We start from the raw sequence: 144,179 nt of genomic DNA, 5'->3' as shown, positions 1-144,179 counted from the left end.
CAGGCCCATATTCTCCTTTAACCCTTTCTTCTACTCCTTCTCCCACAACCTCATTCCACTCCCCCATGACTATTACGTTTCCATATTCCTTTACTTACTGAAATAGCAGTTCAATATGCTCATATACTCTCTCTGTCCATTCATCTTCAGCTTGCGACGTCGATATGCATATCTCAAGTATCGCTGTCGGTGTTGGTTTTCTGTCGGTTCTGATGAGAACAACTCTGTCACTGAACTGTTCACAATAACATACTCTCTCCCCTACCTTCCTATTCTTAACGAATCCTACACCCTACCTACTCCATAAAAATTACACCATTTTCTCCTGCTGTTTATATTACCCTATACTCGTCTGACGAAAAATGCTTTTCTTCTTTCCATTTCACTTCACGGAGCCTAGCTGTATCTAGAGTAAGTCTCAGCATTTCCCTTATCATATTTTCTGCCTTCCCTACCACGTTCAAATTTCTGGCATTCCACGCCACTACTCGTAGAAGGTTATTCATATTTGGTTATTCACTTTTTTCTCCTGATCACCTCACCATTTCCAGAACCCTCCCAGTGATCAGAATGGGGGACAAGTCAGGAATCTTTTACCAATGGAGAAATCATCATGAAACTTTTTCAGTTACTGTCCACAAGTCCTATGGATACACATTAAGTGTCTCGTTCCCTTCTTCATCCTCATGCCGTTAACACTTGATGATTCTTCTGCCTTTTAGGGGCAGTTTCCCACCCTAACAACATGGGGGTATCCTGACCATATCTTCCCTCCTCCTCCCCCTTTAGCAAAACAGTTGGTAGGACGTGTGTGACTTCAGCTGCCACTGTTGGTGGTTTTTATTCAAAGTTAATCAGTTACGAGGTTAGAATCCGGAATACCGGACGTTTTGATTACCACTCATGGACGCTAGCTGTTGGCCACAGGTGCGAACAATAGACCGCTACAAATGCAAACTACCGTTACGATTAGGGAGTGAATAAATTTTTTGCTTGAAAAATTTCTCTCAGTCTTTTATAAAGGCTTCATCTGTTACAGGCGGTGTATTTATCACTTTGTTAGAGTCTTCGATATATTTCCTCACCATCGTTAAATAATGACATGACTCAGATATGGACCCTCTGGTGAACACTTACTCATATGAGATGGCATCAAAGCTGAAATCAGCAAGCGACATTAAATTTTGATAGAAACGTTTTTAATTCGCCGGAATGACATCCAAATCAGTTTGTAAACGAGGGCAACACGTAGCCACAGCCATTATACCAGGCCTATGGGCACTGTAGGGGAAGTTGAGGAACATGCTGGAAAAACTCCACGCAACAACTGCGTTCTTCAGCAAAATAAAACACAGGCGTGACCTCGGTTTGCGGAAGGCCAGAGTATATGAGATTCCGTGCCAGTGTGGAGAGATATACGTTGAGCAAACAGCGCGCACTATCGAAGATCGATGTCGAGGACACCATTGGACAGAAGCTCCATCAAGCATCCCACGAGGCACTCCGCTGGATCGAGTCCATCAACATCAGAGTGTAGTCTGAGCCGTTTTAAAACTTGTGTACTGTATATAATTTCATTTATTCATTTTTATATATATTTCTTTGTTTTGCTACATGTGTATTACTGTAATTGATGCATACGACAATTATTATTATTATAACGATTGTTCCCCTTGAATTCATAATTTCATCTTCGGATGTTTTTCTTCTTTGATTCCCAAAACCTCCCCATCCTCTCAGAATGCTCCTTCTTCCGTTCCTCTGTCCATTTTTTACCAGGCTGACGCGATGTTCTTTCCCCAAACTTCACACTTGTGATTTTATGCCGGCACTCGGTGCGATCTTCGAGATTTTTTATGTTGATCTGCTGCAGATCCCTCTGGACTTCTTTCAGCCATTATGTGCCACATTTATTCCTTGTTGTAATATTGAATAATTTCTTTGCTGTTCTGGAGTCTTCCATCCTGTAGATGTGTGTATAAAATTTGGCTCGGCGCTGTCTGATTTCATCTGTTACTATGTTGATCTTTCTATAGAGTTCGTTTTGTGGTCTCTTCATCCAAATGCCATTTTTGTTGATTGGACCGTAAATCTTCCTGAGAATTTTTCTTTCCTGCTTTTCTATTTCCTTAATTTTTGAATGACCATCAATCACTATTGTTTCAGCTGCATAGATTGCTTCTGGAAGAATTACTGTTGTATAGTGCCTTAATTTTGTGTCTGTCGATACGATAGTAATAATAATAATAATAATAATAATAATAATAATCGGCAGACTCGACTGACGTACCCCAACAAGTCGGTGATCACACAACACTTTTTGTGAAATGTAATAGGATGGAATGCGATCTTTGCAGGGTTTCTCCGTGACTTCCAAAAACTGGGACAGTGTCGTTTAAGAATCCATCGAAATTCCCACCAGCTACAGGGTGACGCATAAGGGATGAACGGTTTTCAAATGAACAATACATCGTTAGGAGTGCTTCAAAAAAGTTTTTAATCACAGAATAACACTCAAATAATGTTACCATTTAACAAAGTTAATGTTTGAAAACAACATCTCCAAGGTGACGGCCGTTTTCAGCGATGCACTACTCAAGGCGCTCTCGAAAGTTGACTTTAACTCTCTGCAAAATACCTCTGTCTATTTGACCGATTTCCACACGAACAGCTTCCATCAATTCTTCAAGTGTACTTGGTTTATGCACGCACACACGTGATTTGAGGTAACCCCACAAAACGTAGTCACACATGGATAGGTCAGGGGAACGAAGAGGCCAATGAATGTCGCCGACGCAGGAAATAACTCTACCACGAAAAACAGTCTAAATTGCTTCCATAGTCAATCTTTCCGTGTGAGCTATGGCTCCAGCCTGCTGAAACCACACTCGCGGGATAGGAACACGTTTTCTTCTTAATTCAGGTAGGAAGAATTCGGTGATCATCTCTCTGTATCGTTCAGAGGTTACAGTTACAGTGTTCCCGTTCTCGTCTTGGAAAAAGCATGGACCAATAACATCTGTACATGTCACAGCGCACAAAACAGTCACCTTCGGACTATGTAATGGTTTCTCATGCAGTAGATCTGGATTTTCACTGGCCATATAACGACATTTCAGCAAATATACCCTTCCATTCAAATGGAAATGAGCTTCATCACTCATAAGCAAAATAATGTTCTCATTTTGCTCAAATATGGCCTCCATTTCTCAGGCAAAATTTAGCCGCTGTTCATAATCTCTTGGGTTTAATTTTTGCACAATGGCCATTTTGTAGGAATGAAATTTTAGGTTAGTATGCAAAATACGCCTTACCGAGCGACTACTGAGGCGCGGCTCAGCCGAGTTTCTTCTAGGCGATTGACCAGGACAACGGAGCATGTCTTGCCGAACTCTTTCCACATTTTCTTGTGTCCGAACTGAGCGAGGAGCTCCTGGCGGTTTTTTGGTCATAACTGTTCCTGGTGTTCAAAATGATACTACCCAATGCAAAATGGTGTTACGAGTGGGAACACTATCATGCCTAGCGAGAGACTCACTATTGCACACAAAACTATCGTAGCTAAACACATGATGTTGCGCAGTCCACGGCTCCATGAACTTGACTAAACAAAATGGCAGGAGCTACCTATCACGTTACCACATCACTTCCCCCATTCTAGCCGCCTGAACCTCAATACTAGCTTTCCTAAAAAGGTCCGTCCTTTCTGCCTCACCCTATATAATCTTATCATTTGGACTACGGCTATAATCTCAGCAAGGCTCGGGAACCAGCACTGGGTCTAATAAAGAAGACACTCGGCAAACACGACGATCTGGTTTCCAGGGCGGTCAGGGCAAGTACATCGAAGCTACCACAGACACCGTCCTGGCGTCTACGGTCGCAGACAGCGGAAGGAACGGCTTGCTGTGGGAGGGATGTACGGGATGAAGAAGAAGTGACGCAACTGGCTGTTGGAATGCGATTCCGCATCGTAGTTCAAGGCAGCAGTGTGTCTAGCAAAATCCATGAATAGACTTAATAGATATGCGGTTTAAAGAACGAGTATCCGGCAATGCTGTAACTGCTTGCAGCTTGGTGAACAACATGGCTGTGTCAGAGCTGTTCCATTGGCTCACTGAGACGAGCGAAGGCCGTGAGGAATGGATACGCAAACTGGCCGATGTTCGACTCGCATTGTCTTTTTTTTCGGTTAAAGCATGAATTATATCCAATTTACACCTCAACTATGCCGTATTTTCTGTATTTCCACTCTTTACTGTTGCCTTTATTTAAATACTAAGAAACAATAAGAACTTCTTAAAGATTTAAACTACCAATTAGTCTTGTCCATGACACAAATAAAGCCAACAGAAAATAGTAGTGTATAGAGCAACATTGTATCCAATGACGTGAAGAAAACGTAATAGTTAAGCTACACTAGATGGCACATTATAATACGCTCAATACACTGAAGAACCAAAGAAACTGGTACACTTGCCTAATATCGTGTAGGCAGCTCCGGGCACGTAAAAGTGCCGCTCCACGACGTGGCATGGCCTCGACTAATGTCTGAAGTAGTGCTGGAGGGCACTGACACCATGAATCCTGCAGGGCTATCGATAAATCAGTAAGACTTTATAAAAGACGCATTTACGCCAGTGACTGTAACACTTTCTTTATTTCACGATTCCAATTTTGGCCTTAGGCCATTATCAAGTGCAAATTTTTGTTGCTTTATGCCATGTCAACTTAGTTCTACATGACTGTGAATCCCAGGTATAAAAAATTAATCCGTAAGACTACAAGGGGGTGGAGATCACTACTGAACAGCACGTTGCAAGGCATCCCAGATATGCTCAATAATGTTCATGTCTGGGGAGTTTGGCGGCCAGCGAAAGTGCTTCAGCTCGGAAGAGTGTTCCTGGAGCCACTCTGTAGCAATTGTGGACGTTAGGGGTGTCGCATTGTCCTGCTGGAATTGCCCAAGTCCATCGGAATGCACAGTGGACATGAATGGATGCAGGTGATCAGAGAGGATGCTTACGTACGAATCACCTATCAGAATCGTATCTAGACATATCAAGGGTCCCATATCATTCCAACTGCACGCGCCCCACACCATTACAGAGCCATTGGTAGCTTGAACAGTCCCCTGCTGACAAGCAGGGTTAATTGATTCATGAGGTTGTCTCCATCCCTGGTCACGTCCATGCATTCTATACAATCTGAAACGAGACTCGTCCAACCAGGCATGTTTGCAGTCATCAACAGTTCTATGTCGGTGCTGACGGGCCCATGAAAGGCGCAAATGCGTCGTGCTGACGTCAGGGGCACACGAGTGGGCCTTCGGCTCCGAAAGCACATTTCGATAGTGTATCGTTGAATGGTTCGTATGCTGATGGCCCAGAAATGAAATCTGCAGCAATTTTCCGAAGGGTTGCACTGCTGTCATACTGAGCGATTCTCTTAGGTCGCTTTTGGTGCCGTTTTTGCAGGATCTTTTTCCGGCCGTAGCGATGTCGGAGATTTGATATTTTTCTGGATTCCTGATATTCACGGTACACTCGAGAAATGGTCGTACCACTTCATCGCTGCCTCGGAGATGCTTGGTCCCATCCTCATGCGCCAATTGTAATACTGCGTGTAAACTCATTTTTAATCTTGATAACCCGCCATTGTACTAGCAGTAACCGATCTAACAACTTCGCCAGACGCTTGTTGTCTTACACAGGCGTTGCGCACTGCTGCGCCGTATTATGGGCGTTTACAATCCCTGTATATGAATAACCATTCCTACAGCATTTTCTTTGGCGCTTCAGTGTATACAGAATTTGTATTTCGTTTATTTATTTATCTTGTTTTTTAAGGATGTCAATATACTCAAATTGTCTGATTTTAGACGTACTGTTTCGGCTACACGTAATTGGATCTATTTTTGTCCCAGAGAATGGTTACAAATTTACAAGTGAATCTGTGGGAGCTGGGAGGTATTGGAGTGACATAAATACTGTAATTCGTTGGTTATTTTCACAAATTTCGAAACATCTGTGTGTAGGGTAAATTTTAAAGTGGCATAACTTATCAGACTCATACACCATTCTTCCGAGTTTGTGAAATAAGTCCAAAAATTGTGGATGACAGGGAATACTTCTATTGATCGACGTTAAAAAAAAAGAAAAAAAAGTTAGTGAATCTTCCTGCGGTCGCTGTCACGGTAATTAAAATTCTTCAAGGTATTTGACCACACTAACAATTTGAAAAATTCTTCGTGTTTCGACCACTGCTGCAAATGGCCTTCCTGACTGTTGAATTATGAAAATCTAGTGGAAAACATATTTTCGTAATCTGGTAGGGCACTGCAGATGAAGAGAGAGGTTTTTAGATGTCCGTTTCTGGTGTTTGCTCTATTTTTTATCGCTAGTGGAAACATAATGACAAGAATGACAAGAACTAAAGGACGTGTAACTCCCATCCTCCTCCTTCCCAATAACACATCAGATTATGAAAACACTTCCTTCCACTAGTATATAAAATTAAAAGTTTTTGTCATTCAGCAGTCAGCCCAACAAGCTGATGGACACCATTTGCAACAGTGGCCGTAACGTTTGAGAATTTACGTATTGTCAATCGATGTCACCTACGCTGAAAAACTTTATTTGAAATGTAAAAGAATGTTCAATAAAGTAAAGCAACACGGCATGTAACACAGAAATGAAATGAATAGGAACAGCAAGGAACCTAAAGAAACTGACTGTAGAAAATATGTGAAAAATCGTAAAAGAAATTATTACGGAAGGACGGACTTTGCATACAGAAAAATCCAAGTATCTTCTACAGAATTTCAAAGCATAGATTGCAATTTCTGAAATCACTAGAGGAAAGAGTCAACAAAACGACTATTGAAGTTTGTGTACAATATATTAGACACGAGACATACCGTCAGACCTCCGGAGGAAAACCATCTACACAATTCCGAAAATACCCGAGGAAGATTACTTTGAGAACCAGGTACAATCAGCTTGATAACTCGTTCATTCAAGATGCTCACCAAAATGGAGCATAAAAGAGCTGAATACAAAATTGTGGATCCATTACAAGACGATCACTTAGGTTTACGAAAGCTGAAGCTGTGATCTCTGATGTGACCGTTGATACTACAGACAATACGCAATAAAAATATATTTAATTCCACAATATTTGCATACCTAGAAAAAGCGTTACACAACGTAACGTAGTTTAGACTCTGAATGCCTCTGAAACGTGGGAGTAAGCTGTAGGGAAAGACGGGTAATACAGAAAATGTATAAGAATCAAGATAGAATAATAAGAGTGGAAGACCGTTACCAGAGTACTGTATTTAAAAGGGCTAATGGCTGGTATTTTGGCGACGGAGTTAGGAAGGAAATAAAGGAAACTTTCAGGAGCATGATTGAAATTCAGGATGGGGTCATTCAAATGATAACGTTCGATGACATCATTGTTATCATCAGGGAAAAAGAACTTCAGGACGTGATGAATAAAATGACCAATTTAATGAGAACAGAATATGGACTCAGAGTCAATCAAACACACGAAAGAATTGAGCAGTAACAGAAATATGATTGATGACTGACTTAGCATCTGCATTCGGAACCACGTTGAAAACGAAGTGAAAGAATTCATCTTGTAAGCAAAATGATAGGTGTTAGGCGAAGCAAGGTAAACATAACTAGCGGACTAGCAGAAGCGAAGAGGACACTGCAGGCTAAACGAAGTGAAAGAAGTATTGACCGTCGACCTCAGTTTCAGGAAGGCATTTCTGAATATGTACGTTTATTACGCAGCATTTTATGATAGTGAATCATGGACAGTGCGAAAATCGGAAAAGAAGATAATCAAACGTTAGAGATATTGTGTTCAGATGGAAGCCGACCATTAAGTGCACAGGTAAGAAATGACGAGGTCCTCCACAGAATTGAATAATGAAAGCAATATGTGTAAACCAACGACTAGAAGAAAGGATAGAGTGGTGGGTAATGTATCAAGACATCAGACGGTATCCTGCATTGGTGTAGAGGGCCAAATCTGTAGGCGAAGACAGATATTGGATTTTTTTTATTTTTCTTTCAACTTTGTCGCACACTGGTGCAAAGTCAGCATGGTCCATTGAAGATTTGACATAGTTCGTTTAAGGTGTGGCCGAATGCTCTTCCTATTGCTGCCCCGTTACCCCCACCCCCCCACCCCCCTCTCCCCCTCCTCAACCGGACGGAGTACGTAGACACCAGCTGTCCACGTGAAGCGTTATTCATGTGAAAGTGGGCGAAACGTAACGCACCAGCCTTATATTGACATAGTCGGATGTGGGAAACCGCCACAAATCCACACTGCGGCTGAGTGACACACCGTAAATCCGACGGACAGACTAGAATTGGGACCGGTGCACCTCACGAAATCCTGGAACCGTCGCTTCAACACGGACCGCTATTTGGGTGGATGAACATTGGAATATATGAATTAACTAGTCGAGGATACCCGTTGTAAGCCTTACTCTGAGACGAAGGCTTTGGCACAGTAGAACAAGTCGTGGCGGGATGCCTCAAACCAGTTAGTAGGCAGATTGCCGAGAAAATAAATTCAAAATCGGGAATTGTAAGAAAGAAAAACGGAGGGAGTAGTGTTAGGATTAACACCCGTGAAATACATGGAATCAGTCTTTATCTTCTACTGTTCAACGTCTACATCAACGAAGGAACGATGAATATAAAAACAATATTGTGATTAAAAATTCAGGATGAAATGATATCAATTCACATTACCTCAGAATGGAAGTAAGAGACCTCTAGCGGCGAAAAATGCACAGAGGTTTCCCTAGAATCTAAATCGCTCACCTCAAAAACAGTGTTATGAGCCATTTGCATACAAAACTGCGTATCTTATCACGAGAGACATCGGAATGACCACCTATTGGATGTTTGAGAAAGGAGCTTTGGAAATGTGAAGTAACAAAATATCAATGTAATAGGATTAAAGACATCTCCAACCTCTGGATGTGTACTATCTAATACACTGCAACGCCAAAGAAATTTGTATAGGCATGCCCGTTCGAATAAGTGTTACGTGAAAAGGCAGAATACCGCGCTGCGGTCGGCAACGCCTATGTAAGACAACAAGTGTATGGGGCAGTTGTTAGATCGGTTACTGCTGCTACAATGAGAGGTTTCCAAGATTTAAGTGTGTTTGAATGTGGTGTTATGATCGGCGCACGAGCGATGGGACACAGCATCTCCGAGGTAGCGATGAAGTGGGCATTCTCCCGTACGACCATTTCACGAATGTCCCGTGAGTATCAGGATTCTGGTCAAACATCAAATCTCCCACGTCGCTGCGGCCGGAATAATATCCTGCAAGAACGGGACCAGCGACGTCTGAAGAGAATCGTTCAACGTGACACAAGTGCAACCCATCTCCAAATTGCTGCAGATTACAATGCTGGTCCATCAACAAGTGTCAGCGTGCGAACCATTTAACGGAACATCATCGATCTGGGATTTCGAACCGAAGGCCCACTCATTTGCCCTGGATGACTGCACGACACAAAGCTTTAAGCCTCGCTGGGGGCTGCCAGCAACAACATTGGAATGTTAATGACTGTAAACACTTTGCCTGGTAGCACGAGTCTCGTTTCAAATTGAATGGAGCGGATGGACGTACTGGTGTGGGGAGAACCACATTAATCCATGGATTCTGCATGCCAGCAGAGGCTACTCATGCTGGTGGAGTCCCTGTAATGGTCTGGGCCGTTTGCTGTTGGAGTGGTATCGTACACCTGACATTTCTAGATATGACTCTTACATGTGACACGAAAGCAAACATCCTGTCTGATCACATGCATCCATTGACGACCATTGTGCATTCCGACTGACTGGGCCAATTTCAAAAGGACAATACGACACACAACACGTCCACAATTGCTACATAGTGGCTCCAGGAATACTCTTCTGAGTTTAAACGCTTCCGCTGGCCACCAAACTCCCCAGACATGAACATTATTGGGCATATCTGGGATGCCTTGCGAAGTCCTGTTCAGAAGAGATCTCTGTGGTGTCACCGCCAGACACCACACTTGCTAGGTGGTAGCTTTTAAATCGGCCGCGGTCCGGTAGTATACGTCGGACCCGCGTGTCGCCACTGTCAGTGATCGCAGACCGAGTGCCACCACACGGCAGGTCTAGAGAGACTTCCTAGCACTCGCCCCAGTTGTACAGCCGACTTTGCAAGGAACGGTTCACTGACAACTACGCTCTCATTTGCCGAGACGATAGTTAGCATAGCCTTCAGCTATTGCCTACGACCTAGCAAGGCGCCATAGCTTTAATAATTAATAGTGTGAAGCATGCATCATCAAGAGCGATGTTCTACAAATGTGGATTAAAGTTAAGTATTCCAGAAGCTACGTACTTTTCTTTATAGCATTCATTACGTATCCTGTTTCAGACCTCACGCCAGCCTGCGTGAGTTTCAGCGCGTGCCTTTCGGCTTCCTCTCATTGTGTCTAGGCTGTCTTGTCTAGACACAACAATCTCCACAGTTCGAACTCTTACGGATTTATGGACAGCCCTACAGGATTCACGGTGTCAGTTCCTTCCAGCACTAATTGAGACATTATACGAGTGCATGCCACGTCGTGTTGCGGCACTTCTGCGTGCTCGGGCGCCCTACACTATATTAGAACTGTATACCAGTTTCTTTGGGTCTTCAGTGCATAACCTCTCTATAAGAAGACTCGTTGTAAGACTATGAGAAACCATAAGTAAAATTATCTGGTCGTCGCTTTATCAGACTTTACTGTGTGCTATATAGTAAAATTTCTGCACTGAAATACATATATTAATATGTCATCCGTAATAGGCACATTATGACGTGGACATAACAGTATAAAATTTTGGAAAAGTAACAGTGGACTGCTTGAATGCTAAGTGACGGTGAATGTGGAAAAGTGACGTTAGTCACATGTGCATATCGTGGTATCCCCACTTACATTGACTACTTTACTGGTATCCCACATCCTTCATTTTGAAGAAAGAATAGCTGTGTAACACTATCAAGTAGGTACAAAAAGTTTGTTGTTCGCATAGCGTATTTATTTTAAGCACTAATTCACGAGATTGAGGCACGTATGTTTTCTGTGCGATTACATCGATATTTTGTTTGTTCACGCTATGAATGTACTCAATTAAATCTTGAGTAGGTGATCCTTCCAATGCCTCTAGTGGTAAGGCGCTCAGTTGCACATACGAATGGCTGATACAGCTGTTTTTGGAATTAGCTATTTATATTCGTGCAACGCTGAGCGCTCAACATCACGCATCTCCCTTGTCAGTGGAAGAGAGGAAGAGCTGTAGGGTGTGTTGAATGTAATGAATAGTGCAGTGAGAACAAATACGTATTGAGATTAAACCGTAGGAAGACGAAGTTAATGAGTTTTAACGTAAATGAGGTTGGCGACGAAATTAACATTACAATTAGGCATTTCGAAGTACGAGTTCTGCTACCTTGGAAAATAACACGAGAAGGAGAAAGCAAGGAGGACATGAGATGCAGACTAACCACAAGAACTCTACTACTGCGAGTCATAGGTCTTAATGTGGTCACGAAATGTAGATAAGAAATGAGAAAATACTCAGCGGAATGCAAGTGTAAGGGACAGCATGACAGCAGGTGTGTTGAGAACAGGGGAATAAAGGCAAAGTACTAGAGGGAATTGCAGGAGGCAAAAATAGCGTGGATGTGATGAAGCGATTAGCAAAGGCGAGGTAATTACAGATAGCAGCATAAAACTAGTCGGTAGACTGATAAAAATAATCCGATTTTTCCGATTAGAATTTGTTTTTGAAAGCCTGTCACTGTGAAAACAATGAATTTGTTTACAAGTAGCTTACATGCTACCAGTCACGATTTCCTTTTATTTATATTTTACATGAGGGGTTTCGAAAAATGATCCCACTTTCAAGTGCGTTTGTCTCTGTGTAGTAAGCCGTTTTATCGTAAGGTTTTCGATGTGTGAGGTACTGATCTGTTCTGTTGACATTGCAACATTTACGTTTGCGTAACTTGTCCTGTACTGAACTTTTTTGATTGCGAGAATGTAAATTTGTCAGTAATTTTAAATCAAACCAAAACTGCATGAACTACGTAACACAACACTGTTGTTTTGGAACTGGCCCTGGTACTAAAACGAAACTTGATCTCCTTGAGTATAATTGTCCCTGTGCTTAATAAATGCTATCCCTGAAATAATAAAATATCTTACCTTTGTCTCCGCAAAGCTAACGCTTTTCGCACTGCTCTTTGTCAGTACTTTAAATTGTACAGTTAACATACAGCTGTTGTGCAAGGCTGCTGCTTAGCATACGTTTTAATTAAATCGAATATGACTGTGACAATAATTTCTTGAGCAAAATAGCTGGGACTGATACTGACTTGTGGAAAGTAACAATGTGTTTCGATTCTGAAAATTAATAATGTTCACAATTAACACACAATAAGCTGATTATGCATTAACATTTAGCTTTACAAAGTCATTGGATGTGAGTGCTATATACTGTTTCAATCATCACTTATGAATACGCGCATTGCAAGAAAAAAAAAACAAAAAAAAAAAAAAGAAAATTCATTATTGTCCGTAGCGAGTAAGTATATATCCAGCAGACATCAGGTATAACGCATCTTTTCACTTTTCACTTGAGAGTCCTCCACACACCTCCCTATCTAAAGTTACTGTATCTAAGAGATCTTCACACTTGAGAATAATCCATACATCTCTGTATCTTAAGTTACTCTAACACATTACCCATAACACCTTGAACCACCGATCGCTGTTGAACAGCGACTCTACTCCGCAATAGATACTACATTTGACCGTCTCTGGTTCAATAAAAATTTTTCTTACAAAATTATACCCTGTGTATATACATTTCAACTTTGTATCGAGATGTGATTGGAAGTGGAAGAACTGATGTGGAGATGTGATACAGTGAACTTCGTGAAGAGTCGTGATAGATTAGAGACTTGATGTTACGAAATAATTAATGGCGTACAGTGATAGAATAAGAGCGGCTACCGGTCGCTAATACTTTACAAGTGGCTCATGCTTACAAGGGAAACTCCCCATTTGAGTGTTAAGAGGGCCCATTGGACAGCCTGTCAAAAACTTAACACACATCAAGCATTAAAACAGGGAGAAGGTGTGCTGGACTGTGAAAAGAAGCAAAATAGAAATAGTGAATGGACCAAGAAATAAAAAACAACCACGCCGTCGTGGATGAATGATCATGGTGTTGGTCTGCCAAGTCGTCCAGTTTATTTTCCGCTGTTCGCTTTATTTGAATTTGTGTCTGTGTCGTTATCTAACGTCCGTTTGCAACAGCGATGTGTGAAGTAGGGACCTACAATGACAGCTGACTCTGCACAGCTACTCTACGAGCAGCCGAAAGGAAGTGGCTTTCCTATAACGACCGCAAACGCTTGATGACAAGGCGACAAGTTGCTTCAGGAAAATGGGGTCTGATACTATTAGTTACTCGTCGTTCGCCATACTGTGCACTACCAAAAGTTCCATCTACATCAGTACGGCCTCCGTTTACTGTCCCTTTACTTTGCAGGCGTAGATACTTACGAGACGACGTAAAATCAGCGTTGAAGGAAGACGTCGCCTAACATGTGTCCTGCGAAGTACGCGTAAACTCTCGTAGCAGTTCCTGAACTGTGATTTAATATAATTTCGGCTGGTAATGTAGTGAGTTTCGACTGAAATAAGTGTCCTACTATTTTCAGACTAGTAATGTTTATTTCTGAATAACACCAAGTTACCGGCTGCCAGGTCAATAATTAGTAAAAAATTGTTTTATCACTCTTAGTTCTCAGTCAAACCACAAACTTCACACGCAAAGCAGCCAATATTTTGCACAAGTCCTACCCGATCGACTACGCGGTCACACAGCCACTGATCCACTTCTTTGAAGATGCTCGCCAAATTTTCTCTAATTAATACAGAATACGCCACGCGGAATTTCCACACAGGAAGAAAGTTCATACGCGGCGAACTTTCCAACGAAACAATTCTAAAAGTTCCAAACTTCACAGAACTGTCCGTAAATGCGACTGCTACTACGTCCACAATATCTGGAGGCGAGAAGCCAATTATTTCTTCATTTTACCCATAACAAAGACGGAAGCGTTCAACATGACCTGCACGTCCGATAGCCGACTAGCGACTCCTGTTGAGTCCCCTTCTAAAAATGGTTCAAATGGCTGTGAGCACTATGGGACTTAACTTCTTAGGTAATCAGTCCCCTAGAACTTAGAACTACTTAAACCGTAGCGGTGGCGCGGTTCCAGACTGTAGTGCCTAGAACCGCTCGGCCACCTCAGCCGGCAGTCCCCTTCTCTCCCAGTATAACTATCTAGCAGTGCGCGGGAACTGCTTAACTCTGACTGGTTGATTTGTTTGACTGGCCAATCAGAATCATCGTTCGCAATCATTCTCGCGCCAAAACTGGCCTGTGCCAATCACTATTCACAGATGCATTTTCGTCATTCCAACATGCAAATACTAATATAATGTTTAGCAAAACGAAACGAAATGAAAACTAAACCTGAAATAAATTTAGAAACTTATTACTCTGCAAACGGGTATTCTGGCTGCCTCCTTACAAAAACAAGTACACTTACACATACGTCATCAGCAAAGTGGGTACAATTGTCTTTCCCACGCTATGATTACGTAATGTATTATATAAAATTAATCTTGAAATTTAAGGCATGTCCCACACACACACTCTCACTCTCATTTACTCCCACATCAATATTAGACACATTAGAAACCGTAGCTCGACCCAGTGATAACGTCGAACCACTTTAACAGTAACCATCAACCAACCCCTCAATTTTGGTCTCGTCAGGGTATCTGATCAGGATAATTTTGTCTGATTTTTATATTACGAAAACGAAAAATAATTAAAGTTTTAATATGAAAATATCAAGTAATTAATTCTGCACACTGAGGGTTCTGTTTATGTTTTCAATTTGTCGCGACAGATAAACTGTTATAGTCAGTTTTTGACTTTTTAAGTACTTTTTCTATCTCCGAAACTATGATAGTTACAATGTTGAAATTTTTATACAATCTTCTCCTGAATAACATAAACTATGTACCGATTTTGAAAATGATTGAATATTATTTAAGATAGTTTTTTTAGGTTCTTAGGTGGTATGAATATACAATCGTTCGCTCCAATACTGCGGGCTGTACTCCAATGTATGTTACCGTGCATTAACTCGCGACCTTACAAAGCCAACCAGTTCCTTCAGCGGAAAACACTTCTGGTGTGTCATACACAGCTTTAGTGACAGTACGTGTGTCATATGATAGGAATCTCTTATCGGCGCACCTAATATGTACTACTGGTAAGTGATTGAGATATGCCTCCCTGTCCGATGTAAGTGTTCGTATGAATGTGAAAGTGATCACTCGCAAGGAAATAATTAAAACATAATAGTTTGTTACATAAACTGCAACAAATGCACGCAACACTGTCACAATGACACAGTTTCTCTGTGCTGTGTCAAAATATGTCTTTTTAACGTTTCTGAAGTAGCGTTCCGATTTGGAAGTCTTCACTCATGAATTCCTTTGTTGTAACATAGTTCACACGGGTTTCTTGTTGTTTTCATTTCTGTAGTGTCTCGCCTGATTTCACTACCCGTCACATTCACATTGGCGAAATATTCTTACCACATGACTCATATTCTATAAGGATTGTGTAGTAAGACAAGTGTCAAGACTACCGAAAGAGAAGAAATGTTTCAATGACAGGACAAACAGTTCACAACTTTGTGGGAATAAAATTAAATAAATAGCACGAGGTAGTTTCGAATATAGGTCGCAGACTTGGCAATCCAACACTATCACCACTTACCCGTGACACCATTGCTATTTAAAGATCGTCTTTATTGCATTTGCTTTTCTTGGTCCGTTCACTGTTTCTATTTCGCTTTTTTCCACAGGCCAAAACACCTTCTTCAAGTTTTCATGCTTCATCGGTGTTCAGTTTTTGACGGGCTGTATCATCTTACCACTAAACCCGAAGGGGTCCGATGGGAAGTTTCCGTTGTTAGTGAAATGTCGAGGCAAGTGACTTAGTGAGTTAGTACGAACTTTGTGAGTGATAATCAAAAGATGTGCTTCGAGGAACTTTTTCGTGATTAACTTGCTGTTCTGGGATTATGTACGCCTAGTTCAAAGCAAGGGACTTTGTTATTATGGGCAAGTAGTCATGATTTATTGACTTCTGGGGAGTTTACTACCATTCTAATCACATCACGGACATTTACGTAATATTAGTTATAATTTAATATTATCAATTTGTATATATAAATTGAATTACTATAATACTGCCAGTTCTAGATATTTATTCATGTAATTAATTGAATAAATTATTACTTTATTCAACATAGGTTTGTGGTGTCGTCTAAATAAATTTATTATCAGCAGATAATAAACTTTTATAGCCATTTATTGTTATTCATTGATTTACAATTTGTATTTATTTAAATTTTTCACTTTACCTGTCAGCGTCTTGACTGTGTGGCTTGAGGACCGTAATCTGTAACTGTTCCTTTAGATATCTTTTTCTAATGGCCATGAAACCGTAGCTCGACCCAATGATAACGTCGAGCAACTTTAACGGTAACCATCAACCAACCCCTCAATTTTGGTGTCGTCAGGGTATCTGATCAGGATATCTACCCATATTGCTTATCAGTTGCCATGTACATATCGCTGCCAACGGAACACAGCCGAAAGTCATACATAAAAAACGATAAAATGGAATAGTACACGAAGGAAAACTCACTTTGGAATGGGAATCATTTGCTGATGCGCATTGTGTAAAATGTGAATAAAAGGAAATCGTGACTTGCAGAAAAAAGCTATTTGTAAACAAACCCTTAAAGAATAAAAATGTTTCCAATCCTAATACCGCGATTAAATAGTATGAACAGTAAATATAAACAGAAATAAAATCGAATACACGTTGCTGATGTTCTACAATTATTGCGGGTCATCAGTATTATGTGTTCAAGTTTTTAATATGTTTACGATCTTTCATGAACCATCGGAGCATTGCATAAGTGAATTCTATTTTGGATATATGGAGACTGAAGCGAGCAATGAAAATTTTTACGACGGTTCGGATTCTAACCCGAGTTTCCTGCTCAGTATACAGATGCGCCAACCACTACGACACACTGGCAAAGCGGCTTTGCCGAATTGCAAGGCATACCTTAGATCGCCTTTCTCCGCAGTACAAATTCCCATTTGCGCGTCAACTCACTTCCCTCTAAACTTGAACAGCACTGTAGAAGCTCTGTGTGAGCAGGAGATCTGAATTCGAAACCCAACTTCAGTGCAAATTTACATTCGCCACTTCAATCTGAATGTGTGCATAACAGATGTTCCAGATTTTACAAGACCACCAGACCCATGTTATGTTATGTTAACCGGGGACCTAGAAACGATGGAAAGACTCCGTCCCCGCCGCAGCCGCAGAGGTCCGCAACCCCACGACGACTACTGCAGTCCACTTCACCCCTCCGCCGCCCCACACCGAACCCAGGGTTATTGTGCGGTTCGGCCCCCGGTGGACTCCCCAGGAAACGTCTCACACCAGACGATGTAATGGTGGTGTAGGCGTACGTGGAGAACATGTATGCGCAGCAATCGCCGACATAGTGTAGCTGAGGCGGAATAAGGGGAACCAGCTCGCATTCGACGAGGCAGATGGAAAAACGCCTAAAAACCATCCACAGACTGGTCGGCTCACCGGACCTCGACACGAATCCGCCGGGCAGATTCGTGCCGGGGACCAGGCGCTCCTTCCCGCCCGGAGAGCCATGCGTTAGACCTCACGGCCAATCGAGCGGGCTCACCGGACCCATGTAACTTCGTTAGATTAAACAGTACTTTATTCAGGCAACGCGTCCCACCCCCATTTTATTTTATTTGTTTCATCATTACAATTACCTCCTTTCCAGATTTTAGAATTAAAAGGCAGAAATATGGTTTGTTCGTGGAACACTCTCATATTGAGACGAGAGTTCATAAACTAGTAGGTGGACCATATTTAATAATCCCATTGTCAGGTCGACTGAATCCCAAGCATTTTTGGAAAGTTTACCCACATCTGGCTCCTGGTAAAAGCGGCGCTTTCCAGAAATCACACAATATGCCTACAACAGTATCGGACGTCTGGCTGCTGTTGGCTTCAGAGCTTATGGGGCTCCACTGTGCCTACCGCCGACCTACGCTTTAATATGAGGTGGGACTTCACGCACTGCCGGTGGCGCCCACCAGCTCCCAGAGGCCGCTAACGGTTAACTGGGCCACTCCCCTCTCCCTATAGCTGTTAAATTTAATAACGCACATCAATTTCCGTCCAATATAATATTGCCGCTGCCTCGGGATATTAGGCCGTAATGGACCGGGGACGGAGAAGTGAGGTCGGTCCGATAGGGAATCCGGCTCGCCGCTTCCACCAGCCAGGGACTCACGTCTGAGTTGGACGACAATACGGAGAGCCTATAGGGAGAAATTCGACCGCAGCTGAAATTCCCACCTTGGGGTAGAGTCGTGAACCGTAGAGGACATAGAAAAACCTCAGCTACTGGCGCACAATGTGGTTCTGCAGCTTTTCTTATTATCAGCTGTCTTCATCACTCAGGGTTTCTCGGTTGCGTTTCGGTATCTGTATGTTCATGCGCAGACCAAAGGGTCCAGCCACTGCAAGTTCGCCATTTTCCTAGCTGCAAATAAGACTGAAACACATTTATGGCAATTTACCCTTAATCATGCAGGTATAGCGCCATTTATGTAACTACTCAGGTGCGATTGTAAGACCTCGAAAAGTACTTGTCACATAGATATTAAATAATTACCATCGAACATTTAAAGGCACATTTTTAGCCATAGCATGTAAATCTTTTTTAATCAGAGAACCCTGTTTAATAAAGCATGAAAGCCAATGCAAGTTATCTTGTGCGTGGTCGCTTGTGATCGCTGGTGACACACAGAAAGGATGTCTAGTATTTTGTTAATTACTTCTTCTGTTATCTGTTCTGGAATGGAGTCGAGGGAGAGCCTCGCGCGCTAGACTGGCGGCTCTAACTTAAACTCTTTAATTTTATAAAAAGACACTGTGTACTGCAGGGCGCATACTCGAGCATACTAGTAATTATATAAGGAAATTTCCACTGCGCACGGACGAGATACCGACGTGTAGATAATCAACATACACTCCTGGAAATTGAAATAAGAACACCGTGAATTCATTGTCCCAGGGAGGAGAAACTTTATTGACACATTCCTGGGGTCAGATACATCACATAATCACACTGACAGAACCACAGGCACATAGACACAGGCAACAGAGCATGCACAATGTCGGCACTAGTACAGTGTATATCCACCTTTCGCAGCAATGCAGGCTGCTATTCTCCCATGGAGACGATCGTAGAGATGCTGGATGTAGTCCTGTGGAACGGCTTGCCATGCCATTTCCACCTGGCGCCTCAGTTGGACCAGCGTTCGTGCTGGACGTGCAGACCGCGTGAGACGACGCTTCATCCAGTCCCAAACATGCTCAATGGGGGACAGATCCGGAGATCTTGCTGGCCAGGGTAGTTGACTTACACCTTCTAGAGCACGTTGGGTGGCACGGGATACATGCGGACGTGCATTGTCCTGTTGGAACAGCAAGTTCCCTTGCCGGTCTAGGAATGGTAGAACGATGGGTTCGATGACGGTTTGGATGTACCGTGCACTATTCAGTGTCCCCTCGACGATCACCAGTGGTGTACGGCCAGTGTAGGAGATCGCTCCCCACACCATGATGCCGGGTGTTGGTCCTGTGTGCCTCGGTCGTATGCAGTCCTGATTGTGGCGCTCACCTGCACGGCGCCAAACACGCATACGACCATCATTGGCACCAAGGCAGAAGCGACTCTCATCGCTGAAGACGACACGTCTCCATTCGTCCCTCCATTCACGCCTGTCGCGACACCACTGGAGGCGGGCTGCACGATGTTGGGGCGTGAGCGGAAGACGGCCTAACGGTGTGCGGGACCGTAGCCCAGCTTCATGGAGACGGTTGCGAATGGTCCTCGCCGATACCCCAGGAGCAACAGTGACCCTAATTTGCTGGGAAGTGGCGGTGCGGTCCCCTACGGCACTGCGTAGGATCCTACGGTCTTGGCGTGCATCCGTGCGTCGCTGCGGTCCGGTCCCAGGTCGACGGGCACGTGCACCTTCCGCCGACCACTGGCGACAACATCGATGTACTGTGGAGACCTCACGCCCCACGTGTTGAGCAATTCGGCGGTACGTCCACCCGGCCTCCCACATGCCCACTATACGCCCTCGCTCAAAGTCCGTAAACTGCACATACGGTTCACGTCCACGCTGTCGCGGCATGCTACCAGTGTTAAAGACTGCGATGGAGCTCCGTATGCCACGGCAAACTGGCTGACACTGACGGCGGCGGTGCACAAATGCTGCGCAGCTAGCGCCATTCGACGGCCAACACCGCGGTTCCTGGTGTGTCCGCTGTGCCGTGCGTGTGATCATTGCTTGTACAGCCCTCTCGCAGTGTCCGGAGCAAGTATGGTGGGTCTGACACACCGGTGTCAATGTGTTCTTTTTTCCATTTCCAGGAGTGTATCACTAGTGATTAATATTGTATTCCCAATGTGCATTTCAGTAATTATAGTTATGATTAACGCTATTGTGATTTCATTATTTGTTTAATCCATGATCCTAAAATTTCAACATTATATGTAAACTGTATTTTCAGTATTTATCTCATTTTAGCTCAGAAATAACGTGGCCCACGAACCTCCTTCTTACGGCGACGAAATTCTCAAAGTATATGTCCGATGCCACCTTATCGTGGTTTAAATATATTCACTGATTTTTAAATATTTCCATCCATCTCAATTCAGTTCAACAAAAATTATAAAAAACCAAATAATATAAATAATCATAAAACTGGAATTCGAGTGTAGGAAAAGGGAGAGAAGGAAACATAGTAGGTGAATATGGATTGGGGGACAGTAATGAAAGAGGAAGCCGCCTGGTAGAATTTTGCACAGAGCACAACATAATCATAACTAACACTTGGTTTAAGAATCATGAAAGAAGGTTGTATACATGGAAGAACCCTGGAGACACTAAAAGGTAGCAGATAGATTATATAATGGTAAGACAGAGATTTAGGAACCAGGTTTTAAATTGTAAGACATTTCCAGGGGCAGATGTGGACTCTGACCACAATCTATTGGTTATGACCTGTAGATTAAAACTGAAGAAACTGCAAAAAGGTGGGAATTTAAGGAGATGGGACCTGGATAAACTAAAAGAACCAGAGATTGTACAGAGATTCAGGGAGAGCATAAGGGAGCAATTGACAGGAATGGGGGAAATAAATACAGTACAAGAAGAATGGGTAGCTTTGAGGGATGAAGTAGTGAAGGCAGCAGAGGATCAAGTAGGTAAAAAGACGAGGGCTAGTAGAAATCCTTGGGTAACAGAAGAAATATTGAATTTAATTGATGAAAGGAGAAAATATAAAAATGCAGTAAGTGAAACAGGCAAAAAGGAATACAAACGTCTCAAAAATGAGATCGACAGGAAGTGCAAAATGGCTAAGCAGGGATGGCTAGAGGACAAATGTAAGGATGTAGAGGCCTATCTCACTAGGGGTAAGATAGATACCGCCTACAGGAAAATTAAAGAGACCTTTGGAGATAAGAGAACGACTTGTATGAATATCAAGAGCTCAGATGGAAACCCAGTTCTAAGCAAAGAAGGGAAAGCAGAAAGGTGGAGGGAGTATGTAGAGGGTCAATACAAGGGCGATGTACTTGAGGACAATATTATGGAAATGGAAGAGGATGTAGATGAAGATGAAATGGGAGATACGATACTGCGTGAAGAGTTTGAAAGAGCACTGAAAGACCTGAGTCGAAACAAGGCCCCCGGAGTAGACAATATTCCATTGGAACTACTGACGGCCGTGGGAGAGCCAGTCCTGACAAAACTCTACCATCTGGTGAGCAAGATGTATGAAACAGGCGAAATACCCTCAGACTTCAAGAAGAATATAATAATTCCAATCCCAAAGAAAGCAGGTGTTGACAGATGTGAAAATTACCGAACTATCAGCTTAATAAGTCACAGCTGCAAAATACTTACACGAATTCTTTACAGACGAATGGAAAAACTAGTAGAAGCCAACCTCGGGGAAGATCAGTTTGGATTCCGTAGAAACACTGGAACACGTGAGGCAATACTGACCTTACGACTTATCTTAGAAGAAAGATTAAGGAAAGGCAAACCTACGTTTCTAGCATTTGTAGACTTAGAGAAAGCTTTTGACAATGTTGACTGGAATACTCTCTTTCAAATTCTAAAGGTGGCAGGGGTAAAATACAGGGAGCGAAAGGCTATTTACAATTTGTACAGAAACCAGATGGCAGTTATAAGAGTCGAGGGACATGAAAGGGAAGCAGTGGTTGGGAAGGGAGTAAGACAGGGTTGTAGCCTCTCCCCGATGTTGTTCAATCTGTATATTGAGCAAGCAGTAAAGGAAACAAAAGAAAAATTCGGGGTAGGTATTAAAATTTATGGAGAAGAAATAAAAACTTTGAGGTTCGCCGATGACATTGTAATTCTGTCAGAGACAGCAAAGGACTTGGAAGAGCAGTTGAATGGAATGGACAGTGTCTTGAAAGGAGGATATAAGATGAACATCAACAAAAGCAAAACAAGGATAATGGAATGTAGTCTCATTAAGTCGGGTGATGCTGAGGGAATTAGATTAGGAAATGAGGCACTTAAAGTAGTAAAGGAGTTTTGCTATTTGGGGAGCAAAATAACTGATGATTGTCGAAGTAGAGAGGATATAAAATGTAGGCTAGCAATGGCAAGGAAAGCGTTTCTGAAGAAGAGAAATTTGTTAAGATCGAGTATTGATTTAAGTGTCAGGAAGTCATTTCTGAAAGTATTCGTATGGAGTGTAGCCATGTATGGAAGTGAAACATGGACGATAAATAGTTTGGACAAGAAGAGAATAGAAGCTTTTGAAATGTGGTGCTACAGAAGAATGCTGAAGATTAGATTGGCAGATCACATAACTAATGAGGAGGTATTGAATAGGATTGGGGAGGAGAGAAGTTTGTGGCACAACTTGACCAGAAGAAGGGATCGGTTGGTAGGACATGTTCTGAGGCATCAAGGGATCACCAATTTAGTATTGGAGGGCAGCGTGGAGGGTAAAAATCGTAGAGGGAGACCAAGAGATGAATACACTAAGCAGATTCAGAAGGATGTAGGTTGCAGTAGGTACTGGGAGATGAAAAAGCTTGCACAGGATAGAGTAGCATGGAGAGCTGCATCAAACCAGTCTCAGGACTGAAGACAACAACAACATATATATATATATATATATATATATATATATATATATATATATATATAATTATTTACAAACATTTAAACACTTTTTTATTGACACCTTCAAATACACACCAAAAAAGGAAAGTAAAACGATGCACAACAAAGGAGACATGCAAATTGGTCACATATTGGAATTGATACAGGCATCGGCGGAAATTGTAGAACTGTAAACTTTGGCAGTCGATGGATGTATCTTCACCGTGCAAATGGCGAGGACAGTGTATAGGGAATATGTTGATGCCAGGGCTTAAAGTCTTTGTAAACTTCATTCTGTGTACTCAGTTGGCCAGTAAATATGCCTCGCCGACAGTCGCTTGAACAACAATCACTGTTAAGCCACAACATCATGACCACCTATCTATTTCCCGGTATGTCCACCTTTAGCACGGATATCAGCAGCGACACGTCGTGGCTTGGATGCAGTTCGTACCAGGTCTGCAGACACGTCACCTAATTCCCGCAAAGGTCTGGAAGGGGGCGATGAGCTCTGACACATTCAATCGCATTCCAGATATGTTCCTTTGGGTTCAGACCTGGTGAGCTGGGGGCCCAGCATATGATTTAAAACTCCCCTCTCGACTCCTCGTACCACTCCCCCAAACTAGTGGCTTTGTAACATGACGCATTATCTTCTTGAAGAATGCAGCTACCGTCAAGAAACATGATCCCCATGAAGAGGAGTACGTGGTCAGCAACCACTGCATGATACTCCTTGGCCGTCTTCGTCCCTTGCACGAGCTCTATTGGACCCATGGGTGCCCACGTGACTTCTGCCAAGAGTATAATGGAGCCGCCGCCAATTTGTCTCCATCCCGCAGTACAGGTGTCGTGGAGCTGTTTTCCTGATAGGCGACGGATTCGCGCCCTCCTACCGGCATGAAAAAGAAGATATTGGGATTTATTCTACCCTGCAATTCTCTGCTACTGCGCCAAAGTCCAGTGTCCGTTGTCACGTGCACATTTCAGTTGTAGTTTCGGATGTCATGGTATTAATATTGACTCATGAATGGATCGTCAGTTGCGGAGGCCCATCGTTAGGAGTGTTTGGTGCACTGTATTTTGAGACACACTTGTGCTCTGGCCAGCATTAAAGACTGATTTTAGTTCCAGCAACGTTCACCGCCTGTCCTTATTTACTGGTGTGCCATGTCTTGGCGTCCGCCATCTGTAAGGAGGGTGGCAGCCCAAACCCACGACTTCTGGACTTCGTTTCACTTTGGTTTCGCCACGTGGTGAAGACATTCGAGCACCCGACAAATCGTGCAATTCCCGAAATGTTCGTGCCGAACCTCCGGGCCATCGAAATTTGCTCTCTGTCAAAGACAGATCGCGCTCCTTACCCATTCTACCCATAGACAGCGCACTCACTGATACTACAGGCATTGTTCGTGTGCCTGAGTAGTAGTCATGCCTCGTTAGGTGACGACCTGGACGGTTTTTTTATCGATATTAGGCCAGTGGTCATAATATTGTGGCTGACCAGTGGAAGGAGATGTCAGCATTGGAGAGAGGACGTGTAGCTAGACTGAAAGGAGCTGTCTGGAGTAATCGGCGAATTGCTCGACATTTGAATAGGAGCGATGTCACTATCCGATAATGTTGCCAGGAGTGGGTGAACAATGACCGACGACAGCTTCAAGAGGGAAGCAGCCGACACGAAGAACATGAGGACTGAGCAGCTGTTAGAGGGGCACAGAGCTCCGCATTCATCATTACGTCAGATCCGACGTCCAACTGGTGCTTCAAGTGACAACAAGGACTAAATATAGGCGGTTTACAGAATGGGTCTCAGCTCACAGCGCCCCTTGTACCGACTGTACACCAACAAGCCCGCTTGCAGAGGCGTCGGGCATACTCGGCCCGGAATCTCACTGACTTGAGACCCACTTCGAAATGATTTGCGATGACCAGCGAAGATGTGTCTGGAGACGCCCTTGACAGCGCTCGGATACCAACCTCGCTGTCACCCGCCATACAGCAGGATGAACGGCAGTGATGAAGTGAGATGGTATTTCATTTCATAGCAGGAGCCCTTTGGTTGCCGTCCTTCGCACTTCTACAGCACGTCGGTACGTCAACGATATTCCACGTCCCGCTTTGTTGTCCTTTATGAGTAAGCCATTGTTGTTGCTGTTGTTGTTGTGGTCTTCAGTCCTGAGACTGGTTTGATGCAGCTCTCCATGCTACTCTATCCTGTGCAAGCTTTTTCATCTCCCAGTACCTACTGCAACCTACATCCTTCTGAATCTGCTTAGTGTATTCATCTCTTGGTCTCCCTCTACGATTTTTACCCTCCACGCTGCCCTCCAATACTAAATTGGTGATCCCTTGATGCCTCAGAACATGTCCTACCAACCGATCCCTTCTTCTGGTCAAGTTGTGCCACAAACTTCTCTTCTCCCCAATCCTATTCAATACTTCCTCATTAGTTATGTGATCTACCCATCTAATCTTCAGCATTCTTCTGTAGCACCATATTTCGAAAGCTTCTATTCTCTTCTTGTCCAAACTATTTATCGTCCATGTTTCACTTCCATACATGGCTACACTCCATACGAATACTTTCAGAAATGACTTCCTGACACTTAAATCAATACTCGATCTTAACAAATTTCTCTTCTTCAGAAACGCTTTCCTTGCCATTGCCAGCCTACATTTTATATCCTCTCTACTTCGACCATCATCAGTTATTTTGCTCCCCAAATAGCAAAACTCCTTTACTGCTTTAAGTGCCTCATTTCCTAATCTAATTCCCTCAGCATCACCCAACTTAATTAGACTACATTCCATTATCCTTGTTTTGCTTTTGTTGATGTCCTTTCAAGACACTGTCCATTCCATTCAACTGCTCTTCCAAGTCCTTTGCTGTCGCTGACAGAATTACAATGTCATCGGCAAACCTCAAAGTTTTTATTTCTTCTCCATGAATTTTAATACCTACTCCGAATTTTTCTTTTGTTTCCTTTACTGCTTGCTCAATATACAGATTGAACAACATCGGGGAGAGGCTACAACCCTGTCTTACTCCCTTCCCAACCACTGCTTCCCTTTCATGTCCCTCGACTCTTATAACTGCCATCTGGTTTCTGTACAAATTGTAAATAGCCTTTCGCTCCCTGTATTTTACCCCTGCCTCGTTTAGAATTTGAAAGAGAGTATTCCAGTCAACATTGTCAAAAGCTTTCTCTAAGTCTACAAATGCTAGAAACGTAGGTTTGCCTTTCCTTAATCTTTCTTCTAAGATAAGTCGTAAGGTCAGTATTGCCTCACGTGTTCCAGTGTTTCTACGGAATCCAAACTGATCTTCCCCGAGGTTGGCTTCTACTAGTTTTTCCATTCGTCTGTAAAGAATTCGTGTTAGTATTTTGCAGCCGTGACTTATTAAGCTGATAGTTCGGTAATTTTCACATCTGTCAACACCTGCTTTCTTTGGGATTGGAATTATTATATTCTTCTTGAAGTCTGAGGGTATTTCACCTCTTTCATACATCTTGCTCACCAGATGGTAGAGTTTTGTCAGGACTGGCTCTCCCACGGCCGTCAGTAGTTCCAATGGAATATTGTCTACTCCGGGGGCCTTGTTTCGACCCAGGTCTTTCAATGCTCTGTCAAACTCTTCACGCAGTATCATATCGCCCATTTCATCTTCATCTACATCCTCTTCCATTTCCATAATATTGTCCTCAAGTACATCGCCCTTGTATAGACCCTCTATATACTCCTTCCACCTTTCTGCTTTCCCTTCTTTGCTTAGAACTGGGTTTCCATCTGAGCTCTTGATATTCATACAAGTCGTTTTCTTACCTCCAAAGGTCTCTTTAATTTTCCTGTAGGCGGTATCTATCTTACCCCTAGTGAGATAGGCCTCTACATCCTTACATTTGTCCACTAGCCATCCCTGCTTAGCCATTTTGCACTTCCTGTCGATCTCATTTTTGAGACGTTTGTATTCCTTTTTGCCTGTTTCACTTACTGCATTTTTATATTTTCTCCTTTCATCAATTAAATTCAATATTTCTTCTGTTACCCAAGGATTTCTACTAGCCCTCGTCTTTTTACCTACTTGATCCTCTGCTGCCTTCACTACTTCATCCCTCAAAGCTACCCATTCTTCTTGTACTGTATTTATTTCCCCCATTCCTGTCAATTGCTCCCTTATGCTCTCCCTGAATCTCTGTACAATCTCTGGTTCTTTCAGTTTATCCAGGTCCCATCTCCTTAAATTCCCACCTTTTTGCAGTTTCTTCAGTTTTAATCTACAGGTCATAACCAATAGATTGCGGTCAGAGACCACATCTGCCCCTGGAAATGTGTTACAATTTAAAACCTGGTTCCTAAATCTCTGTCTTACCATTATATAATCTATCTGCTACCTTTTAGTATCTCCAGGGTTCTTCCATGTATACAACCTTCTTTCATGATTCTTAAACCAAGTGTTAGTTATGATTGTGTTGTGATCTGTGCAAAATTCTACCAGGCGGCTTCCTCTTTCATTTCTGTCCCCCAGTCCATATTCACCTACTATGTTTCCGTCTCTCCCTTTTCCTACACTCGAATTCCAGTCACCCATGACTATTAAATTTTCGTCTCCCTTCACAATCTGAATAATTTCTTTTATTTCATCATACATTTCTTCAATTTCTTCGTCATCTGCAGAGCTAGTTGGCATATAAACTTGTACTACTGTAGTAGGTGTGGGCTTCGTATCTATCTTGGCCACAATAATGCGTTCACTATGCTGTTTGTAGTAGCTTACCCGCATTCCTATTGTTTTATTCATTATTAAACCCACTCCTGCGTTACCCCTATTTGATTTTGTGTTTATAACCCTGTAGTCACCTGACCAGAAGTCTTGTTCCTCCTGCCACCGAACTTCACTAATTCCCACTATATCTAACTTCAACCTATCCATTTCCCTTTTTAAATTTTCTAACCTACCTGCCCGATTAAGGGATCTGACATTCCACGCTCCGATCCGTAGAACGCCAGTTTTCTTTCTCCTGATAACGACATCCTCTTGAGTAGTCCCCGCCCGGAGATCCGAATGGGGGACTATTTTACCTCCGGAATATTTTACCCAAGAGGACGCCATCATCATGTAATCATACAGTAAAGCTGCATGCCCTCGGGAAAAATTACGGCTGTAGTTTCCCCTTGCTTTCAGCCGTTCGCAGTACCAGCACAGCAAGGCCGTTTTGGTTATTGTTACAAGGCCAGATCAGTCAATCATCCAGACTGTTGCCCTTGCAACTACTGAAAAGGCTGCCGCCCCTCTTCAGGAATCACACGTTTGTCTGGCCTCTCAACAGATACCCCTCCGTTGTGGTTGCACCTACGGTACGGCTATCTGTATCGCTGAGGCACGCAAGCCTCCCCACCAACAGCAAGGTCCATGGTTCATGGGGGGGGGGGGGGGGGGGAGTAAGCCATCGTGGGCATATATTTTAACGACATAATGCCCACCCACACATGGCGAGAGTTTCTACTGCTTGCATTCGTGCTTCCCAAACGCTGCCGTGTCCTGCACGTTCACTGGATCTGACCCGAATTAACAACGTTAGGAGCATTATGGTCCAGGCCCTACAACCAGCTTGAGTTTTTGACTATCGACCACGTCAATTGGACAGAATCCGGCACATTATACCTCAGTAGCACGTCCAACAACTCTGTCAATCGATGCCAAGCCCAATAACAGTTTACATAAGAGCCAGAGATGGATTAACCCATTATTGACTTCCTCAGTTTGTCAAGCTTTTTGTCCTGAATAAATCTTCCAATTTCTCTGAAAATGAAATCCTTCTTTTGTTTGTACATGTACATGTACTGATTTCTGTCTCATCTTGATAATTCCTTCTTGGTGCGTCGATTTTGTGTCTTAGGATTTACATACTACATGAATTACAACGTTGAAACTTCTAAAACAAATTAACTTAGTAACTGAAAATATTAATAATAATAATTCAGAAAAATTAAGAACGATTTATTCCATTACACATAATTACAAGTCGTCTTTGCATTGCTTGTCTGACAGACACACACAAACAGAGATATGTCTTAACGTTTGTGAAAATTTCGATAAGATTTTAGAAAATATTCCAGATATAGAGGCTCTCTGCAGGAGCGGCACAAGTATGTAGTCGTTCTGCTTTTGGTGGGAGGACACGTATAGCACACTTTCCGCTTCTGAAGTGTCTCATCGAAGCATAATGGTTACTCTAGCCCTGCGCCTGCTATACGGACGTTTGAGTCACAGCTCTCTACAAGATAAGTAATTTAACTAGTAATCAACTGTTTCTAACACTTTAAACTAATTTATTACGTTAATTATAGTGCTCTTCAAGCGTACCATTAAAAGTTTTTGTCTTACTCGCGTATTTTCACAGTCATCACATAAAGTTCGTTTTGTTTACATATCGCGGCCAGGCCGAACTTTTGAGCTTTCAGATTAAACTTCATACCGTAATTTTAAGTGCATTTACTGATAGTTTAGTGTGCTAAATACGTTTGCTGCCCCTTTATATCTGTAGATTATCGTCATCTCTTAAGTAATTTCCAGTAATAAACTTCTGAACCATTGTTTACATTGTCGCGAGTAGGCCTAATTTTGCGTACACGTATTTTCATTGTTTTCCGGTGACTTAATTGTCCTTCTGTCACTAAAACCGATTTGTACCATGAGTGTAAAGTGCCTGACGTGCCGTAGAATCGTTAGCTCCGGGGTCTGGTGTGATGGATGTAGTAACTTTTTTCATTGGGGCGATTGTAGTGGCGTGGGAACTGGGAAAATGGGCGAGACTCATCAGGGGTTCTGTAGGCTATGCAGTAGAGATAGAAAGATTGTGGAACAGGAGGGGAAAATTGGTGCCCTTCAGGCTTAGATGAGGCTGGGTGAGAACTGGGCAGGTTAAGGGGGGAGAAAGGTAAACAGGGGTGGGAAGTGGCAACAAGCATAAGGAACAAGCCAAGAAATTCTTCTGACAGCTTTGTTATTGAGTAAAAATTTCTCGGTGTACATGCCGCGTCAAATCAGGATAAATCTCCAAGCTTTCGACCACTACCTCCATGGTCGTCGTCAGGACTAAAACTGACTGTCGTGAACTTTTTTTTTTTTTTCATTTATTGAATTTCAATTCCCCCCGAAGGGGGCGGGCTGGCAGCAGCTTAGTATGCCGCTCTTCAGCCGACAGATTTTGTGACAAAGATCAAGAGAACAAATAATAAAAAACAGGCGATAAAATCGGAGACTTAGAGAGTAAGAAGGCGAAAAGAAATCGTGGAACTTAAAACAACAACACAGGGATGATGACGCTAATAAAAATACATACGAAGCAGACAGGGTAAACAATAGACAATTAAAAAAAACACGGCGACAGTCTGGATTCTGTTCGCAAAGGACATAAAATTCACACCTAGCGACAGCATGGTTTCTGTTCGCAACACGAGAAAGACAAACAACACTCAAATGTCACTGGAACACTGCACTAAAAAGTTGGCAAATGTGACACCACACTCGAGAGCAGGTGGGGGGAAACTGGACAGAAGATGGGAAAACAAAAAAGGGGGGAAAGGAGAGTAAAAGCGAAGGGGGGAGCCGGGAAAGGAGCTGAAGGAGGATGAGGACCCAGAAGAGGGGTGGGGGGCAGACGCGACAGGGAGTGGGGTAGGCAGAGGAGGGGAATACAAAAGGACTGGGGGGGGAGAAGGGAGGTAGGGAGAGGTTTAGTGGGGAGAAAACAGGACGGAAGGGGGGGGGGGAAGAGGGAGCCCAGGGAAAGGATACAGGAAAGGACGGGGATTGAGGATCAGAGTTGATAGGAAGGATAAATGGAGGGAGAGAGGGCATCATCCGGGAGGGGGAGTTGACAGAAGCCACCTTGGGAAAGGAGATGGAGGGTGTAGAGATGGAGGGTAGGGGGGACACAACGGTGAAGACGTGGCAGGGGGCGGGGATGGGAGAGGAGAGGAGCAACCAGGGGGTGAGGGGGTTCAAGACGGCGGGAGGTGTAGAGGATGCGGATATGTTCGAGGAATAGGAGCAGATGGGGGAAAGGAATGAGATCATAGAGGATTCGCGTGGGGGACGGGAGGCGGATACAGAAGGTGAGGCGGAGTGCATGACGCTCAAGGATCTGGAGGGACTGATAGAATTTGGGGGGGGGGCAGATATCCAGGCAGGACTGACATAACAGAGGATGGGACGGATGAAGGATTTGTAGGTGGAGGATGGTAGAGGGGTGCAACCCCCATGTCCGGCCAGAGAGGAGTTTGAGGAGTCGGAGGCGGTTGTGGGCTTTGGATTGGATGGAGCGGAGATGAGGTATCCAGGTGAGGTGACGGTCAATGGTGAGGCCAAGGTAGGTGAGGGTGGGGGTGAGGCGGACAGGACGTGCGCAGACAGTAAGGGAGAAATCCAGGAGCCGGAAGGAGCGAGTGGTACGACCTACGATGATTGCCTGGGTCTTGGAAGGATTGAGTTTCAGGAGCCATTGGTTACACCATGCAGCAAAAAGGTCAAGGTGATTCTGGAGAAGGCGTTGGGACCGTTGGAGGGTAGGAGCGAGGGCGAGGAATGCGGTGTCATCAGCATATTGCAAGAGGTGTACTGGAGGGGGGGGGGGGGGTTGGGGCATATCTGCCGTGTACAGGAGGTAGAGGAGAGGGGAGAGGACAGAGCCCTGGGGCACACCGGCAGAGGGGTAGAAGGTGTGGGAATTGGCATGATGGACGGTAACATAGGGCGGTGGGAGAGGAAGGAGGCCACCAGACGGATGTAGTTGATAGGAAGGGCGTAGGTTTGGAGTTTAAACAGGAGACCAGGATGCCAGACACAGTCGTAGGGCTTTTCGAGGTCAAGTGAGACAAAAATGGCGGAGCGACGGGAGTTAAGCTGGAGGGAGAGGAGATGAGTGAGGCGGAGGAGTTGGTCATCAGCAGAGAAGGAAGGTCGAAAGCCACATTGGGTGTTTGGGAGGAGGTGGTTTTGGTGGAGGTGGAGATGGATGCGCCGGGAAAGGATGGATTCCAAGAGCTTGCTGAACACCGATGTGAGACAGATAGGACGATAGGAAGAGGCATCAGATGGAGGCTTATTGGGTTTGGAGAACATCAGGATACGGGAGGTTTTCCACAGGTCGGGATAGAAGCCAGTGGCAAGGATGACATTGTAGAGGGTGGCAAGGAGGGAAAGGAAGGAGGGAGGGCAGTGTTTGAGGTGGCGGTAGGTAACGCAGTCGTGGCCGGGAGCAGTGTTGCGTTTAGTGCGGAGTGTGAGGCTGATGTCCTGTGTAGTGATGGGAGTGTTAAGTGCAGAAGGTGGGGTGTGGCCCAAGTACTGGAAACTAGGAGCAAGGGGAGGAACAGAGGTATTCGTACGGTCCATGACATCAGGGAAGAGGGAATAATCGAAGTGGGGATCATCTGGGATGGAGAAAACATCAGAGAGGTGGAAGGCAAAGTGGTTGGCCTTACTGAGGTTGTCAGGAAAGGGACGGTCATTAAGGAGGAGAGGGTACTGGGGGGTGGAGCGGTTCCCAGTAAGGCGGTGGAAGGCAGACCAATACTTGGAAGAGTTGATGGGGAGCGTGGTGTTGAGTTGTGTACATGTCTGGCACCAGGCTCGGCGTTTCTTCGCAACAAGCAGGTTGCGGATGTGTCGCTGTAATTGCCGGTGGCGTGTAGGTGTATCCCGGTCACGAGTGCGGAGAAAAGAGAGGTAGAGGCGGCGGGACTCTCGAAGGAGAAGGACGGCCTGTGGAGGCAGGGCAGGGCGGTGAGGGTGGATGGCTTTGGTGGGGATATGGGTGGCGACGGCGGCAGACAATGTCTGGTGCAGGAAGGCAGCAGCGCGAGCGATGTCATCAGGAGACTGGAGGGTAAGGTCGTGGCTGTCAACCTGGGTGTGAATGGAATCCCGGTAGGCATCCCAGTTGGCACGGGAGTAATCATGGACAAGTTTAGGAGGGACGTCAGGGCGAGGAGCGTGGCGGGGATGGCGACCGGTAGAGATAGTGAGGAGGACAGGAGCATGGTCACTGCCAATGAGGTCAAGGACATCCGTGGTGATGCGCCCAAGGAGGTTAGGAGAGGCAAGGACCACATCAGGAGTGGTGTTGGATTCGGGCCGGGTGTGCTGAGGCAGGGGAACCAGGTCTCCCTGGAGAGTGGTGAGAAACTGATGCCACCGCCGGAGGTCGGCAGGATCACGGCTGTGGATATTGAGGTCGGCGGCAATCACGTAGGTGGAGAAGGTGCGGTCAATGTGGGCCAGGAAATCGTACGGGATGGGGGTGCGAGGGCGGACATAAATGGTGGCACAGGTGATGGTAAGGGTGGGGAAGAAGAGGCTGAGGGTGAGATGCTCGGCAGGATTGTTAAGGAGAGGTTGGGGCCGGACAGGGAGGTGCTTGAGGTGGCCTATAGCAACTCTGCCACGCGCGAGAGGGTATGGGTTATCAGTGCGGTGTAGAGTGTAAGGAGCCGTGGAGACTCGAGAGACGGGGTTGAAGGAAGGTTTCATTTAGGATGAAGGCATCCACGCGGTGCTGATGTAGGGTGTGGAGGAAGAGGAGTTTGTGGGTGGGCAGGGAGCGAATGTTCTGGTACAGGATACGGTACGGTTGTTGTACCATGGGAGTGGAGAGTTAGACAAGGGTGGTGAGGGGGGTGAAGGTGAAGTGGGCCTGGTTGTGGGAGTATGTGGCATAGGTGGTAAGATGGAAGATGGAACGGGCAGCGAGGGCGATTTGGGAAAGAGTGTGTGAGCGCTGGAAGGGGTGGATGTTTTGGAGCACAATGGTGGTGAAACGGATGATGTCCTCAGCAGTAGGGGGGGCGGAGCGAGTTGTTGGGGTGGATGGGGTCATCAACAGGACGGACAGGAACGGTGAGCTCAGGGGTTACTGGTGGAGGTTTCGCTTTACACTTCGAGGAGTAGGTAGGATGTGGTTCGTTGCAAGTGTTGCAGGAGGGGGGAGAGGTGAGGTTGGGGCAATGCTTGAGGAAGTGGGAAGCTTTGCAGTGGGGACAAGTAGGTGGGTTCCTGCAGGCAGAGGTAATGTGGTCGTTGTAGGTGAGACAGCGTTGGCAGCGGTAGGATTGGACGGGGGAACGGGAGGGGTCCACCTTATGGCGCTGATTGTAGATGAGGGCTCCCTCGGTCAGGAGGCGGTCAATGGAGGAGGAGGATTCGGTGAATATCCGCATGAGAAAAGTTGGCCCGGCATCATTGAAGATGCGACGGGCCGAGCGGATTTCAATGTCGGGCCGAGCGGATTTCAATGTCGGGCCGGGAGTTGAGTTCCGCCAACACGTCAGCCTCCATGATCACGGGGCTAAGCTTCGTGATCACAGCGGTGAAGGTTGGCGGACGCCGGGGAGGTTGAGGCTGACGGGGAGAGGACGGGGTGTGGTAGGGGGTGAGGGTTGCACGTTGGCCAAATTGGATACGGGGGATGCGGGAGAGGAGATCGGTGTGGAGGGAAGCACTAAGGGATTTGATGAGGACCGAGTCCTTGCGAGAAATCAGTTGGGAGATGGGAGCATTGGGGTAATATTTCCGGATGGCGAGGGTGAGGGAGCGGGCATCAAGGAATTGAGGGTCAGGATTGGAGAGGACAAAGGTGTGGGTGGCAGGCGGGGCGGGGGCGGGGGTCGGAGCCGCGTCCATGGGGGTGGGTGGGTCACGGGGGTTGGGGGTTTTTTTGGAGGAGACTGCGGGGGAAGGGTCAACATTTGGGCGCTTTGAAGGTTTCGTGGGCACGACCGGGTGGAGAGGGGGCAGGGGTACGGGTTGCAGGGGGAGATGGCGGGGGGCAGGACCACCCTGAGCAACGGATGACGCAGACGGAGGGGGCGTGGGTGTCACTGAGACTGTGGAACGTCGAGCAGAGATCCGTGCTGGCTTGGAGCCTGTCGGAGGCGGTGCGGGGAGCGGCGGAAAGTCAGTAGCTGTCGATGGGGCGACAGTGATAGGGGAGGAGGAGTTGGGGGTGGTTACAGCCGAAAGTGGTGCAGGGGTGGGGTGGACAGGGAGAGAAGGAAGGACGGGAAGTGGGGTGGAGGAGGAGCTCCATGTGATGGTGGTTGGAGCAGCGGAGGGAGAGGTGAAAATGATAGTGGTGGTGGTGGTGGGTTGGGACATGGCGGCGGCGCGCGAGAAGGGCGGCGGCGGCGACCAGACGGCGGCGGCGGCGACCGGCAGGCGGCGGCGGCGACGGCGAGCCCCGGCAGGCGGCGACGGCGGCGGCGGCGGCGGCGGCGAGGACCAGAAGGCGGTGACCAAACGGCGGCGCAGACGGCGGCGGCGGCGGCGGCGGCGGCGAGCACCGGCAGGCGGCGACCAGGCGGCGGCGAGCCCCGGCAGGCGGCGGTGGCGGTGGCAAGCACCGGCAGGCGGCGGCGAGGAGGGCCGGACGGCGAGCAGTATGGACGGCAAGCAGACGACACGGCAAGGAAACGGCGGGAAGCTTCCACGTCGAAGGTGCACCCTGAGAGTAGCCCAGGCAGTGAAACTCTTCGATGAAGAGGAGAGGGAATCCAACCCTCGAATTGGTCGTGAACTAGCGAGGTTCCCACTTTTATATGCAAAAGACGGCTTCTGATTGGCTGGAATACGTCAGCGATATGGCGCGTTCCATAGATGTAGTTGCTATCCCGCGTTGCTTGCAGCGCCATCCCTTGAATCAGGAGGTAAAGTGCGGGAAGTTTTTCTCTGCGATTTTTCTTTATCCAGTGCACTCTTCCAAGTGTTGCTAAGTGCATAGCCGTTGTCTCTGTTAAAGTTATTATCGCTAAGTCTAATTTCGACTGTTTTCCGGATCACAGAGTCCCAGTAATTCGATGTGTGGGCTATTACTCTGATTTCTTCAAATAAAATCTTATGCTTGTTAAGCAGGCTATGTTCAGCCACCGCTGATTTTTCCAAATACCTGTATTTCAGGTGGCGCTGGTGCTCGATGCAGCGGTCGCCAACGGTTCTTACAGACTGGCCCACGTAATTCTTGCCGCATTCGCAAGGAATAGTATAAATTCCCGGCACTCTGTGCCGAGACTATCTTTGACTGGTCTCAACATTTCCTTAATTTTCCTAGGTGGTCGGAAAACTGGTTTTATTCCTTTCCTCTTCAGGACTCTGGCTATCTTGCTCGTTGTAGCACCGCAAAAAGGAAGCCGCGCTATGTGTTGGTCCTCTTCTCGTATGTGGCCGGCATCGTGTCTTACTTTCTTGGTCAATACTGATTTAATTTCACCGGCAGAATAACCATTCCTCTCGAAAACAGTCGTCAAATGGTTAATCTCGGGACCGAGGTGGTCCTTGTCGGAAATAGTCCTGGGTCTGTCTACTAAAATATTCAGCAACGAGCAAGATAGCCAGAGTCCTGAAGAGGCAAGGGAATAAAACCAGTTTTCCGACCACCTATGAAAATTAAGGAAATGTTGAGATCAGTCAAAGATAGTCTCGGCAAAGAGTGCCGGGAATTTATACTATTCCTTGGGAATGCGGCAAGAATTACGTGGGCCAGTCTGTAAGAACCGTTGCCGACCGCTGCATCGAGCACCAACGCCACCTGAAATACAGGTATTTGGAAAAATCAGCGGTGGCTGAACATAGCCAGCTTAACAAGCATAAGATTTTATTTGAAGAAACCAGAGTAATAGCCCACACATCGAATTACTGGGACTCTGTGATCCGGAAAACAGTCGAAATTAGACTTAGCGATAATAACTTTAACAGAGACAACGGCTATGCACTTAGCAACACTTGGAAGAGTGCACTGGATAAAGAAAAATCGCAGAGAAAAACTTCCCGCACTTTACCTCCTGATTCAAGGGATGGCGCTGCAAGCAACGCGGGATAGCAACTACATCTATGGAAGTAGAGGGCACCACTTCGCTACGCGCCATATCGCGGACGTATTCCAGCCAATCAGAAGCCGTCTTTTGCATATAAAAGTGGGAACCTCGCTAGTTCACGACAGTCAGATTTAGCCCTGACGACGACCATGGAGGTAGTGGTCGAAAGCTTGGAGATTTATCCTGATTTGACGCGGCATGTACACCGAGATTTTTACTCAAGAAATACGTCGCGAAAGACTTCGTAACCAGCTTTGTTATTAATGTACAAAATAGGTTTGACCTGTTGCCTCAGTCAGAAACTGATGAGCCTCTCACAGAAGTAGATGCAGACAGGGCTCAGCAAGCTTGCAGCAGCAAATTGAATAAGAATGTAGGTAAGTCTGCAAAGAGAAAGAAAGTCTTGTTGCTAGGTAGTTCGCATGCTAGGGGTGAGGGCCAACTTCTGGAGGATGAATTAGGGTCAGAATACCAGGTCACAAGTTTTTTCCAACCCAGTGCTGGACTGGGGCAGGTTACAGAGGATTTAGGTCCACTATGTAGAGGCTTTACTAAGGAAGATACCGTGGTTGTTGTGGGTGGGCCAGGCAACAGTATTGACAGAGATCCGAGGTACAGCATAGAGTGTGACTTGGTAAAGATTGCATCAGCATCGAGTCATACCAGTGTTGGGTTTGTGTCGGTTCTGGAGCGCCACGACCAGCCTCATTTGAGCCCTTCTGTCAGGAGAGTTAATTTGGAGTTGGAACAGCTACTTTGATCTGGTGCGGGGTCACACATTGGTGTGGTTCCTGTTGATTCACTCTGTAGGTGGGACTATACTAGACATGGCCTACACCTCAACAAGATAGGTAAGGGTAAACTGGCTGGGCGGAACTACATCTCATGGTGGAAACTCTTTTTTAGTGTAAGATCAGTGTCCAGTGGGAAACTCAGCCAGACAAGTACTAAAGATGTTAAAAAAGTTCAAGATACTCACAAAAGTAAAGTGAAAAATAATGTTAGTATATTTCATCAAAATATTGTGGGATTGAAGAATAAAATTGATGAGCTTCTGCTTTGTTTGGAAGATACAGAAACTAAGAATCTAATAGATGTACTATGCCTGTCTGAGCATCACATTGTCACTGATATGCAAAAGGTTAGCATCAATGGGTACAAATTAGCTGCACATGTAGGTAGAGATAATATGAGATGAGAGGAGGACTTGCCATATATGTCAAAAACTTCCACAGTGTAAAAAATTTAGAAACTAAAACATTTAGTGTAGAGCAACATATGGAAGCATGTGCCACTGAACTAAAACTAAATGATGGCACTTTCATAATTGTAACAGTGTATAGGTCCCCCTCAGGGAATATCTAGCTATTTCTAGAAAACTTGGATGCTTTGTTGTGCTATCTGTCAGACAGGGGGAAGCAAATTATCGTTTGTGGGGATTTCAATGTTGATTCCCTGAAAGAGTATAATAGGAAGAATGACCTTGTATTATTACTCAGTTCTTTCAATTTGTGCTCCATCATTGATTTTCCTACTCGGACAACAGAGAACAGCAGGACATTGATAGATAACTTTTTATAGAACAAGATTAATTTAAGGACATAAATGCTTATCCTGTTGATAATGGTCTTTCAGATCAAGGTGCACAACTAGTTACAGTACATGACATAGCTCCATGCAGTGTATCAAATCAGACTTTCAAAGCAGTGCGTTCAATTAACAATATAAATATTGCAAACTTTAGGGAAAGCAAACCAAGAACTAAGTGATGTAATTGTAAATGATGTTTTTCACAAAATTATTAAGTGGTTCTCAGCAAACGGACTCTCTTTAAATTTTGATAAAACACAGTATATACAGTTCTGTACAGTAAATGGCACAACTCCAGTAATAAATATAGACTTTGAACAGAAGTCTGTAGCTAAGGTAGAATTTTCAAAATTTTTAGGTGTGTCCATTGATGAGAGGTTAAACTGGAAGCAACACATTCATGGTCTGCTGAAACGTCTGAGCTCAGCTACGTATGCTATTAGGGTTATTGCAAATTTTGGTGATAAGAATCTCAGAGAATTAGCTTACTATGCCTACTCTCATTCACTGCTTTCGTATGGCATCATATTCTGGGGTAATTCACCGTTGAGTAGAAAAGTGTTCATTGCTCAAAAACGTGTAATCAGAATAATTGCTGGAGCCCACCCACAGTCATCCTGCAGACATCTTTTTAAGCATCTAGGGATCCTCACAGTAACCTCACAGTATATATATTCACTTATGAAATTTGTTGTTAATAATCCAACCCAGTTCAAAAGTAATAGCAGTGTCTGTAGCTACAACACCAGGAGAAAGGATGATCTTCACTATGCAGGGTTAAATCTGTCTTTGGCACAGAAAGGGGTAAATTATGCTGCCACAAAAGTCTTTGGTCACCTACCAAACAGCATCAAAAGCCTGACAGATAGTCAACCAACATCTAAAAATAAGTTAAAAGAATTTCTAGATGACAACTCCATCTACTCATTGGCTGAATTTTTAGATATACATTAAGGGAGGGGAAAAAAACCTAACTTAAACATTAGTGTAATGCAATATTTTGTGTAATGTAAGATCTTGTACAGACATCTTTTATTAACCTGACACGTTCCACATCATTACGAAGTGTCGTATTCATGATCTATGGAACAAGTATTAATCTAATCTAATCTAATATAGATTGCCCAAAATCCTACTAAACGCAGCCTCGAGTTTCTATAATGAGGTGTTTGCAACTCGAATTCCTATAAGAGGTCTAACTAGCGCCTTTCCAAGCATTTTCATGAAATCTAATCTGGAAAGTCGCAGACTGTTTTCATGAGAGTCATATATCACATATGCATTCACTGCACTTAAAGACGAAGACTGGATTTCGTCAAGTGGGTTGATTTTTTAAAGGCGACCTAAAAAATTCTCATGTTTTCCATTTATCCTGAAAATACATTTATTTAGTTTTTAATTATATGCACATAACTTGCTTTTTGGAAGCCATTACACAAGTAGTATTTGGTTTTTAAAAATTAGGCAAAAATGCATTTGTTAAGAAAAGCATAACCAGTATTCTCAACAATGTGTGAGAATATCCAAATGCATAATTAAAATATTCCTTTATTTGGGTGTGCAATATGCGATAATTTCACTTGACTGTGAAACGGTAAGAAATATTTTTTTTTGGTAAGATGGAGTAGTTGGCCACCCTGGTCACATCATCTTGCTGTTAGGCAGAAAACATCACTTTGTTGTTTTCATGCTATAGTGCTATGAGTTTATACTTCTACGGTTAATTGTGGTTTTGCAGTTTCTTACAAACAATTTCCTACAATTTTTTAATAATGAAAACTTATTCTGTTTTTGTGACAGATACACAATTGCTAAGCAAAGATGGGGCAGCAATAGTTTCGTGGAAAATATCTGGAATACATACTTTGGTATAAAGCTTGGTGATCAAGACAAAACCTGGGCACCGCAAAAGGTGTGGTGTCAGTGTGTTGAGGAACAGAGACAATGACAAAATGCGAAAAGCAAGTCAGGGCCTTTTGCATTTCTCATGGCTTTGAGGAATCCGCGAGCTATGAATGTTTTCTTTCTATGGTTAACGTTGAAGATCATAACGCAAAAAGGGAGAAGGATATAAAACATCCAAACATTCTTTCAGCATTACGGCCACTTACACATAATGAAGCTTTCCCTATTGCAGTTGCATCTACCATTCATGAAGGTTTATAAGAGGAGTGTAGCTCAGGATGTAAACCCAGTGATGATCATCGCTGTCGAGTAATCATGTACAGTGGCCACATTCCTTCAGTATCGTAGCAGGAACATCCAGCCTTTCGTAACCCTATAACACGACCTCATTCCAACTGAGTGAGGCGTTAATGATGGCATCTTCGTCACCTTAAAGGCATTCTTGACCAACATCAAGTCTCCACGTCCACTGTCCGCTCCGATAGCTTAGTAGTCAGAGTGACGGATTGCCGTCCTACGGGTCCGTGTTCGATTCCCAGCTGGGTCGGGGATTTTCTCCGCCCAGGGACTGGGTGTTGTACTGCCTTCATTATCATATCATATCCCCATCCGGCGCGCAGGTCGCCCAATGTGGCGTCGAATGTAATAAGACCAAGGCGACCGGACCTACCCCGCAAGGGGCCTCTCGGTCAATGACGCCAAACGCTCATTTGCATTTTTACCACGTGCAGTCTCAAAGATGGGTAAAGCTCATGATGGTTTTTTTTGGTCATCAGTCTACTGACTGGTTTGATGCAGCCCGCCACGAATTCCTTTCCTGTGCTAACCTCTTCATCTCAGAGTAGCACTTGCAACCTACGTCCTCAATTATTTGCTTGACGTATTCCAATCTCTGTCTTCCTCTACAGTTTTTGCCCTCTACAGCTCCCTCTAGTACCATGGAACTCATTCCCTCATGTCTTAGCAGGTCCTATCACCCTGTCCCTTCTCCTTATCAGTGTTTTCCACATATACCTTTCCTCTCCGATTCTGCGTAGAACCTCCTCATTCCTTACCTTAGCAGTCCACCTAATTTTCAACATTCGTCTATAGCACCACATCTCAAATGCTTCGATTCTCTTCTGTTCCGGTTTTCCCACAGTCCATGTTTCACTACCATACAATGCTGTACTCCAGACGTACATTCTCAGAAATTTCTTCCTCAAATTAAGGCCGGTATTTGATATTAGTAGACGTCTCTTGGCCAGAAATGCCTTTTTTGCCATAGCGAGTCTGCTTTTGATGTCCTCCTTGCTCCGTCCGTCATTGGTTATTTTACTGCCTAGGTAGCAGAATTCCTTAACTTCATTGACTCCGTGACCATCAATCCTGATGTTAAGTTTCTCGCTGTTCTCATTTCTACTACTTCTCATTACCTTCGTCTTTCTCCGATTTACTCTCAAACCATACTGTGTACTCATTAGACTGTTCATTCCGTTCAGCAAATCATTTAATTCTTCTTCACTTTCACTCAGGATAGCAATGTCATCAGCGAATCGTATCATTGATATCCTTTCACCTTGTATTTTAATTCCACTCCTGAACCTTTCTTTTATTTCCATCATCGCTCCCTCGATGTACAGATTGAAGAATAGGGGCGAAAGGCTACAGCCTTGTCTTACACCCTTCTTAATACGAGAACTTCGGTCTTGGTCGTCCACTCTTATTATTCCCTCTTGGTTGTTGTACATATTGTATATGACCCGTCTCTCCCTATAGCTTACCCCTACTTTTTTCAGAATCTCGAACAGCTTGCACCATTTTATATTGTCGAACGCTTTTTCCAGGTCGACAAATCCTGTGAAAGCGTCTTGATTTTTCTTTAGCCTTGCTTCCATTATTAGCCGTAACGTCAGAATTGCCTCTCTCGTCCCTTTACTTTTCCTAAAGCCAAACTAATCGTCACCTAGCGCATTCTCAATTTTCTTTTCCATTCTTCTGTATATTATTCTTGTAAGCAGCTTCGATGCATGAGCTGTTAAGCTGATTGTGCGATAATTCTCGCACTTGTCAGCTCTTGCCGTCTTCGGAATTGTGTGGATGATGCTTTTCCGAAAGTCAGATGGTATATCGCCAGACTCATATATTCTACACACCAACGTGAATAGTCGTTTTGTTGCCACTTCCCCCAATGATTTTAGAAATTCTGATGGAATGTTATCTATCCGTTCTGCCTTATTTGACCGTAAGTCCTCCAAAGCTCTTTTAACTTCCGATTCTAATACTGGATCCCCTATCTCTTCTAAATCGACTCCTGTTTCTTCTTCTATCACATCAGACAAATCTTCACCCTCATAGAGGCTTTCAATGTATTCTTTCCACCTATCTGCTCTCTCCAGCGTGATGGTTACAGCGTGTAATTGAAGTAAACCTGACTTTAGTCATTCTCACGTCGGGAAACAAGGCTGCTGACGCGGCTGCGAAGGCTGCAGTCCTCCTACCTCGGCCCACTAGCCCATCCATTCCTTCCGATGAGTCCCTTGTTGCCGTCTGTCGTTAGGCGGTGCGACCTTGGGCATCACCACTGGCCTTCTGTACATACGAACAAGCTTCGGGAAATGAAACCCCTCCCAATGGCTTGACCGACCTCCTCTCGTCGCGTGGACATCAGGTTACCTAGGCTGCGTAATAGGCACTGTTATTTTAGTCATCGTCATTTCTTAAATGGTGACCCATAACCACTCTGCGCTCATTGTCATCGACTTTTGATCGTTCACCATTTCCTGACCGAATGCCTTTTTTTGACTGCATACGCTCTAGTGTACGAGTGTGCTTGCGTCAGAGATATCAGCCGTTTCAGCGAACGACGCGCTGGCTGTCCACCTCGTTTTACTTTTTATCTTAGTAATATGATAGGCAACGGCCTTGTCGCAGTGGATACACCGGTTCCTGTGAGATCACCGAAGTTAAGTGCTGTCGGGCATGGCCGGCACTTGGATGGGTGACCATCCAGTCGCCATGCGCTGTTGCCATTTTTCGGGGTGCACTCAGCCTCTTGATGCCACTTGAGGAGCTACTCGACCGAATAGTAGAGTAGCGGCTTCGGTGAAGAATACCATCATAACGACCGCGAGAGCGGTGTGCTGACCCATGCCCCTCCTATCTGCATCCTCCTCTGAGAATGACACGGCGTTCGGATGGTCTCGATAGGCCACTCGTGGCCTGAAGGCGGAGTGCTTTAGTAATGTGGTGAAGAACATGTAATCTTTGGTTCGGGACGTTCGCTGTCTGTACGTAGTATTTTGTGGACCTTTCTCCAAGGGGAAGTCCATGTTTTTAGCTCTCTTTCCATCCGTCGATTGGGCGTAATGTGTAGTTGCGCTTAACATTTTTTTTATTAGTATTCTAAGGCTATGACGTGGACGTAAATGACCTCAATTGCTTTTGTGTACTAAAACAAAAACAATAAAAAAAGATAGCGCCGCGAAATTTGAATAGGCTTTGTATTTAAGATGTCTACCAACATTCATTTGCGTAGTACAACTCCTTGTTGGTGTTGAGATTTGCTCTTTCCGTCAGTGTGAATCTGAGTTTGTGAAATATATGTCGACCTGTCAGTTACAGTGGTTGTTTGTCTGCATGGAAAGCCGAAGTAAACCAGGCAAATGAGAACGATGTTACGAACGTGGTAGAGGGAAATCGATCATGGTCCTAACACACCGTCGATGCGATTTGAGCAAACAGTGACGCAGTGACTGGCTACCGTCAAGTACGATGGTAGATCGACTTGACCACTGGACCCATGTCTGCTGATGGAGTCCGCTGCTGCAGTCGAGAGCGCAGCGTGCAGGGTGCCGATGATTTCAGCTCAAAGTTAGGAGACGCAGTCCTTTATTTGTAGTTTGTAAAGAACAATGATGGCACCCTTATTCCACACAAGAATCTCGGCCACCAGTCCTCTGTAAAGCTGTATCGGCCCACCACTGGCGTGATTGTTTCCTTAACAAGATATTCTACCAAGAGGAGGCGAAAATTTAATAGCCAATAATCTCCATTTTCTCCCACTTTTCCAAAAAAAGGAACCTTGGTAAGTCCTGACGTTCCATCAATTTCACCATGTCGGTGCCCTTCCAAACAACAGCTGGGCTCTCTCCAAAGCCCCTAGAAAAAACTATGCTCCAAGCTAGCCACCTTTCTGAATATGAATCCCGATTCATCTGTACCAAATATGACGAAGTGGTCATCTGTGAATGATGATTGTGAAATATTGAAGATGCAAAAATAGTGCAAATGTTTCAGTAATTTTTGAGAACGGCTGTTTCTTAGTACTTTAAAATGAACATGAACAGTCTTGACCACAAGAAAGCTTTACATTTGTGGTTACTCCACGTTCTTTACGCAGTTGACATTCTTGGAGTTCGTAACTCCTGCTCTGTTCACTGCCATCGCCTACCAACGTGGAATGAGGCCTGAAGATGGTCAGTAACTGACCGAAACCGGTAAGCACAAAAGTAAACGTTTCTTGTGGTCGAGACTGTTTATGTACGCTTTAAAGAAAAAAGTTTATTTTCTGAAAAATGACAGCATTACTGCAGTTCTAGACTGCCATCTACGTAGGTGCAACCAGTGGGAAACTAACAGAAATATTCATAATTACCGACATTAATTTTTTAATTGTGCAGAACCACTGCGGCCCTCTACGACTTCCACAAAACGCAATAATGTTGAGAAAGGTCAGATATTAGCAAAATATACCAAAAATACGATTCAAACCTGAGACCTATCAGGTGTGCAAGCCCATCTGGGTTCAGATGAAGAAGAAGTGGTCCAGTTACATCATCTAGCACTTCTATACAGGGTGTTACAAAAAGTTACGGCCAAACTTTCAGGAAACATTCCTCACACACAAATAAAGAAAAGATGTTATGTGGACATGTGTCCGGAAATGCTTAATTTCCATGTTAGGACTCATTTTAATTTCGTCAGTATGCACTCCAACGTGATCAAATTGTAAATTTTCACAATCAACATTCGTGGGCTGACGAGAATCCGTACGCAATTGTGCAATCACGTCATCAACACAGATTTTCTGTGAACGTTTGGGCAGGCATTGTTGGTGATGTCTCGATTGGGCCCCATGTTCTTCCACCTACGCTCAATGGAGCACGTTATCATGATTTCATACGGGATACTCTACCTGTGCTGCTAGAACATGTGCCCTTACAAGTACGACACTACATGTGGTTCATGCACAATGGAGCTCCTGCACATTTCAGTCGAAGTGTTCGTACGCTTCTCAACAACAGATTCGGTGACCGATGGATTGGTAGAGGCGGACCATTTCCATGACCTCCACGCTCTCCTGACCTCAACTCTCTTTGATGGCTGGGTGTTGTGTGCTGTCCTTAGGTTAGTTAGGTTTAAGTAGTTCTAAGTTCTAGGGGACTGATGACCATAGATGTTAAGTCCCATAGTGCTCAGAGCCATTTGAACCATTTCAACTCTCTTGACTTTCATTTATGGGGCCATTTGAAAGTTCTTGTCTACGCAACCCCGGTACCAAATGTAGAGACTCTTCGTGCTCGGCCGGCCGAAGTGGCCGTGCGGTTAAAGGCGCTGCAGTCTGGAACCGCAAGACCGCTACGGTCGCAGGTTCGAGTCCTGCCTCGGGCATGGATGTTTGTGATGTCCTTAGGTTAGTTAGGCTTAACTAGTTCTAAGTTCTAGGGGACTGATGACCTCAGCAGTTGAGTCCCATAGTGTTCAGAGCCATTTTTGAACCCATCTTCGTGCTCGTATTGTGGACGGCTGTGATACAATACGCCATTCTCCAGGGCTGCATCAGCGCACCAGGGATTCCATGCGACGGAGGGTGGATGCATGTATCCTCGCTAACGGAGGACATTTTGAACATTTCCTGTAACAAATTGTTTGGAGTCACGCTGGTACGTTCTGTTGCTGTGTGTTTCCATTCCATGATTAACGTAATTTGAAGAGAAGTAATAAAATGAGCTCTAACATGGAAAGTAAGCGTTTCCGGACACATGTCCACATAACATCTTTTCTTTATTTGTGTGTGAGGAATGTTTCCTGAAAGTTTGGCCGTACCTTTTTGTAAAACCCTGTATAAGTGGGATGTTTGAACAACTTTTAATTTTTCCCGCCGAAAAGGCGACCATGTTAAATGTTACGACAGAACCAGCACTTTCATTACACAAATAGTGTTCTGGCAAAACATTTAATGCTTTTTATTGCAGCATTCAGTTCTCGACGATCGAGAAGATTTATAGTTTTATAATTAATATTCTGTGTGTCAAACTACACTTTATTTGTCATATTATGTTCACGATATTCACATTTATTATTGCAGCTGACAATACATGATAGTGTTCCTCTTTATTTGATAAGACAACATAATTATAGTTGTTAATACCTTATCACATTATTACTACAAATGGCTCTAAAAACTATGGGACTTAACATCCGAGGTCATCATTCCCCTAGACTGAGAACTACTTAAACCTAACTGACCTAAGGACATCACAGACATCCATGCCCGAGGCAGGATTCGAACCTGAGACCTTAGCAGCAGCGCGGTTCCGGACTGAAGCGCCTAGAACAGCTCGGCCACAGCGGCCGGCATTATTACTACCCTGCTGGAATTGTAACCTAAGCTTTCTGATTCGGGCGGATATCGTCTGACACTATCGTTAACTGTTTGCCAGAGCTTGGGAAATCTCAGTTTCGTCATGCTGTCCAACGGAGTAATTTAAAGTTTCGAAACCAATTTACAAACTAGTGTCACATGATGTTCATGAGAAAAATACCCTAACTTGTGGAATGTTCATGTCGTTACGTAGTTCATGTTGTGAACGAAAGTTAAATTAACTACTTACTTTTCAGTCTCTTATTCTTCAGTTTTGGCCATTGCTCTTACTAAGGAATACAGATAGTATCTCCGCTTGGTTGAGTTTAAAACTGCTTTTCTAGTGGTTTTCTTTGAAATAGGTTACAGATATACATGGACTCATAGAAAATATTGTAAACCACATTTAAATCACTGTTTATTGATTCCAACAAGGTCGCCATTACTCTGTATTTTTCCATCCAATTTTCCATGTATCTTAACACCAGGATCAATCGTTTAGCGTTTCCAGCGCCTAGGATTGCATCTTGTCCAGTGCTTCATCCAGAGCAATAAATATTGTCTGAAAAATAACAAAATTTGTATTATACATTATCATAGCACTTCTTGAAACTTATATCCCCAATGTGTTTCTGAGATTCACAAAGCCATATGTCATGGCTACCTGCTTACATACATTGTGCGTCTAAAATGTTGGCTCAGTGGTATCATAAAATAGATGAAATACGGTGTACAGATAGATTATATACATTAAGATTAACACATTTCAGTCAGAGTTTGTAATGCTGTGGTAAGCAGCAGGAAGGAATTACTTCGGAGTCGATCGAACTTTTGGGAGCCTCACTCTTTTTCTCGGCAGTGGGAATTTCATTCAGGCAACCAGAGACTGTAACCGCTATGTCTGCCCACCGCACTCAGAACAAGAACAAGTTAAAGTTCACCAAAGCACGTCAACAGCATTTACTGACTTTTTTTAGCACAAACAGGGGAGCAGATCTTCTGTTGGCCCAGCTCCTTATTGATGATGATTTTAGTTGTCCCTTCTAATTTGCAACAGAATTTATAAGACTTATCGTTATTCTCTAAAGATATGAAACATAAATTCAATGTACGTTTACTGTTTTTTATTTGAGTGTTCTGATATTGGTGTGCGCACGTTGTCGTTATTGAGTGAATGACGGTCATTTTTTTCCAGCAACTAACAACTAAAGCAAAAGTGGGTCGAGAGTGTGAGAGAGACGGAAGAAGAACAAAGAGTTTAAACAGCAAATGTTGGCATTATGAATATCTGTTGTAGCCTTTGTAAACTGATGACTACTCTCAGGAACAAAAGACTGATGTAAACTATCACTTGAAATGCACTCACAATTTTCAGCGACCATGATCAACTTTTTTCACAGTTTTTTAATGCAGGTTAGTTTGTTAATTGGGAACAAAAAGCAGGAAACCGTCACAGAGAAAACAAAGAATAATAAACTTCTGTATGTCCATCCTTTTAGCAGGACGTCTCTGGGACGACGGCCGTTTACTATCATGACAAATAAAAATACCTACAGCCGCCCTTCTGACTTTATCTCATTTTGTCGCTTCCAGTTTCAACGCTTCAGCGCGTCATCTTCAGGCCTGTATGCATAAAACATTAAAGATATCATTATCAACTTGTCAATCAAGGTACATAGGGATGGATTAAAACGGAATGAGCAACAATAGCAAGACTCTAGAAATGAATTTACACCGAACATATGACAGAAAGAACAGATACATCCATTGGCACACATCTAAAATATACCATCACGAATTTCCAATCAACACATTGTACAATCATACTATCTATTAAAACTTCTTTAAATGGTATTCATGATTTTTATTGGACAGTCGGACACACATTATCTGCACAACCCTGAAATAACTTACTATAGGACAAAATAACTGTCAAAGGTGATGAAAGCAAGGAAAAAATACCTCACAAACAAATAAAAAGAAAGAACATGACCTTACTTGTTTGTGAGGTATTGTTTCCTTCCATTACAGTTATTTTGTCCAACAGTAAGTTATTTCAGGGTTGTGCAGATAATGTGTGTCCGACTGTCCAATAAAAATCATGAATAGTATTTAAAAAAGTTTTAATAAATAGTATGACTGTACAATGTATTGAGTGGAAATTCGTGATGGTATATTTTAGATGTGTGACAATGGACGCATCTGTTCTTTCTGTCAAATGTTCGATATAAATTCATTTGTAGAGTATTGCCATTGTTTCTCATTCTGTTTTAATCTGTTTCTTAGTAACCTGATTGATAAGTTGATAGTGCTATATTTAATGTTTTATGCATACAGGCCTGAAGATGACGCACTGAAACGTTGAAGCTGGTAGCGACAAAATGAAATAAAATCATAAGGACGGCTGCAGGTGTTTTTATTTGTCAGAAATAATAAAGGTCATATGGGCGTTTGGTCGGACATGAGTTGCAACGGAGAACAACCATTTTAAAGTGGAGATAAAATACAGTCAAGTTCAGAAAAAAACAGATCTTGAATGACTAGAGATAGGACGTTCACATTCACAGGACATGTTCAGTAATATGTTACGCAGAAGTGATTAGCAGCAAGGGTCCTGTTGCCTAGTAAGCACAGTGTTCAGTGTTCAGCATGGGCCCTGTTCCAGGCGTGATGGCGTACAAGGCTTACAAGGTGTGAATGGCGTCCTGTGGTATAGCCATCCAAGCTGCCTTCTCCTGGTTCCTAAGTTCATCTGTGGGGGTTGGCATTGGGTCACAGTGCTGCACCAGTCGTTTCACCATACCCCACACATTTTCGATGGGCCACGGGTCTGATGATTTGGCGGCAGAGAGCAAAAGGCTGACATCCTTTGACAACAACATATGGTTGTGCATTGTCTTGCTGAAAATTGGCGTCTGGGGTGTAGTGTAGAAACAGTATGGCTACGGATCGTAGGATGTCATTTACATAGATCACAGTGCCCTGGACATGCTCCACCTAGGAATTGTGGTGGTAACCAGTTGTACCCCTCATCAAAAGGCCTTGATTTGGCATTGTATGACACGTGCAAATGCAGTCTGTGATGGCGCTCACCCCATCTGCAGGGAACGAAAGTGGAGCCATCATTTTCAAATAAAAAGAACCTGGGTTCGTCCGTAATTAATATCTGATGCTATTCTTGACCCCAGTGACGTCGTTCCGTATACCTTTGCCGTGTAGCATGTTTCTGCACATTCGTCAAAGGTAAACGGAGAAGTGGACGACGGGCACATAACCCGGGCTGTCACCTTAGACAGTGTGCGATATGTTACACTCTTCTACTGTTCCGCCAGAGCCGAGGAGAACGAAGATCTTTTGCGCCAGATCCAAGGAGGACACAGATCTGCCTGCAGTGCTATTCGGATATGTCGATCTTCTCCGGGGTTGTTCCGAGTGGTGTAACTGGACCCATTTCGTCGTGTTCTACGGCCTACCGTGAACCAGTCTGCGCACACTCATTTCCCTGCCGAAACACTTTGTCCCACACGAACTGCAATTTCTCGGATGGATGCATCACTCTCTCGTACCAATAATGCACACTTTTTCAAACTCACTGATTTGACAGTACGGTTCGCGCGAACATCTGCAAGGCATCCTGCACGTCTGCTCAACTTAAACTGATCCATTATGTCCGGTTTATAGTGAAAACGAGCAGGTGGTGTTGCTCTGAAGTATCGATGTTAACCTTGAACCCGCAGGCCGAGGCTGTTCAAATACTAATCATTTCTGCAGAACATGTACATGTCCTGTAAATATGATCGCGCTTCAAGGTTTTCTCCTTTTTCTGAGCATGAGTGTACCTTTGGCAATGATCTCGGTCTCAGCACCAGGCAGAGGGTCTGCCAGCATGGGATAAGCAAAACGAGCGTGAGATACATTCTCCATGACAGCTGCCAGTGTGATTTACAACGCTTGTAGGCCTACCTCTGCGATGACGATTTTGTCTCTGGTTCGTCGCGCAAGCCACTTCGGTGCTAGGATTTCTGTCAGTCGATGATGTTGCGTTTACGTGGGGCAGTATCGACAACCTTCAAAACACCCACCTGCGGGCTACAGAGAATCTCTCTGGATTTGTAGCAGGGAACCATCAGCGTCGCATCATCATCAGTGTGTGGTCGGGAATTGTTGGAGTATTTGTATTTCCTGCAGGTGATCCAGCCTCCACGCGCCTATGTAGGCTCGAAAGGTAATGCGGCAACTACACGATTGTGCTCTATCTCTGACCTTTTGAGAGAAAGTTTTCAGTGGCCTAGTGTATTGATGTGTGTTTTCAGTAACTGAAACCTACGTTGTCAAAAGTAGGTGGATGAACGTCCCTTGGAACGCTGTTCCTGCCATGTGTCCGTACGATCTCTTGTGCTCCTTACACTTTCAGGAACCATTTCCTGCGTTTTGTCTCCGTTTATCAGAATCCCTCTGAAAAAACTGTGACTGGCTTTTAAGTATTCCTTGTACACATTGCATGAATCACAAGAGAACATGAGGTCAACTGAGATGATAAGCCACGGTGATAAGCCACTGCAAGGACCATTTCAGAAATTATGTGAAGAATGTAATTAAGGATAACAGCATACTAAATGACTTTCTGATACTGACTGCTTAAATTTACATGTGAAACAAAGTTACCTACAGAAAGAAGTCAACCCAGGTACAAAAAGCTTAAACAACTGTACGGGTCTGAAACACTCGTCTTAAACAGACAGATAATTGAAGAGATACAATAGTGGGAACAAAAATAATTTAATATTTTTTAGGTCGGAACTACTTTGAAGAAGTAACATGTAGACAAAGAGCAAAACAGGAAATTTAAAAGCCTGTCAAAGTTTATTCACATATTAGAAAAAGAGCTTAAAATTCTCTGTAATCATTAAAGCTACATTGACTAGGTTTTACAGTTTCACAAAACTTTCGCTACAGCTAACACTGAAACAAGGAAATATATCGCAGTCGGCACAGGAGATCTGAAATAAGACAGGATAATACAACTAGAAATAACAAAGAAGAAACAAAATTTAGGCAAAAATTTCGTGAATCGAGAAGCGAGCGAGCTGTAAAACTCAAGAATACATGAACAGCTTGGTCCGACGTGATAGGAACAGTACTCATTCTCAGAGAGTAAAAGTAATATGCTTACTAAGTAAAGCTAAGACAAATGGTCTGAAGTCCCCCTTGCAGTGTGTCGCAAGCAACAGTATGGCATAAAGCTGGGTAATAATACTAGAGGACTCCTTTGCTAATCTTTTGTATGTCCATCCTTTTAGCAGGACGTCTAGGGGACGATGGTCGTTTACTATCGTGATAAAAAATAAAAACACCTGCAGCCGTCCTTATGACTTTATTTTATACTGTCGCTACCTGTATCGACGCTTCATTGTGTCATCTTCAGGCTGTTTTTATGCCGTACACGTTGATACAATCCCCATGCATAACCCAGCAGTTGCCAGCATTACTGGATTCGCAGATAATGTGTCAGCTAATAGTTTCTCAGTGATTACTATGTACGAGCTGTGTGAGAAAAGTAATAAGCCGACTTTTATCTACCAATGTTTTTATTCTTTTCAAACAACAGCATTGTCCCCTTCAAGGTTGTTCCCTTCGACAGCCACACAGCGGTGCAGTCGTTGTTCTCAGTGTTGGTAGCAAAGCTGAAAACCGTCAGCAGGTAGGGCCTTTAACACGTTTGTCACATTCTCTTGAATGTTCTCCCGACTTCCCAAATGAAATCCTTTGAAGACATTATTCAGTTTTTGAAAAGAATAAAATCACAAGGACTCAAATCCGGTGAATAGGGGCCTGTGGGACAACAAGAATGCCTTTTGAGGTGAAAAAATTTCGTGATGGAAGTGGTCGTCTGACATGGGGCATTGGCATAATGCAGCTTCCACTTGTCTGCAATGTCTTATCTCATTCGATTCATCATTTTCCTGAGTCTTTCAATGATAGCGTTGTATAACATTTAGCTGACAGTTTGTTCTCGAGGATCAAACTCACAAAACCACGTACGGGTTCGACGTCGTCGTCGGTTTTTTATATTGAACGTCTCCCTGATCAAATTCAACGTGTTCTCGGTCTTCCAAAAATGATTTTTGCAGCGAAAAACTTGTACTTTCATGTGGAATATTCGCCATAGGCCTGTTTGAACTTTCCAGATGTCATTCTCCTGGATTCCCGAAGTTTAACACAAAACTTAAAGGCGTAACGTTGCCCTACCTTCCGCTGTTCCCTTTTTGTAACACACGACAGAAACACAACTTTTCTGATGGCGCTTTCAGAAATCACTTGATAGCTCTACAGATCTGAAATTAATAGATGAGTCTACACAAATAGAATAACACAGCATTGCCAGATCGTCCGCGGCGTTGTCAGTCTCGTTACATTTCTCACAAACTTCAAGACAAAATTTATGCCTCAGGAGAAACGACCTAACGTAGCTCCAAAGACAGGCCTCCAGATGTTTCATGAGTGAATCCATAACACGTGAAAAACTGCATCAAAACAGTGGGAACGTAACATAAAAAATGGAAGAGAAACGATTTTACAGATGCCCTCTTTAAATACTTTGAGAGATCATACAATCATCTAGGTTGGATATTAGTGTACACTTGTAACGACCCAGGACACTTCAAAAAGCAGAAAGCCACTACAGCAAAAAATTAATATCGCACAATGCGAAATTGCTGCATTACAAGACAATTCTTTTATCTGAATCAAAATATACAACGGAGACCGTAACTGTCTTAGGGCAGCGTAAGAAATTTTAGGAAAATGTGTGCTCCCAAATGAGGATATTAATTTTGAAGAGAAGACTGTTTGACTCCAACACGTAAAGAATTTGGTTCCCGGACCACGTGCACAACAGTTGCTTGAAATTAAATTACCGTACTTAAAAAACATACCCCAAAGCGTCAGCAGAGGGCTATTCAAAATTACTCACGCAAGGACAGTCAAAATCGGCTGGTTCAAAGAAACTAGGGAATATTAACAGGAAGAAAATTTAGTATTTTATCGATCTTCAGCTGCTGTTGTATGTAATGAAATAATAAGCAACCAGTTGCATAAAAGAAATTTCAAATTTCTTTACCGGTTTCGGGCATTTAGTCCCCTTCTTCAGAAAGATGCAGTTCACAGTGTATGAAAAAAAAAAAGAATCTAAATAAAAAGTTGAGAATCACGCCAGAACATGAGCCAATCAGCCAATGATATTATTGGCTTGTTTTCGCATGTTCTGGCGTGATGTCTGCGCATTTTGTTTCGTTTCTTTGTATTAGTTATATGCAGACACTGTGAACTCCATTGTTCTGAAGAAGAGCACTTAGTGCCCGAAAATGGTATGGAAATTAAATTTCTTTTATGCAACTGGTTAGTTATTATTTCATTATATAGGAAGAAAAATCAATACATTTTCTACCGTTTGGAACACTAATAATAAAGCAAAGAGTCAAGGAGAAACGTAAACATTTGATAGAAAATAAAAGGTCACAAGAGTAGAAGAGAAAAAAAATTCTTGAAGAGATTTTGGGGGAATAAGAATGCAGAAGAATCCAAAACACATCAAGCTAACTAAAAAGTCTAATCAAGGTCCTTAAGAGTGAGAAACGGAGAAAGTGAGAAATAGTAGAGCGATACAAAAAGATTCTCTTTGAAATATACGTGATAGACATAATTTTTGGCACCAAAATGGTATTGGATCCAGTGTTCTGGTAAGCTACGTACCTGGAAGGATTTGTTTTTCATTCCCTCATGGAGACACTTGGCGGCCAGTGGTGCACACGAGCAGTAGTCGCTGCAGCCGGTAACTATAGCAACACAAAACACAGGACGTGACTTAATGAACTGTCAGGCTGCAAGCTGGAAATCCCTTATACCAGACATAGACCGTTACTCGTTAAGGATTAACACTGAAACATCATTTTCAGAATGCAAAACAATAAACACAGGTGTTACACAGACACCGATATTGTATCCATTCAAGTTATACACACTGAATTTGTTGGAAGGCCGTTATTGACGAAAGCTAGTTTATCTACGACGATTGGCCGAGTTCTGCCACAAGCGAAGCGGAGGACATTCTCTGGGCGCCGGGTGGAATTGATAGGAGAGTTGGTTGCGGGCCGCAATAGCAGTCGGTCGCATAGTTTCTCCATCCTTCCTGCAGAGTAGTTTCATTCGTAGTTTTCACTTGTCCGGCCACCTGGGAACTTACATTTTTTTCCCGATCGCTCTTTGATCGGTCGCCAAAGTGGAGCCCATCTCCATGCAGCCGAGCTGACCACGAATAGCAGCCCTCAAGAGCACGGCGCCTTGCACCATACTGCCGATAATACACGCAACTCCGCCTGTAGGGTTTCAGCTGATTTTTAGTCTCCCAAAAGTCGAGTTGAGGTTTTTCAGCAGTGGTATCTGTAGAACCACTTTGCCTCCTTCGGTGATATCTTGGTAATCATTACGTTACACGCTTGTTTATCAGTTTTATACATTTCACCTGTTCTTTTTGCTCTTTGCTCTCCTAGTAGAAAGCACACTATATTCCTTGCAGTGTCGTTTGCAATAGGTTCTTTCCAAAACCTCTATCATGGGAGGACTATTTACATGTTCGGTGTACGTTAACATACATAACTGTTCCCTGTACAGACTCTTGATCAGTTTTGTGTTCGATTTAAGGAAAATAAATGTAACTGTATATTTGTAGGCCAGCATGTATCAGTTAAACCGTCACTCTCACCAGAATTCTTTCCTATTTTCAGTTTTGGAGGGGAGCTTTGATCATTTAATTTCGTGAATAAATTATATGAGAGGATAGTGACCCCACGAAGGAATACCATTGTAAGATTTCGTTACACATCTTGTGCAGGTTCAGGAATAACCCAGTTGGGGGTGATTTGAATAACTTTGTGCTTCTGCCCTTCCAAACTTGCATATCAGTTAAGGTTCTCACAATAGCAAACTCATGGTTAGTTTCCAAGTTGTAAGATTTCTTCATTTTACAAATTTATTATGCTAGTGCTTTCACTGCTTGATATACTTATTTTACGTATTGGTTTAAAAATGGAGTAGTCCTTTGTTCAGTTTCTATGTGTACCTGATGCTCTTATATTTGGGGCCTCACTATATAACCACCAAACAGATTTTGTAAGATAACAAGCCAGCTGAGTATGTTAAACCCACTTTACTTGCCATCTGCCGAAATCTGAACTAGCCTCCGTCTGTTAATTTTTTTCTTTTGCCTTATCATGCTACCTTCTAAGATGTCTACTATGTATCTGAGGCGCTCCTGGTGTTGTCTGCTGCCTCTGAGGTTCGGCACTGGTCTCGCTAGGAGTTTTTCAGTCGTACGTTTCCTTAGCGGTGAAGGTATGAAACCTGCTGAAAACCTTCAGCGAATCAAGACCTAGTATGGTATTGCACGCCTATCGCTGCAGCAAACGTGAGTGAAGAAGAAAGTTCTTCTGGTCTCGTTAACAGCCACTGGCGCTCCACCTGCTGTGTATCTCTTCATCGGATCAACATTTCTTCCCTCCCATCGCCACAATGAGTGGTCCAAACATTTGGTAATCACTGGGTGCGAGGTCTGGTGAGTATGGAAGATGTGTGCAGAGAATGAAAACGCAAGTCACTGATAGCTGCGACGCTGACAGTATGACGCTGAGCATGGTCATCTTGGAAAATGACACCCGTCCGTCAGAAATCCATTATTACAGCACGTCGAAGCTGATTTTTTAACATACTGGAATATCAGCTGCAATTTGCATGAAAATTCTGTGAGATGAAGCAGCCATTCGGATGCACTTTAGTAGCTTTTCTCATGTCTTGACCAAGCACCTTACGCGTTTCTACTTTGAATAGAATACAATGTATCTAATGAACAATAGTGAACTCTAGAATGAAATTTTCACTCTACAGCGGAGTGTGCGCTGATATGAAACTTCCTGGCAGATTAAAATTGTGTGTCGGACCGAGACTCGAACTCGGGAGTTCGAGTCTCGGTCTGGCACACAGTTTTAATCTGCCAGGAAGTTTCAATACTGAACTGATTGAGATAACATTGCCTTTCAAAATGACGGAAAATTGAAATGCGAAATGTGCTTTTGGAAACAAAAAATATGTGTCCAAGACATATGAAATGTTATTAAACTGCATCCTAACGGACGCTCCGTCTCACTACATTTTCATGAAATTGCTGTTGATATTGCTGTTGTATTCCAATACGTTAAAAAATCGTCTTGATCGTGCAGTAGTTATGGACTCCTGACTACAAGTCTCATTTTCCATTATGACAATGCTCGGAGTCACACTGCCCATTAGATATATGGTATCACGTCAACAGAATGTTGGAAATAAAAAGAAGTATGGTCAAGACATAAGAAAAGTTACTAAAGTGCATACTGGAATGTGACGCAATGATGATGGTGATGTTTCCCATAGGCGTGTTGTGTTCCAAGGCAACCCCTCGTTCGTCCCAAAGAGGGTCAGCAAAACCTTTCCTGCAGATTGCTGCATCCGGAACTAATTGGGGTATGGTGACAGGGAGTAGTACCATTCCTTACTTAAAATCTGTGCGTCGTATTGGTGATAGTGTACCCGCGTTTCGTCTCCTGTGACCGTTCTCGTGAAGAATCGAACACCTTCTGCTTCAAAAAGTCGCAAAAGTTCTTCGAAGACGTCAATACGTCGCTCTTTCAGTTCTGGAGTGAGACGCCATGACCACCAACTTGCAAATTGTTTGGTAAAATTTGGGCACTTCGTGAATGGTGTGGTGTGCTGAATCGTGATTTATGCTCAGATCTGGGGCTACTTCATCCACCGTCACACTGCGATTTTGCATCACAATGGCTTCAGCTGCTGCAATAGACTCTGATATGCCTGATCCGAACGCTGAGCGTCTATCACAGAAGTCACACTATTTCCGCACTTTCCACTCCACTGATACGCTTGCAGCTTCATTCACTGATGGATTACGACAGGTTTAGTATCTTCACCGCTCAGAAAACGTATGACAAAACGCTTTTCTTCCTTGGTGCTTGGGGCAGCCATTTTGAACTGCTATTGTGCCCACATTTCGTTTGTCTGTAGTATGCAGCCACCTGTAGGGCATTCCTTGTATCAATCGAAACAGTAATGCCAACGTAGAGAGCAATGGCGCGAATTGTCGGTTTTTAACTGCACTTTTCATTTGACCCTTAAACCTTTAAGTAAAGCTAAAGAAACTTCGCGTAAAGGCGTCCTTTAGCCTTCGGGCTACTGTTTTGGCGTAGTCGCTGTGTGTCAGGAAACTGTACTTACGGACATCTCATATTTTTACCAAATCCTAAGGCATTTTTGCAAATTGTAAAAGTTGTTTACATAGCCACTGGCCACTAATTCAGAACGTGTATTCCTTTCAAGACACTATTCAAGTTCCTGGTAAGAAAAATTTAAGATCTGGTTCTGGCTATAATTTTAGTATTAGTGTTTACGTCCATAATCTGTAACTGTTCTTGATATCCTCAGTGCTACCACTTACTTCACTGTGGTAAGCCGTTGGTGCAGTCACTAGGAGCAGTTTGGGTTTGCCTTGCACTGTTACCTTGCTGAAAATCCTGCATGCTACCGATGAAATTTGTCTTTAATTGGGACAGTCGGTAAGTTTCGGAAGGTATTGCGCTTCCTTGTAATCTTAGGATATTAGACTTGCTGATGAAACATACTCTGGGCCTTAAATGAATGTAGCATTTGCTTAGTTTGTCAAAGTATTGAACCGCCACTGATCAGTAGTCTAATACTGTGGTTCAAATGTCTTTGATTTATAACTCATTGTACTGCAACTGTGGCAGGCACTTGTCGTTTTACTTTGGGCAGTTTATTTATTTATTTATTTATTTGTTTACTTATTGTGCCTTGATCAACAGCTCACTGCAATTTTTTTTTATTTTAATTTTGAACTTCAAAATACTTAGTTTCCTGTTATTCCAGTATTTATGTAATTTGCTTATTGTAATAATTTGTATTATTTTTAATAAAAGTATACTGTACTTTGTATATACTGTACTTTGTGCTCGCAGAATTTTTCCACTCGCCAATCAACTCCCTGTTGCTTCAAATGGCATGTATGCACGACATTTTGCATGTAAAAAAAAACTTCAAATAGCATGTATTTACGTCGTCTTGCATGTACAAAAAGAGCTTCAAATGGCGTGTATGTACGACGTCTTGCATGTAAAAAAAAGTCTCTATCAACAAAGACTAAGTGAGTAGGCTGTACAACTGATCAAAAATTACGAAACAAAGCAGCCCTTATCGGTCGCTGACCCCATGCGTGCCTTTACTCAATGTAAATGCCAGAATTTCCTGTGCTGCTGTATCAGGAAATATTTTTTTAAATGTGACATACCTTTGCCGTTACACTCATCGGCCACTTGTAACGCAGCTTTCTGTATGTCAGGATGGGACTTCATCCTGGGACAGTGCTGGATGGTTGTCTTCAGACCTTCGGCGCTGTACTGGCCGTCAGCGTCAAGCTATAAGCGGAAACATACAGATGTTAGCGTGCAGCTCTGGCTTACGAAGCAGTAATTACCGCTGGATTTTTACTCGACGGCAGGAAGGCAACTCATCGCTGTTTCATTAGCTCACCACTTCGCTTCCCTCACTGTCGCAAAAAGACCTTACTTTCACGTATTTTTGTAAGTCATAGTTAACTTTATATCATTCTTATAAAGCAAAATTACTGTGGTATTTTATTACAAGTAAATTATTTTTATAATTGTGTCCCATCGATACAGTGATAATTCTGCCCAATACACAGTTAATGATAAGTGAATGTTCAAATCAATTGCCGGTGTAACAGTTGTGAATGATAAATCAGATGATGTCAGAACAATGGTATCACAACTAATACTCCTATACGTAAAAAGTAGATTTATACCGTCAGGAACGTTAGAATGTACATCTCATTAAATTATTCAGCTTCGCATAGAGCCTCCGATGCCTTAAAATCATCAGATAGGAAAAGACTCACACTAATGCATAAATTGTGTGAGCACTTACCGCTTTGAATTTCTTCAGCATGCAACCAAGGAAGCACTGAAACAAGAATGATGTAAACTGTAGTTATTATGTCGCAGCGAGGTATCCGTATGTAAACACAAATACACACACACACACAAATAGACACACACACACACACACACACACACACACACACACACACACACACACACACACATAGTGAGAGAGAGTGTGCGTGTATGAGAGAGAGAGAGGGTGCGGGAGAGGGAGGAGAGAAATAGTGAAATTAGATTTTATAAAACATGATGGTATATGCAAAAAAACATTAATGTTTCCCATTAGTTATTAAAATTACTTTTATTCTATTCCATGAAGTTTTGGTATTCCAGTTGTATGAATTCCACTTCTTGACTCGATATTTTGGCTGAAAGTAATTCAGCCATGTTTAGGTGAGTATTCCGCAGTACAAAACATACACCTGAAGATGACTGAATGTTTTTTAGCCAAAATATCATGGCAAGAATTCGACGTCATACGGCTGCAATCCCAAAACTTCATGGAATAATCTTTATGCTCGAAAAAAATCGAGAGTTACTTTTACTCCCTTACTGTATCTTCTTCAACTCATTGAGAACCAAGTCTAATATTTATTTCTGCGTAGAACGCGTTTAGTTCACGAACAGTAGGGTATATTCTAATTTTTACTGTTAAACTCATTTTTCTGAAACAGAAATGGAGTGAATCGTTATCAGAATTGGTTAGAATAAATACAAGAGTTATAAATTCTGTAAGTGAATATTTCTACAGAAATAAAACTATATTCTTCCACGAGTTTTTAAATATTTAAAGGGTCTTGGAGAGAATGAAAGTAAGACATCAACGGGCATTCATCATATTAACCATTTCATTCAGTGCGATTTCAGGCTTTCTCGGCGTCTTTCAGCTACGAAATCTTCACGGGTTATCAGCCGAGTGGCGTCATAGTCTAGTCGCAACGTGTCAATGGATTGCGTATCCATCATCTTCAGGCATTGCCTGAAGATGATGGATACGCAATCCATTGACACGTTACGACTAGAAGACGATGCCACTCGACCTATAACCAGTGAAGATTTCATAGCACATTTCATTCTGTTTAGGGAGACCATGGTAAACAGAAAATCTGGATATTTGAACGCTGCTATTTCTGAACCTGTTTGCAGTTTGCTAACCACTGTACCAGATCTTTTAATATATTGTTGTTAATATTCCGAAGTGCTTATACCCTATCTGAGCAAAACTATCCAGAGACCTGTTAGGGACATTACCATGCAGTGCGTCCACCCTTCCGCTTTATAACTGCTTCATCTCCTTAGGGGACAACCAAAACCTGCGAAAGTGGTGATTTTAGACTCTGGGATCTAGAACAGAATATCCCAAACTGTGTTCTGCGGCACACTGTTGTTCCGGTTGAAGTGAATTAATGCTCTGCGATAAACTGTTAATAGCATTGCGTTGAACACTTGAATTAATTATTTATTTCTCTCTTCTTTTAAAAACGTTTAATACGATACTGTGTTATTTGTTACGTTTTAAAATTTAATTTATCACAATATAACAAGTTTTCCCCATTTTCAATTTTTTAAAAATTGTTTCAACCTTCGAAATACACAAGGTGTTCCACCAAAGTACCAGTATTCTCCAATCGTTCCGGCAGAGAAAAAGTTTCAGAACCACTGGTCTACAGCATTGTTGATGTCCTAACTCATAACAAAGATATTCCAAAGAGTTTACCTCGGGACTCTGGTTATGCCATCCTGTTTCAAGAGTATTATTGTCTACAAATCATTGGCTCACAGATCTTGCTTTATGAAAGGCTGTATTGTCATGCCGATAGAATCATTGTTTCCGAACACAAAACTGTAAAATGTATTTATCTGCTTCAGGATTTGCCATTTCATCAAGTGCAATAAGGGGACCATAAGCCAACCACGAAGAAAAGTCCCCCGGACCATAACACTTCCTCCTCCTTACTTTACAATGGCCGGTGATGTTCCCCAGACATTCGTCAAGCCAGACCTTTCCACTGGATTACCGCAGTGATTCATCATTCCGGATCACTCGTTTCCAGACACCCATTGTATAGTGACGGTGTTCCTTACACTATCTCAAGGGTCACTTAGTACTGACTACATAAATACGTGGCTTATAAGGAGCTGCTGGTAACTGTACCACATTCATTTTAACTCCCTACACACAGTCATTCAGTTATCTGGACTGCAGTAGCATTCTCATATTCACGAAAGCTTCCTTCCGTTGATTACTCGCAATTTTTGGAAACCATTCCACCTCCGCTATGGTTACTATTCAGGACCAAAAAACAGTATGAGTGGTTACTGACTGACAATCTCTATAATCAGATTGAATATCCTCACTAACGCTCCTCTCCCACATAGTCTCAAATATGATCACGCGGAGTAGAAGCTGGTTCAGAGAAAAATCTATTACGTCCTTAATACAGTAATCCTGGTTTGTAATACATACGTACCAGGTTTGGAACAATGTGTTTCATTATACTATAATCGACTCTCGACAGTTCAAGTTCAATGGAACTAACAAAAATTTCGAATAACTGAGAGATGGATTTAACGAAGGTTTGAGTGATCAAGGTGGAACCAGGGAAAAGTGGAAATGTTAATATGAATTAAAACATTAGCAATGCAGTCTCCTTTAGCGTACGTATTGTAATACAAAGGGAACAAAAAATTACTACTAGAAAAGATAATAAAGTTAGTACGATATCAGTTCAGTTAATTTTTAACTTATTTTAATGTTTAAAAAGGAAGGGACAAACAAATTTTTGAAAAGGCGTAACTTTAATCCCATTCATTTTTCCACACTAAATAAACTACGTTATCGACACTAGCATGTCCTCCACAGAACGTCTCAAAAACGAAGATGTCAGTTTTTAGTGAGCCACATCTCACTTCGCCGAACTTTAAATTCCCAGATTAACAACCTGTTTTATGCAAATAGCCTCCGACAGGTATCTTTCGTCCTCTACACTGACTAAGACATTTCAAAAAGAATTCGTCAAGAAGAGGTAGCTCACATCCTCATTTCCTCTGCCTCCCTTTTTCTGAAACGCTTCTGACAACATTATTTTTTAATTCGGGACTGTCCAAAGAATGAGTGAGCGAATCCCGAAATCTGTCGTTATATCCTCTGTTTTTTGCACTCCACGTATCACGGTGACAATAGCTCGCTTCTTTCCTAGAGAAGACAAACACTTCTTCTTCTTTGAAGTCATTATTACACTTGATTCAGGTACTGTGGCAAGTTACGCACTGTTAAGAAAGCAAAAGAGTGTCAAGAATAGCTAAATAACGCAACAGTTATGTGAACAAAAGACGAAACAGTTTTAATTGCCAAGTGTTTGATAGCATTTGATTTATAGAGAGTTTATCAAGATTCGATTAGCAACAGTTGGCTATGTTTCTTTCGCGAACTATTGATGTAGAAGAAACTACATGTTGTGTTATGTGGAGCAGTATACAGTTAGCTTCTCTTTCGTTAAAGACTGTTATTCCTCACCTTTTGTTCGGCGCTATTTGGATCGTTGTACGACCGCAAACCTCCGATACTGCCTGTAACACAAACAGATTTCAGTCAGTCATCGCCTGTAGTGTGTTAAAAGAGCAGACTGATCTGTCACAATGCATACTAATTTAAAACATCGAAATATCATAGACCAGTTAACTAAACGACTATACAAGATTCTCTACTCTACTAATACTCTGTTCCACTTGGGTCTCCGTAACTCCACTGTCTATTACCATTGGATATCTCATTGTCAATTTGCGGTAACCTCTGAAAAGTTATTCCATTGTGTAACGTATCTAAAAGTTAAAAGTGAACGTAACCTTGAGGCGTATATTCCATTTAACTCTGAAATTCCCGGAGCAGTGTGAAGCATGGTACAATTATTATGTGTTCGAACAGTGGCCTTCAGGCATACTAGTGGTTCGATACAGTTTTCAGTGTTTGTCTGTCCCTTGCGAGACCTTTCGTCGATGCGCAGCTCCTGCACTCTACATTCACCAGAATATGCTTGAGATAGCCACACTTCCCTCGATTGACAAACAGATGGTACCTTTATGATTCTAAATATGCCCTATTAACCGATCCTCTCCTTTTCATTTCTTTTAATCAAGTTGTGCCACAAATTCATTTTTCACCAATATGCTTTAATACCACTACAGTAGTTTTCCAATCTACTAACCTTACCTTCAGCATTCACCTGTGGCACCACATTTCAAGAGATGCTATCTTTTTTCTCTTTTCTTAGTTTCATGTTACCTCAAATCTTCGTCAGACCTGGTGCTTACGTTTTCGGACGTTTGCCATTCTCTGCAGTGGTAGTTGCCGTATAAACACGTCCTGCTGTGGTGGGTGATGGCTTCATGTCTGTCTTGGCTAAGATACTGCGTTCACTATCCTTCTTATAGTGGCTTATCCGCTTTGCTATTTAATTATTCATTATTAGGCTTAATCCTGCCAGATGTCCTGTTCATAATGCCATCGCACTTCACTGGCTCCTACTATAACATTATCAGTTTCCCTTTTTTAATTCCCTAACCGACCTACCCGTCCCATAAAACGTTAGTTTTGTTTTCCCTGATGACGAGATTCTCCTAAGTCGTCCACTGCCGGAGATCCCAACTGGAGCCTATGTTACATCCGTAATATTTTGCCCAAGCATCAACATTAAGCTAATCACTTTAGCTACATGCCTTGGGAAGGAGACAACGACTGTAGTTTATCTTTTAGCCGTCGTAGTACCAGCACAGTAAGGTCATGTTCGCTGACGTTACAGGGCCATATATTGATTTATTTAGTAATACTACTTATTCTTTCCAACTTTCAGCCAACCCGTCTTTGCTTTAGTACTGGCCTGCCAGCTGAATCTTGATGTTAATACAGTGGCTACTCTTTTCTTTAAATGTTTTTTTTCTTTTTCCTATATGCGGCGCAAATATTATCTACTAATGCAATTGGGAAATAAAAATACTGCATATGGTAAGACGCAAGTAGTATCCTCATGATTGCGTTGGGTGATAAAAAAAGGGATACGTGTAAAACTAAGAAAACACAACTGATATTAGCATCGAGTCTGTAGCTTAAGCTTTTAGTAGGATTTTTGATGCAGTCCAAGTTCAGGTAAACACACCAAAAAGGGCTGTATGGCCCTTACAAAACTCTTTAATAAGAAGTTGAATTCAGCAAAAACGTTCAAAACTAAATGTGTGTAAAATCGTCTTTACCATGCTTTTATGCATTGAGAAAATGAGTTATCGTCCACGGCTTCTTTTTTGTTATGAGGAGACACGATTACCATACCGTAATTAAGAGCTTAAAATGTTTTTCTACAGCCATGAGGAACATACGGAGGCTTCGAGACGACGTTTATGAACACATTTCACAGTGCTATGAAATGTGTTGTGGTACGTTCAGGAGAACAACACACGTTCTCCACTTGTCAGTGAGTATTCCCATGCTTACCTAGATGTTCTGAGTCCATACATCCTTTGACCTCCCTGGTAACTATCTCAATCAGAGAATCTTCGGCCTGAAAGCAAATACAAAGAAAGTGTAAGTTACATTCCTGGAGAAGAAATATTTTGATGATTACGATGATTACTTTATCGCCAAGCAGTCTACTTTGAACACACCATGGTCCCAATTTTAAATATATCTGAAAGACTAAAGAACAAGACAAAACTTCAAATAAAATTCTTTATGGTTTTAAACTACGTCATATTGTAATAGGACGTCCACACTCCAACAGGTGACATGCTGTCCAGAGGAAAATAAATATTAACCAACTTAAAAATATCCTTCACCTGTAATTATTAGTCTACAAATGAAGTATAATGTCGTTCAGCACCCCGTCCTCATCACCAATAGAACTATCTGCTCTTATATCCACTTCACCCTGTATATCAAGGTCCCCAATCCTCTATGTTGTGCTAAGCTGTAGAGGAAAATGTGAAATCAGTGACGTGGTCAAGTAAAGGTTAACTATTACAGCAGGCGAACTGTGACGCGGATTATTTTTATGGAACCATATACTTTCATCTCTGGCATGGGAATAAGCCTTCGAGAGACATAACATGTATTGAACTTGATCCTATAGTAGCTAGGTAGAAGTGCCGCAGACCGTCAGAAAAGGTTCCCCAAACTCAACCAACTGTACCAGAAGTAAACAACCGCACCATGTCAGCACAGTTCGTGTGTTCATTATTATAATGTTAACGTAGCCTTGATTAATGATGTATAGAGATTCCTGCTAGGTACTACCGCACATAGTATTATATGTGAGCCAACTGCCTTGCCGCAGTGGTAACACTGGTTACCGTCAGATCACGGAAGTTAAGCGCTGTCGGGCTGGGCTAGCACTTGGATGGGTGACCATCCGATCTGCCGAGCGCTGTTGGCAAGCGGGGTGCAGTCAGTCAGGCCTTGTGAGGCAAACTGAGGAGCTACTTGACTGAGAAGAAGGGCTCCAGTCCTGTAAACAGACATACGGCCTGGAGAGCGGTGTGCTAACCACGTGCCCTTCCATATCCACGCCCAGTGATGCCTGTGGGGTGAGGATGACACGGCGGCCGGTCGGTACCGTTGGGGGGGTTCATGGCCTCTTCGGGCGAAGGTTTTAGAATTACATCTGCATTCGTCAAAGTTGAGCGTTATATGGCATTTCTTGTTATTGGTGGTCATCGGATTTGCCTTGTTTCAACGTTCCACACAGGTAAAATACCAGAGGTGATAATTCTGGCGAGCGTGAGAGCCGTGCTGCCTATCCATCTCCTTAAATGAGGCAGCAAGTCTATAAACATTATTAAAACTCCGTGCCGGACCGAGACTCTAACTCGGGACCTATGCCTCGCGCGGACAAGTGCTCTACCCTCTGAGCTACCCAAGCACGACTCACGCCCCGTCCTCACAGCTTTACTTCCAACATTACTTCGTCTCCTACCTTCCAAACTTCACAGAAGCTCTCCTGCGAACCTTGCAGAACTAGCACTCCTGGAAGAAAGGATATTGCGGAGACATGGCTTAGCCACAGCCTGGGTGATGTTTCCAGAATGAGATTTTCACTCTGCTCTGTTATGAAAGCTTATGTAAAGCAAACTACACATAAATCACATCGGATATACTTTTTCTACCGGACAACACATTTTTCACCAAACAAAAGAAGTATGCGATCAGTTGGGTCACTGGACATTCGACGAAATATTTGTTTTCGTACGATATTAAGTCCGTGATGGATTATTGGATATATTTACAAGAACAATACGAGCTCATACGGAGTCATACGAAATACCGGACATACTCTTCCAATTTTTAGGAAGTGTTTTTCATAACCCGCCCGACAGCTGGGGTGTTCCAGAAATGAGAAGACTCCAGCAGCGGAACGATTAGAGACAGTACTGCACGATTCAAATATATTAGCGCCAGTTATGACTGGATTATGGTAATATGTTAAAAAAGACGATGATAAACACCAAAAATGCCTCAGATAATGGTCCTTCAAATAGTCGACGCAGAAGAAATACATGCCCCCCACAGTGGCAGATATTGTGAAAATCATATGGCTGGATGGCAGATTCATGATGCGACATCACGTACTGCAGGGATTGTGATGCAGATGATAACTTCGTTTTCAATCCTTCCCATGACTAGGATTGTCATTTATTTTATTCATGTAAAAAAAAAAAAAGAAAAGGGCGGCCTTTATCTTGATTTATGGTTTCCATATTATTTTTTCCGTTTCGATACTTTTCTTATATGTGGGACAGCACAATTGTACGAATAAAAATTGTTTGTCACCCTGCCTTCCTGTTCCAAGAAATAAATAAATAAATAAAAAGGTGGTAGAGCACATTCCTACGCAAGGCAATGGTCCCGCGTTCGAGTCTCGGTCCGGCACACAGCTTTAATCTGCCAGGAAAGTTTCATAACAGCACACACTCAACTGCAGAGTGAAAATCTCGTTCTGGACTACAGACATTTATGACTATTTATAGTCGTGTCAGTGTAATACCGACCAACAAAGCCAGTCTTCAGAAACGTACACCACAGGTCAACAGACGAACGTTAGCGGTTTCTGTTTATCTCAGACATCGTCGACCTTCAACTGTATATTGTTTTTGACGTGGTTCTTCTGTCAGTAGATTGCCTAGAAACATACAGTATCACTTAGCAGTTTTCGTAGATATCATTCGGAGAGATGTATCCGAATTTTGAAACTCGTTGCCATGAAGCTTTTGACGAAGAGAAATGTAGAAAGGGTAGGACAAACAAGCAGTCTTACAGCTATAAACCAGAGCAGAAAAATAGAAGAGCAGAAAATAAATAGAACCGCATATGAGTTACGTGTTTGTTTACACTTGGTGCAAAATGGCTGTGAGCACTATGGGACTCAACTGCTGAGGTCATTAGTCCCCTAGAACTTAGAACTAGTTAAACCTAACTAACCTAAGGACATCACAAATATCCATGCCCGAGGCAGGATTCGAACCTGCGACCGTAGCGGTCTTGCGGTTCCAGACTGCAGCGCCTTCAACCGTGCGGCCACTTCGGCCGGCACACTTGGTGCAGGAGCGCAGTAGTTTGTGGGACGTCTTCTGACGTCTCTGTTCTCTTATTACTTCTGATCAAGTTTCACACATGCCTTGTCCATGAAGTCCACTTGGAAGACTATCTCTCTTAAAAATATCGGTGTCGTGGTTTAGCAGATACAACTTGAATATGTCGTTAAACTTACCAAATTGATCTCAGTCAAGACCACACCTCCATATATCTACCTGTCACGGATACACACTATCTGATCACAATATTTGGATAGCACTTTGTAATGAGGAATTGATCGCTAGATGTCACGAGAGGCGGACCAGTACGTCAGTAGAGAAGCTGTAACAGCAAAATAGCTCCTTCAGTAGAACCCACTGACTGCGAACGTGCATTGGTCTGGTCACTGGACGTAGCGTGGGTGATAGACACTTCAGGGATATTTAAACCCTTCTAAAGCTGCACAGGTCGAGTCTTGGCGTCGTGTTTGCGAAGCGAAAACGTGAAGGAACAAATATAGCTAATCCAAGATGATACAGAGCCGATGTACTGACGGACAGGTCCAGTGGAACGTTGCGTAGGCTCATTGTCAGAGGGTTGTCGAGAAAGTAACGCACTCAATTTTTTTTCTTCGACAGTTCTTTATTGAACATAAAGAGAATTACACACACGAAGGAATGGTGTTTTTTTACACAGCCTACTTTTCCACCTAATCTCCATCCCGTTATTTGGCCCTTCTCCAGCGCAAAACAAAAACGTGTATGCCCTGTCGGTACCAGTCCTTGTCCTGCTGGTGGAGCCAGTGCTCCACTGTGTGGATCAGCTCCTCATCGTCCTCAAACTGTCTTCCACGAATGGCATCCTTTAAGGGTCCAAACAAGTCGAAGGACGAGGGGACGAGGTAAGAGCTGTATGGTGGATGGGTAACATTGCCCAACCCTCTTTTGGGATGCGTTCAACATTCCTCAGACTTGCGTGGGCCCGAGCGTTATCGTGTTGCAGAGGAATATCTCCTGAGTTGCTGTGGCGCCGAAGTCGCCGGAGGCGCATCTTGACTTTTGTTAATGTGTTCATATACAGTATGATTCTGAGTTAATGGTACCACCTCTTGGCATCACATCAATGAGCATCGCACCTTTACAGTCCCAGAGCGCGGTCATTTATGTTGCGCCTAAACGCAAGCCGCGAATATAGCTGTCACTACGTCACACTCCGCAAGCCACCTAAGGGTGTGTAGCGGAGGGTACTTTCGATGCACTATTGATCCCTCCCTGTTCCAGTCGCGAATAGTGCTTGGGAAGAATGTCGGTAGGCCTCTGTATTGGCTCTCATTTCTCTAATTTTCTCCTCGTGCTCAATACGCGAGATATATGTTGGGGGAAGTAACATGTTGTCCGACTCCTCCTGAAAAGTGCTGTCCCGAATTTTCAATAGCAAATCTCTCCGTGATGCACAACACCTCTCTTATAACGTCTGCCAGTGGAGTTTGTTTAGTATCTCCGTTACGCTCTCTCACCGGCTAAACGATCCCGAGACGAAACGCGATGCCCTTCGTTGGATCTTCTCTATCTCCTCCAGCAGTCATACCACATAGGGATCCCAGATAGATGAAAAACACTCAAGAATCGGGCGAACAAACGCCTTATCAGCCATTCTTTCGTGGTTGAGTTAAAGATTCTTCCGATGAATCTGGTATCTGCTTTTCCTACTATCTGTTTTATTTGGTCATTCCACTTAAGGTCGCTCTGGATAGTTACGGCCGGCCAGACTGGCCGAGCGGTTCTAGGCGCTACAGTCTGGAACCGGGCGACCGCTACGATCGCAGGTTCAAATCCTGCCTCGGGAATGGATGTGTGTGATGTCCTTAGGTTAGTTTGGTTTAAGTAGTTCTAAGACTAGGGGACTGATGACCTCAGAAGTTAAGTCCCATAGTGCTCAGAGCCATTTGAACCATTTTGATAGTTACGCCTAGATATTTTACGACATCCGCTGTCTCCAGCTGTTTGTCATCGATAGTGTAGCAGTACACTACTGGATTTATTTTCCTGTTTATGCACAGTATGCTCATTATGTTACATTTTTTTACATTCATCGTCAACTTCCAGAGCCTCCGTCATTCATTAGTTCTCTGCAGATCGTTCTGCAAATTCTTACTATCTTCTCGCAATGCTTCTTTGGTACAGACTACTTTATCATTTAGCTACAATATAGCAGATGAGCAAATGGAAGCAGTTAATTCCATAAATTATCTGGGAGTAGGCATTAGGAGTGATTTAAAATGGAATAATCATATAAAATTAATCGTCGGTAAAGCAGATGCCAGACTGAGATCCGTTGGAAGAGTCCTAAGGAAGTGCAGTCTGAAAACAAAGGAAGTACGTTACAATACATTTGTTCACCCACTGCTTGAATACTGCTCACCGGTGTGGGACCCGTACCAGATAGGGTTGACAGAAGAGGTAGAGAAGATCCAACGGAGAGCAGCGCGCTTCGTTACAGGATCATTTAGTAATCGCGACAGCGTTACGAAGATGATAGATAAACTCCAGTGGAAGACTCTTCAAGAGAGACGCTCAGTAGCTCGGTACGGACTTTTTTTGAAGTTTCGAGAACATACCTTCACCGAGGAGCCAAGCAGTATATTCCTTCCTCCTATGTATATCGCGCGAAGAGACCACGAGAATAAAGTCAGAGAGATTAGACTCCACACAGAGGCATACCGACAATCTTTCTTTCCACGAACAATACGAGACTAGAATGGAAGGGAGAACCGACAGAGGTAGTTAAGGTACCCTCCACCACACACCGTCAGGTGGCTTGCGGAGTATGGATGTAGATGTAGATGTAGGATCATCTAGACCATCTGCGAATAGCCTTACAGAGTATCGGACGCTTTTAACGGTCCTATCACATCCCTGAGGTACGCCGGATATTACCTTTACATCTGTCGATTTTATGCCGTTAAGATCGACGTGTTGAGTTCTATCTGCAAGAAACTCTTTAATCCAGTCGCAAGTCTGCTCCGATACTCCATAAGCTCGCATTTCTTTCATTAAGCGGCAATGCGGGACGACGTCAAATGCGTTACTGAAAACCAGGAACACGGCATCGACCTGATCGCCGCTGTCCACTGTGCTGTGGATTTCATGTAGAAACAGAGTGAGCTGAGTTTCACAGGATCTTTTTTTTTTTAGAGGAGATGTTCATTTTCCAAAAACGACACAATTCTTCAGCGTAAAAGATTGACGTCAACGATATAGATTTATAATTGTGTGGATCTGTCTTAGGCCTTTGTTAAAAACGGTAATGACCTGCGCTTTTTTCCAGTCGCTAGGTACCTTTCGTTCCTCAGGCGATCTACGATAAATTACTGCTGGAAGGGGAGCAAGTTCTTTCGCATTATCTTTATAGAATCTTACAAGTAGCTCATCTGGTCCTGAAGCCTTTCCACTACTAAGCAATTGTAGCTACTTTTCAGTTTCTCGATCGGTTATCTCAATATCTGCCATTTCGACGTTCGTACGATGATTGAAAGGAGGGACAGTGCTACGCTCTTCCGTGGTGAAACAACTTCGGAAGACGTAATTCAGTATGTCTGCCTTTTCTCTGTTATCTTCCCTTTCGGCACCGGTGTGGTCGCTGAGAGAATAGATGATTTTGACCCACTTACCGATTTTACATACAATCAAAATCTCTTAGGGTTTTTACTCAGGTCAGTTGACAACGCCTTCCTTTCAAAATCACTGAATGCTTCTTTCATTGCTATCCTTACACTCATTTTCGCTTCGTCCAACTTTCGTTTGTCAGCTAGGTTTTTACTTCTCTTGAATCTGAGATGAAGTGCTCTTTGTTTACGTAGCTCTTTTCTAACACGGCTGTTAAACCATGGTGGATCTTTCTCATCTCTTAAAACCTTACTCGGAACATACTTGTCTAGGTTCTACTGAACGATCATTTGAATTTATTCCATTTGTTGTCCACATCTACGTCCTCATCGCCGAATATTTGATGCAGACTGCTGAGATATTCTGAAATTTGTATCCTGTCACCCTTGTGGAGCAAATATATCTTCCTACCTTTCTTAACATTCCTTTTAGGACCCGCCGTCATAGATGCTGTTACAAAGTTATGAGCACTGATACCTTGCTCTACGTTAACTGATTCGATATGTACAGGTCTGTCTGTTGCCAGAAGGTCTAGGACGCTACCCTCGCTGGAAGGTTCTCTATCTGCTGAAGGTAATTTTCAGAAATGACATGCACAACAATGCCACATGAATCGCTGTCTCTGACATAACACTCCAAATCTATACCTGGCAAGTTGATGTCACCCCTATTACAACGGCATGGTGAGGAAAACTGCAAATTCTGTTTGAAGCGCTCTAGAACTGTAGGTCCTGACCCAGCCGCACGGCCTGCTCCCTCATTCGCCTTATGCCCAGTGACACGCGAACTCTCCACTGTCTGCCACCAGCTCTGGAGTGAGGACGGAGCGGTCAGATGTTACGTATCGGAAGCCGCAGTGACGTCCGCGCCACCAGGGTATTCCAGTGACACCAAGGCTGTCGCAGGTCTCGTCACTGGCGACCCGACGTCACCGCAACTCCGAGCATTAGCTAGAAGCTTGTCGACGGTAGCCAACGCAGCTTCCAGCTGTTTACGGACAGCAGCCAACGCTCCTTGTGTCCGCACAAGCACAGTCCCTAGCCATATCGTACTGTGTATTAAATAGATATAAGGACTCAATTGGCGCTACTCAAAATTTACCAAACGAGAATAAAGTAACACTAAAAGACCGCATCACACAGAAATTTCTCTACTGAAGTTGATGTAATACAGGTACTTGTTATTAGAGATCTTATTTAACAAAAAGTTACTGCACGAAATAAATATTCAAACTAGAATGTACTGATGTAAACTCTATGATGTCTACTAGCGCAAAATTAAAACTTACCAGGAAAGTACTTGGGCTCGAACAAACAGATCTGTATGAACGTTTGATTACAGGACCATCATGTACCTCTGAATATGCTGGTGGGTGTCTTTTTTCTGCAAAACTCTGCAGTCATGCTCTAGATATCACTGTAGATGTAATTGTAGACGCCATACGCAATGCAGCAATCTTAACTATAAATGTAAATGCGGAATGTCAATAAAATGCTCCGAGCAAGGCGAATGACTGCAAAACGCACTGTGAAGAAATGCAAGTTGATCGCATGGCGTATTTGCACATTCTATAATATCAGTGTTGAACGCCACGTCAGTGACACTTTTGAAGTTGTTCACTGGTTCACCAATATCGCAGCCAGCGTTCTGCCACGCGTAACGTAGCATTGGTCTGTATACTCCCGCAGATAACTGATTGTAAATGACAGAATGCATATTCATGATAAAGAATCTGTCGTGCAATTTCGGCTGCATATTACTGGAACGTAGTTTAATGAAGTCTTATTCTCTTGGCATATACTTTATATTGCCTGAAGAAATACACATTCAGAGGTTGTGCGTATTTTTTAGTTTTAGGCGGAATGATTTTTAAATCTACATGTTTTCCCCCAGATGCTTCCAGTAGTACTCGTTCATCCTTATGTCCAAACCAAGAATCACAAAGTACTAATGACGTTCTCGACAAATGTGGATTCAAAAATGACAGAAAAAACGTCTTCAGGTGTTGTTTCGTCATCTTCCCACTCACACTTGCATCGACGACGACATTTGGAGGGCACCGCGTTACTATTTCCCTTGACACGTGGGGCCCAAGCTTTCCACTGGATTCTTGGAAGCAAATATAGAGTTTCTCTGCCAATCGTCCGTCCATTGATATAGCAACATCGATCATGTAACTAAGTGTTGCACAGTTAACTGATTGCAACATCGCGACATTGTTTCTCTCCCCTTTCATGGATAGTGTTCTGTCACAAGAAAGTTCATAGTTGAACTGACTCTGATCACAGTTCCATATAGAACTAATATCGATGTTATCTTTCGTGATATGCTCATTGACGTCAGCAACAAACGTTTGAGCTCTTTCAATCAGCTCTTTTTCGTCATCCTTATCTTTTCGTGCTTGGAGCATAGTGATACGGCGTGATGTTATCCTAAAATCCTTTTTCAAATTAATAATAAGTCCGAGTGAAGCTGTAAAGTTTGTAAACCCGAGATTTCTGGGTACGTCCAACGCCAAATGTCGTAAATGCCAATAATGAACGGCGGAACCGCATTCTCGCGCTTCATCGAATTTCTCCATGACACGCTCCTTGATGGTCTTGAACAGCAGTGTATGATTTCCTTTGAAAACTGTATTTCCCTCTCTCTTCTTTGCCACGTAATCCAATACGTTTTTAATATTGCTTTTGGACTTCAGTTTATGGTATCTTTTCAGAAGCTTGTCGTATTTGCCGAAACCTCTTACGTAATAATCATCGTACATGTTCTCCAGTGTGTTGGCATCAGACGCCGTGATGATACTTGCAGCTTTATAACCTTCTTGGGAGACGGTTGGTATTCACTGTCACTGCTTCCATCGCCTCTTCCCGCACTTGCCGTAGCACTACTGTTTGCAGTGAGTTGATCGTCATTATCATCCCTATCATCATCATCATTATCTGTTAGTGTTACAACAGTATCTGTTTCTAACTTATGCTCATATTTCTGCACTATAATAGATACCGGGAAACATGCGAATGATTCGTCTTTTGCACCAATACCATCTTCACGAAGAAGGGTTCTTCGTAACTTCATCTCAACCAATCGCAATACATTAGCAGGATTACCAATCGCCGAGCCATCTGACGCTTCAATATACAAATAATGTCACAAAACGCAACTTCAGAGACACACTGCACCGTCCCTACAGGTCCCGACTGGCGTACCGGCAGGTCAGTGTGCAATGCGTCATGGCATACGCAGAGGCCTCTAACGGACGACTGCAGAGTTTTGCAGATGCCGGAGTATCACTAGTGCAATATGAGACCTTTACATTATTTCTCACACGATTTTAGTGTATTTGTTCGAGCCCAAGTACTTTCCCGGTTAGTGATATGACTGAGTTTCTGACAACAGGAAAATTTATGCTAGGAAACAGCCCCACTCAAGGATATTCACAAGACTTACGTAAAAGCAAAAATTACAACTAATTTTCTAAGTACTAGTCTACACAGTAAAATACACACGTACAGTTCACTTTTTTGCAGAAGCATGTGAACAAGAAACAAAGACTAAGTTAATTTACCGTTTATCACACAACTGCCGCTGCTGCTGCTGGGCGTCCTCTGGGCTCGGCGGCTGCCGCTACATTGTGATCATGACCTTACCGGTGGAAGCAAATGCTTTCAATTTTTTCTTCTCTGGTGAGTGGGAATGTGCCAATTCCATCGACTGTCGTTTAGTTTCGGGCTCAAAATGGTGAACCCAGGTTTCATCACCTGTCACAATCCGGGACAAGAAAGCCTCCCCTTCAGCTTCAAAACGTTGCAACAAATCAAGACAAGTGTTTCTTTCTGCGCCATTTGTGATCCACCGTTAAACAACGCGAGGCGCATCTTGCACACACTTTTGAATATCCAAGAGTGCAGGTAATTGCATCCACCTTCTTTTGCGGACTGACAGACGCAGCGATAACTTCCAAGTCGTGATGCGTCTGTCCTCGGGACTGACATCAGCTCGGTGCAACATGTCAGGTGTGCTGCCCGACAGCTGCAAATCGTGGAGCTCCGCCGAACCGCCTTCTGATGCCCTCGCCCTCCGTGCCCAGCGACTAACTGTACTTCTGTCGACAGCAGATGCTCCACAGACTTTGCACAAGAGTTTTTGAACATTCCACACAGTTCCTTTCTCTGCAGTGAGAAATCCAATGACGGCACGTTGCTTGTAACGAACATCACCTACAGACGCCATTTTGGAACTGTCCTGCAGCTACGGTATCTGTCGCAAACTGACGGAAAGTCGTCGTGTTCACTCAGGAGACTTCATATAATACACACGTAACGTTTCGAATTCGTAGCATTGTTTACGGCTGGGAAAAAATTACTTTCTGCATAATCCTCGTAAAAGGCCCGAGAGATCAATGGAAGGAATCACACGTAAGTTTTCAAAGCGGTACCAGATTTCGAGCTGTCAGAATGCAGTGGTGGAGGAGGTTCCTCGTAAGCTACCCCCCAGACAGGGTAAGATGAAATTTTGTGATGGCAGTATACAAAAGGGTTAGATTGTGCTTCAGTCACGAAACGAAAGAACTTATTTTTAATTTTCGTTACTGTCATCACTATTTCATGGAATTACTTAAATTGCCAGAATTAACGTTTTTCCAAATACGAACAGTAACGCATGGGACACTGTGGTCAAGGTTGTATCTTGTATAACGAGTGTATGAGTAGCATCTTCCTCACACAGTCCACAAATACAGACATGCTTCTTAATCTTCCCCAAGTGAAATTGAGATATATAAATGACATATGCTAAAATATCTCATGAAAATAGTTTCTCAAAGTTCCGACAATGGACCAGAAATTGACTACCGGTACTGATTCACTTAGCAACAGATACACGAAATATCTAACTTCACGAGACAACAGTAACTATGTAATGACTACTACTTCGCTGCACGACTTACATGTTTTAGTATTATAATTATTACTAGAAGTGGTCAGACACAAAGAACTGGCAGGCTGAAGTCTTCAAAATATCTGTGAATTCAGAAGTAAGGAGTCACACAATCAAGTTATTTACAAACATCAAGTACAGCGCATACACGTTAACTTGGTAAAGTTCTAATGACGGTGAACGAGATGAATGAGTTGTTTCATCATTATTTACACTGAAAGGTAGTTAGAAAATGCATTTCCAATGTCTCATTTCTCATAGTTCGTGGTTTAATAAAATACCTACAAACAGTAAATATTACATTATTATTATTCATTTTCAAAAGAAAATATTCAAAGAAAACTATTTTTAATCCCAAAGTTTAAGGCCACCCGGGATGGCCGAGCGGTTCTAGGCGCTGCAGTCTGGAACTGCGCGACCGCTACGTTCGCAGGTTAGAATCCTGCCTCGGGCATGGATGTGTGTCATGTCCTTAGGTTAGTTAGGTTTAAGTAGTTCTAAGTTCTAGGGGACTGATGACCTCAGATGTTAAGTCCCATAGTGCTCAGAGCCATTTGAACCATTTTTGACCCACGTTTTGGTGTAAATATTGACGCCAATGGACAGTGTATTACTGGAATGGTTTGGCGTGATAAATCACGCTATTCTCTATGCCAATCGGATTGGAAGCGTTAGGATTGGCGAAAGTTACCTGCGATCATCCGTAGTGCCAATCCACTATGTTGGAGGTTCCGTTACGGTAACCTTTTTTTTCTTTTTGTGCCTAAGAAAACGCTATATGACGAAAGATTTTATACTATGGTGTACTGCGTACAGTAGAGTAACAATATAGAGATCATGATTGTTTCTATCACCATGACAATCCAACTTGCAATAAAGGAGCATCTGTGAGGCAACGATTTGGATAAAATAACATTACTGCAGTGGACTGGCCCGCCCAAAGCACCGACATTATCCCAGTGTTGCTCCTTCGGGACGAGCTAAAATGTCACCATGTGTTCATAACTCAGCATCCAACATCACTACCCTCTTTTTTCGGATCCTGAGAAGGAATAGGCTACAATTCCTCCAAAGGCATTACCACACCTCACTGAAACTGTACCCAGCAGTGTTAGAGCCGTCGAAAAAGTGTAGGGCGGATATATCCCATATTAACGTCTAGTAAAAGATGTCCGAACACTTTTGATCACATCGTACAGGTAGGAATGCAGTCAGAGTAGCATAAAGTGAAGGGACAAGATAGAACTATCTGTAGGAAGAGTGTATATGCCAGACTGTTACTCTTCTGAATAGTAAGAAAGAGTTTTTGTCCTCTTAGGAAAGACGCAGTCAACTAAACTCTCGTTCTACCGATTAATCACTGTTGCTGTTCATTCTGGGATCCTTACGAGGTAGGATTAATAGAGAAAACAGATGAGAGACAAGTGAAGAATCTCATTACGGGATCATTTAGCGATCATAGAAGACACTCGCCAAACTTTAGTGGCAGACGGTATAAAAGAGTGGTTACGCATGCATGTTTGTTGTTAAAATTCGAGCATTTGTTCTACGACTGAAGGATACCGTAACATTTCTTCCTCGCACACGCCTCTTGCATGGCTAATACGCGAAAATCACAGAGATGCGTCATGGTACGGAGCCTTACCAACAGTCACTGTATCTGTGCAGCATGAAAGATTAAACACGAAAGGAAGGGATTGATACTTATATCCCCCTCACCCTCGCCACATACTGAACTGTGGCCAGCGCAGTATAACGGATGTAATTGCAATCATTTCTATTGGTGACCCAGGACGATGTGCTGAACAACATTAAATTAGTGTTTACTTCACTTGTAGACTAATACACGGGGGTGCCAAAAGCCGTGGGATACCTCTTAATTTCTGGAGCAGTGTACCTCTTAATTGTCCGGTGTAGTGCAGCTACTCGACCTGTCATGGACACAACAAGCCGGTGGAAGTCCCTTGTAAAAATACTGAGCGAAAGTGTTGCCGGTGCAGTATTTTGTGCACCAACTGACCTCTCGACTACGTCTCCTATATCTTCGATGGGATTCATGTCGAGCTATCTGGCTGGCCACATCTTTCGTGATTTCATCGCACAATGGGAATTAACAGACTTTGAACACTACTTGGAGCTAGTCGCATGGGACCGCGACCGTTCTACAAACCAATCACTAGCAACTGTGGCCCGGTGACATGAAAATTCCATCATTGATTGGGAACATAACGTCCACAAATGGCTGCAATTGGTGTCCAAGCAGCGCAATGTCTACGGACCCAGTCCATTCCAGCCCATAACATTATGGAGCCACCACCAGGGGGGCACTGCCTTGTTGACAGCTTGGGTCCATGGTTTCGTGGGGTCTGCGCCACACTCGAACACTACCATCAGCTCATACCAACTGAAATCACGCCTCCTCTAACCAAGCGATGGATTTCCAATCGTCCAGGGTCCAGCTGACATGCACACGAGACCAGGAGAGGCTACCAAAGCCACTGGCGTCTGTCGTCTGCTGCCATAGCTCCAACGTCAGAGTTAACCGCCTTGTCCTAACGGATACGTTAGTCGTACTTGACATTCTGTGTCTCGGAATACTGAATTCTCTAAGGATTTCCGAAACTGAATGTCCCATGCGACTAGCCCCAACTAGTGTTCAAAGTCTGTTAATTCCCATAGTGCGATGAAATCACGTCAGAAATCTTTTCAGTGAATCACCTGATTACGAATCACAAAAAATGGCTCTAAGCACTATGGGACTTAACATCTGAGGTCATCAGTGCCCTAGACTACTTAAACCTAACTAACCTAAGGACATCACATACATCCATAGCCGAGGCAGGATTCGAACTCGCGACCGTAGCAGCAGCGCGGTTCCGGACTAAAGCGCCTACAAATCACAGCTCCGTCGTGTACGCAAAACTACCACGGTCTGTATTTGTATCTGTCCCATGACCTCTTTGTCACCTCATTGTACCTATGGCTATTACACTGAAGAGCCAAAGAAACAGATACACCTGCCTAATATCGTGCAGGGCACCCGCAACACCCAGAAGTCCCGGAACACGATGTGGCATGGACTCGAGTAACGTCTGAAGTAGTGCTGGAGGGAACTGATACCAGGGCTGTCCATAAATCCTATTTTAGGATTTAGGGAGCGGAGTTCTATTTCGAACAGGACGCTGAAAGACATCATAGATATACTCAATAATGTTCATGTCTGGGGAGTTTGGCGGCCAGCCGAAGTGTTTAAATTCAGAAGGGTGTTCCCGGCGCCACTCTGTAGTAATTCTGTACGTATGGAGTATCGCATTGTCCTGCTAGAATTGCCCGAGTCTGTCGGACTGCACAATGGACGTGAATGGATGCAGGTGATAAGACTGGATGCCTACGTGTCACCTGGCAGAGTTGTATCCAGACTTATCAGTGGTCCCATATCACTCCAACTGCACACGCCCCACACCATTACAGAGCCTCCGCCAGCTTGAACAGACCCCTGCTGACGTGCGGGGTGCACGGATTCATGAGATAGTGTCCATAACCGTAAACGTCCATCCACTCGATATACTTGTTCGACGAGGCAACATGTTTCCAGTCATCAACAATCCAATTTCGATGTTGACAGGCCCAGGAGAGGCGTAAAGCTTAGTGTAGTGCAGTTATCCAGGGCACATGAGTGGGCCTTCGGCTTCAAAAGCCCATATCGATGATGTTTCGTTGAATGGTTCGCACGTTGACACTTATTGATAGCCCAGCATTAAAATCTGCAGCATTTTGCAGAAGAGTTGCACTTGTGTCACACTGAACGATGCTCTTCAGGCGTCATTGGTCCCGCTCTTGCAGGATCTTTCTCCGGCCGCAGCGATGTCGGAGATTTGATGCTTTACCGCATTCTTAATATTCACGGTACACTTGTGAAAGCGTCGTACGAGAAAATCTCCACTTCATCGCTACCTCGGAGGTGTTGTGTCCCATCGCTCGAGCACCGACTATAACACCACGTTCAAACTCACTTCAGTCTTGATAACCTGTTGCGGTAGCAGCAGTAACCGATCTAACAACTGCGCCAGACGTTTTCTTATATAGGCCCTGCCGACCACAACGTCGTATTCTGCCTGTTTACATATCTCTATATTTGAATACGCATACCTGTACCAGTTTCGTTGGCATTTCAGTATAAATTCGATGTTCAAAGTTCACTCAGTATGAAAAAACCCGAAGTCAAAAGCTAACTACGGTCCATAACGTAAAAGAAATAGCAGTACTCGAGGCGAAAATACCAGGTCCACAACTAAAATGGAAACTGATTACACAATAACTTTGAAGTTGGCCCAACGCTAAAATATTTTCATGTTAAACTGGCTGAATTTCCGCTGTTTCTTTAAAAAAAATTTACAATTTCTTCATCCAACACTTTGAATATTTCACACTGGTTTACTCGCGTTTGAGTAGGCGCAGGTGATACTTGACCAACAGCTCCAATAAACCTCTCGGCCTGACTTCCTCGGCCAAAAAAACTGCCAGGAAAAGATAACCGTCGCCATTTCTGATTTCTGTTTCAACTGCTAAATACATGTACTCATGTTTCTGTAGTATACTAGACTTACTTATTTCTACCTTAAATGTATGTATGACAAATCAGAATAGTCCAAAATTTCGCCAGCTCTTCAGCGCTGTATTCAGATTTACAATCGTATAAAAAGTTTTCACACTAATAGTGATTTAGTCCTTGCATGGCTGTTTCGTCATTTTCATCTACCAAAAATTTATAATGAAGAAAAAGGACATTATGCTTACATCTATGGTATATGCATTCCTACTCGAATTGCTGCCGCTGCTTTTACCACTCACACAATATTTTTCGGCGGGAGTCTTGTTTTAACAGTGCGGAAATAATATTCCGGCTCATAGTTAAGAATTGTATGTTTCACAAAAACTCGCGTGACTGGGACTTGATGACACATACCGGCCTCTGTCCACTGATACTTTGTTTATTAAAGTCGTGTTATCCGTTCTCGAGATATGAACTTCTGTTTACACATTTTATATTCAGCATCTTCAAACTGCAATATCTTGCAAACTACTGCACCGATTAAGGGTGTGTGAGCATTAATAAAACCGTAGTTTTCTCTTAAATATGACACTGCTGGTTTTGTATCACTTGTCTCGTGTTTTTATGGACTGTTTTAGTCTATATTTCCCCTGTATCGCTCGGCTATGGATGTTTCGCGAGACCATCACGTGATACGAGCAACTAGGAGCTGAGACATGAGTATTGCCAATATTCCTGTGTCAGCCAATGATCACGCACCAGAAGTGCCGCCCGTAGAGTATAAATATCTACTGAGTGAGCCTGTGGATGCGCGGAGCGAGAATCCCGTCCGCAGCATCTGCTGCAGTTCAGGTCACGTGGTTTTGGGACGGTGAATTTTAACCCGTAGGCGCGTAGGGGGTTTTGAGTGATATCACTTCGCTGCTACAGACAAATTATCTTCAGAAGTACAATGAAACTTTGTACACGCGATTTACAAACATCTTAGCCGTCTGTTACCATGAACTGAGGTTGGCTTAATAGTATTGTGCTTTTCCGCCACATTATCATAGCTCCGGTTCAACTTAATTAACGTTTATTTCCGTAACGGGGTGAAAAGAATCAGCCAACAACATTTCGTACACATTCATTCCACTTATTCATATTGTCGAATTTCTAATTAGCTGGGTTAAAAGGAGTCTGTGGACGGGGCTGAACTGTCTCCAACAAACAAAGCACTTGGAACTCTGAAATTGTTACAGTAAATTCGGCAAGCGACTTGCACCAGATCAAAGCTCGAATCTGGAGTAATAAAAGTGACAGCCAATACTTCCTTTAGGTTTTCTATTGCGCTGATTCATATTGCCGAACCTGTTATAAAAATTAAGGTACAGTGTCAGTGCATAGGAAACTATCTCATGCAGAAATACTTAGATACATAAACTGGAGGAAATTAATCAGACTGACATGCAGAAATTTTATCTGCATATGAACGTACCACCCTGTATTGAATGATGGAACCGTACGGAGGATGAAGGTATTAGAGAGAATAGGCTTTAAGATAGGATGTTTCACTCAAGACAATTTCAGAAAAATATTTTTACAGTACCCCTCTGCAGCTCAAATGTCAGTTGAAGACCTGGTAAAGGAAAATAAGCAGAAAACAAGAAACCAGAAGAGAATCCTTGAAGGGAAAGAGGACCCCGAACCTGGGGCTTTCTGAAGAGGTGAAAATAGGAAACGTTGGGTAGTAATTTAAACTGCATTTACTGTAAATTATGTTTTTTAAAGTTTATGCACCTTTTTCTCAGAATCTATAAGACTGCATATATGATATTTTGTACACTTATTTCTATAAACGCGATAAAAGTTGCCTCAAGAGTGAGTTTTGAAACTGTGAGTGGAAGCAAAGATATATGGCAAAGTGATTGCAATATTACTTGAATTTTATGTTATGCTTATAGAATTATAAAAACATTAAAATTCTCCTATTCGATATAGTTGAAAAAAATTCATGAGAGAAGTTTACTAAATGCAAAGGGATTCAGGAGAGAAAATTTTATAGAAATCTCTTGCACAGCTTCGGAGTAAAAGGCATATACTTTTTTTTTTAATAAAATTTGTAGATTTCATAAACAACGTGAAATATGTATTAAAAAGTGATATATGTGTAATACAAGGAAAAACGTGTTAACTTCGTGTTAAGCGTGGCACAAAATTTCATTGATGTATCTCCAAGTTGTGGATATGGTGCATCTTTTAAGTAGTATATGTTTTTTGTGAAAGTCCTCCCTTAAGAATTCACTGATTGGGACAGACTTTTAAGGCGATGTCAACGGAATCCACGGGAGAAGAGTCTTTACCAACAGGAAAACATTCTCAAACACACGGCTGGCGTAAGGTCACAGAATATGGTATAGAGTACGCAGAAAGACAGTATATGTAAAACAAATTTTTACTGACACAATCATAAAATTCTAACTCTTAACAACGTATAAGTTCTCAAAAAAAAAAAAAAAAAAAAAAAAAAAAAAAAAAAAAAAAAAAAATACTGTGGAGCGTTATTTTTCGAATGAGCCTCGAGTATTCCTGGCGTAGGTAAAACTAGTACACACTGTTTTCAGTGTATTAGTCCGTTTCGAAGCATTGAGTGTTCAAATGCCGAGAATGCATCTACCCGGAGGAGTCAGGCAATAATACTTGGTCCTACACACGCTTCACGAAGTTGCCACAACCTGCGTGGAAAATCTATCTCATACGCAAGCTCACCGTCATTATTAATCTATTCACTGGCAGTCGTTCTTCCCGTACAAAAAGAGCCGATACTACAATGAGAAGAGTAAACCATAGTATATGCAGACTTGGATTCTATATACGGCGAATGAAATGCAATTTGAAGAGCTCCTCACTTAAACGGATATGAAGCGTTTCGACCCACATCCCCATCTTCAGTGCGGAGAACTTACTTTGGCGACGGTGGCCAGCAGAAGTATTGCAGCGGCTGTCGTCGCACGCATCATGATGCTATCCTATGTTTTCCGTCGCAACTTGTACTGCGCGCAGCTCCTGCCGCCTGTATTTATGTCTCTTCCGTATCCCTTGCTTCCGCCCACAGCGCCCTGGCTCATTGCGGCGCACACGTAACAGAGACTCTGTTCGCTGTATTTATTCCGCTCCACGGCTTCCCCAACCTTCTTTTTTTTTCTCTACTTCCCCACCCACCACTTGTTCCCGACCTTGCTAAAACCTGTCGTTACGCCGACTGTGCGGACACGCACCATGCTCCAAAGTAATTACATGGCGATTGGACAGCGGTGATATTTGATGTCACTCGACCTTCCGCGCTATTGTGGGTCATTTATCGTAATTGCGGGCTGACAGAGATGAGCGCAAGGCCTCACAAACGACCCATCACAGTCACCGGTGGGCTGTGACTTAGTCATGCAGCTTTTCGCATGCCATACTGTCGAACGGCTTCAGTTAGGAGGCAGCTCATCTATTAATCTTCCTTTCTTTTTTCCAATCCCGCCACCATTTTCTCTCCTTTGCCATCCTCTTCTTCTATACTGTTAACCAAAGTTCTAAATTAGTCATAGAGATAAAAATTACTTACGTCTTCCTAAGAGACAGTCTCCACCCCTTCTAAACCATGAAAGAGTAGACCAGATGTGGCTTGAGTTCATGAAATAGTAGCGGTGACAGTTGAGAAATTTATACTAAATAATTAGAGATGGTGCTGACCCTCATACCACAGAAAACAGGTCATAAAACCGTTGCAGAAGTAACGAAAGAAATTTACCAATTTAAAAGAAAGTCAAATCTCTAAGACCACTGATGCTTTACTCAATCTCGAAAATTAGTGCGGACTTCAATGAGAGATGCTTTTAACATATCCAGAACGAAACTCTGTCTCTAAATTTGGCAGAAAATCCAAAGAGACTCTTGTAGTAAAGTACACCTGCAGTAAGACAATCAGTATCTTTACTCTTCGTCAACAATTGCAATTTTACCACGGCGGGGCGAAGCTACTAAACGAGGTGTTCCGAAATTCCTTCATCTAAGAAAAATAACTAAATATTCCAGAATTTCAGAATATGCTGATACATAGCTCCATACTTAGCAATCTAATAAAGGCCTGTACCTAAAGACTGGAAACCTGCCCAGGTCACACCAATAGTCAAGAAAGGAAATGCAAGCAATCCGACAAATTACAGATCCGTATAATGTACGCCGATTTGCAATAGGATTTTGGGACATATGATGTGCTTGAACATTATGAATTACTTCCAACAAAACTATCTACAGACAAACAATCAGCATGATTTCAGAAAATATCGTTCTTGTTAATCGCAACTATCTCTTTATTCACACCTAGAAACGAGTGCCATCGACAGGAGTATGGAACTGATTCCGCATTTGTAGATTTCCGGATGGCTTCTCGCAATGTTCATCAAAGTGTACTACTAAATATATTACGTACCTGAGGAATACCGTCTCAGTTCTTAGTAACTGACGGAAAGTCACAGAGTGCAACAGAAGGCAAATCTGTGCTTCACAAAAGAAGTGTAAGAGCTCCTCTGCTGTTTCTATCCTACATAAACGATTTAGAAAACAATCTGTGCAATCATCTTAGATTGTCTGCAGATGATTCTGTCATTTACCATGTAGTGAAGTCACCGGACGATCAAAAACAATAGTAAATTGATTTAGACACGACACCTGTGTGACGTGAAAAGTGTGAGTTCATGCACAAGGGTGAAAGAGCGAATTCATTAAATTTCGGTAAATGATAAATCACACAGATCTAGATGTTGTCAGTTCAACTAAATACCTAGGAAATATAATTCTGAAAAACTTTAAGCTTGAACTACTACATAGAAAATCTTGTGGGGAGGGAACCAAAGGCTGAATTTTGATGGCAGAACATTTAGAAGATGCAGCAGGCCTTCCAAAGAGTCTGATACAATATACTTTGTAAGTAGCCTGTTTGTATGTTGGCAGCGCTATAGATTGTGTTAATATCGATGACAGTGCTCTGCGCCTTTGGCAAGCGATTCTGTGGTTGGATGGACTAGCAGTTTCTGAGTGGAAAGAGAAGTGTTCAAATGGTTCAAATGGCTCTGAGCACTGTGGGACTTAACATCTGAGGTCAACAGTCCCCTATAACTTAGAACTACATAAACCTAACTAACCTAAGGACATCACACACATCTATGCCCGAGGCAAGATTCGAACCTGCGACCGTAGCGTTCACGCGGTTCCAGACTGAAGCGCGAAGAACCACACGGCCACACCGGCCGGCAAAGACAAGTGTATGGACATTTTTTTCTTAGTGGAGACTCGGTGCTGGTAGGACACGCATGTAAAGTGAGATGAAATTTCTTATAAGAAAATATGCAAGGAAAGATATGATAATGGATGTATGGTTGATAATGTTTGAGTAGTGGAATTATTGACAACTATATAATTTTTGGAACTGGGTGTCATATGAACAACGTAAGGTTTTGTAAATACATTGTTTGCTCTTCCTCAGGATCTTACTTCTGCTAATCATATGCCTCCTAGTAGTTAGAGTCTATAATAGTTAGAATACTTTTATTAAGCTGGCTGTTGCTGCTACTTGCTGTAGTTCCTGTAGATCGTCTTATGAAGATTTTCTGTGAGGTAAGTGACTTATGAAAAAGAATGGGGCTTTAACTGTCGGGATTCAGGATTGAAATGATTTTAGGCAATTAACAAAGTTGGAGGTAGTTTAATATTTCTTTAATTTCATATTTTTGGATTTGTGTTATTCAGGGCTATTGTTAGAAGTCATGTTATCAATGTACAGCAGTCAGATTGCGTGGGCTTGTACATTGTGGGTAATAAAGGAATAGGTTAGGTTTGAGTTGCCTTTTTCAGGGAAAATTCCGTTGGTCAGTGCTTACTAAATAAAAAGATTAACGACTTTGTTTCAACTTATCATCTGCTACAGTACTGGTTTGATGTGTGCGATCCGCATCAGATATGACTGAAGGAGGATGACGACACTGGTCAAAAAGAAGAGCACTCGCTTTTTACCATCGCGAAACAGAGAAGAGAGTGTCTGGGATATGACAGATGGTCTGGTGCAGCGATTTTTAGAACAAAGGCGCTTTTCGTGGCGCAAAGATCTTTCACGAAATTTGAATCACGACCTTTCTCATTGGAAGGCAAAAAATATTTTTTGCCGCCCACCTCACAGGTAGAATTGATCACCGTAATGAATGTAGAGAAGTCAGAGTCACACCGAAAGATTGAGTGTTCTTTTTTGGCAGCCAGGGGTTCCACTGTGCAACCCTACATAAATAGTCTGAGGATGGTTCGAGGAACCCTGTGTTAGGCCCTAATTGTGAATTGCAGAGTAGCCGTGTAGACATAGCTGTATTCCAATCTCTGGCTTTCCTGTGCCCCCCTGTAGCGGTTAAGGCGTAATTATGGGTCTTCAGTTGGGTTGGTCCTCAGCTCGTGGTCTTGTGGTAGCATTCTCGCTTCTCATGGGGTCCCGGGTTCGATTCCCGGCGGGGTCAGGGGTTTTTCCCTGCCTCGAGATGACTGGGTATTGTTGTGTCATCTTCGTCATCATCATTCATCCCCATTACGGTCGGAGGAAGGCAATGGCAAACCACCTCCGCTAGGACCTTGCCTAATACGGCGTGTGAGTTTCCCGCATCGTCCCCTGCGCTCCTCGGAGTATGGGACCTCATCATCATCATCATCAGTCGGGTTGTTGATTCCATGTTTATGCACGATATTGCGAGGACCGACTGAGTTGTCTTCGTCAGGTGCTACAGCTATGTTGTTATGGAACTCGCTGCCTCGACTCTACCCACGCTGAAACAGCACTGTGAAATACTGTTGGGCTCATGCCGCCCTTTACAACTGAGTTCGACTCGCGGTATACACTACGTCATTTTACTGTATGATCACTTCTTTTTTATTGTGTAAAACGGGTTTTCGAATTTTACTGGAGATGGCCGGCAAAATGTTAATACACTGATGGTAAAAAACAGTCTCAACAGCAAAAAATAATCAGTGCAGGGTAATGAAATTTGTTAGGTAACATATGTAAGTGATTAACATTCCAAGATCACAAGCGCGAGATATGCCATTGCAAATGAGAAATGCTGTTACATTAGTAACTGGTGTAATCGCCAGGGTATTGAAAGCAAGCATGCAAACGGTCAGGCGTTGTGCTGTACAGTTGCCGGATGTCAGTTTTTGGGGTGGAGTTTTATGGCTGTTGCACTTGCTCTGTCAATACAGGGACCGTTAGTACTGTTTGTGGATGACGCTGAAGCTGTCGTCCGATATTGTGACACATGTGCTCGACTGGAGACAGATCTGGTGATCGAGCAGGCCAAGGCAACTTGTCGACATTCTCTGGAGAATGCTGGGTTACAACAGTGGTATGCGGGCGACCGTTATCCTGTTGGAGGAAACCTCACATGAATGGCAGCAGAACAGGTCGCATCACCAAACTGACGTACAGTGAGTCAGGGTACGTGGGATAATCACATAAGCCATGTCACGTCAAAAAGCACCCCAGACCTGACGGTCTCCATGTGTAGGTTCAGGTCTCTCACACGGAGACAGTTCGGGTCTAGGTCCTCAACTAGCCTCCTTCTAACCAACACACTGCCATCACAGGAACCGAGGCAGAATCAGCTTTCATCAGAAAACAGAAGAGACCTCTACCTACCAGGAGGGTGGGGCTAGTGTGAACGTGGGTAAGATTGGACACATAATTATTTCAGTGAAATAATCTTTGGAAGTTTTGTATGTTCATGTTGGTAGTTCTGTAGGATGTAGTAAACAACTAAACAAAATTTGGTGCCAGTCTGGTTACTGTTGCAAGCAAGAGAAGCGGAAATTCGATGTCTGTCCTTTCTATTCGAATTTTCTTATAAACAGTTCCCAAGATTACTCCAAAAGGTTAGTACTGAACATATTACCAGTTGTGGTTTATAAATTTATAAAGATTTCCCTAACTTTTGCTTTTGTAATGTTTCATCTAAATGCAACACATTTGCTAAAATTTTATTTCATATCCAAAATGTCCCCTTGGGGGTCAAGTGTGGACACTTGAAGAGGGGCAACAGTGGGTGGTGTCCACAGTTACGCCAGTCCTGATTTATAGCAGAAGCCAACTTCATAATTTTACGTTTATGAATGATTTTAGTAAATTATCTATATTGTAGATGGTGAGGACATATATCGAGAAAAGCGACAGGGCTAATATTGACGAAGAAAAAGTTCAGAAAGCAGTAAAAGAAGTCTTGTTCAAAAAGTGGAGTATTCAACGAACCGCAGAGATATTTGGATTAAAGAAGTCTATGCTGCAGAAACGCATCACCACAGCTAAGAAATATGCTGCTGAAATCATTCAGATACGTCCAGGTGAGTTTCCAAACAACTATTCCACCATATAATGATACTATTGTTTTTTAGTAAACCAACTGTCTTAGACAAATAACAGATACAGTTGTGTAGCTGAAAAATCCTTTTCTATTCTGTTCATTGTGCCTGACTACATTATATACTTTCATCAGATACATATGATGGAAGTGATTCTGGAAATTCAGATGAAGAAATCCAAACACTTAATGCGACAGAGTAAAAATACAGAGTTCTCAAGGTTTTTGTAGATCCTCGAAAGAAATTACTAGCTCAATACTTCATGAAAGTATTCAATTTACACTCTGGACTGACATACAAGCACGGTGTAATGGGACACCCTTTTCTAACATAACCTTTTTCTGTTTTTATAGACGTAGCCGATGCCACGATTAATCCCAAATCTGTTATAAGAGAACATTCTTGGCTGTTTCGCTGGAAGTATCTCACCTGATTTTGTATACTATGTATTATATTTCAGGCTATAATGTATAAACAGAAATTAACTTTTTAAAATCGATGCAGCTTAAATTACTCTTCCTTTGGAAATATTGGAAATTACGAAATATCCGGCATACTTAAAAATTCCTATTACTAAAATGCGCAAACTGACGATATTTATTAAACTCATTTCTGGACTCATTTATAAAATAATGATATAATGTGGTGCAGATTCTTCTTTTGTCAAATATTTGTGAACTCTTTTGTTTTGTAAACTCTTTGGAATATTGTGAGTACCACAGAAAGTAGACAGTAATAGTGGACATGCCTCTGGTGGAATCAGATGTGTTTTTGATTGTGCCAATAATAATGTAAGTTTTGGTGTGATAGAAGTGGAAAAATGTGGCACAGAATAAAATTCAAGGATATACAGGCTAATCTTCATCAGTTATTTAATTATCAGGAACCCAGAACGTTATAAATCAAAATTTCAGCCGCAAGAATGTACCCCTGTATCCAAGAACTGGAACCAAAAACAAGAGAAAATGAAGATAAGTGGAAGTTTTTCTTTTGTATATCTGACGCCTTTAGAAGCTTTTGAAACTAATCAAGAGACTAAGAAAAATTTTATAGTCATATGTGGGAGGGTAAGAATACAACGTGAACTGGCGTGTATGTATGCTAAAAAACTGCTAAAAAACTGCTAAAAAGAAATTAGTCTAGAACCCGGGCTGTAAGACATATGGCATGAAAGGACTGGTTGTATGGATTTTTACTTAGGCAACAGAAATTATCTGTTTGTAGACCTGAAAATACGACCTTCACAAGGGATGCAGCATTTAACACAGTAAATACTAATCTTTTATTTGACACTTTTTTGAGTGTACTGCACAAATTTAAGTTCACTTCAGACAGGAAAATGAACTCTGATCAGTGTGGCATTTGTACCATAGTGCAGCCTCCTAAGTTATTGTAGAGCGTTGTAAAAAGCAAGTGGGCACGGTAGCATCGCAAGAGAGGAAAACATCACCATGTGTGCTTTCTGTTCAGCCTCAGGGATGGCCATACAACCAGTGTTCATTTTGCCACGAGTCCATATGAAAGACAAATGTATGGATTTATGGATGGTGGGACAAATGGTAGTATTGGATTCGTCAACAAATATGGATACATGACAATCGAATAGTTCCTCGAAGTTTTGAAGCATGTAGCTAAGCAGATGATCTGTTCGAAAGACAACCGCCTACTCATACTTCTGGTCAATCATGCAAGTGAGATTAGCATTTATGTTATCAATATGGCTAGAGATGCTGGAATCACTCTGCTGACATTCCATCACATTGTTCCCACAGGATGCAGCCCCTAGATATCACTGTGTTTGGGTCATTTAAGGGATATCTATGAATAGGAATGGCTGACTGGATGAGAAAGGATCCTGGTCACCGAGTCACTATTTCAGAGATCGCTATGTTTTGTGGGATAGCACTTCCACTTTCAATTACCCAAAAAAATATCGCATTTGGCTTCAAGGTGCATAGATTGTGGCCACTTAACAGGTTGGCATTCACTGAAGACGAATTTAGGCCATTGAAAGTAACTGAACAGCCAGCAGCCTCCATGTCAAGTTGTGAAACACCTCCCCCCTGTGGAACTTGCAAGTTTCTGTGATGCTTCACCTTCAACGTCAGGTGCAGTCCTAACCGAAATTCCAACTCCTGAAGACTGTAAACCTAACTCAAAAGCCGCAAGGCTAGAAGGAAAATGGAGACAAAAGAAATCTGCAGTTTACACCAATCAAAAACGAATTGGAAGCAGCAGTGGTGGGTAAAATGAGATCAGCTTTAAAGAAGACTTTGTTTCAGAGCAAGAAGGACCTGAAGATCTCTCCAAAAAATAAAATCAGTGATGATACAGATAGCGAACTGGAAACCCATTCATTCACTGTGCTATAAACTGAGAAGAAGGGATGTTGTGAAAGAGACAATGATGAAGCCCAAACATTACATATGTTGGCAGATGATGAAGAAGTGAGGTCTGGTGATTTTGTTTTGGTTCGTTTTGCCACCAAGAAGACTTTTAAATATTATATTGGGTAAGTTGTGAATACCGCTGGGAAATATGAAGTGTATGTTTCCTCTCTGCGGAAAAAAGTAACTGGACTTGTATTCACTTTTGTCCCAGATGAGTCAATAGAGGAGAGGTCTGATATTATTTGTCTCCTGCCTTCTTCAAAAACAACCGGGACACAAAGATATGGGAGGATGCTGCAGTTTAATGTTAATTTTGAAAAGTAAAAGCAAAAAAAATTTTTTTCGGTTAATATTGATGATTCACACTTATGAAGGAAAAAATAAAACTTCTTTTTTTTAGTTAACTTGGCTTTATTTACATGAAAAACATATTGTCCATTTTTATCCCATCCAATTTCAGTGAAGACCACATTTGCCCAACCACAGGGCAGATGTGGACAAATTGAATAAATCTTGTTTTTTTTCTTTTTAACTGGTGGTCAAAATGATGAAGATACAAAGAATTGCTTTAATGATGCTGGTAGTGTGAATACTGGTGATTCCAAAGATAATGAATTTAAAAAAAATTGCCGCAAATGGTTTTAGGATAAAAAATAAAAAATGTACACACTAGTCCGACCCTCGCCTATGTAACATTGAACCATGGCGATGGCTCCTTATCGATTCATCCCTGCCTTCCGTAGTCGTCTGAGTTTATGTATTGATTCTCCTGGTGAATCAACATCCCTGGCGGTGCATCGAGGAGGCGGCGGAACGCGGGAACGGCCAATAGGACGAGGGCAAGCGAACAGCTGGGGTACGACGGACCAGGACAACGAGTGGCCCCAGCCACCAGAAGAGCTATGTTTCTCTGGTGCTTGTTATCTTCGCGACGCTAACTTCTTTCACCTGCTGCAATTTCTGAGAAGACGGCGTCGGGTTGTATGAATTCCATTCGTCTTCACGTCCGTTGATTTGTGATTCGGACGATTCAGTGCTGTGTGCGAGTGATACGAGGGTTGTCCAGAAAGTAAGCTGCGATCGGTCGCGAAATGGAAACCACTGGGAAAGTCCGGCAAAGCTTTGCACACATGTGTTGGGCAGTGTGACTAGTATGCCCGTCGATCGTGTGGCGTCGCTCTTTCTAGTTTTGAGTGAACAGTGAGCACGTAAAGGTGTGTAGGGAACAGCGTCTCCCGCCAAGTTTGAGGGCCTGGTTAGAGATTTCGCCTGTGTCATGCAGCCCACATAACACTACTGTCGAGCACTTCCTTTTTCATGTCAATTCTTCTGCAGCGTTTCCGATGAGAACTGTTCGATCACCCACAATACAGTCCGCAGTTGGCTCCCCCTGAGTCTCATCTCTGCTCACAAGAACAACTGGTTATAAAGACAAAATTTTTCCACAGACAACGAGCTGCAGACCAGTGCAGATAACTGGCCGAAAGCACAAGCGGCTGCTTTCTATGACGAGGATATTTGAAAGCTGATACAACACTATGACAAAACTCTAAGTTGGTGCGGTGACTATGTAGAGAAGTGGGTGGAAGTTTTACCTAACTGTTGCAAATAAAATGTTTCCGGTTTTCACTGTGGTTTCCATTTCGCGACCAACCGGAACTTACTTTCTGGACAACCCTCGTATTTGATGCTGCCATAATAATATTCAACTTGCCGTCGCCTTTTGCAGCTTTCATGCAAAGTGGTCGTAGCATGAGAGCTTCTGGCTTTTCCTGGTCGTGGCGGAAACCTGAAGGGCTGATTTAATGTGATTACTGATTGAGACCCTTTTTATTTATTGGTATTTTTTAGTAATTGCGTACTTTGCATTTAATTTTCTCTCTCTAGGGATGGTATTCTGCGTTATTTATCGCACGTGTTATTTTGCTTGTAACTAAGGTAATATGTCCTTTTAATGTATTGGTGACTACTTCGAGGGATGCCCTGTTTTGTTTAAACGTAGGTGGCCACCTTTTCTTTTTAATAAGAGAGTTATTAATGGAAGTTTAGGCCCTTAGTACCTTTATACAATTTTGTGGTGTAAGTGGGACTGAGATTTCTTATGGATGGCTACGTGAAACTGTGGTTGAACTGAAATCTTTAATTAGCCATATGAACACCTGAGTCTAAAGTCAATCAAATTTACTAGTTGTATTTCCTTCGGCAGGTTATTTTAGCAGTTTCCTTTTTTATTTATTTTTTTTCTTTGTGGCTGAGTGGATTTAAACCTTGTCTGTCTAATATGTATGCAAATTGTGTTATAGAATTCCTTGCTTTAAGTGTTGCGTAAGCAGCTAATGGGCGTGAGAACCTGTTTCGTTCCAGTTCTGTAGACGTAAGCTCGTTCCTTCTTGCCTTATTATAAGTATGCCAATAAACAGCTTGGTGACCTGACAGTTATCGGCTGTATTTATCGCTAAGCCTCTGGCTGTAATTGTGACTAAACAGTTGATTAACGTTTGAGGCTGCCTTTAATTCTCATGCTCTCTTTCCTTGAATACAGATCTTTGTTACGAGAGTTACAGATAAGTTGCCAGTCTTTTTTATTTTCTTATGAGGGCTTCATTTATAATTGTTAAACCGTTTCTTTGGCCCTCCCTTATTTAGTGCCGTTTGTTAACAGCACTAACTTGCCTCAGCCTGCAGCCAAATCAGTCTGTCTGAATACGTGGTTCTTTGGACATGTCCGAATGGGCAGACACCATGCATCCACACTATTTATTTGCCTACATGGGCAATAGATCTACCTTCTACAGTGCGAATGCACAATTACGTCCGACCTCCTGCGAGAATCTCAGAGCAGGGAGCATGGAGGAAACGGACAGACTATGGATAGGTGGTTGGTGGGAATGTCTGCCGGCCGTTGTGGCCGAGCGGTTCAGGCGCTTCAGTCCGGAACCGCGCTGCTGCTACGGTCGCAGTTTCGAATCCTGCCTCGGGCATGGATGTATGTGATGTCCTTAGGTTAGTTAGGTTTAAGTAGTTCTAAGTCTAGAGGACTGATGACCTCAGATGTTAAGTCCCATAGTGCTTAGAGCCATTTGAACCATTTTTTTGGGAATGTCTATCGGCCCTGAGACATGCCGAGATAGTCCGCATGGGGGCGATAACGCTGTGTCCTGAATGGTGCAGTGGTTAACGCACCTCCCTGATAAGCAGTAAATCCCGGATTCGAATCCTGTCCTACTGCACATTTTGCCACGTCGCCGCTGATTCCACTTACTGTCCCGATGCAGCTTCCTTTCCTTTCTCATCTCCCCCCCCCCCCCTTCCACCTTCAATTTACATTTCTAATACAATCGTGACACAATATACGATGAGACGGTTATCGTCCTGCTAATGTCAAGAGCAGCACAGTTAAGGAGTCTACCGAAATAAAGATGTCATAACGCCCAGTAAACCGTGACGGAGAACTCATTATGAAAATGGCATATTAAGTTTGGCAAACGCTGAGAGATCTTGCACTTCAAGCATTAAGATTGCGGGCTCTAGAAACGAACGATCATAAAAGAACATATCTCGTGCCGAGAGTCGAGCTCGGCTGTAAACAGCCATGCGACACCTGGTTGAACTCCATTCAGTTAAAAAGAGTAGGAACACAGTTCGAAGCACCTAAAGACCACAGTTTGGTCAATCGTCGAATTATCGTACATAAAATGGAATCAACAAAACGGCTGAGCACACTAAAACAGCCCACTACTCAACAAGGGCGAGAAAACCGGAGAGACCCCACTTCCTGATCTGTCAACTCTCCTGCTTCTTCTACTCAACACTTTTCAAGTACTCCCTACTTTGCCGAGTCTGCGTGGCCACACCTTAGTTCTTACCAGTCCTTTAATATTCATCAGTCTTCTACAGCACCACATCTCAAAGTTTTCGATTCTCTTCTCTTCCGATTTTAGCACAACCCAAGATTCACTTCGATACTAAGCTGTGCTCCAGATGGTAATTCTCACTTTTTTTTCTCAAATATGTTCTGTATCTGATACCACTACAATTCTTTTGACAAAGAATCCTCTTTGCATATGCTAGTCCGTTTGTTGTGTCTTGCTTATTTCATGCTACAGACGTTATTTGCTTCTTCGGTGCAACAATTTCTTCACTTCGTCAACTCCGAGTTCGTAACTTTTAATGTTAAACTTGCTAATAATCTCATTTCTGCTGCTGCTCCATGCTATGGCCTTTCTTTAATTTACTCACTATTCACAACTTATTGTACTATTTCACTGCTGACATCATTTCCGAAAATTTTTGAGAAGGTTGCATGGGGGCTTAATTATATATAATGCAAATAAATTTATATTTTTAGTCGCTGTATGTCCGGCTACGAAGTCTCGTAACCGGTTGGCCCTGACTGGTATTAGTACGCAATCTGACTGCATAGAATAACAACAAAGAATGAAACAAAACTTCCGTTAACACAATTAATTAATTAAGTCCCCAGCAACTATAAAAGCTACGAAACAACAAAGCACAAATGTAACTGTTCTGTGTGTGGAAGTGTGATTCAACGTACACATCTGGCACGGTTCTTCCTCAAGAAGACAAGGTATTTTAAATACCATTTACACTGAATTAATTAAATAAAACTCAAATACTACAATTGCACATAGAAACCCGAATTACAGTCTAATGCATGAACACAAGCCAGATGCTTTGTTGACTGAATCTGTGACCAAGAGGCATTGTTGTTTAGCACATTTTAAATAAAAAATAAAAGATTTTCTTTACCTTCATATATATTGACGAAAAATACACGCTGATCATTACAACATCCGCAATCGAACAGCATCGGCTGTCTAGCCCATCAGAACAACTGCATACAACGTGCTCACAACTAGTCACGGCTACATCAGAACTCCTACTGCCCACTTCTCAATAAGCTCTCTCCACGACGACTTCTCGACAAGCACACTCCACGACCACATCTCAACAAGCACTGCCAGTGGAGGCGGCTGAATAATACTCTTTGGCGCAATCTCTGGCGCTGTGACTCAGTGTAGCCACCTTTCAAGGTGACGCATTCTAGAATAGTATCCAACCTGAGCAACAATAATATCCTCAGTAAATCACAGTTCCATTTTCAGAAAATGGTTCAAATGGCTCTGAGCACTTTGGGACTTAACACCGGAGGTCATTAGTCCCCTAGAACTTAGAAGTACTTAAACCTAACTAACCTAAGGACATCACACACATCCATTCCCAAGGCAGGATTCGAACCTGCGACCGTAGCGGTAGCGCGGTTCCAGACTGAAGCGCCTAGAACCGCTCGGCCACTCCGGCCAGCGCGATTTTCAGGAGACATGCTCTACTGAGAAGGTGGTGGATGAGAATTACTGAGACATATCTGAATGTCAATTTTTCTTTTTAGTAAACTTACAAATCTTCAGCAGGTAGCCCTATTTATATAAAATTATTCCTTCCATATCATTACGATTTAGCGTGCAAAATGATCGATTGAACATAGTCTATTATTCGCTCAGTAGCCTGTTCATTCTACTCAGTAGGTCCTGTAATCTTTCCTCACTGTCATAGACGGTAATAATTTCACCCTGAACGTTAATCTGCTTCTGAACGATTTACTTTATTGATTTGTCGATACCCAAGTTCTCTTCTCCGAGATCTTCTCTCTTTGCTTTTCAAGTTGTATTTTACCCTTTTTCCTGTGTAGCCCATAGATATGTTATACAAATTTCAAACATCTTACACCACAAAACGTTGTCTAAGGCATTTCTTTACTCCGGCTACACCTAAGAAGGGCCCATAATTTTTCTGTCTTGTTTCCATTGCCCAGCATAATGCGAGAACTGCCTTAACTTTTCCTAAATACAAACTATCTAGCTCATAGTCGATTATCATTTCCATTCTTTTGCACACGTTTTTGGGCAGCAACATGTGCAACCTTTCTAGTATTTTTTCTGTGTTCGGGATTGTATCGATGATAGACTTTCGAACTGTGAATATCTTCGTAGCTTAATATCACAGAATATTGAATAGCGACTTTTTCTTTCGATAAAACACAAAATTTCTGCAAACTTTGTTTAAAAATGTGAAGGTAGAATCGAAATATGATATTTGTAACCGATGCTAATTACTAAAACTGTTCTTCGTGAAGACGTGCCTTACTTGGTATTTAATGCCTTTCCATTCCTCCGATGTTTGAACTGCCTTACTCAGACACAAAATTACACTGGTTTTTTGCTAAAAGGGGATAGACTGCAGGAAACAGTTCCTGAAAAAAGTGAGGAGCAAAAGGGGTCAAATGGACATATGGCCCGAGTTTCGTTCCAAGGGACATAACAGACTTGTACCCAGACATGCGAGTGAAGTTCAATAAGGAATGCATCAACCATTTCCCTGAAAGCAGGTTGGTTTCATTGAGGATTACAATTCACATTATTCCCAACTCTTTTGGCTAGAAAGCCCAGTTTTTCAGCATAATATCCTGCAAATGTGACTGCCTTAAGCCTCTTACTGGGAGGGACTGTATTCCCGCGAGGTACCATCCTATTGGTCGACGGCGGAGCCAACGTCTTGCTGCATCAGTAAGTTCCCCATCTCCCACGTACTGCTGCTGTGGAGTGCATCTTTCATTGGACCAAACAGGTGGAAATCGGAAGATGCGGAATCCCGGCAGTAGGATGGATGTGGATGAACGATCCAATGAAGTTTCGTGAGCCCTTGTACTTTTGTGGTGACGAACAAGCCGAAGTCGTTTCTTCAATTTCCTGCTCATAGTAGAGTATGCTTCAGAGTTGATCGTTGGAACATGAGGAGGACATCAACAGAATAATCCCTTCAGATTCCCTTTACTGGTTGAACGTGCGGCTTTGTATTTCTTCTGGGAGGAAATGTGGCACTGTGTCACTCCATGGACTGTCGATTTCTTTGGGCTTCGAAATGATGAACATATTTTCAATCGCCTATAACGATGTTCGCAAAAAATTGTCGCGATCAGCCTCGTAAAGCATCAGCAGTTTAGCTCACATCGTTGCTGTTTATGGTCGTCTGTTAGGCAGCTTGGAACCCAGAAGGCACACTTCTTTGAGTAGCCCAAATAGTGGACAGATGTGTCAGCGCCACTAAACGAGACGTCCAGTTGTTCAACGAGGTGTTTGACTGCTATCCGTCGATCACCGCGGATGAGTGTGTCCGCACGCTCCAACACTGCGGAAGTCACAGGTGTATGCGACCGGGCGATATGTATGAGATCGGACAGATTTAAGCGACGGTGTTGTGCTGATGACAGACGCTTCACCCAACGAGTCACCTTGCTTTTGTTCACTGCCAGATCCCCGAAGCCATTCTCCAAGCGCCTTTGAATTTATGGCGCCATAAGGAACTCAGTGTCAGCTCTCTGCTTGGAAAGTGCCACCCTTACTGAAGTCGTTCCGAAAGACACATATAGCGCCGTCACCCATCGAAACCTCATGAAACTGTAGGGGCCGAAACGGGTATATTCAACGATGTCCCACAACAAATTCAGCAGTGTCCGAGAAAAAAAAAGAGCGTTGCACTACTAACTGAACGCTCCTCGTTACAGTTTCTCGACACTGCAGGTTTCAAAGAATGAAATCATACATGAGAAAGCACGCTAGAATGTTATGTCTAAACTAGTGTTTCAAATGCATACTCAAGACGGCTGGAGCACCATCTTATAGTAGCAACAATACCCTGCGTGCCACCAAAGGCATGTCTTCCAGTACGGGAGTCAAGTTCACCCGCAGGGAGTGCAGACATTTATGCACTGTAGAAGGTTCACCGCTCACACGAGGCGGTCGAAGGTAATCCCAGCCAACACATTGAGAATGATTCGGCGCTGACGGTCTGCCCTTCTTCGGTGCGATGTCACCAGCTTCTGACCCTCGTTTTGACTGTCGTTTTCAGTCTGGCGTGTAATGGAGCACTCAGGTTTCACCAACAGTCACAAAACTGTGCCAAAAGCCTTGCAGGCTACGATTAAATATCGTCAGACATTGTGTTTAAAAGCTGTGCCAGATGGGCTTTTGGTCAACGGTGAGCAATCGTGGCACCCACTTCGCGCAGCCGGCCGGAGTGGCCGTGTGGTTCTAGGCGCTACAGTCTGGAACCGAGCGACCGCTACGGTCGCAGGTTCGAATCCTGCCTCGGGCATGGATGTGTGTGATGTCCTTACTTTAGTTAGGTTTAATTAGTTCTAAGTTCTAGACGACTGATGACCTCAGAAGTTAAGTCGCATAGTGCTCAGAGCCATTTGAACCACTTCGCACACAGCTTCTTCATAGCTAATTCTCCAAGCAGGATATTATACACTTGCTTAGATGCCTACAGTCTCATGAATCTCACTAATTTTTAATTAGCGGGCTTACATTACTATATCATGTATTTTGTCAATGGTATCATTTGTAGTGACCTCAATTGGACGGCCGAGAGTACTTCGTCTTCGGTCCTTGCAGACCATGATTAAATTCATTAATCCAAATGTAAATGGTCTTCCGTAATGGTGCAGATTCTGTTTTGATTCGTGTGGCAGTCCAACCCCTCCAAGAAAAATGTTTAACAACAGCATCAAACGCGGTTTTATCCATTTTCAATAGCATTCGACACGTTGGCCAGGTCAGACGGCTGCCAACAGTGAAATGTTCCACGATTATTGAAATAATCAAGCTTTCAAACTATAAAGGCACAACACAAATACTCCATTATTTCACGTAAATTTACGAGAGTTATCAATCATACTTGAAAGCACATAAACATGCGAGTTATTTACAGATGCAAAATCATTTGCGAGTTTCAGTGAAGGAAAGTCGGGGAAGACAGGCACGTGTTAAGAAGTGAGAAAGGCGAGGTACGCAGTTTAACATCACTATTGTTGAAATTGTGCGACGAAAAGACAATGACGGAAGTAACATAAAATTTTCAAAAGGAAGTAATAATGCAGTCGAACACATATCAACGTCATATTGCCATCATGGGACTAGAAAATACAGAAGACTTAGGAAATCTCTGGAAAGACTCCGTCCGAACAGGCCTTGAAAGGCCCAATGGAACCGACCGGCCGCCGTCTCGTCCTCACTCACAGGCATCACTGGATGCGGATATGGAGGGGTATGTGGTCAGCACACCGCTCTCCTGGCCATATGTCAGTTTACGACACCGGAGCCGCTACTTCTCAATCAAGTAGCTCCTCAGTTTACCTCACAGGGGCTGAGTGAACCCCGCTTGCTAACAGCGCTCGCCACACCGGATGGTCACCCATCCACGTGCTCGCCCAGCCCGACAGCGCTTAACTTCGACTATCTGACGGGAACCGGTGTTACCATTGCAGCAACACCGTTGGCTAATTCTCTGGAAAGATATGAGGAACAAATGTAGCATCAGGTCGATAAATTTTAGATTTCCCGAGGTACGCGACACCAGGTATCTACACACAGTTAAACAATACCTTTGTGTTACGGCCCATGGGTTTGTGGGAGTGGGTATCCTGTTCTACGTGTTCAGTCGGATTCAGACCTGTTTAACTTTATGGCCACGAAGTTAACGTCATTTAGTCATCATGCTGCTGAAACCACTGTTGTACGATTCAGGCCTCGTGAGATGGACAGTTATCCTGCTGGAAAATGCCATTACCGTCATTGATGGCACTAATCTTGAATTGATACAGGCGATCTACAATACTGTTGACGTTGTCCGCGGCCATCATGTCGTCTCTGGTTACCAGCAAAGGACACATGGAACCCCAAGTGAATGTCACACAGGCCGGCCGGTGTGGCCGTGCGGTTCTAGGCGCTTCAGTCTGGAACCGCATGACTGCTACGGTCGCTGGTTCGAATCCTGCCTCGGGCATGTATGTGTGTGATGTCCTTAGGTTAGGTTTAAGTAGTTCTAAGTTCTAGGGGACTGATGACCTCAGATGTTAAGTCCCACAGTGCTCAGAGCCATTTGAACCAGAGTCACCCATACCATGATACTCACCCCACTGGCCTACATCACTGCCTCGGTTCATTTCTTCAGCAGCGATTCGGTTACATTCTGGTGTAACAAGAAATATGTATCATCCGACGTTCCATTGCTCACGGTCCGATCTCGATTATCCCGAGCTTACTGAATCTGTAGCTAACGATTTCCGCGTCCACATGTGAACATGCCGGGGCTGTCTTCTGCGGACGTGTGCTGGACGGTCTTCTCTGAAGCGGTTGGGTCTTCACCGGCACTGAAGTTTTGTCGCTAGATCTGAAAGACATCGATGCAAATACTGCTTTACGTAGTGAACAAAGCCTTCTCCGTCCAGATTCTGTGATGAGACGGGAACGTTCAAAATCCAACCGCCGACTCGTATTTCCACCATCTATCACCCACTTTTCATAGATGATCGTGACACTAATACATGGAGATCAGGCCAGTTTCTCCGTTCAAGTGGCTATGTCAGTGCTTTTCCTTATTTTCGGCCCTAGAAATGATTTCCCAGTCGTCCCTGCTCTATTAAATATGGAGTGTAATTAAATTGAAACTTCCTGGCAGATTAAAACTGTGTGCCGGACCGGGACTCGAACTCGGGACCTTTTTCTTTCGGGGGCAAGTGCTCTACCATCTGAGCTGCCAGGAAGTTTCATATCAGCGCACACTCCGATGCAAAGTGAAAAACTCATTTTAATTAAATTCCTTTTACAGACGTAGTGGGGACTAAAAGGTTAAGTTCTCTACCACGCGATATTCAATCTCGCAGTGGCCAGTAGTCTGTTATACATACGAGACGGTCGTTTTCTTTTTATGCCCTTCCTTGACATCAAACATTTCTGTTCTTGTTCGTTGTTGAGGTCCTTAATCGGAAGACTTGTTTTATGCAGCTCCCCACACTAGTCTAGCTTGTTCAAGCCTCTTCATCTCCGAATAACACCCACAAAGCCTGCATCCATTTCAACCTACCTAATTTATGCATTCTTTGTCCGTCCTCCATAATTTTTACCCCTCACACTGTTCCCAAGTTAGCAATCCCTTCAAGCCTCTGAATGGACCGTGTAAACTGATACCTTGATCAGATCAATATCCTATAAATTACTTTTTCTCGCGATTCGGTTCAGTCATACGATTTCTGTAGCATTTCATTTGAAAAGCTTCAGTCCGCTTATTATCTTAACTGCTTATCGACAACGTTTCTCTCCCAAACCAAAATACACTTCTTACAAATGTCTTTAGATCATAATTCCAACGGCTTAAATGTTTATTAAATGTCAACAGATACCTCTCTTTCGGAAATGCCATTCGTTCATGTTATAAACTTTTCCAAGACGCTATCCATTGTATCTAGCAGCTCTTCCAAGTCCTATTGTATTTACCAGTACCTCAGGTACTCAACACAAGTGAAGGGAGTCCACTGCCAAAGAATTAGATTCGCATAGGAAAGTGACTTTTTTGTTCGCCTATCATGGTCACATCAAAACGCGAAATAACTAGAGCACTATTATTTTAGTAAATGATTGTTCTTCTTCCTCGGGTGGTGTTAGTTATTTCGTCTTTTGATGTGACCATGATAAATGAACAAAAAAGCCACTATCCTATACGTTGTTTATTACTAAGCGTGGCGATGACGTTAAGTTCTGAATCACCTAATCTAACACAGTAGATGATGACTAGTGTAAGTGAAGTTCACCAAGAGTTTAAACGCAGAGGAGAGAGCGGATAAGTGAAATGAGAAGAAACAGGAGTCGATAGGGAAGAGATAGGGGATCCAGTACTAGTAAGAATTTAAAAGAGATCTGGAAGACTTAAGATCAAATAAGGCAGAAGGAGTAGATAATATTCCATTGGATTTTCTAATGTCACTGGAGCAAGTGGCAACAAAGCAAGTATTGAAATTGTTATGTAGAATCTAAGAGACTGTGGGCATACCATAAAACTTTTGACAAAATGGTCAATCACAGCGCGCTGAAGTTTGCAAGAGCAGACAAGTACGAGAATTACCGCACAATCAGTAGCCATGCGTCCCAGTTAGTGACAAGAATGACATATAGAAAGACGGAAAATAAAATTAAGGGTGTTTGGCCTCAGGAAAGATAATGACACGAGAGAGGCAGTTCTGACGTTGCAGCTGATAATGGAAGCAAGACTGAAGAAAATTCAAGATACGTTAATAAGATATGTCTATATGTAAAAAGCGTTCGGCAGTGCAGACTACTGCAAGACATTATAAATTGAGAGAAAAATAGGGGTAAGCTAAAGGGAAAGACTGGTACCATAGAATGTGTACAAGAACCAATGTAGTAGTATGGTATTCTGCCTTACGGCAGGTCTTGTCGTGGGTAATCCTCTTCCACTTTTGCCTGTCCATTCTGAATATTTGCCTCCTTTGATATTGTACAGCATTTGATACCTTCTTTTTCCTCTTCCCCTTTTTCCCTCCACCATTCCTCCTATTCCTTCCTTCAATAACCAGTCCCTCCTCAAACAATGTCCAATCCAGTTCCGTTTTCTCTTTCTGATGACTTTCAGCATGTTACTTTCTTCTCCAACTCTTCTTAATACTTCCTCATTCCTTACTCGGTCTTCCCATTTCACTTTTTTCATTCTTCTCCATATCCACATTTCTAGTACCTCGAATCTTCTTTCATCTACCTCCTTAATGTCCAGGTCTTCGCACCATACAGTGCAACGCTCCAAATGTAACATTTGGCAAGTCTTTCCCTCAGATCTTTGTTTAGTGGTCCACAAAGTAATTTCTGTTTCCTCTTGAATCCTTCATTTGCCATTGCAATTCTCTTCCTACGTTTTGTTGAGCAATACATATTATCCATTATTACACTTCCCAAGTAATTGAAGTTATTCACTTTCTCTATTTCCTCTCTCCCTATTTTCATATGCCATTTTCTCCCCTTACCTCCAATTACCATGTTTTTCCTGTTCTTCTTGTTAATATTCATTCCATATTCTTGTAATTTTGTGTTTAGATAATCTAACATTTGCTCCATGTCTGTTGCACTATGCCATCACAACCATGTCGGCTGCATACATACACTCCATTCTCCGAACCCCTATACAAACTCCTCTCCTTCCATCACAACTTCCACTAATAATTTCCTCCACATATATACTAAACAGTGTTGGTGATAAACAACAACCTAGTCTTACACCTCTTCCCAGTTCAATTTCTTCACTGATCACACCTCCTATTCTTACTCTTGCTCTCTGGTTCAAATACAAATTTCTAATTAGGCGTCTATCCCTCGAGTCAACTCAAAGCTTCCTTAGGATTTCCATCAGTTTGTCCCATCCGACACAGTCAAAAGCCCTATCAAGATCAATGAACATAACATACATCTCCCTTTTCTTCTCTATGTACCTCTCCCCTCTCACTCTCAGTAGCCCAATGGCATCTCTAGTTCCCACTCCTCGCCTGAAATCAAATTGTTCATCCCCTATTACGCAATTCAGCTCTCCATATAGCCTTCTGTTGAGCGTCCTTAGCAAGACTTTGGCTGCATGCGATATCAGGCTTACTGTTCTATGTTCCTTACACTTTTTCCTGTTCTTTTCCTTTGTATAGGTGTTAAGATACTTTCTGTAAGGTACTTTGGCCAGTTTCCTTTCATGTATATTTGATTACACAATTCAACCCACTCCCTTTTCCCTTCTTTCTCCAATGACTTTAACAGATCCGCAGGAATCTCATCAATTCCCATTGTTTTTCCATTTTGCATCTCCTTCATAGATTCTTCAATCTCACTAGTTAGTATTGCATTTCTTTTGTCATCATCTGCAACTTTATCTTCTTCTTCTATCCCAAGGTCTTCTTCACTTGGTAGGCTGTCTGCAGCGTATACCCATTCTATATATTCTTCCCATCTTCTCATTATTTCTTGGGGTTCACTCACCATTTTACCGTCTGCTGAGGGAACTATGAGAGAGAGAGAGACCAAGAATGAAGTGCTCGCATTACGAAGGGTGTAAGACAGGGATTCAGTCTTCCGCATGGACTGTTTAATCTACACGAAGAAGAAGCAGTGGAAGAAAGAGAAGAAACGTTCAAGAGCGGGATTAGGATTCAAGGTGAAAGGATATCAAGATTTGCTAATGACATTGCTATCCTTACTGAAGATGAAGAATTAAAGGATCTGTTGAAGAGAACAAATAGTCTAATGAGTACAGAATATCAATTGAGAGGAAAGTGGAAAACTGCACAGATAATGTGATTTAGCAGAAATGTTAAAAGCGAAAACCTTAACACCAAATTTGCTGACCACGAAGTAGGTGAAGTTAAGGAACTCTGCTGCCTCGTAAGAAAAATAATACGCAACGGTCGGAAAAAGGAGGACATAAAAAGCAGATTAGCAAGTGTGATAATGGCATTCCTGGACAAGAGAAGTCTACTAGTATCAAACATAGGCTTTAAATTGAGGAAGACATTTCTGAGAATGTACGTTTGATACACAGCATTGCATGGTGGTAAAAATGGACTGTGGAAAAGCCGGAAGAGAAACGAAGCGTAAGAGGTGTGGTGCTACAAAAGAACATTTAGTATTAGATAAACTGATAAAATAAAGAATGTGGGAGTTATCCGCAAAACCGGCAAAGAATGGAGCATTTGGGAAACACTGACATGAAGGAGGGAGAGGATGATAGGAGATGAGGTACATCGGACAATAAACTCCATAGTAAAACATGGAACTTTTGAGAATAAAACCTTTAGGGGAAGACAGAGAATTGTATAAATCCAGCAAATAATAGAGGACGTATGGTGCAAGTGCTACTATTAGATGAAGAAGTTGGCGCAGGAGAGGGATTCGTGGGCCATGTCAAACCAGTCAGAAAAATGATGACTCAAAAATAATTTTTATGATCAGTCACTCAACAGATATATATACTTTGACCATCGCTTCGATTAATCTTCGAAACTGGCCGTTGTTTGATCGAAGATTGGAAATGGTCTGCAGCTGATAACTGCAGATAAAATCTCTCACACGTCTGTAGGCTGTTGAAGGCAGCTGAAGGAATCTGAAGAGAACTGAGTCCTAACTGGCTGCTAGAACCTTGCGATCGATAGATGAACGTGCCACTGAAGACTGTTTGCTGGATGTTGGAAAATGGTTTACACTTTCAGCGCTCTCTGTAGCGGCAGACGTAACCACTGTCCTGTAAGTGGTCTATATGAATGTTCTGTAGCTGAAGCATGAAGTAGTTCCTTTAACGTGCGCCGTACAGAAGGCGACTGGTCATATTATGCGCGACGTCACGCGAGATTGCTGCTTTTGTGGCGCCCCCTGACGTGTACCGCTGCCTGCTGCGTCTTCCAGAGACACAGCAGGGTTTTGGAGCTGGTGAGGCTCTGTAATTGTGTGGGGCGTGTGCAGTTGGAGTGATATGGGACCCCTGATACGTCAAGGTAGGACTCCAACAAGTGATACGTATGTATGCATCCTGTATGATCAACTGCATCCATTCATGTCCATTGGTCATTTCGATGGACTTGGGAATTCCAGCAGGACAATGCGACACTCACACGTCCAGAATTGCTACAGAATGGCTTCATAAACACTCTGATGAGTTTAAGCATTTCCGATGGTCACCAAACTCCCCAGACGTGGATATTATTGAGCATATCATGGATGTCTTGCACTATAAAATAAGAGAAATCAGGGCTCGCACAGAAAAATTTAAGTGCTCGTTTTTTTCCGCGCGTCTTTCGAGAGTGTAACGGTAGAGAGAGACAGCTTCAAGGTGGTTCATTGAACTCTCTGCTAGGCACTTTATTGTGAATAGCAGAGTAATGACGTAGACGTAGACGTGCTGCCCAGAAGAGATCTCCACCCCCTCGTACTCTTACGGATTCGTGGGCAGGCCTGTAGGATTCATGGTGTCAGCTCCCTCCACAACTACTTCAGACTCTAGTCGAGTCCATGTCACGTCGTTTTGCAGCACCTGCGTGCTCGCCGTGGCCCTACACGATATTAGGAAGGTGTACCAGTTTCATTGACTCTTCAGTGTATATTTTCATTTATATTTTGCGTTGTATAACGCGAATGATATTTTATATATACGTCCTGTATTTGCATTTCGGAGTATTTTCTCTTGATAACGCTGAAAACCGAAATTGAAGTAATCTGTTATTAAACTAAGGCTCTCTTTTACAAAATCATAGGAAGACAGGCATCGTGAGTGGTCACAGATTCGTTTGAAGTATGGGAGAGTCCCAATAAAACGAACCTGCATCGCCATCTACCACAGCGAAGTCTAGTTAAAAAGTGTCAACAATATGTATTAAGTGAGGATCCTTTCAATACACAGCAGTTGCCTATGTATCACTCCTATAGCGAAGATTATACCTATTGCAGTGAGGACAGAGTTGCTTAAGTTGTAATGTTTGCCAGTTCCATACGCAAATGGGACAGGAAAAAATTCTAATATGTGGACCCACGGGAATTACCCTGCGCTAAGGACTTCCCAGTACACAGGGTGCCCCATAAATGTCTTCGAAAAGTTATAGAGGATGTGCTGAGGAAGAAACTGAGGATAGGAACCTGTTTCCAGAAACACTATCCAGCGACAGTATAGAGCTTTGAAGTTATAGACACTGTCGTCCGCCCTAGGCCACACCTTCAACAGCAAACGTTTCTTTGAAAGCTGAAGAACCGTAGGCGGAACGTTGTTTGTTTTCCAGACATCGCGACTCATTGGCACGATCCCCACTGGAGTTGTTGCTGTGTAGATAGACATTGTCTTCTATGAATGTGATTCTAATACGTGGACCTACGGGAATTACCCTGCGCTCTATAGATGACAGATTTGGATATGGGTTTCCATCCGCAGTTTATTTGTCTTTTGGAACCCTATAAAATTTGGGATGTTTTTCAGCAGACAAGAGAAAAAGTAGACTCTTGACATAAGCTTGTGTCCAACCCATCCACTGGCGCATCAGAGCATCACATTCATGGTAGAGAGAGACAGATTGAAGGTGGTTCATTGAACTCTGCAGCAGTTAACTCCATCTTCTCCACTGGCTATTGTGACAGTCAGTGGCTATCACTAAATAACGAAGAACATTGCGAGACGTTTCGCCTATGGTCCGCCATTGTACAAAGTCACATTTGCTGCCAAAGAGGTAGCCTACTGGCAGGCGCTGGCGCCTATAACTTCAATGCTCTGTAGCGTCGGTGGATGACATTTCCAGACACAGGTTCCTATGCTCGCTTTGTTCCTCAAGACATCCTCTCTAAGCTTATCGCGACCTTTGTAGGAAATCCTGTTGATATACAGTACACGTATTGATAGACATTTAGACATGGTCCATCAGTGTACAAAGTCTCGTCTGCTGCAGAAGGGGTGGCCTAGTGACAGGCAGTGGCGCCTGTATCTACAACGCTCTGCAGCGTCCCTGGATGACGTTTCTGGAGATGGCCTCCTGCCCTCGATTTGTTCCTCAAGACACCCCCCACAACCTCATGAAATTTGCAACAACATGTCTGGGACATGCAGATATACAGTACAAAATTGATATAGATTTAGAATAAGAAATTATAAACGAAGATCTCAGAACCAGCTAATATTCAAGTGCTTCACTGCAAAATTTTCCTTGAAAAATTTTTAAAAAATGTTCGTTCATATCCCCAGGTTGCGTATTTTTCCGCCCATGCATTTATGGACGCGCATAAAACTGGAATAATGGGTCACCGCACTCGTGCGCGCGTGCCGCGGCGTATGAAAGGGGAGCATTACGCGTGATTAATACACACCACCCCCACCCCCGGTCATCTCGCATAAAGGTGGAGTAACGGTGACACAGGGAATACAGTCGGAATTTTCGGAGCGGAGTTCAAGCTATAAACATCGCTAAGGATTGAATATATTCGTAACAAATAATTCTACACGAAAATAGGGAAGCTGTAACTTTTGTTTCGGTGGAATATGCTTCTCTCCCCCCACACCCCCTAACCATCCTACCCAAACTCTCCTCCCCCCCTCACACACACACACACACACACACACACACACACATCCGCGCGCGCACGTTCTCTCTCGGTTTCCACTGTCTGCATCGCTTCATACACACTGCCGCGATATTTTTGCTCCGTTTTTCGTGTGCTGTGATCCAATCCTTTTGTGAAATTGACAACCGTTAACTAGAGTGATGCGTGTGTCGGACAGCAGGAGGAACTCGATAATTCAAAGTCAGCGGTCAGCTAATTCAGACTGGCAGATCGTCCACCGTTCAGTGTCTGAGGAGCACTCACTTCATTCTGGACTTAAGGGTGGGCAACTTATCATAGGACTGAAGACGGATTCACGTTTCAGCTACTTCTGTTATGTCAGACGTATTTGAGCCAAAGAATCAGCTATCACATTTAACGAATTTATTTATTAGCACCAAGACTAGTTAGTTTCAGGCAACGGCCTCGCCGCAGTGGATACACCGGTTCCCGTGAGATCAGCGTGGCCGGCACTTGGATAGGTGACCACCTGGGCCGCCATGCGCAGTTGCCATTTTTCGGGGTGCACTCAGCCTCGTGATGCCAATTGAGGAGCTACTCGACCGAATAGTAGCGGCTTCGGTCAAGAATACCATCATAACGATCGGGAGAGCGGTGTGCTCACTCCACGCCCTTCCTGTTCGCATCGTCCACTGAGGGTGACACGGCGGCCGGATGGTCCCGGTAGGCGACTCGTGGCCTGAAGACGGAGTACTAGTTAGTTTCAGCCACGGCGGCCGCACCTGCTATGGTTACAACCATTTGAAAGAGTATATGCCGACTCATGTGACAAGATTTGCACCAAGGCTGGGATTCGATTCTGGGTGTCCTACTCACTAGACAGACACGCTAACCACTACGACACCCTGGCACAGTGACTTCGCAAAACTGCACAGACTAACGCCTCCCTCCCAAATCCAAATTCCCATTCGCGCCTCAGGCTACTTGGTACACCCACCAAACTCAAAGAGCATTGTAGCTGAAAGTGGTCTTGTTGGCTCAAACTGTTCCTAAAGTTAACGAGTAAAGCAGCAACTTCTGCTGTAGTTGGAAACGTAAAGCTTCATGGACCATGACCACATAATTCGAAAGGTTCACCAGCAACTAGGACGACCAGTCGCGCAAACCTTCACTGAATGAAACTTAAGGCAATTTCTTTATTTATTTATATATTTTTGCCGGCCGCTGTGGCCGAGAGGTTCTAGGCGCTCCAGCCTGGAACCACGTCGCTGCGACGGTCGCAGGTTCGAATCCTGCCTCGTGCATGGATGTGTGTGATGTCCTTATTTTAGTTACGTTTAAGTAATTCGAAGTCTAGGGGGACGGATGACCTCAGATGTTAAGTCCTATAGTGCTCAGAGCCATTTTAACCATTTTAGCTCTTTTTCCTCATATAAACCTAGTGGCCTCCATGCATAGAGACACAGCACTCTCTGAGGAATTCCCAGTGTCTGCCTGGAAGTGCCATGAGAAAGCTAATACTGCCTCTTTTAAACTGGAGCAAGAAAGGTATTTTATATTAAAAAGCTTTTAACTCTGCTATTGAGGTACTCCATTTTAGAATTAGCATCATTGCGCACAATTCATACAAAAGTTTTTGTTTGAGATTTAAATGAGGGAAATAAATATTCCTTCAACTTAATTGATAAGAACTTTTGGTTCACTGAGGGATCAGAGAAGAATGCTTGTGTGCCTTTCTTGGATGTTTTGGTTAAACGGATGTGGCATTCACTTTGTCGTAAGCGCACGCATACCGGCTCGTAACTACGGTCATCGAATTGTCGTCAGCCGTCATGAACTATGAGAGTGCTTAAAACCCCTTTCCAAGGAGTTGTCACAGTCTCAGATGCAGACAGTTTGCCTAAAGCGGTCACCCGGCAAGGAAATCGCGTATTCTACGCTGCAGATTGGCAGGGCACAATGAGTAAAACTAAAAATCGGAAATAATACAAACAGGAGAGCACACCAGCTAAATCTGTAAGTGTTCTTCCTTTCAGTGACAGGAACGGTCATTCGAACAAGAAAAGCCTAGTAAACATTACCTCTAAGTTCTATACATTACAAGCTAAAATGTAAATTTTAGTGACGCAAAAGTAAAATTGGATGGAAGTTTCTTGATATTTCCTCACCACCTTTCTCTACGAGAGAATTAACTTCAGCACATTAAGCCCTTTTGGATGACACTGGCTACAACAATACTATACTAATTGCAAATGAACAGTATGTAATTGACTTTCGTCATATTTTATGACAGTATTAGAAGCACTAGAGTATTTTGGTTTTGTGGTCATATTTTGTATGGTGTAGTGAGGACTGAATTGATTTTGCTAAAGTTATGTGTGCTGGCTGGCGTTGGCTCATCCTTGGCAGCACTGAGAGAACACGGAAGCCTCATTTGTTCATGAGACTTGTCTCTAAGGATCTTGTTAATGACAGAGCAGGAACATTTAGTTACTGTAGCTGGGAAGTTAATAGGCTTAAAGGAAATCTGTGTTTTAATTACCGGTAATCTCTATTACTTCAAAAAACAGAAACCTGTGCATGTTTAAATTCTGATCACAGCCGTGTCTATGTGATCTTGGTAGGTTCCAACATCTGTCGCACTTAGGAAACACAGATCGTCATGAGTAGATGCCACAACTGTCAAACTCCAAACGGCCATATTTCCCTCTCAAACCAGAGTGAGAAATGGGTGGCGTTTAGATGAAGAGCTGTGGTATATTCCTAGATTCATTACTTAAAGTTGGTTCTTAAAACTTTCTAAGAAGGTTGTAACTTGATAATTTGCGTCTGCCTTCAGTCATTCGCCAGTTCAATTCTTTCAACGCTCTCTATTGGCTCAAACAAATCTGATATAATTCATGCTGCACACTCAAGCAATACTTTAAAATGACAGATTTGTAAGCAATCGCCTTCGTACACTCATTGCAGTTGTCTAATATTCAACCAGTCGGCTTATGTCAGCTACTGGCATTATCTGCAGCTGAACATATGAGATAGTTGTGTTCCTTATCCCTACATATTCTTAAACCCAGAAATTTGTATGAATAGGCACATTCCAGTTGTCACTGATTCGTATTTATTTTTGTTTTGTGAGCTGTACAGTTCCACATTTCTGAACATTTCATGTAAATTGGAAATCTTTGTACCTCTTTAATGTCTTATCGAGGTCCAACTGAATATCTGTGCACATTTTTTCTGATAGTGCTTCATTATATATAGCTGCATCGTCTGAAAAAGAGCTGAGGCTATTCATTGATATTGTCTGCAAGGTCATTCATTTACATCATGAACAACAATGGTCCCAACACAACTTCTAGTTCTGTTGATGACTCTCCACCCAAGATTAACATGGGGCACGTTTCCCACCAAAAAGTAGTCGCGAATCTTACCAGATGCCAAATACGACCGTACTTTTGATTTTAAGGTTATGCTGAACGTTCTATCAAAGAACCCATTCATTCATACACCTTCCCTACAAAGTTACCTGCATGATCGTTGCAATTTATGTTGTACCTAACTACAGTCCCTAGGTACTTATGTGAATCGACATCTAAATTTTTGTCACTTCATTGTTCAGTATCAGCGGCCAGTTTTTGTGTCAACTGAGTACCTTCACTAGACAATTTTGTAATTTGTTTTCATCTACTAGAAGGCAAATAGGATCATCATCATCATAGCACATCATAGCACCTATGGTTGTGTCTTAATATATATATAATCACTCCGTCTTCAGGCCACAAGTGGCTCATCGGGACCAACCGACCGCCGTGTCGTCCTCAGTTGAGGATGCGGTTAGGAGGGGCGTGTGGTCAGCTCACCGCTCTCCCGGTCGTTATGATGGGTTTCTTTGACCGGAGCCGCTACTATTCGGTCGAGTAGCTCCTCAATTGGCACCACGAGGCTGAGTGCACCCCGAAAAATGGCAACAGCACATGGCGGCTGGATGGTCACCCAGCCTAGTGCCAGCCACGCCCGACAGCGCTTAACTTCGGGATCTCACGGGAACCGGTGTATCCACTGCGGCAAGGCCGTTGCCTATCATATATATATAGGGTGTAAATTTAGGAAAATGACAAATGTAGACATAAACATTAATTTTTTTCCGCAGAATCCTCTCTCTCAAACCCCACCCTACGGGTAGAGAGGGAGAGTTTTAGTTTTAGCAAATCAAAATTTACAAAGTAAATAAGTATTTATTATTTATCCATAATCATTTTCCACGCAAAAACGAGAACATGGATTTTCTTGAATTACAGCGCCAGCTACAAAACATCAAAACAAATGTTTAAGACAAAATTTACGTAGTTCTTTATATAGTATCTGAATCTGCAATAAGAAATGGGGGTTCCCATTTGAAATTTTTAAGTTGCCTCCCCCTCCCATCCCCAGGGGGCTGGGGTGGCTGGCTAATTTTAGCACTAGCAGATGTCCCCCTCGAAAATAATCAACTTTGGATTCTTCACATTTTTTGGTGTGAAGCTTATTTTTTGAGTTATTCTGGTTTGTCGTCTCAAAATTTACACCCTGTATAAATGTTGAGACACAACGTATATATATATATATATATATATATATATATATATATATATATATATATATATATACTAGCTGACCCGACAGACTTCGTCCTGTCAAAAAGATTTGTAATATGGCAGTTTTTTTGCCTACGTATTTAAAAAAATTCTCCTGAACAGAACCGTCACCCTGGTGATAGGGCGTTGTGAATAAAAAATAATTAAATAAAACATATATAAGGATTTAAAAGTAAGTAATCGCTTTATTGTTAATCATGTGAATCATAATTATTATTATTATCATTGTAGTGCTTTGTGGTATACGATGTTTTTTGTTTGATTACCTGGCGCATAGATAAACAAATCTGATGGTTTTCCAACACGGGAACAGGCAACATACAATTGACCATGTGAGAAACATGGGTTTTCTAGATTAATACCACAAACACTTAATGATTGCCCCTGGGACTTGTTTATAGTCATAGCAAAAGCAAGCCGCACTGGAAACTGTAGTCGTTTAAACTCAAATGGCACATCAGTCGGAATCATTGGGATGCGCGGTATGAGAACATCTTCTCCTTTATACTTTCCTTTGAGTATAGTTGCTTCTATCACATTGTTTAGTAATTTTTTTATCGCTAACCGTGTACCGTTGCAAAGACGCGGTTGGTTGATATTTCGCAACATTATAACCACCGATCCAACCTTTAATTGAAGATTGTGAGGTGGCAATCCTGGCAAATCCAGCGAGTTTAAAAATTCCGGTGGATAGTTGACTACATCATCTTGATTAGTAGCCGAATCAACTGATTTATATATCCTCAATTCGCCTGTAATTTGTTCTTGAATTTTGAAATTTAATTCATTTACATCTATGTTTTTTGCAGCCAGTATAGCTCGTTCGCTCAACCAATCATGGTTTCTGTAATTTTGAGAAACATCTGGAAACACCTTCTGAATAAGTTCATCTTTTGATCGAGTTAACTGACAAAAACTTTGAGGAAAGTTAATGCAGCCAGTCAACATGTCTATAGGAAATTTGCCATTACCAATGTCAATGAGTTGTTTAGAGAATATGTTTCCAGATTGGTCATTTCGCAACTCGACACGCATATTCTTGCTTAAATGAAGTTCTTTGACATGTTTCCACAAATTGGAGGACTTTAGACATGCATTGAGTTCATCAGCTGGCGTTGATCGTGGAATCACTGGCAATGTTTGACGAAAATCTCCTGCTAATAAAATCATTGCACCACCAAATCGGTTATTATTTCTCCGTAGATCTTTTAAGGTTCTGTCTAAAGCCTCCAAAGATTTTTTATGTGCCATCGTGCATTCATCCCAGACAATCAATTTACATTGCTGCAAAACCTTTGCCATTGCAGAGTTCTTCGAAACGTTGCAGGTTGGAGTTTCATTGCTTTGCATATTTAATGGCAATTTTAGTGCTGAATGGGCTGTTCGACCACCTTCAAGCAAAGTTGCTGCGATTCCCGACGAAGCGAGTGCAAGTGCAATTTTATTTTGTGAGCGAATTGTTGCTAATATTAATGAAATCAAAAAAGTTTTTCCTGTACCACCAGGTGCATCTAAGAAGTAAATCCCTCCAGTTTCATCATTTGTTACTTTCATAAGAGTTTCAAATACATACTTCTGTTGTTCAGTTAACAGTGGAAGATTTGTTTGAATTAATTCTTTCAAAGCGTTGAGATCATACAGTTTTTCTCGATGCAACTCTTGGTTAAAAGCGTCATGCATTGGACGATTGGGCGCGGTCAGGCCTAATTGAATTAATAGTTTGTTTGACATTATCAAGCACATGTCCTCAATTGAAATCAATGCTTCATTGTAAATTTCTTCACTGATTTGTATATTTGGATTTCCCATTCTATTCCGTATTTGATACAAAATATCATCACACATATAATCTTTGTACTTGATCCACAAATCAATTGGGTTTGATGGGAAGCATGTAGATATGATTATAGAAAACAATGTTCGTATTTGATGAGCGTGTGATGATATTACAGCATCATTGAGAGTTTGCTCCCAATGAGCGTCATTTTCAAGCAATTGCAAACGTTGACAGGCTTCTCTGTAGGATCCACACAATTCACCATGAACAGTTCGTAACTGTTGGAATGATGTTGGGCCATGTACATTGACTAATAGCAGTCGTAAATAAAAACATTCATCATTGCTTGGATGTACTGAATAAATCCGGCCAATCGCATCGGTGGAATATACATCTGTATATCCTGGAACTGGTTTTCCTTGTTTCCGTCGTATAAATCTCCTTGAGGATTGATTCCAGGTATAATATTTTGGCATTTCAGAATATAGCAATGTTTGTGCGAAATGATCGTTTTGGCATGTCTCAAAAAAACTGGTTAATGTAGTAGATGGTGGCTGAGCAGCTCTTTGTACTGCGTTCTGTGCTGTAAAATACACTCTTTGTCCATTTTCTAAATGCACAGCTAAGTGAACAACAGAAGGGTGTCTCTCATGAATAGGAAAAGAAAATATTCGCCAAACTGCTTCATTACTACTGACATAGCAGCCCATTTGGTATTGGGTAACTTCATCATTGGAATTCTCTGCACCAATTCCAATCACAGCCATATCACTCCCTTTGGTTACATATTTGCAAATGTATTTAATAGATTTCACTGAATGGCAAGATTCAACGTTGATGTGTGCTTTGAATGTCTTTGATAAAATGGGTGAATATGGAACAATCCAACGATTATCTATTTCAATATCTTGTTGATTTAATTTGACAATTGTTGATTTTCCATTGTCTGCTGTCGATCTGCGACGATACAATGGATAACCGTCATTACCAGTAATTGTTTCCGATATTAATGTCCGTGGATATCGTTTTGAACATTTACCATCCATCATACACGGTGAATCATTTGTATAGGAAAAAGAAAAGGGCTATTTTTAGGGTTTTTCCAGCAATAATTCTAATTTTTCTCGCCGTAAAAACCATCCTTGAACTTCAACGAACATTTTAAAAAAAGATTTGGCCAAATTGGTCGAGGCGTTGTTGAGTTATGCGCTTACCAACACATTTTGCGATTCATTTTTATATTATAGATATATATCTTTCACTCATACCTGTGACCGTCTGATCCAACATCGTTTCGACTCGACAAGTTCTAGTTACTTGCTGCGTAATGTGCCTTTGGCGACCGGAAATAATGAAAACTGAGACGAGATACGGCCGGTATGCAATTTGATTGGAAGCCACGTGTGGTGAACGGTGACAAAAGATATCGAGGATGGAATATGGGACGAATTTGAGATCTATGTTCTCTACTTGAGGTCCATGAGGAATGAATTAGGTTTCCCAATAGCGTTTGTAGTCTGAAACGTACATTCCCAGCATTACATTTTATTTCCGTTTTACTGCAGTTCCGTACTTAATTTCTTCGGTGTTCTTGTATCCCCTTTCCTTTCACGTGAAAGGATTTGTGGCTGTGATACCTGTTGCTTCACTGTTCCACCTCCTATTCTGTTTTTGTGGTGCATTTTCGGGCGTGACCACGATTGTTTATCATATTCATCCATATTTTTCGCATGAGATACTACGTATTTCTTTACAATGGGATTCCATTCAGAAGTTCCCATTTCTCTACTTTCCGAGCGTTTATTGTACAGCGTTTCTTTGCAATACACAGGAAAAAAGAGAGAAAACCTGTTTCAAAGGCAATAACCGTAAATATTCCGTTCAAGAATAGCGCCCGCAACCACAGATAACGTAAATTGTCCAAGATCCATTAAAAGCTAAAGTTCAGAGTCAATAAAACGGATCGATTGCTGGTGAGATACGCTACAACGGGACTAAACTAGAAATGGCTTGAAATCGAATCCAGCCAAACTAAGTTCCGGCAAGCGCCCTTACGAATTCATGAACTGTTGTTATTGATGATATTGTCCTCACGTAATTTGTGTGACGTCCAACACTTTATTATAAATCAAGTACTTGTAAAAATGGATTGAAAACATAAGACATTGGAAGAGAGGGTTAAAAGTGCACTGTAACGATATAACAAGATATATAGGATATACAAGAATTAAAGGCAAAGCGAAGGGAAAATACGCTGGAGACCTCTTCCAAGTCAATGAGGCCAAGGTAACACCGCAGACAGACCTTATGTGGGAAAAGTGGTCAACAGTAGCGTGTATTACAGAACTAAGAAAAGCATTATGAAGAAACCTGACCAAATAATCAGAAATAGAATAATAAATTTAGAAGGTCTTCAGGGCATAAAAGACAAAGTATCAGAAACATGCACGGAATAACGTAAAAGAGAATATGGGAAGTAGATCAGAGATACGGCAAAAAAATAGAAAACGACAAAGAAAAATAGTAACTGATGTTTAGAGGAACCATTTTTACTCATTAATTTTTGTGAAATTTCACGAGAAGAATACTAATTTTTGCATTATTTCACGACATGGATAATACTGTATCATTTTAATTTCACTTTCATGAAATTCTAAAATTTATCATTCAGGGTTTCATTATAGTGGTTCTGAATTTTTTAAATGAATAATAGATGTACACGTTACTAATAAACATCCAATACTACTTTATTATATTCCTGATTATGATTAAATAACACCTATGTTGCATTATCATTGTTTATCCTAGCCATGCTTTACTTCGTGAAAGGTAGCATACATTACAGTGGAACTCCCTGTCGTTACCAATGACAATGAAATTATACTTCTAAGAAAATCTCTCTGCTTCACCGAATGAACAAGAAACCCAAATAAACTTCAACAGAGCATTTACAAAGTTCGTTGCTTGTAGTGACAGAATTATTTCAACCTATTGCCTGGTATATTTTTCAGTTTCATTTATCAGAATATCTTTAAAAACAAGGTAACCAAAAATAATATTGTTTTAACACTTATCACCGAAATGTTTGTATAGTTTAACCTACATCAACTGGATGAAATACACCATTCAAAAGGCCAAACAGCAAGTTAATATCACTTGGGGACATGCACTTTTTGATTTTGTTTACAGCTAAATTACCAATATTTTGAAAGAGGAGAGCCGCTTTACTTGTTAATGAATTACTAAATCCATCAAAAATCATACTAAATAGTTCACCAACATGACTACAAGCAATTACGTTCAACCTGTCCTTCAGATGTGATACTTTTTAAACCAGCAGATGAGAAAAGGGATAATTAGAACCTTCTAATTCCAAAACAACGTCTGTATTAAACTTACAATTTTCAAAAACAAATCTTGTTTGGACTTTTACCAGGTTGCAAAACGTGGCATGCTCCATGTCTACCAACCAATTTACTATGGGACTATATTTTAGCGACAGTTGTTTCAAAAATGAGAGGAGCCTCTCTAAGTTTGTATGTATGTAAGAGGCGGCTTTAAACCAACATCCCCATCAACTCAACACAGGCACCGGGTACAATGAAACTAACATATCTGCAAAGTCTTCGTCCAAGTATGACATATGAAAACAGTTCAAGGTATTATGCTATTTCAAAGTCTTTTGCAAGACATCACTCAACTAACTTAATTTATGAACCCAGCAAGTGATCTGACTTAAATTTCTCCCATAATGCCATTCAGTAGATGACAACATATTAACATATACGAGGCCAAATCAGTTATTACAAACTTTACACTCTTATGGTCAATTTCCGAAGTATTCCAAGAATGCAGCATCGTTTGGGAACACATTCTGCTGTTCGCGACATCTATATTTGCTCATTCTAACAAAAGTATTTCCTGTTAAGATAGTAAATCTTGAGTTTTGAACAAGACTCCGACACATAGCGACCTGAAGCGTCGGTAAATTCGTCATGGATTAGAGGCAAGCCCGATTTATGCTTGCTAATAATAATTCCAATCCCGAAGAAAGCAGATGTTGGCAGATGTGAAAATTAGCGAACTATCAGTTTAATAACTCACAGCTGCAAAATACTAACGCGAATTCTTTACAGACGAATGGAAAACAGTTGAAGCCGACACAAGGGGAAGATCAGTTTGGATTCCGTAGAAATGTTGGAACACGTGAGGCAATACTGACCTTACGACTTATCTTAGAAGAAAGATTAAGGAAAAGCAAACCTACGTTTCTAACATTCTTAGACTTAGAGAAAGCTTTTGACAATGTTGACTGGAATACTCTCTTTCAAATTCTAAAGGTGGCAGGGGTAAAATACAGGGAGCGAAAGGCTATTTACAATTTGTACAGAAAGCAGATGGCAGTTATAAGAGTCGAGGGGTATGAAAGGGAAGCAGTGGTTGGGAAGACAGTGATACAGGTTTGTAGCCTCTCCCAGATATTATTCCATCTGCATATTGAGCAAGCAGTAAAGGAAACAAAAGAAAAATTCGGGGTAGGTGTTAAAATCCATGGAGAAGAAATAAAAACTTTGAGGTACGCCGATGACATTGTAATTCTATCAGAGACAACAAAGGACTTCGAAGAGCAGTTGAACGGAATGGACAGTATCTTGAAAGGAGGATATAAGATGAACCTCAACAAAAGCAAAACGAGGATAATGGAATGAAGTCGAATTAAGTCGGTTGATGCTGAGGGAATTAGATTAGGAAATGAGACGCTTAAAGTAGTAAAAGAGGTTTTGCTATTTGGGAAGCAAAATAACTGATGATGGTCGAAGTAGAGAGGATATAAAATGTAGACTGGCAATGGCAAGGAAAGCGTTTCTGAAGAAGAGAAATTTGTTAACATCGAGTATAGATTTAAGTGTCAGGAAGCCGTTTCTGAAAGTATTTGTATGGGATGTAGCCATGTACGGAAGTGAAACATGGACGATAAATAGTTTGGACAAGAAGAGAATAGAAGCTTTCGAAATGTGGTGCTACAGAAGAATGCTGAAGATTAGATCGGTAAATCACATAACTAATGAGGAGGTATTCAATAGAATTGGGGAGGAGTTTGTGGCACAACTTGACTAGAAGAAGGGACCGGTTGGTAGGACATGTTCTGAGGCATCAAGGAATCACAAATTTAGCATTGGAGGGCAGCGTGGAGGGTAAAAATGGTAGAGGGAGACGAATAGATGAATACATTAAGCAGATTCAGAAGGATGTAGGTTGCAGTAAGTACTGGGAAATGAAGAAGCTTGCACAGGATAGAGTAGCGTATAAAGCTGCATCAAATCAATCTCAGGATTGAAGACGGCACAACAACAACAGTATTTCGCTTGCACAACATGGGACGCATTTCTTCCATAGTCGGCTGGTTGTAAATCCTAAAAAAAGAAAAAAAGAAAAAATGAGATAGATTTACTCTCAGTGAAGTTTCATTGATAGATAGTACGCCCGTTTGAAGCCATTTCTAGGTTGCAGGGTCGTCTACCTTCTCCAGCCGGACGTTGGCCTTGACTAGGATCACACTAGTTTCGTGAATAAATTCTGCCTTTCCACGCTCAGCTTTCTTTTGCGCATTTAACGGGAGTTCTACTGTTCCCTACTGTTTCACTGTTGCAATTCTTAATTTACGTTCTAAGCTTTCCTGATTTTTAACGCAATGTTTTGAGACAGTATCACTTTTCTCTCACTCGACACGAGCATTACATAATCTTCACATTGAAATGTTGCTTTCCGCTATTTATAAACCTTCCGTCACAAACGGTTTATCACTGCTTTGCTCCGTAACACTATTCGCGAACTACAACCTGTCATTTGCCGAACAGGCGTTGCGAAGAGAGCGGATGCTGCGGGGGCGTCGGGATGCGGAGGGAAACAAAGTCGGCACGCAGTGCAGGCAACAGAAACTTGTGTTTTGAGCTTCCACGAGCTCCTGATAATAGGCTTCATTTTCTGCACTGGAGCAGAAGTAACTCTACAACGCGCCAACACTCACGTCATCACACATTTTCGTAAATAGTCACAATGAACATTACAGCTCAGCAACAAAGCAGACGACAAAGCAGCTAAGAACGGCTATCGATACGCTGCACAGCTGGCAACAAACGTCTACAGATCGCTACGACACGAAGATTCCCGACTCTTGCCGACTGCTACCGATCAGACCTACGGAGTCGGCGTGCTGAGTAATAGTTTCCACAGAGTACTGACTGTAGTCACTTTATTTATTGTACCTGAACCAAGGCGCCGCAATACACCAACCGTCTGTGCAGTCGGCCGTGCAGCCAGGAGACGTCATTAGGAATTTCCAGAATATTAGCACTGTAGCGTAAAGAGACAAGCCGAGGGTAAGTTCCTAGCCACCCTGACGACAATAATCCAAGCATTTCATATCACAAGAAGCCTGGAGTAAAAGTCGGCAATATTTGTGCCGAATTATTTAGAAAAATAAATGGCCCTCCTTAAACTCATTCACTCTTTGGCGTCATGCATTAAAAGATTTTTACGGAATATTAAAGATAACAGGTATTTCTGTCCTGTTGATGAATCTTCGTTCTCTCTTCCCTTTCACTCACAGATATAATCTTCGTACGAAATTCTCTACAAATTTTGTTGTCATAAGTAAATTTAGCTTTAAAACTTCGTGATCGTATTAATTTGCGGAAATAATATCATTATTTTCTTAACCAGAAACATATGATTCTTAAAGCCTTCACAAAACGCTTCAAAATGGCTTCTGACGAGTATATCGTTAACGTGAAAAAAATTATGCCTCTTCTGATGTTGTTATATTATCCTATTTCGTCCACACATTGATAGAAAAGTGGCAGACTAGGAGGATATGTGGTTTATCGGGTGCTCAAGTGCGCGGTCATCAGCGCCCGTACAAAGTCCCAATTTTTTGCACAGTCCAATTTTTTACTCAGTTCAATCTAGCCACTTTCACGAATGATGATGATGATGGAATGATAAGGGCAACACAAACACCCACCCCCCGGGCAGAGAAAATCCCCAACGCGGGCGGGAATCGAACCCGGTTCCCCGTGATCCAGAGGCAGCAACGGTAGCCACTAGATCAGGAGCTGCGGACGGCAGACGCTAGGATTATACAATTCAGACATGAAAATACAAAGCAACTTGTATAATAGAATAAATATGCTTGGAAGAAAGAGAATGTAATAAACTCGGATATTTAAAACCTGTAAACTGAACACACCACATATAAATAACATATTTACGAATATTTCTCTTCTCATAAAAATTTGAAACAGATCGATGTGTTTCGTGTCATAACACACCAAGCAAAATGCTTGTCAAAGTAACAAAAAGGTAGCCATCGGGTCACAAATAATCTCCGTGTCTAGCAAAACTGAGGACCGTGTTACACACCGAAAATTTGTGGCTGTCGCTGTTAGAGGCCATTATATTGCACGACTCCTTTCTATGGTAATTTTTCTTCCTGTTTCGGCCACTATACATACGCATGGTTGATTGAATCCCTTTGTTTACATACATTCACATCCAGTGGACAGGAAAGGGTGCAATGAGGTTGGTTGATTGGTTGAAGCGGACAGGGGATCAAACAGCGAAGTCATCGGTCCCATCGGATTAGGGAAGGATGGGAAGAAGAAGCTGTGCCCTTTCAATGGAACCATCGAGCCGTTTACCTGAAGCAATTTGGCGAAATCACGGAAACCCTAAATCAGGATGGCCTGACGCGGGTTTGAACCGTTGTCCTCCCAAATGAGAGTCCAGTGTGCTAACCACTGCGCCACTTCACTCGGTGTAACAAGGTTGGTCTCCCGCTCGAAATAAAAAATAAAAATTAAGGACGTGTTAACGGAGCTCTTAGATTTTCATTTTAATGCGAACAACTACCAAATACTGCTTCTCTTGTGTTGTAAACAGCTGTCTTTTAAAAACCACTAATTAATTATTTAAATATACTACAAATTTTTTAACTTCTGAACAACCTATTACCAAATACATTGAAGTGCCTATGAAACTGGTACATCTGCCTAATATCGTGTAGGATATTCAATTGTTTAAATGTGTGTGAATTCCTAAGGGAACAAACTGTTGAAGTCGTCGGCACCTAGACTTACACATTACTTACTTATGATAAGAGCAGCACACACACCCATGCCCGAGGGATGACTCAAACCTCCGGCGGGAGGGGCCGCACAATCCGTGACACGGCGCCTCAAACCGAGCAGCCACTCCGCGCTTCTCATGTCTGGAGAGTTCGGTGACCAGCGATAGTGTTTAAAGTCAGAGGAGTGCTCCTGGAGCCACTCTGTAGTGATTCTGGGCGTGTGGGTTGTCGCATTGTCCTGCTGGAATTTCCCAAGTCCGTCGGAATGCACAATGGACATGAATGGATGCAGGTGATCAAACAAGCTGTTTAAGTACGTGTCACCTGTCAGAGCCATATGTAGAGGTACCAGGGGTCCCATATCACTCCAACTGCACACGCCCGACACCATTGCAGAGCCTCCACCACATTGATCAGTCCCCTGTTGGCATGTAGGGTGCATGGATTCATGAGGTTGTCTCCATAACCATACAGGATCATCCGCTCTATACAATTTGAAACGAGACTCGTCCGACGAGGCAACATGTTTCCGGTTATCAACAGTCCAATGTCGGTGTTGACGACCCAGGGCGAGGCGTAAAGCTTCGTGTTGTGCACTCAACAAGGACACACGAGTGGTCTTTCGGCTCCGAAAGCCCATATCGACGATATTTCGTTGAATGGTTCTCACGCTGACTGGTTGATGACCCAGCATTCAAATCGGCAGCAATTTGCGAAAGGGTTGTGTGGTGTCACCGCCAGACACCACACTTGCTAGGTGGTAACCTTTAAATCGGCCGCGGTCCGTTAGTATACGTCGGACCCTCGTGTCGCCACTATCAGTGATTGCAGACCGAGCGCCGCCACACGGCAGGTCTAGTCTACACTCCCTAGCACTCACCACAGTTGTACAGCCGACTTTGCTAGCGATGGTTCACTGTCTGCATACGCTCTCATTTGCAGAGACAACAGTTTAGCATAGCCTTCAGCTACGTCATTTGCTACTACCTAGCAAGGCGCCATATTCAGTTACTATGTATCCTGAACAGATAATATTGTGAATCATGTACCGTCAAGAGCGACGTTCATCATTAATGGATTAAAGTTAAGTATCAAACTAATTACGTCCTCATTCTGAATTCTAATTCCTTGTAATGTTCCAGACCTCACGTCAGTATAGTCCTTCCCTCCTCACGCCAGCCTGCTCTTCTGCCAACACAGCAGGTTGCACTTCTGACACGTTGTACGATTCTCTTAAGTCATTGGCCCTGTTCTTGCAGGATCTTATTCCGGCCGCAGCGATGTCAGATATTCATGTTTTACCCTATTCGTGATATTCACAGTAAACTCGTAAAACGGTCTTAAGGGAAAATCCCTACTTCACCGCTACCTCGGAGATGCTGTGTCCCATCGCTCGTCCGCCGACTATAACACCACGTCCATCCTCACTTCAGTCTTGATATCCTGCCATTGTAGCAGCAGTAACCGATCTAACAATTGCGTCAGACACTTTCTGTCTTATATAATCGTTGCCGACCGCAGCGCCGTATTCTGCCTGTTAATGCATGCATTTGAATACGCATACCTATAACAGTGTCTTTGGCACTACAGTGTAAAATCATTGAGGGCAGTGGCAAGAAAGTGCCTATTCACTCTGGTGTGAATAATTTATGACACTGGCGATATACCATCTGACTTCTGGAAAACATCATCCACTCATTTCCGTAGATGCCAAGTGCCGACAAGTACGAAAATTACTGCACAACCAGCTTAAAAGCTCATGTATCCATGTTACTAACAAGAATAATATGCAGAAGAACGGAAAAGGAAACTGACGATTAATTTTGCTTTAGGAAGGTAAAGGCACCAAGGCGACAGTTCTGAATTTGTGGTTGACAATGGAAGCAAGACTGAAGCAGAATTAAGACACATTCATAGGATTTGTCGACCTGCAAAAACCATCGACAATGTAAAGTGTTGCAAGACCGATGTTGTGAAAAAAGTAGGGGTGTGCTAAAGCGAAAGACAGGTAATATGCAATACATACAATAATCAGGAAAGTGTAATAAATTGGAAGACCAAGAACGAAGTGCTCCAATTAAAACTGGAATAAAACAGGGATATAGTCGGAATGTAGTCTTTCGCCCCTATGGTTGAGTCCATATCGAAGAAGCAATGACCGAAATAAGATTCATAAGTGGGATTAAAATTCAGGGTGGAAGGATATCAGTGATATGATTCGCTGATGAGATTTCTAGCGTGAGAAATGAGAGCAGCGAGAAACTTAACATCGGAACGGGGGGAAACGAAATAGTTGAAGTTAAGTAATTCTGCTATCTAGGGAGAAAAATAACCCTTGACGGACGGAGTGAAGGTGACGTAGAAAGCACACTAGCTCAGGCAAGGAGGTAATTATTGGCCAAGAGAAGTCTATTGGTATGAAACGTAGGCTGAATTTGAAGAAGGAGTATCTGCGAATGTCCGTTTGGAGCGAAGCATCGTATGCTAATTAAACAACGGCTGTGGAAAAATCTGAACAAAGGGGAGTGCTACAGAAGAATGTTGTAAATTAAGTGGACTGATAAGGTGAGGGATGACGTGGTTCACCGCAGAATCGGCGAGGAAAGAAATATATGGAAAACACTGACAAAAATAACGGACAGGATGATAGGACATGTGCTAAGACGTCAGAGTATAACTTCTATGGTACTAGATGGAGGTGCAGAGGTTAATAACTGCAGAGGAAGACAGAGACTGCTCGTATATATCCAGCAAATAGTTGAGAAAGTAGGTTGCAAATGCTCCTGTGACATGAAAAATTTGGCACAGGAGAGGTATTCAAGTGAACGTGTAGAAGAGCAGGAAGATATAGTAAGCAACGCATATGCGTAGAAGAACAGGAAGAATGACGTGAACAACATAAAGTCGTGAATAAGGATAATAATTAGTATTGTTTATGGTAGCATCTTAAAGCATGAGAATTGTTCATGTTCATTGTTGTTGTTGTGGTCTTCAGTCCTGAGACTGATTTGATGCAGCTCTCCATGCTACTCTATCCTGTGCAAGCTTCTTCATCTCCCAGTGCCTACTGCAACCTACATCCTTCTGAATCTGCTTAGTGTATTCATCTCTTGGTCTCCCTCTACGATTTTTACCCTCCACGCTGCCCTCCAATGCTAAATTTGTGATCCCTTGATGCCTCAAAACATGTCCTACCAACCGATCCTTTCTTCTAGTCAAGTTGTGCCACAAACTTCTCTTCTCCCCAATCCTATTCAATACCTCCTCATTAGTTACGTGATCTACCCACCTTATCTTCAGCATTCTTCTGTAGCACCACATTTCGAAAGCTTCTATTCTCTTCTTGTCCAAACTGGTTATCGTCCATGTTTCACTTCCATACGTGGCTACACTCCATACAAATACTTTCAGAAACGACTTCCTGACACTTAAATCTATACTCGATGTTAACAATTTTCTCCTCTTCAGAAACGATTTCCTTGCCATTGCCAGTCTACATTTTATATCCTCTCTACTTCGACCATCATCAGTTATTTTACTCCCTAAATAGCAAAACTCCTTTACTACTTTAAGTGTCTCATTTCCTAATCTAATTCCCTCAACATCACCCGATTTAATTTGACTACATTCCATTATCCTCGTTTTGCTTTTGTTGATGTTCATCTTATATCCTCCTTTCAAGACACTGTCCATTCCGTTCAACTGCTCTTCCAAGTCCTTTTCTGTCTCTGACAAAATTACAATGTCATCGGCGAACCTCAACGTTTTTACTTCTTCTCCATGAATTTTAATACCTACTCCGAATTTTTCTTTTGTTTCCTTTACTGCTTGCTCAATATACAGATTGAATAACATCGGGGAGAGGCTACAACCCTGTCTCACTCCCTTCCCAACCACTGCTTCCCTTTCATGCTCCTCGATTCTTGTAACTGCCATCTGGTTTCTGTACAAATTGTAAATAGCCTTTCGCTCCTTGTATTTTACCCCTGCCACCTTCAGAATTTGAAAGAGAGTATTCCAGTTAACGTTGTCAAAAGCTTTCTCTAAGTCTACAAATGCTAGAAACGTAGGTTTGCCTTTTCTTAATCTTTCTTCTAAGGTAAGTCGTAAGGTTAGTATTGCCTCACGTGTTCCAACATTTCTACGGAATCCAAACTGATCTTCCCCGAGGTCCGCTTCTACCAGTTTTTCCATTCGTCTGTAAAGAATTCGCGTTAGTATTTTGCAGCTGTGACTTATTAAACTGATAGTTCGGTAATTTTCACATCTGTCATGTGCATGTTCATAGCAAACAAAATTGAAGAAACAAATAATACTGATTCAGTGAACGCTCTACATGATTTAAAATAAAGAGAAATGCTTTTTGTCTTGTAGGACTTTTATTACAGTCTCAAAAGACCTATACAAAGCAAATAACTTATGTTATTTACACGTGTGTAGAAGAACAGAAAGAATGACGTAAGCAACAAAAATTCGTGAGTAAAGATAATAATTCATTATGTTTATAGTATTAAAGCATCTGAACTGTTCATGATCCTAGCAAAGAAAACTGTAAGAAAATACTTACTGTTACAGTGACCGCTAAAGGTGCTGTAAAAAAACAGGAAACGCTTATGGTCTTAATAGAACTTTCATTACAGTCGCAAAAGAAAGTACGAGGGCTATTCAGAAAGTAGGGAACGTTTTGGCATTAAAAATAATAAATACAAGGAATATATTTTATTATATACATATGAAAGAGCGACTGACATACAACTTTTCCACATAGCCACCAAACACATTGAGGCACTTATCACAGCGGTGGACAAGCTCTGAAACACCTTGGTCGTAAAATTCTGCCGCTTGAGACTTCAGCCAGTGCATCACACCCGCCTGGAGTTCCACGTCGTCATCAAAGCGCTGCGTTGCAAGTCAGTTCTTCATCTTGGGAAACAAGTGGGGGTCGCTTGGTGCAAGGTCGTGGCTGTAGGGTGGATGAGGGAGAATTTCCCATCTGAGTGAATTAAATTCTTTAGTGCGGTTTTTCGTGTGAGGTCGGGCATTGTCGTGCAAAAACAAAATTTTGGATGTGAGCTTTCCTCGACGTTTGTTTTGAACTGCTCTTCTAAGGCAGTGCAAAGTTTGACAGTACAGGGCAGAATTTATGGTTGCTCCACGTTCGAGAAAATCAATAAGAAGCACACCTTGCCATCTCAAAACACTGTCGCCATCAACTTCCTTGCTGACAAGGTTTGAAAACATTTTCTTGGTTTTTGGGGGACCTTGTGTGCCCCCACTCCATGGACTGTAATTTTGTCTCGCAATTGACGTGTTTCACCCAAGTCTCGTCATCGGTTACGAATCGATCGAGTAATGAATCACCATGTTTGTGGTAGGCCTCCATAAATGTCAACGTTGCACCCATTCGCTGCTTTTCATGGTACTCTGTAAGCATTTCGGGCACCCATCGTGCACAAAATTTGTGGTAGCCAAGCTTTTGAGTGATAATTTCAAACATCAAAGTCCGTGTAACTTGTTGAGATGAAAGCGAAAGCTCCGTTATTGTGAAGCGACCGTTCCCACGAATCGTTTCGTCAACTTTCATCATAGCGTATACAAATGGTACAGTCACATTAATCAGACACATAAGCTTCTTCACAAAATCTACGAAATTTTCGGTACAGAATGGAAGTAAAATGAATCGCAAGACAGATGTAGCTGATGATTACTTTATTGCCACAACCGGTTTCGTTGCATTAAAACATCCTCAGGTGAACTGCGTAAGAAGGAATGATTCCACATAATACATATGATCAAACCACTATAAGAATATTTTTAAAATTTTTAAATTTTTGTAGAATTTTAAGAAGTTTTTAAATATTTTGTAGATATTATGAACAGCATTTAAAGAAGCATGGATAATCAAAGTTAAAACGTGCTCACAAAAGCGTCACATCAGCGCTCCAAGGCACCCCTTACGTTCATAGTTAAACATCAAACACCAAAAGGGGAAGTCGTCGAAATAAATAAAACACAATATCGTGGCGAACACTGCGGTGGAGCACTGGGACAAGAAGAAAAAAAAAACAAAAAAAGAACATATATAAGTACAATGAGTGAAAAGTAGGATATATCAGAAGTGGGGTCTCAAGGAAGCTAAATAGCCGGCCGGTGTGACCGAGCGATTCTAGGCTCTTCAGTCTGGGACGTCGCGACCTCTACGGTCGCAGGTTCGAATCCTGCCTCGGGCATGGGCGTGTGTGATGTCCTTAGGTTAGTTAGGTTTAAGTAGTTCTAAGATCTACGAGACTGATGACCTCAGAAGTTAAGTCGCATAGTGCTCAGAGCCATTTGAACCAAGCCCCTTCCTCCTCCGTCCTTCCCGGCATTTCTTCTCATCCTTTCACACCATAATGAATAAATGTCAAAATTTTGTACATGGCTGCACGTTAAGAGACCGTGAATAGTTACAATTTAAAGAAAACAGCCCTCGGTCACTATTTTTAACGAATTAACCGGGTTTCAACGCTGCTAGGAGTGTGTTCCTCAGAATTTAAATCAAAGAATGGTCTATAACATGGTCACAGAATTGTGACTAAAACGTATGATACAGAGTATAAGTACAGTCTTTGACGATGATTCTATATTTATACTCTGTATCATACGTTTTTAGTCATAATTGAGTGACCATGTTATAGACCATTCTTTGATTTAAATTCTGAGGAAGACACTCCTAGCAGTGTTAAAACCCGGTTAATTCGTTAAAAATAGTGACCGAGGGCTGTTTTCTTTCAATTATAAATGTCAAAATGGTTGGTTATTTAGCTCGCTGGAGGTCTCACTGTTGATGTTTCCTTTTTTACGTCTTTAGTTGTGACTCATTGCACTTACTTTTCCTTTCTCTCTCTCTCCCTCTCAGCATGCCAACGCACTGACCACCCCGATGTCCTCTTTTATTTATATCGTCGACTTCTCCTCTACAGTAGAGAAGGGGGGAGGGATTTCGATTTTGTCCGCTTGTTTCAATACAGTACATAGCTTCTATAAAATATTTGAAAGAGATTTCTTAAAATCCTCGAAAAATTAAAATTTTTTAAAAATGTTTTTAAAACAATGTTGTATTATTTAGATTATGCGTATTACATCGCATCCTTTCCTTCGTACGTAGTTTTAATGCAGCGAAACCAGATTTGACAGTAAACAAATCACGAGTTACAGCTGTTTTAGGGTTCGTTTCCCTTACATTGTTAATGAAGTTTAAAGGTTTTGGATGTTGGCAATACAAAGTACTAGCTTTTCCTTACTGGATTCACTCAAGTCTGAAGAAGGTAATAGACCACTGAAATTAATTAAAAATGGCTCTGAGCACTATGTGACTTAACTTCTGAGGTCATCAGTCCCCCAGAACTTAGAACTACTGAAACCAAACTAACCTAAGGACATCACACACGTCCATGCCCGAGGCAGCATTCGAACCAGCGACCGTAGCAGTCGCGCGGTTCCAGACTGGAGCGCCTAGAACCGCTCGGCCACTCCGGCCGGCTGAAATTAATTACTTACCTAATTTGAAACAAAATAAATACTTCCTCCATCGCTGTGAAACCTTACTGTAAACTTGTCGGAACATATGAACAACTTTAAGCTGCTGATCTCGCTGTCAGAAGACAGAGAGTAACACATTTTGAGATCTTCCTGGTATAAATCTTTTATGGTCATTGTTCTTATAACTGCTATTAGCCATTAGTTCGTTTCATACTACAAACGGAATAAGTGTCCCATTTTTACAATGTACAACAAAATCCAAGACATTCGTGTTTATGGTGCGTTTTCCTTCATTTCCTTTCAAACTCTGCGTGTTTCTAAGGGGATATTGCGACTGCTGGTATTTTCGACTGCTGGACAAGTGAGCTGCCTTTCTGGATCTCTTTCAACACAGTGAGACTGCCGCAGTAGCTGCTACCAGCTGCCACGGACGGACGAGGTCGAATCTTCGGTGTTGGAGATTTCCATCAGAGCCCTGGGATCAGCGGCTACTGTGGCTGCTGGAGCGGGGTGAAGCGGTGCGGGTCTGGCGGGAGCGTGGGAGGGAGAGGGGGAGGAGGTCTGATTGGGAGGATTCCTCAGTGCCTCCGCAGAATTACCCGCCTCAGCAGGCAGCGGCGCGCGGCAGGGCAGGCGGTCGCTGCACCCAGATTCCTCCAAACAAGTCCCCCAGCGACTCGGGAGCGGCGCTCTTCACTTATTAAATCTGCGATAGAGTCTATTCGTCCAGCTGATCGAGCAAAAGTGAAATACTTAAAGGTTGTCTGCCAGCGGATGACGTGCTGCGGAAACCAGTGTTGGCACGGAACCGCGAGATATTTGTACAACGGTAGAGGCCGATAAATAGATTAAACATACAGGGGCCGCGCGGGATTAGCCGAGCGGTCTAGGGTGCTGCAATCATGGACTTCAAATGGTTCAAATGGCTCTGAGCACTATGGTCATCAGTCCCCTAGAACTTATAACTACTTAAACCTAACTAACCTAAGGACACCAGATAGATCCATGCCCGAGACAGGATTCGAACCTGCGACCGTAGCGGTCACGCGGTTCCAGACTGTAGCGCCTACAACCGCTCAGCCACCCCGGCTGGCAGTCATGGACTGTGCGGCTGGTACCGGCGGAGGGTGTGTGTGTGTGTGTGTGTGTTTGTCCTTAGGATTATTTAGGTTAAGTAGTGCGTAAGCTTACGGACTGATGACCTTAGCACTTAAGTCCCATACGATTTTAATATACAGGGTGCTACAAAAAGGTACGGCCAAACTTTCAGGAAACATTCCTCACACACAAAGAAAGAAAATATGAAATGTGGACATGTGTCCGGAAACGCTTACTTTCCATGTCAGAGCTCATTTTATTACTTCTCTTCTAATCACATTAATCATGTAATGGAAACACACAGCAACAGAACGTACCATCGTGATTTCAAACACTTTGTTACAGGAAATGTTCAAAATGTCCTCCGTTAGCGAGGATACATGCATCCACCCCCCGTCGCATGGAATCCCTGATGCGCTGATGCAGCCCTGGAGAATGGCGTATTGTTTCACAGCCGTCCACAATACGAGCACGAAGAGTCTCTACATTTGGTACCGGGGTTGCGTAGACAAGAGCTTTCAAATGCCCCCATAATTGAAAGTCACGAGGGTTGAGGTCAGGAGAGCGTGGAGGCCATGGAATTGGTCCGCCTCTACCAATACGTCGGTCACCGAATCTGTTGTTGAGAAGCATACGAACACTTCGACTGAAATGTGCAGGAGCTCCATCGTGCATGAATCACATGTTGTGTCGTACTGGTAAAGGCACATTTTCTAGCAGCGCAGGTAGAGTATCCCGTATGGAATCATGATAACGTGCTCCATTGAGCGTAGGTGGAAGAACATGGGGCCCAATGAAAACATCACCAACAATGCCTGCCCAAACGTTCACAGAAAATCTCTGTGTTGATGACGTGATTGCACAATTGCGTGCGGATTCTCGTCACCCCACACATGTTGATTGTGAAAATTTACAATTTGATCACGCTGGAATGAAGCCTCATCCGTAAAGAGAACATTTGCACTGAAATGAGGATTGACACATTGTTGGATGAACCATTCGCAGAAGTGTGCCCGTGGAGGCCAATCAGCTGCTGATAGTGCCTGCACACGCTGTACATGGTACGGAAACAACTGGTTCTCCCGTAGCGCTCTCCATACAGTGACGTAATCAACGATACCTTGTACAGCAGCAACTTCTCTGACGCTGACATTAGGGTTATCGTCAACTGCACAAAGAATTGCCTCGTCCATTGGATCCTCGTGCATTGCATTACCTTCCTTCAATTGGGCCAACTGGCGGTGAATCGAGGAAGTACAGTACATACTGACGAAACTAAAATGAGCTCTAACATGGATATTAAGCCTTTCCGGACACATGTCCACATAACATCTTTTCTTTATTTTTGTGTGAGGAATGTTTCCTGAAAGTTTGGCCGTACCTGTTTGTAACACCCTGTACACAAGGTGTTTCAGAAGTGATGGTCAGTATTAAGGGATATGACGGGAATGATCATTCGAAACAAAAAAAGTCAAGTAAATATGTGCTCTAAAACGCATACCTTAACCCTGCAGTACGCGTGCTGTACGGTTACGGGGTTAGGCGCGTGGAGTACTTCTGTCCCCCATTTGTGTTTCTGAATCACTCATTGACATGATTATCAAATGTTCTTTAGTTGATTTTTCTACTCTACTTTCTACACTACTTTCTTCCGAAAGTGACCGGGAAGTACGTGGAAGCGGAATATTTTTCGTGTCAATATTACCAATTATGTTTTCCATTATACTCCCGGTGCGAGCGGAGAGGGGAAAATGACTGATTACGTGCCTCTGTTACGTCGTTCTGCTGATCTTCGTCACTAGCAGCATAACTGTCGCACAACCTTTCTCGAAAGCTGGTCCTCTAAATTTACCTAATAATTTTTGCGAGTACATTGTAGCCATTCTTGAAAAATTACTTACTTATGTTACCCAATCATTTTTGTTACACTTCCGTTTGAGCTTTACGATCCTGCTGCATTACGTTCCAAGCGGCGCATCTTTGAGTTTGTTTCCTAGTGTCGCGTCTACTTGGCAAGGACCCCACACACTGGAACAGTACTCTAGAATTTGTTGCAAAAGTGTCTTTAATGCGGTTTCATTTACAGATACAACTCACTTTCCCAGTGGTTTGTACCAGTCTTTGAGCAGCTTCGTAAAACAGCTAACGTGGAAAATTGGACTCAAAATAAATTTTCCAGCATTTCAACATGTCAACATACTGTATATTGTGGTCGATTACCTTGACAGGAACAAAGTAGCATCTACATTGGTTGACAGCAGTTTCGTCGACCAGAAAAAAAGCGTACTAAATACGTTTGAGTACAGAGATAAGAACCCATTTAAGCTAACATTAAAATCAGTGAAATAGTAGGTTAATAAAGAGGTCGAAAGCACTTTTAATTATTTGAGAAAATCATACCCATCAGTAATAAGAATGAAGATTAGAGTTTAACGTCATTAGAGGAGGAACACTAGCTAGGATTGATGAACCTTGGGGAGGGGGGTGACCGTGCCCTTTCAGAGGAACCACCTTGGCATTCGCCTGGAGCGATTTAGGGAAACCACGGGAAACTTAAATGTGAATAGTCAGACGGGTCAGTAGTAAGAGTAATCATTCATTGTAAGTTTTCACTGTTTTAGTGTCACTGACAATAGAAGCATCCCGGATTTCTGATTCTTAGCTTCGAGAGAAATTACTCAAAGAAACAAAACGAAAATATAGCTTCATAGATAAAGAAATACAAGGAATGGAATTAAGAGTACTGGGTGTCCATAAATTATCTTTGCAGTGGCAGCTTAAGACTTTAGATACTTTAAAGCTATGTTAAACAATAACAAATGGTATTCAGCAAGTGATAAGGTTGTAAGGTAGCTCTTTACAGCTGAAGACTTTAACAACTTTAAATTTATAGCAGACGATAACGAATGGTCAAATGGTGTTTGACATGTTATAACGTAGCTTTACTTTTTTATTTTATTTTATTTTATTTTAACTTGAACAATCTGATGAATAGTTGACCCCACAGGAGGAAGCTCAGCGTGGTCTTGACTCATACAGACGACGTCCGATACCCTGCTGCAACGAAACTTTCGAACACGGTATGGAAGGCAACCACCGTCCACGCCAACTATTCGGGCTTGGCATACGTCATTTATGACTAAAGGCAGTGTTCCGTTCTCCATAAAAAGGGGTCCGGTCGCCCATCTGTTTCAGACGCCAACGTCGACAATTTACGGCAAGAAGTGCGACAAAATCGTTGGATACGGTGGCTAGAGAGTTGGAAATGTGATGACCAACAGTGCACAGTGGCTTACATAAGAGGTTACAGCTAGAGTCCTACAATGTGCAGCTGCTTCAGGCATTAAATCCTGCGGTCAAAGCTCAGCGGAAACAGTTTGCAGTTGAAATGCTAGGCAGGACTGGAGCACACAATGACTTTTTGGAAGAGAAATGTTTCTCCGATGAGGCAACGGTTCATCTATACGCCAACGTTCGTATATGGGGTTCACAGCATCGGCATGTTACACATGAAATGGAAAGAGACAGTCGCAACGTCAATGTTTGGTGCGGACTGACGCATTATTGAAACATCGGTCCGTTCTTTTACATCGAGTCCTCTGTCAACGGTGATGTTTACCCGGACATGTTACGGGAGTTTGCTGTGCCACGATTGGAACACCTGCAACCTGATGTCGGATTCCAGCAGGGTGGGGCACCATCCCTCTAGTCCCTAAATGTCCGTCAGTTTCTAGAAAACTTTCGGAGTAGTTGTATTGGATGATACGGTCCGCCGGCCGTTGTGACCGAGCGGCTCCAGTCCGGAACCGCGCTGCTGCTGCGGTCACAGGTTCGAATCCCGACTCGGGCATGGATGTGTGTGTTGTCCTCAACTTAGAGAGGTTTAAATAGTTGTAAGTTAGTTCTAAGTCTAGAGGAGTGATGACCTCTGATATTAAGTCCCATAATGCTTACAGCCATTTGGTACGGTCCTGTTCGATGGACGCCAAGATCCACTAACCTCACAATAATAGATTTCGTCGTGTGGGGATTCTTAAAGTATTTGATGTACCGAACCGAAGTTAGAGACATACAGAACTTGAAGCCAAGCATTCGAAATGTATTTGAATACATCGAGGAGGAAATCTTGAATCGTATGTGGAGATAAATGGAATTTCGACTAGGCATAATCAGTACCTCCAAGGGGGCACATTTTAATGTGTATGAATGAGGAAACAACACTTTGTGAGTTATCTTAGCACACGTTGAAAACCACTCATTAATATGTAGTACAGTTTTTAAGATATTGCAGTCTTAAGTTGAAAAGATAGAGGAAATTTTACTCATATAATCCGTCATTCTCTGCGGCCTTTCTTCAATGTGCCACATTATAATTTCCCGGACTATCTTCTAAGCTGATAGGTTTATTCTGTGGTTTACAGTAACATTTGATCTTCGTTTTGGTGTGTCTTGTTCCCAATCACGAGTTATTTTGAGCAGTTATATTATTCCAGAATGAGATTTTCACTCTGCAGCGGAGTGTGCGCTGATATGAAACTTCCTGGCAGATTAAAACTGTGTGCCCGACCGAGACTCGAACTCGGGACCTTTGCCTTTGGCGGGCAAGTTCTCTACCAACTCAGCTACCGAAGCACGACTCACGGCCGGTACTCACAGCTTTACTTCTGCCAGTATCTCGTCTCCTACAATCCAAACTTTACAGAAGCTCTCCTGCGAACCAAGCAGAACTAGCACTCCTGAAAGAAAGGATATAGCGGAGACATGGCTTAGCCACAGCCTGGGGGATATTTCCAGAATGAGATTTTCACTCTGCAGCGGAGTGTGCGCTGATATGAAACTTCCTGGCAGATTAAAACTGTGTGCCCGACCGAGACTCGAACTCGGGACCTTTGCCTTTGGCGGGCAAGTTCTCTACCAACTCAGCTACCGAAGCACGACTCACGGCCGGTACTCACAGCTTTACTTCTGCCAGTATCTCGTCTCCTACAATCCAAACTTTACAGAAGCTCTCCTGCGAACCAAGCAGAACTAGCACTCCTGAAAGAAAGGATATAGCGGAGACATGGCTTAGCCACAGCCTGGGGGATATTTCCAGAATGAGATTTTCACTCTGCAGCGGAGTGTGCGCTGATATGAAACTTCCTGGCAGATTAAAACTGTGTGCCCGACCGAGACTCGAACTCGGGACCTTTGCCTTTGGCGGGCAAGTGCTCTACCAACTGAGCTACCGAAGCACGACTCACAGCCAGTGCTCACAGCTGTACTTCTGCCAGTATCTCGTCTCCTACCTTCCAAACTTTACAGAAGCTCTCCTGCGAACCATGCAGAACTAGCACTCCTGAAAGAAAGGATATAGCGGAGACATGGCTTAGGCACAGACTGGGGGATGTTTCCAGAATGAGATTTTCACTCTGCAGTAGAGTGTGCGCTGATATGAAACTTCCTGGCAGATTAAAACTGTGTGCCCGACCGAGACTCGAACTCGGGACCTTTGCCATTCGCGGGCAGGTGGTTCGCAGGAGAGCTTCTGTAAAGTTTGGAAGGTAGGAGACGAGATACTGGCAGAAGTAAAGCTGTGAGTAGCGGCCGTGAGTCGTGCTTCGGTAGCTCAGTTGGTAGAGCACTTGCCCGCAAAATGCAAAGGTCCCGAGTTCGAGTCTCGGTCGGGCACACAGTTTTAATCTGCCAGGAAGTTTCAGGTATATTATTGCTGTCATTTCCGCTTCATATTCCCTCAAAAGAGCAAGGAGGAGACTTCAAGGAGATTTTAAAAATTTTAATCACTCTTTCTCGGGTTAAATATCAGAACCACGCCAATGTAATTGGTTAAGACAATATGTGAAGTGTTTATCAGCTTTATTGCGACGAAATAGGTAAATCCTACGGAAATTTATGGATGCATATACGAGAAAAGTACCACCACATCTGTATCTGGAGGATATTCTATCAAACGACTAGTTTCGGCGGCACATTAACGCCATGCTCAGGCACCACCACTGCGAAAAGAGTATTTGATTTCCTTGAGTCATTTCATCTACATCCACATCTACATTTCCACTCCGCAAGCGATCCAACGGTGTGTGGCGGAGGGCACTTTACGTGCCACTGTCACTACCTCCCTTTCCTGTTCCAGTCGCGTAAGGTTCGCGGGAAGAACGACTGCCGGAAAGCCTCCGTGCGCGCTCGAATCTCTCTACTTTTACTTTCGTGATCTTCTCGGGAGGTATAAGTAGGGGGAAGCAATATATTCGATATCTCATCCAGAAACGCACCCTCTCGAAACCTGAACAGCAAGCTACACCGCGATGCAGAGCACCTCTCTTGCAGAGTCTGCCACTTGAGTTTGCTAAATATCTCCGTAACGCTATCACGCTTACCAAATAACCCTGTGACGAAACTCGCCGCTCTTCTTTGGATCTTCTCTATCTCCTCTGTCAACCTGACCTGGTACGGATCCCACACTGATGAGCAATACTCAAGTATAGGTCGAACGAGTGTTTTGTAAGCCATCTCCTTTGTTGATGGACTACATTTTCTAAGGTCTCTCCCAATGAATCTGAACCTGGCACCCGCCTTACCAACAATTAATTTCATCTGATCATTCCACTTCAAATCGTTCCGTACGCATACTTCCAGATATTTTACAGATGTAACTGCTACCAGTGTTTGTTACGCTATTATATAATCATACAATAGAGGATCCTTCTTTCTGTGTATTCGCAATACATTACATTTGTCTATGTTAAGGGTCAGTTTCCACTCCCTGCACTAAGTGAGATGCTTGTTATTAGCACACGCAGACTAGCTTTCAGTCACAGGTTCGAAACCTGCCTCGGGCATGAGTGTTTGTGTTGTCCTTAGGTTAGGTTTAAGTAGTTCTAAATTTTAGGGGACTGATGACCTCAGAAGTTAAGTCCCATAGTGCTCAGAGCCATTTGAACCATCTGAACTAACTTTCATCAGGAGTCTGTATTATAGTATATATTAAACCCTTTAGACTTGGCTCCATTATTTCACGGTATTATTTTTCCACTCTGGTTTTATTACGTCCGAATTTCTATGGCCCTAAAGCGTGTCTTTTGGCTACGTCGCAGATCTTCAGAATATGGAACTTGACGGGCACAAGAAAAGTTTCGCAAATGTGCTTTTTTAGCTTTTGGGAAACATCCTTACAACAGACTAGTCTTTTCACTCGATTGAAGAATTCAGAACCTTTTTCTATCTTATTCGGGACGTAAGTGATGCTGTTCCCATTACTTGCAACAATTCTACAAACGTATGTGAAATGACTCAGATCCCGACACGGAGTGGGTGGCATACCGGTTCACTTGCCACGTCTTGCTTTTACTTACAGTTAACGATTTATTTGAACTTGGCCTTCCACACATCTAATTTCACTGTATCTCCACATTTGTTTCACCTCAAATGGACATCTTCAAATGCAAGAGCATTAGTGTTTCTCTATATCCGTCCTTGTACCGGGAGATTTGGGGGACTACAGCCGTTCACTACTGTAAGAACATGAAACACCTGCAATTGTCCTTAAGATGTCATTTATTGTGTAGCTACCAGTTTCTGCGCTTCAGTGCACCATCTTCAGGCCTCAGTTGCTGATGAAGGGATCATGATCACCTCTTGAGCATAAACTAATACCTGAAGACGGTGCGCTGAAGTGCCGAAACTGGTAGCTACACAATAAATGACAAAATAAGGACGGCTGTAGGTGTTTCATTTTCTTACATTTATGTTTTCTTTTTTTCTACTTTCTTGATGTCCTGCATTACGGCATCGGTGACTACCGTTGTAGCCAGAGAATCAGGGACACTGCATACTGGATCTCACAGCCGGCTTGGTGGCGCCACATACCCACAGCAGGGGACGACCACAAAGCAACAGGCGGGAAGAAGAGCAGTTGCGTAATCCAGTGATCTCCGCGGCAGGATTAAGCTCTTCACGCAGCGACTACAAGTGAGCTTAGCAGTCAACCTTGCATGCTTGCCAGGTATGTGTTGATCACACACACTTGCCAAGTATGTGCTGACTAGTCGGACTGTGTTTGGCGTTTGTTTCCGTCTCGACTCCTCATAGCGCTACGACGGACGCGGTGCTTACCCATGAACTTGCAGTATTTCAGGGTGTTCATCTTTTCTGAAGTCACTGCCGTCCACAGTCTTGTGTTGTCAGCCGAACTGTTAGCACATACGAACTCTTAACCCATACAGAACTTGTAGCCATTGGATGGGTTCAAATAAATGGAACGGAAACACGGTTGCAACAAGTTTTATGAATGGGAAGTGACCTGTTACCCCCCTCGCTTTGTTCTAAAGCACTTTAAACTTCCATCTCCTATTTCTGCATTGATCCCACGATTATCAAACAGCGCCCTATTTTTTTCCTATTTTTATAATTTGACAGTTGGATACATTCTTTTTCCTAAGATGTCCTATACTTCACACCACGGCTCATAGCTGCATTACTTTCCCAAATGTAGGAAAACTCTTATGAGGTATTTCCTTTCTCCGAATATTTCTCTTTTATTTACCTGACAAGGTGAAGCCTCCGGCGATGCGATCGACTTTTTGAAACTATCTGTATGTTTAAGATCCCGTGTATCACACATTGCAGCCATTCACCCTGGTAGGTCTTCTTTGCTAATATTTGACGATAACAAAATTGAAAATTTGTGTGACACTCAATATAGTTAAAAAACTTGTAACGCGCGATTTGATTGTGTGGTGTAATGGATAGGATAACGGCATCGCATGCAGGAAATTGGGAATTCTAATATCGTCAGATGTGCTAATTCATTTCGATTTTTAAATCTTTTTCGAGATGATCTTGATCATCATTTTATTCAATAAACTGATTTAAATGTAATTTTTAATTCCATTTCTTTGTCACATAATTTTAAGCATAATATCGACTTCTTCATTCGCTCTTATTTTTCATCCTATCATTCTTTCTCCACTTGAAATCTTTGTTCATGTGTTTTAATTAATTTTACCTATTCATTTCGATTTAATTTCTTGAGCCGTGCACGGCTCGCGTTTATCCCATTTATTGTTTGTCATCTTCTATTATGGTAGTGCCACCTCGTTTTCCTACTCTATTTATTGGCGTCACCAACTTCCTGCCTTACTTTCCTGTGACCGGCAGTAGTAGCGCGTGTCAATAAGCGCACTGTCGTACCATCTCCGGAGGGACCGATAGTACTACCGGGTCGTCGTGTGTCAGGCAGTCAGTTGGAGACGGACCAGCAGTACAGTCGGGACGCAGCAGCAGTGAAGTCGGGGACGGAGCGCCGGCGAGGCGCCGACAGCCAGTGCTCGCCGACCGCTGAGGGCACACATGAACTGTCCAACGGAAGGAGACTGGAGCAGGAGGTCCGTTGGTTGGTCGTCTCATCGGTCGACGTATATTTGGTGCTATCACCGTTTCCGGGCCTGGGCAGTTGTGCGGTTGGTGTGGAGCAGCGAGGAAATCTTCACTGAGCGTAGTTTGGCTAGGCCCGCTGACGGCCTCTATGCAGTGTTAGAGTGTGTGGTGCTGTTCCCACTGCTACGAGGTTTGTGGCTTACCGATCCTGGACATGATTGTTGAATTTTGACTTAATCTACCAGCAAGTCACGACTGTTCACATTGTGTCGTTTGGAGTTCGTTGTTGGCTGTTGGGATATTCCTGCGAGCAACAACGTGTGTTTTCAAGTTGGCAAATTTTAGCCATCCTCTGGTGGAGTTAAGCTGTAGTTGGTTATTTGAATTCAAGTGCACCAGCAGAATCTTCTGCCTTGTGGCCGTTAACGTTCCGGTTACCTTCCCTGGCCATTGACGCAAATTCAGGTAGTGTATTTTCCTCGTGTTGTCGCTGTCCATCATGGTGTGTAGTTTCACAGCTCAATGAATAATTGGTTGGCGCCAATACCTTCTAAGTAGTTCCATTGAACTCCCTGTTGTGTGCTGGTTGGGTGAAGCGGAAGTTATCTTGTGG

The 144,179-nt window shown here is 42.8% G+C and overlaps 1 protein-coding gene and 1 non-coding gene across 2 annotated transcripts; both read right to left on the bottom strand.

Annotated features, from left to right (window-relative positions):
• Positions 1-47,905: 47,905 nt before the first annotated feature.
• Positions 47,906-85,374, bottom strand: LOC124717174. Its single transcript, XM_047243950.1, has 7 exons — positions 85,238-85,374; positions 66,069-66,135; positions 64,101-64,153; positions 60,567-60,602; positions 59,911-60,037; positions 55,257-55,339; positions 47,906-48,066 (listed from the first exon to the last, which is right to left on the bottom strand). Exons 1-7 carry the CDS (start codon positions 85,289-85,291, stop codon positions 48,019-48,021), a joined length of 468 nt encoding a protein of 155 aa, XP_047099906.1. The 5' UTR covers positions 85,292-85,374; the 3' UTR covers positions 47,906-48,018.
• Positions 85,375-139,351: 53,977 nt separating this feature from the next.
• Trnaw-cca lies at positions 139,352-139,426 on the bottom strand. The gene has a single exon. It is a non-coding gene; the product is annotated as a tRNA-Trp (tRNA).
• Positions 139,427-144,179: the final 4,753 nt, after the last annotated feature.

The sequence above is a fragment of the Schistocerca piceifrons genome, chromosome 9 (genome assembly GCF_021461385.2).
Source record: "Schistocerca piceifrons isolate TAMUIC-IGC-003096 chromosome 9, iqSchPice1.1, whole genome shotgun sequence".
NCBI lineage: Eukaryota > Metazoa > Arthropoda > Insecta > Orthoptera > Acrididae > Schistocerca > Schistocerca piceifrons.
This window is presented reverse-complemented; position numbering and strand designations above follow the sequence as displayed.

Coding starts and splice junctions, on each gene's coding strand:
- LOC124717174 (XM_047243950.1), bottom strand. CDS start 85,291: ATGATGCGTGCGACGACAGCCGCTGCAATACTTCTGCTGGCCACCGTC. Junction 66,136..85,237: donor TGCTGGCCACCGTCGCCAAA/GTAAGTTCTCCG, acceptor ATTTGCTTTCAG/GCCGAAGATTCTCTGATTGA. Junction 64,154..66,068: donor TATGGACTCAGAACATCTAG/GTAAGCATGGGA, acceptor TTTGTGTTACAG/GCAGTATCGGAGGTTTGCGG.